Raw genomic sequence first — 144179 nt, forward strand, 5'->3', positions numbered from 1 at the left:
TGATATAACTGATAGTATTAAATCTGACAAAGACGCCAACAAAATAATTGTGTGTAGTTGATAGTACATATATTAAATGTGTAGTTGATAGTACATATATTAAAACTTCATGTCGTTCTAGTATGAGTCACATTCTCGAAGAAGTACAAATTAAGTTAAACCAATAAAAGGATAAACAAAATGACTAACTAACATGACTAATGCCGAAACCTTGACTGGAAATTATTGTCCACTAGTAGTGGTATCGACAGTGTAGATCTATGTAAAACGTTTTGTGTTTGAATATGTTCTTTTGTTCTTTTTTTCTTGGATATTAAGAATCCAATAACATACATATTTCGAAGACTAAACAAGTGTGGGCACAGATCAGTGTGGATTGTATGTTTGGATGGTTGACAGTGTTTTCTGACAAAAAGAGTTCTATGGTTCTAAGACCAAAATATCAATCAGTGCACATCCAAATTCTAATGGAATCAGTGTTAATAAAACGTCATTAAATCTATATTTTTGTTTCAGGACAAACTAATCTATTTTGGCTAAAGCTGGGACTTTTATACCACCAATATATTATCACCCAGGTCATAGATGTCCATGGATACAAAATTAAACTAATATTAACATTCAAAAACTCAAAATCTTGTAATAAATTGTCTTCAAAAGTGACATGTTGAATACTATTTTGTTTTAAAACATTACGTGAATTGTTGATTTTTTAAAAACAAATCATGTAAACTCTTCAATATCCAAATAGACAATTTTGTAACATTGGCTATCGGATAAAAGAGAATAAAGGGTGGTGGCAAAATTATATTGTCTGGGGTCTCTTGCAGAAGCAACAAATGAAAAACATCAAAATGGTTGAGAACTTTATACTTTTAATCAATACAGCTACCAAAGTGCAGTTCGTGTTATACTTGATAAAACCAAGCCGACCAACTCTACAACAAAGAAGTCGTGCATCAGTCACAATATTTGACAAAATTTAGAATCAACTAGTTTCAATCTAAAACACGCATTATCTGTCACCTTTGGGGTATCAATTTATACAATCATTATATTCAACACACTTCCTTACTCTTTGAGGCTGTTTGTAATGCTTTATTGACGGTCCCGATTCCGTCGTAATAGCATGACCATATAAGAAAGAGATCATGCATATCTAGTTTATGAAAATTCACAGAAAAAATCCCCAAAAAACGTAGCATGAAAAAGGTCACAGGAAAACTTGCCTCAGTAGATAAAGTTAAAATGATAAAGAATCAAAAGAGAATAGTAATTCTATTTTAAGTTTTTATGTTAGCTTTATATTGAAATCATGCAATGGTATTTAAAAAGAGACATCTTTATTTTTTAATTCAACATTTTCCTTTCTTTTTATACAATGCCGTATTTTTACCACTTAGACAAACCAATAGATAAAAGATAATTCATAAGTTGAACAAACATTTAACTTCAAAAGTGTGGGGAGGGGGGTCAGATACTATTATTTTTATCTGAGTCAGAAATATTTGTTTTAGTTTCTCGACACTACACATATTTTTTTTTTATTTTCCACTCTATGGTGTGGAAAAATCTGAATTCAGAATATTTTTCTTTGTCATCTGCTTGACAACAATATTTTGTTTCATCAAATCAGAGGGGATCAGAAAACCCCCTTTTTTTTATATAGTTAAATGGTCGTTTCTAACTCACAACCATTGAAATTAGACAAAATATTGACCACCAGTGTCCATCCGTATAGTCAACTTATCTCAGTTCGCAGCCGTCTGTCAGCTATTCTACTGAAACATGCATAATCTGTTTTAATGACATGGCCTTTTTTAAGGCAGTGGCTATTTTGCCGGCTCTGATTAAAATGTCTTAATGCAAGCCGACAATTTAAAATAGCCTATTTCTATAGAATTTCAAGTGCTATTTTACCGGAAACAGCAATATAGTGAAAATGTTGCTTAGCTCATGTAGGTTAATATATCTATACAAATCCTTGCGACAGCTAAGCATATTATATGCTTAGCTGTCGCAAGGATTTGTATAGTTAGATATGTACAAATCCTTGGCTGTCGTAAATACCGTAATGTTTTTTTCCAAAATAATTATATCGATTTTTTTTATCTACCTGCTCATTGGTAAAATTAAATAGTCTACTTATAAAAATCCCTTTTACATAGTCTTAAGTTACTTAACTCTACAAACCCTCCGTAAAATTAGCCTCATGTCAAATAATTCTTGTACGTGGTTGTCTATGTTACGACGTTACTCTTCGGTAATGAGTCAAATCAAATGCTAACCTCTTTGGTAAAGAAGATAAATAAATGATATGTAGAAAAAGAAGAATGCAAAATGTCAAACCCAAATATTGCATATTTTTACGACCCAGATGTCGGCAATTTTCATTATGGTACGATTAATGCACACCCTAAGTATAGGCTTTATTGCAAAAATGGGTTTGGTGAAAATTATGGCCATCTTCCCATTGTTATTTATGATATAAATTAATATAGAAGTACAGTGCCAAAAATTCTGTTCTAAGAAGTCAAAAGATTGTCCAAATTATCTATGCAACAGGGATGATATGAAAAATAGGATGCGGTTCTAGAAATCATTGTCCATTCGTTATAATTTCATGTTTTCACTGTTCCTGTAAGCTCTAGGTCTGTAAGCCTAGGCTATTAAATACCTGCCCCTCCTGTGTCTGCCCTGATTCTTATTTCATTTTGTTTTCAATGGTATAATATAAGACAGAAGAAACATTAATACAGTTAAATGACCAAGGCTATCAATAATTTTCACTCTAAAATATATTATTTTGATTTGATTTTTATATTTTGCGTTTCGGTACAGTCATGTCCAGTAATTCCGTCCATCTGGTAATTCCTCCTGACCGATAACTCTGCCTTTCACTTCTGTATAAAAAAAAATCATCTGCTATACTATTTAAACATTGATTAAAACCATTTGCTTACATCAGGTCTAAACAAAAGGGAGCTAATTCAATTTAAAAACTATGCAAAGCAAAAATAACCAAATTGTAAAAATAAATCTTATAGGAACCTGTTTCTTAAAGAAATATGTATGTGAAAGCTTTCTGTTTTTTTTTTTTTTTCATTCAATCATTATTGTACAGACTTTAAACCCATTGACAAGAATGATGATGTCTTGACTGCATTTAAGAATACTGAATGATGACAATTTTTTTTGTGGGAATACTATTAACCAAGCTTTTGACATTTTAACCAATTTTTATAATCATGTTTTTTAAATTACTTTATTTTCTGATCTTAATAGTGATAAAAAAAATTTGGTTTATTCTTATTTTCAATCAATTTCTTTTTCAGATTGGTTTGATTTCTTTTTTATTTTGTTCATCTGCGCGCAGTTCCTTTCTGAGTGGTCTATTAATTCAATTCAATTCAATTCGAATCTTTATTGTCATAAAACTACAAATTTATAGTTGTGACAAAACATAACAAAATGAAAATAAAAAATAACAACAAGATCATTAATATACACAATAAAAGTAAATATTTTAAGAGTCCCCGGTCCTCAGTTCAATAGACTGTTTTAAAAAGGATTCTAGCTTATTTACCTGAATGTGTGAAATTGGGTTGAGTATATATGTTATTTTATCTATGTCATTTAAATTTATAAAAGTGGATATTCTCATTTATCAAAAAATCAAATTAAACTTTTCTATTACATGTATTATGGTTTCTATTACAATACAAAAAGAAATGAATTTCATCTTCAATTTGTTTACAGTTTTTGCATAATATTTTTTCTCTTGGTATTTTAAGGTATCTTCCCTTTTCTATTAATAGATTATGGTCATTTCCTTACGTTCAAGTTCATTAATATATGATAAACCGGTCCTTGATACAAATTTACTCTGTATGAGAGGACTTACCGGACAACTGCAATTCTGTGAAAAACACAGGTGACACATTTGTTTGATTGATTTTCAAATCATTTCAGATAGATCTTTGCAGAATTAAGATTATATATGTAACATTGAGTTTTCAGTGATTATTGATTATTGATATAGGTACCAGTATTATCATGATTATTTTTACAGATAAAAGGATAATAAGAGAGGAGTCAAAAAGTGTTTTATTTATTCATTTTATCAGAAATTGATTTATTTTCTGTTCCCCAAACATAAAGATTCATTGATCAATTTTTTTTTATTACATTTGAATATCATTGCAGGTCCAGGCCATCCAATGAAGCCACATCGTATCGCCCTGACACACTGTCTGGTGTTACATTATGGACTACATGAAAAAATGAAGGTTTGTCAAAGAATAAATAATAAAATTCATACTCACCTAGTGTATTAAGTTGGAATGTGTATAGTTATTCAAAATCACACGAATCACAATTTAAATTCAGATATTGAATTCATAATCATCATTTTCATTACTTTTAACTTATTTCAAATGTGATTTTTATGTTTTTTAACACATGAAAAAATATCTCAAATATCTTACATGGAAACCCATTGAATGGCAATCAAATGTAAAAGCAAAGAATGGTTAGATTGCATTTGTAGTCAGAATAGTGTGTCAGGTTATGGTGACATAACTTTGTGCAGTTTAAAACCTGGCTTTGCATGCCATTTATGTAAAAAGCAGGGTTCCTTTTCATTTTCTTGTCCTGAATGTGCATTTTTTCCACAGGACATAAAACTGCCATTTACCCATCCATTTTCTGTTAAAACAGTTCTATATTATGTTTTCTGTTGTCAATATATAATGAATGATAACTGCAAATTTCAATAAATACTTTTTTTCTTATGTGTACATACCAAATAGGACTTCAGCTGATGACATTTAGATTTCATTCTTTTTTCCACAGCTGTACAGACCATATAAGGCTTCAGCTCATGATATGTGTAGGTTTCATTCTGATGAATACATAGATTTTCTACAAAGAGTTACACCACAGAATGTACAACAGTTTACAAAGCAACTTAGTATGTTTAATGTTGGAGATGATTGGTAAGTTTTTGTTTTTACTCGTATACATTGTATATAAACATGTCCAAGCAATAGGTAAATAGTTGGTCAGATTGGGTTCAATAGCCCAGTTAGACAATCCATCTAGGAGAGACAACTCTGATACCAATCCATATTTTTTTTTGGCTGGCATCCAATCTAGGGAAATGGAACATTAACTACAAATCCACTGGCTCTCCAGATTAGGGGTTGAGCACAAGACTAACCATTTCGTCTCATAATTTTTTTTCTAGTTACGGAATATAAACATGATAAACATATATATGAAAGAAAAAGTAAAAACAACAAATCAACAACACAGGATCACCAAAATTGGCTAAAAATCAATCTTGTTAACCCCCCCCCCCCCCCTGTAATAATATCTATATTTCTTTCTGTCCTTTTAATGATTTCATGATTAATTTCTGTTCTATATATCATTATTTTTTTTTCCAGTCCCGTCTTTGATGGTATGTTTGATTTCTGTTCTATGTACACTGGAGCATCATTAGAAGGAGCAATCAAATTGAATAATAATGTAAGTTCTTGTTAAAAACAATAGGGTAAAAGAACAATATATATACCTTTGATTTTATAATAAAAGAGACAATTTGGTGTCATGTTGTATCCTGACTGTAATGAAAAATAAGGTGATTATTGCAAATGAGACAACCAGAGATGGACAAGGATGTTTACAATTCTCTAGCTACCAGGTACATGTTTACCGGTAATTACAAATGTATATACTACTGGTATACTTTGCCTGCTTTGCTATACAAACTTGATAAGTTCATTTTTTTAGCTCACCTGGCCCGAAGGGCCAAGTGAGCTTTTCTCATCACTTGGCGTCCGGCGTCCGTCGTCCGTCGTCCGTCGTCGTCGTCGTCGTCGTCCGTCGTTAACTTTTACAAAAATCTTCTCCTCTGAAACTACTGGACCAAATTAAACCAAACTTGGCCATAATCATTATTGGGGTATCTAGTTTAAAAATTGTGTCCGGTGACCGCCCAACCAACCAAGATGGCCGCCATGGCTAAAAATAGAACATAGGGGTAAAATGCAGTTTTTGGCTTATAACTCAAAAACCAAAGCATTTAGAGCAAATCTGACATGGGGTGAAATTGTTTATCAGGTCAAGATCTATCTGCCCTAAAATTTTCAGATGAATCGGACAACCCGTTGATAGGTTGCTGCCCCTGAATTGGTAATTTTGAGAAAATTTTGCTGTTTTTGGTTATTATCTTGAATATTATTATAGATAGAGATAAACTTTGAACAGCAAAAATGTTCAACAAAGTAAGATCTACAAATAAGTCAACATGACCAAAATGGTCTGTTGACCCCTTTAGAAGTTATTGCCCTTTATAGTCAATTTTTAACCATTTTTCGTAAATCTTAATTATCTTTTACAAAAATCTTCTCCTCTGAAACTACTGGACCAAATTAAACCAAACTTGGCCACAATCATCATTGGGGTATCTAGTTTAAAAATTGTGTCCGGTGATCCGGCCAACCAACCAAGATGGTCGCCATGGCTAAAAATAGAACATAGGGGTAAAATGCAGTTTTTGGCTTATCACTCAAAAACCGAAGCATTTAGAGCAAATCTGACATGTAGTAAAATTGTTTTTTAGGTCAAGATCTATCTGCCCTGAAATTTTGAGATGAATCGGACAACTCGTTGATAGGTTGCTGCCCCTGAATTGTTAATTTTAAGGAAATTTTGCTGTTTTTGGTTATTATCTTGAATATTATTATAGATAGAGATAAATTGTAAACATCAAAAATGTTCAGCTAAGTAAGATCTACAAATAAGTCAACATGACCAAAATGGTCTGTTGACCTCTTTAGGAGTTATTGCCCTTTATAGTCAATTTTTAACCATTTTTCGTAAATCTTAGTTATCTTTTACAAAAATCTTCTCCTCTGAAACTACTGTACCAAATTAAACCAAACTTGGCCACAATCATCATTGGGGTATCTAGTTTAAAAATTGTGTCCGGTGACCCGGCCAACCAATCAAGATGGCCGCCATGGCTAAAAATAGAACATAGGGGTAAAATGCAGTTTTTGGCTTATCACTCAAAAACCAAAGCATTTAGAGCAAATCTGACATGTGGTAAAATTGCTTATCAGGTCAAGATCTATCTGCAACAACAAAAGAAAGAGAGTTTTTAACGACCTCAGCTGGCTATACAACCCTTGCACAATCAACTGAATTTTGCAGAAATCATTAATAGGATAGATTGCCCTTATATGATAATTTTTTATTACCTTTTTGGGTTTTTTTGGCAAAGTGGAGGGGGGGGGGGTTGCACAACAACAAAACTACTTCACAACTCTCATTACTTTGCATTTCTTGTTAGATAAATTTTACAAAAATTCTCCCCTGAAACAACTGTTGAATTTAAACAAACTTGGTTTAAATCACCACTAGGATATCCAGGGACCACTGTGTATGATGACCCTGCCTGCCCACATGGCTGAAATAAAACATAGGTTTCAAATGCACTTTTTAGTATTATATCTCTGAAACTAAACGACAGTACAACAGTTGCATTTATCATGCAACAATTGTAAATAAAAATATCAGGTGAGCGACACAGGGTCCTTGGACCCTCTAGTTTTAATTTTAAAGTGGTTAAGAAGGACAGGGTATACAGCAAGCTAACTACAAAAAAAAAGATTTTTTTTTTTATAAATGTCAAATGAACATGTTTTAAAGTCATATGAAACGAGGGACTGGTGAATAACAATGTTAATCCAATTCTTGAACCAATGCATGTATATATCATAAATTTAGTCTTGTCCATGTTTTGAAACACGTTTACCGATTGTCACCTTTGTAAACATTCAACAGAGCAGCATGAATATGGAGGTAAGCATGTGTATAACATGTGCAATAAGATATATACAGTTTATTTGGATGACTAAAGTTCAGGCTGGACTGAACGAAGTTTTCGTTTGTTGACTCTCTTTGCCAATTTGGTTTTCCCCTTGGCACTTGCGATCTCCCGATGTTTACGAGAAAGGTTACACTGAGGTTTCCAGAAAAAATGTCGGGGAATTCTTGGCTAAAAGCTAAAAATTAAAAAAAGTAAATTTCTTCTTAATTTGGACAAATTAAAGAATTTTTTTCAGGAAAAAGTTTATGCATATAACTTTTATAATAAAAACTAGCCCTTTTAATACATGTAGTTCTAAAAAAAAATAATATTTTTTTTAATTTGAAAATTCATATGACTTTAAATAATAATTTGAGCAACCTTATTTTTTGTTTATTTTCCAGCATTGTGATATAGCTGTGAACTGGTCAGGCGGACTTCATCATGCTAAAAAATATGAGGTTAGAAATAATGTTTCAGTTGTTACAATAGGGATAACTAAATATATAGTCATCAAGCATGTACTTATATAATTGACATTGATAATTAAATTTTCTCACATATTAATTAGGTAATACATTGCTACTTCCTGGATCTTTTTGGAAAATGATTTCAACATAATGTTGCTTTTAGATGTTTGTTTGATAAATTGGGTTTTTATGATTAGTAAATTTACCACATTCTACTGCTAGATTCCTGAATTTACAAACACTTCTACAATCAAACATAAATGAATGAAAGGCGATGATGGTTTGTTGTCAATGAAACAGCTGCCCAACAACATAATAAATCAATTAGACATCTGAAATAGTGAATTGAATTTGGAGGGAAACCGAAAGACTCAGCAGTCAATGCCATTTTCCTCACCTTCAAAGAAATACTAAATAAAAATACTAAATAATTTTATATACAATTTTTAAGTTTTTTCAACTGAAAAGGTATTTAATCTGATCATTCACAAAGCATGCCAACTTACACTGTGATATATAAAGAAAAATGCATAGAGACTATGAACTATGTGATGTCGGTATTGTTGCACTTTGTAATTAATTACATTTCTATTTTTAGGCTTCAGGATTCTGTTACGTGAATGATATTGTGATTGGAATATTAGAATTACTTAAGTAAGTATTATACTTATTTGTTATTGTTATAAGTACAGATTTCATAAAACACACCAGGCATATATCATTTAATATTTTATTGTAAACCTCTATTATATTGTGTTTGAAGGTCCATGTGACTGGTGATTTATATAATTTAAAAAAAAGAGAGAGCATAAAATTGCCTGTCCAGCTGACAGAGCTTGATCTAGAATTTTATAATAAAATGGATGATAGGTGTTATCTTAATGAAACACTAAAGTTTTGTTTTTAAAGAAATCTTATCATCTGTCCTTATATATAAACTGAATTTCATTTCAAATTTGATTTAGAGTTCCCTTCATATCAACAGTGCAATGAAACACATCCCTATACAGCTATACAAAAAAGTAAATCATTAGATCTGATATCACTCTGTCATCTACTTTTTAATGGAGACTAAAAGCAGTATATTTGGAAAATTGACGCTTTCAGCGGCATGTTTCCGATACTAGTGAACTGAACTTCCATTACATTTCTCTGCCTACCACGCTTGGTTCGTATTTACTTTCCATTACATTTCTCCGTCTACCGCGCTTGGTTTCGTATTTACTATTTCATATACAAACTGGAATTTACTTGTATTATCATTTTTGTTTAGTAATCAACCGGGAACCAGTTTACATACCTCCGGTCCTTCTTATTACCAAAAAAGATCGAAGTGTACCAACCAATGTTGTTAAGATACTCATAAATCTATTTTTATAACTTTATTGATTTCAGGGATCTCCATGGCCTGTTTAACGATGGCGCCCCGCAAATTCATCAAATGACTCGCCCCATCGTTAAATTATCTTGCGCCATCGTTAAATTGTCTTCCGCCATCGTTCAAAACTTCATCATTTTTTGAAGCCCGACGCCATTTTTTTTTATCAAGTATAATTAAATGCATGTAATTGCATAACCCTTAGGCTTTTTATGTTATAATCCAACACAGTTCTAACGCCTGTGAGGGATATCCGGATTAAGATCGCTAATCACTTGTACCTTAGCTTGTACAGGTAGATCAACAAACCAGACAGGAGAATTCTATCTGAGGATAGACGATCCATTTGTCGAATTATTCAACTAAGTTTCAGCAAATGATTATGATAATTTAGATTAGATAAATAAATTAATAATCCAGTTACAAAGAAAACAGTTTAACAAGTCGAACACGTGCTTTATTTTGACTTACGCAATCAGCATCCCCCTTTTTTAAGAAGAACAAAATAAGACGCAAAACAGTAAATATTATTTCATCTCAAATAACTCGAGTACTGCTGTAACAATAATTTAGAATTACTTTAAAGTTTAAAAGTAAAAACTTATAAATATTTCCTGTAAAGAAATATCGTATTGTAATTCCGAATTCATTTCGTATATTACAATCAAATTGATACATCCGCGTTTCCGGTTTCTATTCAGACTCGAAAGATGCATACATGTTGCACAGCATCAATTTGTCAGATAAAGTCATTAAAAACCTTTTCATTTGCTTTACAAATCTCTTTAACCTTTTACATAACCCGTACGAATCGTTTTGTTGTTGCTGCAAATCAGCCATACCGGTAATGGGTTCTGAATTTGACAGTGTCCATGAAAAATAAGCTCCACATCATATAATTTTTAACCCCCATTACAATTACCAAAAATACAAGAAATCTACATGGGGACCTTCATGACAGCTTTTGGTCATTCTCGACTAAGGGGGACCATGAAGACTTGGCATTTGAATGGTTAAAAACGGCAATAAATGAACATATTGATACTTCTAATTCTATAATAAAAATTCAAATAAATATAATTTAAATAAGCAATGAATTAGCATGTTCACCATTCCTTGTATGGAGGGATAAAATACTTCCGATCACGCTACACTGTACAGCGTAGACACGGTTTGTTATGGTGAAAGTTCCTCCATGGTTCAATTTTCATCCATGAAGATCCCTGGATTATGTGAAGTAAAACTAAAACATTGTTAAAACATTAAAGATATATAATTAATCGGGGAAAACTTGATAGTCTTTTCTTTTTACAAACAACTGCCTTTTTTTATAAGAAAATATAATGTGTCCGTGTTGGTCCACTTTCTACTGGTTATAAGACAGATCGAAGTACCGGAAATCCGACTCAATGTTTGTTTACAAAGTTACAACAGTAGAGTCTGTAACAGACTGTATCTGTATGACATGTGAATAAATTGTCGATATCAATACTGGCTTAAATACAACAGTTTTATTGGTGGGGCGGGAGAACAGATTTGAAGCTCTCTATGTTTGATGGGTGCACAACAGTGTCGTCTAGCTGTTTCGGTGCGATCACTGTCTTACAGAATTCTAGTCAAATCGGCACTTGGTTAAATCGGCACCTGGTTAATTCGGGACCCGGTATAGTCAAATCGGCATCTAGTCAAATTGGCACCTGGTTAAATCGGCACTTGATATAGTCAATTCGGCACCCATGTTAGATTTGTTTAATATATATTTTTTAACAGTATTTTAAGCAAAAACCGTAGAAACAAGGAATGGGTTGTCCAGACATTTTACAGTATTTACCCAAGAAGAGTTCGATAAGGAAGGGGTTGGCCAGAAATATTAACCTAATTTTATCATGTTTATTCACATTTTTAAGGGTTGAATTATTTATATATATTATTGATGCCTAATTGACTTTAAATAGGTGCCGATTTGACTAGATGTCGATTTACCAGGTGCCGATTTGACTTTTTCTATTGATGCCGATTTGACTTGTACCCTATTATATATACACATATATGTATATGTGTATATATGTCTCTGCTATTATTAAGGCCCTAAAGTGAGTTTGAATATTGTACGTTGTTTTACTTGGTGGAATGTCAATACACTCACAGTAAGAGTTATTCTTTACTTGCTTTTCCACAATAATTGTTGCATGGTATTCTTTGAATTTCTCGGCAGATATGGTTCTCTTCGGACATGCTTTTAAGGTGAATTTGTCTGGTTCAATAGCGTGAATCAGTCCCTCAACTTCTTTTGTACATTTGTATTCCTATTTGTCTAATCTTCAATGTGAAATAAAACAAGTATAACAATATTGTGTAAATCTACAGAAATAGAATTTGCTTTGATTTAGAAAAATGTAATTGCAAGAAAGAAAAAAAATACACATTGCTTAGAATACTTTAGATCATTCAGGTAGTCTTTATTTAGCACGTACAAAAGAACAGCCAGTAGTCATTGGATATTGTAGATCATATAAATATTCTTTACCTATTTATTAGTACAAAAGAACAGCTAGTAATCATTGGATATTGTATATCATTCCAGTATTCTTGACCTATTTATCTGTACAAAAAAACCAGACAGTAGTCATTGGATACTGTAGATCATTCAGGTAGTCTTGACCTATTTATTTATACGAATATCAATTATATGCTTACAAGACATGTTGCAATGTTCAACTTATTAAGGTATGTGAAAATCAAGACTTGCATAAAAAATATCCCAATATTAGAGGCAGTGGCGTCATTTTTCCTCATTAAAGATTTCTTTGAGCATCTAAATGGACAATGGGTAAATTCATTGTTAATCATAGGGGAAAATAACTTTAAGTCATAGGTTTATTATCAATTGTTTCTGATGGTAGTAGCTTATCTAACGTTTTGTTAAATGCTTTTGAAAAATTGTCCAAACTTCATTTAATCTAAAATGATGAATTTGTATTGACAATGAAAAGCAAGCAAATGCATTTACGGACATAATCCATTATTAACTGTATAAAAAAGAAGATGTGGTATGATTATTTCCAGGTATCATCCTAGAGTGTTATATATTGACATTGATATACATCATGGCGATGGTGTACAAGAAGCTTTCTACCTTACAGATCGAGTTATGACTGTTTCCTTCCATAAATATGGAAATTATTTCTTCCCAGGAACAGGTTTGTGATAGATACACTTTTCATTAAGGCTTATATAAGAACAATACAAAATATGACAGATTGCAAATGGATATAGTTTTCTGATGGGATAACAACATAGAGATGTTAATATATATTCTGGAAACTATGTGATAGATTATTAACCTACACAAGAATGTCAGAGGTCACAAAGAAAAAAAAATATGAGTATCCTTCAATGGAAGGTTTTTTTTAACTTAAATTCACCAAATATTTATTCACCAAATACTAAATTAATGGCAGAAAGTATAATTATAGAATATTGCATTCACAAGAAAATTATTTTCACTGCAAATTACAAAATTATTCAAATACACAGGAAAATATCAGGTTGAGTTAATCAATATTTGTAGAGGTCAAAATACTTTAAAAAAATCACTAACATGCAAACCGGGATTTTAAAAGCTATTTACTTCATTACAAAAAAAATTAATATAAACATAAAAAAATCTATTTGTTAATATGGAGAAATGCATTTTTAAAACTAAAATACAAAAAATATACAGAAATATGTACTGGTACTGAAAATATGCATGATGAATTGTCAACAAATACTAGGTACTTGACAATACCTAAAGGTAGGGATGAGCCATAAATTATACAAGTGTAATTCAGGTTCCATGCAGATTAAATAATTGTGACAACTCTTGCTGAGGGTTTATATTTTGTTTGACTCAGCTCCCTCAAGTAATGTAAATCCTGTATTTGGAATGTGCCATCATATAGACATTTAAATATAGAAACATTACTTGTTTATATTTTAAATAACTTGTTTACAAAAAATAATTGCATCTTTTCTTTACTTAGGTGATATGTATGAATTTGGTTCAGAGAGTGGCAGATATTACTCAATAAATGTACCATTGAAGGAAGGCATTGATGATCAGAGTAGGTTTTAATATATTGTATAAAAACTTTAAAATACAGATCACCTGCATGATTCATTAACAGCATACAGTATATATGTTAATTCCATGCAGGAGCACATACTTTTGACAAGTTTCATTTTAATTTGTCCTCAATTTCAGAGCTGACTGACCTTTAAAGTAAAAATTATACATTAGCAAATATAAAAATCTTGTGTGTGAACTCCTATAGCATTATGCTTTAATGTTAAAGAGTTAAAGAATTCATTTGATTTAACCCTTTCGCCGATGAGTCCTGGTTTACCGGGATTCATGCTTCAGACAGCTGACGATGAGTCCCGTTTTACCGGGATCGGAATACCTCTTTTATGCTTCCCGCTCAAAACAGTGCAAACATGAATTATCTTTCTTTGATGAAAACCCGGATGAAAGTGTAAACCTGGCGCTTCCGTTTGTTGAAAACCGTGTCAAAATCAGACGAAATTTACGGAATTTACGAGAATTTGAAATGAGGGAACATTTTTTTTGAAAGAATATGGAAGAATTGAGGCCAAACTAGTATACTTTTTTGACGTAAAATGTCGTTTTATGTTCAAAACACTTGGAATGGACATCGTTCAGTGTGAGGAATTTGTACAGCCTCATAAAATTTTTCAAAATTTTGCCGTTTTGGGTTTAAAAATTACGATTTGGGGGTATTAGAGCAGAATTTTGAGAATTTCACCCAGATAATGCCGAAAATTTGAAAATTTGAATATTTTATGAAGAAAAAATTATCAAAACATGAACAAAACTGTGAACATGGTGTTAGTAAATAAAATAAATACACAAATAACTACAAACAAGTTTTTATTGACATTTATTATGAAGATCTCCCACTTGAGTAATAGTAGCCAGGGAAGCCATCGTCTCAGAATAGCTTCTGTCTGGGCAGCAATCGGTGAAAGGGTTAAGAATGTTAAAAGATTTTCATACTTTAGTTATGTTCCATTCAAAGAATGTCAGCTTGACATGCAGATTGTTTTACATTTTTATGCCCCACCTACGATAGTAGAGGGCCATTATGTTTTCTGGTCTGTGCGTCCGTCCGTCTGTCCGTCTGTCCCACTTCAGGTTAAAGTTTTTGGTCAAGGTAGTTTTTGATGAAGTTGAAGTACAATCGACTTCAAACTTAGTATACATGTTCCCTATGATATGATCTTTTTAATTTTAATGCCAATTTAGAGGGTTTACCCCAATTTCACGGTCCACTGAACATAGAAAATGATAGTGCGAGTGGGGCATTCGTGTACTGGGGACACATTCTTGTTTTTATCTAAATAATGTAAGCTTGTCATGCCAAATTTGAATATTTTATGATACATTGGATTTATTAATATTCTTGAATTCCAATTTTGTGGATGTAAATGTTCAACGAATTACAATTTTCTAACTGAATGTATGCAGACTTTGCAAAAAAAACACCTGATTTAAATATCCACGAAAATAAATATAAAATGTTTTGCATGTCATATAAAATTGTAATCTACTATTTTACAGCTTACATATCAATGTTCTCACAAGTGATCAAATCAGTTATGGATTTCTATCAACCTTCATGTATAGTGCTACAGGTAGGAACCAGTTTGTCTAATAAGTTGTAAACAAAAACATTAAGTAAAGTCCTGTAGATATAAGGAGATTTTGTGCCATTAAGACATAAGGACAACTGCCCAAGTTTATTTAAAAATACTTATACTAACTAGGCAAAAGAACTTTTTGCTGATATTAGAACAAACAAATCCTTACTAATTTTCCTATGATTGGACAACAATAGGTAATTTGATAATCTTAGATGGGCAAAGACACATTACAAGGGAATCATGTAGATTTAGCTATCACATTTACTTTATGATTCCCATAACAAATATCGGGCAGACAAAAATTGAAATTTGCTGGTCATATGTGACTGTTTTCGACGCAATTACTCACTTCCTGTTGATAAATCTTTAGTTTTTTTAAAAGAAACTGTCATTTTTTCAAAACAATGTGCCAATAGAATTTAGTTTCTACAAATTACTTACTCAACTGTGGAGCATTTAAATTGACAGTTATTGTCCAAAATATTTCATGTGGTGATTAAAACAGGGTTACAATATCAGTATGAAAAACACATAACAGTATGTTGTGATGAGATAGTGATAAATAATATACTAAGATGATAGATGAAACCAATATATATTTATTATTGTAGTGTGGAGCAGACTCATTGGGCAGTGATAGATTGGGTTGTTTTAATTTAAGTATCAAAGGTCACGGGTAAGTTTTAGTTTTAGTTTTTTGCAATAAAATATAGTCAAATAATCTTATTATCATTTCAGTTAAATATTTTTTTTTTTATATATATTCAATAACATACTTGAAGAGTGTATGTAAGCACGCTTATTTTGAAAAAGACTATACAAATATTTTAGTTTTTTGTTTTAAATTGATTAAAGCTAAGCAATTGACAGCAAATGTTAATACATTATAGTGAATGTGTAAAGATAGTGAAGAATTATGGATTACCAACACTTGTACTAGGAGGAGGAGGATATACAAAAAGGAATGTAGCTCGTTGTTGGACGTATGAGACAGCGGTGTTATTGGATGAAGATATTAGCAATGATATACCTTATAATGGTAAGGGCTGGTCCATTTAACAATGCATGGTAGCAAGGGAAGGCTCTGCCAAAATGGATTTATCACACATTGAGCCAAAATTCAGATTTTCATTGTTCATGACACCCATCCATAGCTGACATCAAAAATTGCCTTCCCTTGGTCCCCTTGCGTGTTTTAATGGAACAGTCTTAGGTTATTAACATATACATATTTGAGAAGATCTTTCATGTGCTTTAATAGGGTGTAATTGATTCAGTTGATCGACGATGATGGCAGCCTATGTTACAAAATATGTAGCAAGTTGTTATTTCAGACCATACTACAGATGCATTTTTTTTATTTTGCTTTATGTTCATTTTTTTAGCTTACCTGGCCCGAAGGGCCAAGTGAGCTTTTCCCATCACTTTGCGTCCGTCGTCGTCCGTCGTCTGTCGTCCGTCGTCGTCGTCATCCGTCGTCGTTAACTTTTACAAAAATCTTCTCCTCTGAAACTACTGGGCCAAATTAAACCAAACTTGGCCACAATCATCATTGGGGTATCTAGTTTAAAAAATGTGTGGCGTGACCCGGCCAACCAACCAAGATGGCCGCCATGGCTAAAAATAGAACATAGGGGTAAAATGCAGTTTTTGGCTTATAACTCAAAAACCAAAGCATTTAGAGCAAATCTGACATGGGGTAAAATTGTTTATCAGGTCAAGATCTATGTGCTCCGAAATTTTCAGATGAATCGGACAACCTGTTGTTGGGTTGCTGCCCCTGAACTGATAATTTTAAGGAAATTTTGCTGTTTTTGGTTATTATCTTGAATATTATTATAGATAGAGATAAACTGTAAACAGCAATAATGTTCAGCAAAGTAAGATTTACAAATAAGTCAACGTGACCGAAATGGTCAGTTGACCCCTTTAGGAGTTATTGCCCTTTTTAGTCCATTTTTAACCATTTTTCGTAAATCTTAGTTATCTTTTACAAAAATCTTCTCCTCTGAAACTACTGGGCCAAATTAATCCAAACTTGGCCACAATCATCATTGGGGTATCTAGTTTAAAAAATGTTTGGCTTGACCCGGCCAACCATCCAAGATGGCCGCCATGGCTAAAAATAGAACATAGGGGTAAAATGCAGTTTTTGGCTTATAACTCAAAAACCAAAGCATTTAGAGCAAATCTCACATGAGTAAAATTGTTTATCAGGTCACGATCTATCTGCCCTGAAATTTTCAGATGAATCAGACAACCCGTTGTTCGGTTACTGCCCCTGAATTGATAATTTTAAGGAAATTTTGCTATTTTTGGTTATTATCTTGAATATTATTATAGATAGAGATAAACTGTAAACAGCAATAATGTTCAGCAAAGTAAGATTTACAAATAAGTCAACGTGACCGAAATGGTCAGTTGACCCCTTTAGGAGTAATGGTCCTTTTTAGTCCATTTTTAACCATTTTTCGTAAATCTTAGTTATCTTTTACAAAAATCTTCTCCTCTGAAACTACTGGGACAAATTAATCCAAACTTGGCCACAATCATTTTTGGGGTATCTAGTTTAAAAATGTGTGGCGTGACCCGGCCAACCAACCAAGATGGCCGCCATGGCTAAAAATAGAACATAGGGGTAAAATGCAGTTTTTGGCTTATAACTCAAAAACCAAAGCATTTAGAGCAAATCTGACAGGAAGTAAAATTGTTTATCAGGTCAAGATCTATCTGCCCTGAAATTTTCAGATGAATCGGACATTCCGTTGTTGGGTTACTGCCCCTGAATTGGTAATTTTTAGGAAATTTTGCTGTTTTTGGTTATTATCTTGAATATTATTATAGATAGAGATAAACTGTAAACAGCAATAATGTTCAGCAAAGTAAGATCTACAAATAAGTCAACTTGACCAAAATTGTCATTTGACCATTTTAGGAGTTATTGCCCTTTATAATCAATTTTTAACCATTTTTCGTAAATCTTAGTAATCTTTTAGAAAAATCTTCTCCTCTGAAACTACTGGGCCAAATTTAACCAAACTTAGCCATAATTGGGGTATCTAGTTAAAAAAATGTGTCCGGTAACTCGGCCAACAAACCAAGATGGCTGCCATGGCTAAAAATAGAACATGGGGGTAAAATGCAGTTTTTGGCTTATAACTCAAAAACCAAAGCATTTAGAGCAAATCTGACAGGCAGTAAAATTGTTGATCTGGTCACGATCTATCTGCCCTGGAATTTTCAGATGAATCGGATAATCGGTTGTAAGTTGCTGCCCCTGAATTGGTAATTTTGAGGAAATTTTGCTGTTTTTTTGTTATCTTGAATATTATTATAGATAGAGATAAACTGTAAACAGCAATAATGTACAGCAAAGTAAGAACTAAAAATAAGTCACTATTACCAAAATAGTCAATTGACCCCCTAAGGACTAATTGCCCTTCATAGTCAATTTTTAACAATTTTCTTAATATTTGAAGATTTTCAATAACATTTTCCACAGAAAGTACTGTTATAGATAGAGATAATTGTAAGCAGCAAGAATGTTTAGTAAAGTAAGATCTACAAACACATCACCATCACTAAAACACAATTTTGTCATGAATCCATCTGTGTCCATTGTTTAATATTCACATAGACCAAGGTGAGCGACACAGGCTCTTTAGAGCCTCTAGTTTTTTTTTTTTATAAAATTAGGGTTTACTGTTTAACCTTTGACTGTCTGTCCGACTGTCCATCCCATAAATATTTGTCCTCGCTTCCTATCAGGAACTACATCATAGGATTTCTAAAATTTGGTTCTAGAGTTTATATAAGTCAGCTATACCGTATGATGTGTTTTCAGATTCATCCCTCAACAACTTCCTGTTTACCGAACACTTACATCTGGGCGGGGGTATCATCAGTGAGCAGTAGCTTGAAGTTCCACTTTCTTATTGATATAAATGACACATCACCCCTTGTTAATAAAGATATAATCATTATTCAATTATTGATTTTCATTCTTTTCAGAATATTTAGAATATTTTTCTCCAGACTTTACTTTACATCCAGATGTATCAACAAAACAAGAAAACTTAAACACCAAACAGGTATGTAATATACATTGTAGCCAATATATCCATCTCATAGATATTCACATATAAAGGAGACAGTATATAATATAATAAGGCCTCTTTTTAGCACATTAAATTTTGAAATCTTAAAGAGTTATAAATCTATTAAATAACACCCTTCAGATATTCACAAAACATAAGCCAGGTTTCAAATAGAATTAATTTCATAACAGTGTGGTCGACAGTAAAACATTTGTAAATTGTAACTTGTTTGTCAACAGCTATCATTTTATGCTCACCTAGTCTTTCAGAGGACTTCCAGTGGGGAATGAAATATTCACTTGTTACACATTTCGATACATAAAATGAAACTTTCTTTTTACAAAGTTTTAAAGGAATTTGTTTTAAATATTTGTTATTTCATCACTTACAAATGTGTCATTTATAAGAATAATAATGTTCAGAGCTGTGTTAATAGTAATAAAAAAATAGGTTAATCTATTGTAAAAAAACCCTATTAAGTTGATGGGGTTAATTCACAAAATATCTCATTGATTAACAGAACAAATACTTCTACATTGTGATTATTTCAGAATGGCCATCTATTTATTCAATGCATATACATGTGGGTTTTGTTTGTGAAGAGTTCCGGATAATTAAAAAATCATTTAATTTGTTTAATACCATTAAACGATCCATTCATTCAGATATATGTCACTTTGTCTTATCTTCAAGTCCAACACAATTTCTCAAGTTTCTTACAAAACGTATATTCTTGTGATGTATTCTTTTGTTAAAGAATGAATGTAGCACCTTTTTTTTGTTTTTTTTTTTTGTGTCTCATTGACTTATAAGACAAACTGACTACCCCTTTATTCATATTTAAAAACATACGAGATGGCATCAATACAAATTCATGACACAAAATAACAAAATGATTTCAAGTTTCCTATATACAATTTTTTTTACATTTTACCAATACATTAATGTTAATTCAAATTTCCCAAGGTTTAATCCAAATAGCTTTTGACTTTCCAAAAACTTGCAAGTATGTGTATTTGCACAACTTTTGAAAGTGGATTATGCATTTGTTCTAAAATAAAACTTAAGACCAGATAGAAGTTTAAAGATGACTTAATTCGACAACCGCAGTTGTTAAATCGCTTTGACGTTCGCAAAAAGATGATCAATCAACACATAAATATAGGAAGATGTGGTATGAGTGCCAATGAGACATCTCTCCATCCAAGTTACAACACAGAGCTTTGACTCACACCGAACAGCAAGCTATTAAGGGCCACAAAAACTACTAGTGTAAAACCATTTAAACGGGAAAACCAAAGGCCCAATTAATATAAAAACGAGAAACAAGAAACACATATGAACTACATAACAGACGACAACATGCATTGTAACTTTTAAAGCCAATTAAGTCAATTTTTTTCTGAAAGAACGTGCGATATCTTATAAGAAAAATTGATTGTCAAAACATTACAAAAAATCTAGTAAAAAAGTTTTAAGTATTCAACCTTTATAGCTTGCTGTTCCGTGTGAGCCAAGGCTCTGTGTTGAAGGCCATTTTTATTTATATTCAAATCACAAAGGTATTTCTAATTATTTTATTTAGGCGTTGAGAACCTTTCGTGACCTCACAGTTTAAATGTCTATAATAAGTACGCTGTGAGCAGTGGGCATTACAGACGAACATTCACCTAATTTGTCCCAGTCAATGAATAGCTATAGCTACACTGTTATGAATTTCATTCTATAACATTTTTGAGCTTTGTCTTTGAATAAGTTTTACTAGGAATAATGTTGACTGTTACAGCTTATAAGAAATATATTAAACCAAGATGATTAATGAAGTTTAAGTTATCTTTATAAAAGTTTACATATGCCATTATGATTTGATTGGAGTTATTGGTATACAAGTGTCACAGATGACCACTCCATATGTCATAGCAGCATTCTTCATTTATGACTATCTCTGAATATAACTCATCGCTAGAATTCTACAAAATGTAGCAATTCTAGTTACCATACATAAAAAAAAATTATTCATAGTTTATTGGAAGGCCTTCCACAATGATTCAAATATGTCACACCTTAAATAACATAGTACAACATACTCACTTATTAGCCCTACATAAAAAAATGTATTTAAAGAGATATAAGCTTGAGTTTCATAATTAAACTAGTGTGGCATGGAAGTATATGTATACTAAATCAGTTTTGATTTCGAGTTTGTAATACATTCACAAATATGATTTATATTTTATCTATTCTGTAATTAAGTGTAGAATTTAGGTCAGTAATACATTCTTAAGGGAGCCTCTAGTTTTATAATTTAATTGTTGAGATACTGTTTTGCAAATGACAATTAAGCATATAACTTGATTGTAGATTAATGTTTTTAATGATTGTTTTCAGTATTTAGACAACATAAGGGGAACTGTTCATGAGATTCTGAAGAACTTAGTTAGCTCCCCTAGTGTACAAATGCAGGATGTGCCGTCAGATCTGTTAAGTCTGGAGAACACAGAGGAACTTGATCCAGATATTAGAAATCATCAGGATGAAAATGATAAAAGGTTGGTCAAATCATAGGAATCTATGGTAGAGACTGTTCATCTTGTAATTATATTTAATTGCGGCTTCATTGATTGAGTAGTTGGTCTACATTGATTACTAAATATGTACATCATCCCCTTAGCTCATTCATTTATATTTGCATCACTGTGTTCAATGATATGTGTATTTTGTTTGTCTTTGCATAATAATATAAGAAGATGTGGTACGAGTGCCTATGAGACAACTCTCCATCTAAGTCACAATTAGTAAAAAGTCAATCATTGCAGATCAAAGTACGGCCTTCAACACAGAGCCTGGGCTAACAACAAACAGCCAGCTATAAAGGGCTCCAAAAATTACTAGTGTAAAACCTTTCAAACAGCAAAACCAAAGAACTAATCTATATGAAAAACAAAAACGAGAAACACTTATGAACCACATCAACAAATGACAACCATTGAACAACAGGTTCCTGACTTAGGACAGGTACAAAAAAATGCAGCAAAAATACACTTTGAATAGGGTTTCAATGCTTTAATATCTTAACTTAATACACATTGTCGTTGATAATTTTTATATCAAAGATAATAGAGATCACTTGTTTAACATTTATAATATTGTTTTTCTGATAATTTTAGAGTTGAAGCTAACAATGAGTTTTATGATGGAGAAAAGGACAATGATAAAGACACAGATGGTTTTGTAGATGTATGACTGAAGAACTGTATTAATAATTGAAATTAGGATAATGACTAAAGAACTGTATAATTATTTGATATAATGACAGCTGGTTCTGTCATTTGTGTAACATTTGTACATGTAGATGTTGACCAGCTACTTTGACCATCTGTTAGTAATGGTTCTTACTTTTCAAATGAAATCAGTAGATTCTCAGTGTTTGAAAGTTCCTGAAAAAATATGTACATATTTAACTGAGAATCATCTGTTCAGGGTGGTAACCTGTAATCAGGTCTTCTATTACTGGCAAACCACCTTATTGTCACAAGTCCAAAATACCTGACCTGAATGCATATAGAGTGGAGAAGGATAATGAAGGCATGGACAAATATTGTGACCATATTAGCAAAGTTTGGAGTATTCTTGACTCATTTAATTTGGTTGGTTTCAATTTTTAGCAGATTGGGGAAAACCTGGATTTATTTTATGGATATTTAATTTCATGGATTTGCCAAAGCCTGCATATAAGCAGATAGCAAATATGTTATTAATTGAGCATTAAAGCTCCTGGTTCACCTGTACTGACGAATTCCAAGAAAATGTTTATCTTAGGAAAAAATTGAATCCACAGTTGTGGCAATATACATGTATTTCAATGCCCCTTAAACACATTTTTCTTTTGGCAGATGAGAGGTTGATTATGTTTTTAGAAGCAATGTAAACATTTTAACTTGAATTTCAACATATCATGGAAAGTGGTCATTAATACTTGTTGTTTTTATTGTTGTTTTAAGGAAATGTTTTATTTTAATGATCAAAGTAGAAAGGTTAATAAGGCCATTATTTTGGCCCAAATATTGGTGCAAATTAAAAAGTTGCCATACATGTTCAAATACATTTAGGTACAACCTTTTTAAAATAAAAAACCTTTTTTCATGGCAACAAATCATGACAAAAAATAGTATACTTTGTAAAATTTCTTGATTTTTCTTGCTTTTCATCCACTTTTTAGGTATATATTAGATTGAAAAAGTATGTGTGCACACAAGAAACAACTGTATATTTGTTGAGAATATGTCATTAGTTATAGGATAGTTTGTTTTATATATTTTTTCATCATATGAAAATTTTGAAGCTCTGAATCAAATGGTCAATGGAAATAAAATTGTGCTCTGGTTATTCAATTCACTAATTATAGTATTGTAAAATTAATGTTTTGTTTCATTGTTGTGTTGTAGTATAAGAGATTATTTTTTTTCTGGTAATTTATGATTTTAAAAGAATTACTTTATATTATGGAATGGAAAGTCAGACATATTTAGGGAAAATAAATCACACTTTAGGCCACACCAATTTGATTCCTTGTTCGACGGACCCGCCCGCACCTATTTTTTTCAAAACAGAATTTTTTTATTTTTTTTTATTCCCGCTTCCCGCATCCGGAAATGTAATCATGTCTATTTCCCGCACCGTTTTTTTTTTGTAAATATTATAAAAAGATATCAACATTGGTTTCTTTCCCCCTTACTTATGTTCCCTATTAAAAAATGCTCGTTGTCAGAATAAAGTACAAAGAACTTCTGAAGGATTTGCCTTCAACTGCAATTATATTATGCTGGCAAAACAAAACTATCTATAGCCACTGCATGTTTATGCACCTGTCCTGATTGATTCAGGGGCCTGTCGTTCAGCAGTTACCGTTTGTTGATGTTCATTGGTATAATTTTTCCCGTTTGGATATATAAATTAGATCGTTGGTTTGCCTGTTCGAATTGTGTACGCTAATAATTTTGGGATCCTTTATAGCTTGCTGTTTGGTCTGTATCAAAGCCCTGTGTAAAAGGCCGTACTTTGACCTGTGTTTGTTATTGTCAGGTTGAGAACAACCCTCCCTCAGACAAGGGGTCATTTTACTGATGTAGAAAAGAAAATAGAAATACCAAGGATTTGTATAGTTCTTCTATACAAAACCTTTGAAAACTTAGAATTTTGTACTCAAAAAGAGGAGAGTTACATCATATTTTAAACTTTTTCTAAAAGAGGGGTCCACTTATTTTGAATAATATTAAACTGTTAAAGTAAATGTGTTAATTTAACATGGTTATTTAGTCCAGGAATATTACAAATTTCTTGGACATGCTTTGACCATTTAATACTAGATAGATATATAGTTCTTTGAGAAAATATGAGCCCTTTTGTACAAACAAATATAGTATAACTTATATTGATCCCTCATAAAACATGTAAAAGGGATATTTATAACATTAAGGGGTTGCCCGCCCCCAAACTGATTATGACTTGGATGGAGAATTGTCTCATTGTCAGTCACACATACATAGACCAGATTTAATTATTTCTTGGTGTATAGGGAAAAAATACTTCAGAAATTAAAGAAATGTCAAAGTACAAGTTCAAGTTATAAATCAAGTTTAATTATTGTCAAAACCTACTATTTTATGTTTACAAAAAAAAAATATAGTCGCTCGCCTTAACTTTTCAAGCTTCGCCTCAAAAATTTGCAAATTAAATATTTTTTTATTAAAATTTTCAAATCGCTCGCTCGCCCCAAATTTTTGAGTCCAAAAATCCGTAGAACAAGAAATTAAATTGGTGTGGCCTTATTCAAGAAATGATTTGGAGAAAAATAATTTAAACAATAATCAGATATAGTTAAATCACACACATACTGTATTATAACATTAGATCTGAGACAAATCTGTTGAACAGGTTCATTTTCATTCATCTTTGAAGGATGGTTTTATTTCAGGTCATCCATAATACAAAATTTTTTTTTTTTCCACAATTGTAGAGAATAATTATTTTTTTTCAAAAATAAAATCCTGTAATCTTTATCAATATTAGACAGCATAGTTCAACAACAAAACAAAATAAATCAAATTTCTTGATAAAACTCTCAGTTACATACATTTGAAGGCTATTAAACCCTGCATGGTACAATCACAAACTGAAGATTTTTAAAAAAGACATTTTCAATACCCATAACTAACAATAGATTTTTACTCTTGCGAAAACGTTAATAATTTTCGATGGCGTCTAATTGTTGAACTTATATTTATACCTGTAAAATGTCATATTGACAAAGGATTTTTCTTTGGAAAAATATACATTTGTACATTCAAAAAAAGATTCACCTATTAAAGATTTTAGATTGTAAATTTGTAATCATGTTCTATATATTTTTTCGTGTCAGATTTTTATCATCCATGCATTTGTACCTACAATCATATTTAAGCAATTTAACATTGTGTCACAGTTGTTCATCATTCGTTTAAGAAACTATGGTAGCTATGTTGTAAATAAAGTGTGAGATTACTTTAAAGTTTTAAATTATGCACAAAGCCATTAAACACAGAGGAGATTTCCCCAAGATCAGTCATGGAACCTAAAAATAAAACACCTATAATCACAAATATGAGGGGTTTCATATCCTTTTTTTAAGAGTGAAAATGTATAAAGTGAAATTAGAAATTACCTCTTATAATTGGTAACCCTATTTTCAGAGCGCCTCTCTATGGTACCATATATGTTTAAATTGAACAAACCTGAACAAATTTCTGTGTTTTACTTTAAAATTGTTCAAACTAGGTCTACAACAAGAATGTGTCCTCAGTACACGAATGCCCCACTCGCACTATCATTTTCTATGTTCAGTGGACCGTGAAATTGGGGTAAAATCTCTAATTTGGCATTAAAATTAGAAAGATCATATCATAGGGAACATGTGTACCAAGTTTGAAGTCGATTGGACTTCAACTTCATCAAAAACTACCTTGACCAAAAACTTTAACCTGAAGCGGTACAGACGGACGAACGAACGGACGGACGAACGAACGGACGAACGAACGAACGGACGCACAGACCAGAAAACATAATGCCCCTCTACTATCGTAGGTGGGGCATAAAAATGAAAATAACACATTATAAATTTACTTTTCTGGATTTACCTTCACTTGAATCACTCACAACCCAGAAAGACAATGATGTATAAATACCTTAATGTGTTAGGTGCTATATCATGTATATGACCAAAAGGGACATAAAAAGAATAGCCCCAATTATATAAGGTCGACTGTGCCAGAGGGAGTCACTTTCTTAATCATTTTATATTTTACAAAAGTATGTTATAATCATGTCAGTTCCAAAGTACTGTGTTGATATTACCATATGAACAAATAGCCCGCCAGCAGTGGCATATACTCAGTTCTAGAAAAACAAACAGCCCACCAGCAGTGGCATATACTCAGTTCTAGAAAATAAGAATTACCCTTTTTAAGTATGGTGCAAGTGAAAGTTTGGTCTGAGGCAAGAGGAGGTCTGATAGAGATTGGTCATGTCTGTCTTCATAGTTCTATATGATGTATCTTTAGTAACATATATTAAGTTGAAAGCTATTATCCCATTGTTGACTTCATATGAGATTAGAAAAATCAGAAAAACCCATCGTCCTATGGCTCTAACATATTAGAAAGCCTTGAGATATTAGAAAATAGAAATCACATAGGTGATTGTTGTCTTGCCTGCAAAGAAAGTTGCAATTTGCATCTAGCAATTACAATCTGGCGGTTTATTTCAGAAGATATAAGACTTAGGAGTTTGATGTCTTGCATACAGATGCCTCATGTTACAGTTTCTGTTTGTCATATGGCCCTTGCCCTTGATCTTTATAGGGAGCTACCATTTGATTTTTAGGGGGGGGGGGGGGGGCTAGGATGAAATTTGAAAAAAATAGGCAGGACAGGAGTTTTGAGTAAAAAAAAAGGCAGGATGTGACACTTGCAAAAATAAAAAGTCAGGACGACAATTTAGGTAAAAAAAGTCAGGATAAACTAAAAAAAAAAGCAGGACCGATTACAGTGAAAAATAAAAAGGCAGGACAGAGATTACAGTAAAAAAAAATGCAGGACAAAATTTTTCATCCTAGCCCCCCCCCCCCCATAAAAATCAAATGGTAGCTCCCTTAGTTACATAGTTCAGTGATTAGTAAAAAAAAAAGAATATTTATTTGTCATATGAATTTGCCACTAGTATGTATGAGAAATACATGACCTTGACACCATTACTTGGATTAGTGATCAATGTTCATGTTACGTGATTAGGTCAATTACTTAGATACTATACTCTGAAGGTCAACTATGTATGGTGTAAGGATGATTGTAAGGTGTCAGACAAGGAGGTTTCTTTTAACTAATTTCCTTGTCATGATTCCTTGGTGAAATATTAAGTTTTTTTTTCTTTCTCAGATACTACATTGTACTATAAACTATAGGTCAATTATTATTATGTGAAGGCAACAAATGTTTTAGGATTGCATAATGGTATGAAGTCGTCGTCTGCATTGTTGTTCGAAGACACATTTGGTTTCCGGACAATAACTTTAATCTATAAAAAAGAAGGTTGTGATTGATTTTGCTGATGATTGTCCGAACTGTTTAGGAATTAGGGGCCCAAAACAAGCATTTTTGTCGAGCCTGCAACTTTTGTTGCAGAAAGAGCGACATAGGGATAGTGATCCGGCGGCGGCGGCGGTGGCGGGGTTAGCTCACTTCTTAAAAGCTATATATTTTAGAAGGTGGAAGACCTGGATGCTTCATATTTTGTATATAGATGCCTCATGTTACAAAGTTTCCGTCAGTCACATGTCCATTGTCCTTGACCTCATTTTCATGGTTCAGTGACCACTTGAAAAAAAAGTTCAGATTTTTTGTAATGTTAAATTCTCTCTTACTGTAAGTAATAGGATAACTATATTTAGTATGTGCATACCTTGCAAGGTCCTCATGCTCGTCAGACAGTTTTCACTTGACCTCGACCTCATTTCATGGATCAGTTAACAAGGTTAAGTTTTGGTGGTCAAGTCCATATCTCAGATACTGTAAGCAATAGGTCTAGTATATTCGGTGTATGGAAGGACTGTAAGGTGTACATGTCCAACTGGCAGGTGTCATCTGACCTTGACCTCATTTTCATGGTTCAGTGGTTATAGTTAAGTTTTTGTGTTTTGGTCTGTTTTTCTCATACTTTATGCAATAGGTTTACTATATTTGTTGTATGGAATGATTGTAAGGTGTACATGTCTAGCGGGCAGATGTCATCTGACCTTGACCTCATTTTCATGGTTCAGTGGTTATAGTTAAGTTTTTGTGTTTTGGTCTGTTTTTCTCATACTTTATGCAATAGGTTTACTATATTTGTTGTATGGAATGATTGTAAGGTGTACATGTCTAGCAGGCAGATGTCATCTGACCTTGACCTCATTTTCATGGTTCAGTGGTCAAAGTTAAGTTTTTGAGTTTTGGTCTTTTTATCTAATACTATATGTCATAGGTCAACTATATTTGGTGTATGGAAATATTTTATGATCTATATTTCAGTTGTGCAGGTTTTATTGTCGAGCCTGCAACTTTTGTTGCAGAAAGCTCGACATAGGGATAGTAATCCAGCGGCGGCGTTAGCTAACTTCTTAAAAGGTTTATATTTTCGAAGGTGAAAGACCTGGATGCTTCATACTTTGTATATAGATGCCTCATGTAACAAAGTTTCCGTCAGTCACATGTCCATTGTCCTTGACCTCATTTTCATGATTCAGTGACCACTTGAAAAAAAAGTTCAAAATTTTTGTAATGTTGAATTCTCTCTTACTATAAGTAATAGGATAACTATATTTGGTAGGTGCGTACCTTGCAAGTTTTCACTTGACCTCAACCTCATTTCATGGATCAGTTAACAAGGTTAAGTTTTGGTTGTCAAGTCCATATCTCAGATACTATAAGCAATAGGGCTAGTATATTTGGTGTATGGAAGGACTCGAAGGTGTACATGTCCAACTGGCAGGTGTCATCTGACCTTGACCTCATTTTCATGGTTCAGTGGTTATAGTTAAGTTTTAGTGTTTTGGTCTGTTTTTCTCATATTATATGCCAAAGGTCAACTATATTTGGTGTATTGAAATATATTATGATCTATATGTCAGTCCCGCAGGTTTTATTTGACCATGACCTCAATTGCACGATTCATTGGACAGTGGTAAGTTTTTGTGTTTTGGTCTATTTTTCTTAAACTATAAGTAATCAGGTGAACTATATAAGTTGTATGGAAGGATTGTTAGCTGTACATGTCTGCCTGGCATGGTTCATCTGACCTTGACCTCATTTTCATGGTTCATTGGTCTTTGTTTAACTATCTTGTTTAATGTTAAGTTTATGTGACAGTTGTAATAACGCTTTATACTTAGGACTATCAACATAATATCAATGATTAGTAAAGAAGGCGAGACATTTCAGTGTGTGCACTCTTGTTCTACTTTCAGGGTTTTAACTTGTGTATGAGTATTTCAGTTGCTTTGAAATTGTACCACAATATTTAATACCACAAATGGAAGGTTTGGATTCATTTTGGGGGTTATGGTTCCAACAAGAATTAAGGACTAAAAAGGGGCCAAAAACAAGCATTTTTGTAGTTTCTGGACAATACATGGTGTGTTAGTGTATGGATCTCTCTGACATTGTACCACAAGGTTCAATATCACAAAAGGAAGGCTGGGATTGAGTTTGGGGGTAATTGCTCAATTCATGCAGGAATTAGGGGCCAAAAACAAGCATTTTTAAGTTTTCAGACAATAACTTGTGTTTAAGTGAATGGATCTCTCTGAAATTGTACTTCAAGGTTTCATACTACAAAGGAAAAGCTGGGATTGAGTGTGGGGGTAATTGCTCTAAGGGGGGATTCAAAAAGTTGGGGGGGGGGGGTCCTATTTTTTTTTATGGGAGACAAAATTTTTCAAATTTTTAATTTTTAAAGTTTCAAGAAGAAATCTTTAACTGCACAGGATTGCACAATAGATTTGTAAGATCTTGACATTTATTTTGTGTAAGAAACCTATACTATGTCATTTTATTGTGAATGGAATGATTGTTAGGTGTACACGTCTGTCTGCTAGGTATCATCTGTGCTTGACCTAATTAGGGCCCCGCCAAAGGCGAGTCACCCTATAGTGATCAGTCTGTCCGTCCGTCCGTCCGTAACACTTTGTAATAACTTTGTGTCCGCTCCATATCTAGAAAACCATTATGATTTCATACTTTATACTTTACATGTTTATTAACCACCACCAGAGGGCGTGTCATGATGTATGTACAACTTCCTAGGTCAAAGGTCAAGGTAAAAAAACTTTGGTTTCAGTTGACAACCCTGTGTCCTGTGGTGAAGATCGTGTCCGCTCTATATCTTGAGAACCGTTATGCTTTCAAAGTTTATACTTGACATGTATATGAACCAACACCAGAGGGTGTGTCATAATTTATGAACGACTGCCTAGGGCAAAGTTCAAGGTCAAAAACTTTGGTTTCAGTTGACAACCCCATGTCCTATGGTAAAGATCGTGTCCGCTCTACATCTTGAGAACCGTTATCATTTCAAAGTTTATACTTGACATGTATATAAACCAACACCAAAGGGTGTGTCATAATTTATGTGCAACTTTCTAGGTCAAAGGTCAAGGTAAAAAACTTTGGTTTCAGTTGACAACCCCGTGTCCTATGGTAAAGATCGTGTCCGCTCTATATCTTGAGAACCGTTATCATTTCAAAGTTTATACTTGACATGTTTATAAACCAACACCAAAGGGTGTGTCATAATTTATTTACAACTTCCTAGGTCAAAGGTCAAGGTCAAAAACTTTGATTTCAGTTGACAAACCCATGTCCTATGGTAAAGACACAATTTTTTAATGCACATTATTCACAGCGTGGCCCACAGAGATGGCTCCCATCTCAATGATATCTAGTTTCCAATGTTCTCTTAGTTTGGTCCTAAGCTCAGATACTATATTTTTGGTTTATGGAATGGTTGTAAGGTATACATATTTGTTTGGCAGGGTTCATTTGAACTTGACCTCATTCTAATGATACAGTGGTCATATGTTCAGTTTCCCAGGATATGTGTTGTTCTGATGCTATAATTCATAAATTATTGTACATGTCTGGAAGGAAGGAATCATTTGACCTTGTTCTGTTTCTATAAGCAACAGGTTAACTATTGTTGTATCTATTTATTTATTGGAAGGTGAACTGGTTAGATTGTAGGGTTCATATGACCATTACCCAATTACATGAATCATTAATCATCTAAAAGACTTCAATATAATATCCGTTGTGATTAGTACATCAGGTGAGAAATTGCCGCACATGCCATATTGTTTTAAAACACTCAGGTGAAAGATATTTAAATTACTTTAATTCAAAAAAGTTAATTAATGCAGTGAAAAACACCACTGATCTGCAAACCATTTGTTTACTTTTTTTAAGGTCAGCTAATTACAGTGTAGTCCTTTATCAAAACAAAATCTTTATTATGCCTCAGCATTTGACAATAGTTAATTCAATTTAGTCAGGGGCGGATACAGCCATTTTAAAAAGGGGGGTTCCAACTATATGAGCCCATTCGAATGCATTAATCGGCCCAAAAAAAGGGTGGGGTTCCCAGTTCCGTTCCAACCCCCGTGGATCCGTCAATGTTAGTGTAGCCCATATACACTAAATCAGTTAAGATTGCTATTTTTCTCTCTAATGCTTTGATGACTTTAAACAAGTCAAACAAGTACTGTCAATTTCAATTGAAAGACTTTGTGAAACATTTGAGGAGTGTTGTTTTCTTAAGCAGCATTTTTTCGATCCACTTCCTGTTTTAGCGAGCTTTCTAAATTTTTCCATGTTTTTTTGGTTTTTTGTCGAGCCTGCAACTCTAGTTGCAGAAAGCTCGACATGGGGATAGTGATCCGGTGGCAGCGGCGGTGTTAGCTAACTTCTTAAAAGCTTTATATTTTAGAAGGTGGAAGACCTGGATGCTTCATACTTTGTATATAGATGCCTCATGTTACGAAGTTTCTGTCAGTCACATGTCCAATGTCCTTGACCTCATTTTCATGGTTCAGTGACCACTTGAAAAAAAAGTTCAAATTGTTTGTAATGTTGAATTCTCTCTTATTATAAGTAATAGGATAACTATATTTCATATGTGCATACCTTGCAAGGTCCTCATGTCTGTCAGACAGTTTTCACTTGACCTTGACCTCATTTCATGGATCAGTGAACAAGGTTAAGTTTTGGTGGTCAAGTCCATATCTCAGATACTATAAGCAATAGGGCTATTCGGTGTATGGAAGGACTGTAAGGTGTACATGTCCAACTGGCAGGTGTCATCTGACCTTGACCTCATTTTCATGGTTCAGTGGTTATAGTTAAATTTTTGTGTTTTGGTCTGTTTTTCTCATACTATATGCAATAGGTCTACTATATTTGTTGTATGGAATGATTGTAAGGTGTACATGTCTAGCGGGCAGATGTCATGTGACCTTGACCTCATTTTCATGGTTCAGTGGTCAATGTTAAGTTTTTGAGTTTTGGTCATTTTATCTAATACTCTATGCTATAGGTCAACTATATTTGGTGTATGGAAATATTTTATGATCTTTATGTCAGTCGCGCAGGTTTCATTTGACCGTGACCTCATTTTCACGGTTCATTGCACAGTGTTGAGTTTTTGTGTTTTGGTCTATTTTCTTAAACTATAAGTAATAGGTCAACTTTATATGTTGTATAGAAGCATTGTTAGCTGTACATGTCTGCCTGGCATGGTTCATCTGACCTTGACCTCATTTTCAAGGTTCATTGGTCTTTGTTTAGTTATCTTGGTTAATGTTAAGTTTATGTGACAGTTGTTATAAAGCTTAACTTTATACTTAGGACTATCAACATAATATCAATGATTAGTATAGAAGGCGAGACATTTCAGCGTGTGCACTCTTGTTTTCCTATCATGTCATCCTGTTTGTAGCTGGACTGACCAGGTTTTTCATTGTGTGTTTGAAAAAAGGAGAAAAGGATAAACATGTTGGTCGGTATTTCCAATAGATTTTCACAGTGATCAGTGGCGTAGCCAGGGTTAAAATGATGTGGATGCGAAACTGTTCGCCAAGCGGAGCGAGGCGAAAATATTTTTAGGACCTTTTATGCACTTTTTTTTCAGACGTTTTTCCTGTATACATGTGTACTCCCCCTACAATCCGACAATGGCTAGATTTTTGTTTAATTTCAAAATACCCATCAACATATAAGTTTCTAATAGAATTTTTTGTTGTTTTCTCGTAACTACCATCATTAGATACAGTAATATGTGATGTTAAAGTTTCACATCCAATTGAAATACGAAATCTCAAAATGGACCCATTACAAAGGCCTTTTTGTATATGGAATTTCGAAATATAGGCTCTGAAGTGATACCCCTCTTCGCCGGAATTTGAGCCTCCACATGGGATTTTATTATTACTTGTCTTAACGCGTTGCAGGGGACAGAAATGTGTTGCCAGATTTTTGTGAAATTTATATCATCAGCAATGTCTTTGAACCTTGCGAAAAGAAGTCCTGATCAAATAATTTAACCAACTATGTCCCCTTTCAGTTTGAAATATAAATCATAATTGATATACCATTGCATTTGGCCTGAAGCTTTTATATCTCTTTAACTCTTGCCGTTGCCGACGACGCGCTAAGACGTAAACTTTTTACGAAAAAGTTGACAGCACTTTTCTGCAATTTATCCATCTTGTTTACATAAACTATAAATGATCTTAAAGGAAAGACCACTTATACTGCTTTGGAAATGATTGCACGATGTTCACATATCCTCACCCTTACATTCAGACACAACATATGCAATTATATATATATATTTTTATTTTTAAATATATTTTTTTGTCAAAATGATGTGGATGCTTAAGCATCTGAGCATACATGCAAGCTACGCCACTGGTGATCAACAACATACTAGAATGTTTTAAGCAAAAATTAAAATAAATGAATTGATTTAATGACAAAAACAGATCTGCTACATACATAAAGGATTCAATTTCAAACATTTTTTGTAATAATGTTTTAAACTTATTTCCCCTATGAAACTGTTTCAATGCTGCAGTTTTCATATTTCATGCTGACAACATTCTAGTGCGTTGATCACTGTCAATTACAGATTGGAAAATGACTAATATTTCCATTAAGAATTGGTAACTGCAAGCATTCTTTGATTAATTCAAAGCAAATCCAATTTGCAACTAAAAAAACTGAAAAAAACCCAATAATTTATCTCATAGTATCAAATATAAACTTTGAGACAATTTTGAGTTTTATTTAGAACCCAGGAGAAAAAAGTTTACAATTTAAAGTGGATGATATACTATGTCTGTTTGTTGGTTCATTTATCATTCCCTTACTTGTTACTTACTACTCAGTCATTGTATTGAGGAATGACTTGACATTTGTTCCCACACTTTAAAATGTTGCAGTTTCTGTTTAAGTATATTTTTTTATTGTCATGCAGTCATTTTATGTTAAACATTACTTAAAAATTTGTCGATTTGTTGTATAGAGAAATGATTCAATACCTCCGTTGTTTTTTAATGTTAAATTGTACCATGTATGCCAAATTCATTTTGGGATCTGCAGAACTATATTCCATGTGAAACTTAATTAATCTGACCTTGACCTCATTTTCTTGGTTCATTGATCAACATCTCATATACTATAAGTAATAAGTATTTTGTGTACATTTTGATTGAAAGTTGTTCATGTCTGACTAAAAAACCATGTATCTTATATATGGTCAGAGCAGTATCATCCAACTTTTTGTCGCAGAGGAATAAAAAACAAAAATGACTACTATAGAAAGAAGTTTTATCAAACTATCTCCTTTACAATAATTTACACCAGTTACAACTGATTAAATATATAAAATGGCATTTGAAAAAATATATAAACTTCTTAAAAATGGTACACAAAATAGAATGGACGGATTATGTGACAAAACAAAACAATAACACCAGCACAAATTGTAGAAATAAAACTTTAAAATACACAACTATCAAGACTATACATATTTGTGTATGGTACTAACTTTGTAGTCCTCTAATAATGAACAAGTTTGCTTTTACTATATTGTTATACTAAGTACAAGACTCCTGGGTTAGATTTGTTTTTAATTTCGAAAGCCTGATGAATCCTGAATTTATTACAAAAGAAAGTAATTCCTGATTAAATTAGATATGACATGGTTGGATTTATAAATATGAATTAAGAAACACCATTCTTGCAAAATAATCACATTCTAATATCAATGAAATGTTTGCCTTTTTTAAGGGTCATTTTAGAATGATATTTTTTTTAATGATAATTGATGACAATATCTGAAGAAGCATTAAGTTATATGAACAGAGTCTATGGTCAAAAGATACAAAACAATTATTTGTCTTTTACAATTAATTAAATTTTATTTGAATTGCTCTAAATTAAAGATTTACAGTATTTAAATGAGCAAAATTTCATTAATAAATTTGCAATAAAAGGCAATTGCTTTCAAAAGAATTACATGTTTGTAATTTTCAAATATGGAAAAAAATATAAAGGAAAGAAGGAACATTCAAGCACTAAAACATATATATCCTGAGCATTGCAAAATATGGGGGAAATATAGACAGAACACTAACATAAAATACTACAGACAGATTTGGCCGCTAATTGTAATGAGCATACTTGATACAGTAATAAATAAATATCTTTTTTTATAAAATCTAATACTAATTTGTAAAGAAAATGACTTTTGCATTCAGTGTTTCTGACAAGCAATGTTTCATGACAATTAATAAAAGAAATGTGTTACTTATGATATGTTTATCCATATACTAATGCATTGAAACTTTTTCTCTCAATATTTTATAAAAATCTGCTTTCAAACATATAAAAACATATATTTGATCTTATTTATTCTGACTTAATTTCTATGAAATTTAAAAAAAAAAATCCAATTTGCCTTATACATGTATCTTCTTAAGCTTAGCAAAGATTTCCAGTATTAAAGAATTTATTTCTAATCTTTAAATTTTGATGAGATATTTTGTTGTTTGGGAAAAAATTGAAAATATTTTGTTTGTGAAGAATACACCAAATTTCAAATGATAATCTTGACATAAATGTGCTTAATACAGCAAAAAGTTATTGAAAATCAGAATAAAATTATTTCAACATGAATATTTTGAATTATGATTTAACTTTCAAAACTATAGGGAAAAAAGATTTGTAATATATAATTTAGAACCTAACTATCCAACTTTTTAATATTCATTCAAGTTATATATTTTTTTTATTTTCACAAAACCCTATTGATAATCAAAACTCTTTTATTTTCAAAATTTCTGTATATTGGTTGTCATATATAACATAAAATTAAACATTTGAAATAAACATTCACACTGTTAAGTATTCTACGTCCCACATTGATATCACAGATATTTTGTAACAATTACAACACATGTTAACATCATGCTTTATTTGACAATGCTGGTGTTCTATAATATCTACTGTCACCACCAGGGGTCATTGCCATTTGTTGATTCCTTGATAAAGTCAAATGGATCTTCTTCTGGGTTAACTCTGCTCTTAAGGCTCTTAATTCTGTCTCAGCTTGGTTGCGTAGCTAAAAATAATAAAAATTCCCCAATGAATAAATCCTTCTGTTATTTTGTTATGACCACTGTGTTGAACATCTTTCTCTGTGACTCATGATTTGATTACTTCCCCTTGGTATCTTCATTTGATCAAAAGATATTATGATCAGTTTCTTAGGCATGTTTATCTGTTCAGTGATTGTCGATAACAACTATCTTTTTATTTGTATTTTTTTGTCCATGTTAAAATTAAAACTAAAGTCGTAATGGAAAAAAATAGACATGAAGCATGGTTGTCCAGTTTGGTTTTCTTTTTTCTTTATACAAATTTTGAATGTTAATGGAAAATATGACACTCCAGCCACTCACAAATCATTAGAATAAAAAACTCTTTCAAAGCTTTGTTTTGAGAAATTAAAATTATAGTGTTTTCTATGGTGGTGTATGCATTTTTCTGACAAATGAAAGATATTTTTATTATATTTACTGTTGATTTATTTATTATCATGATTACCAATTTTAGTTGACTGAGGAAACTTACATATTCTTGGACATTTTTTTTCATGGTTTTTGCAAAGTCTGCAATCAAACCTATAGAAAATCACTATTATGTTGTAAAATGTGTTTTTTTTATGGATTGATAATACATGCTTTACAATATAGATTAATTACTAATTAGGCCATTAGTTTTCTCGTTCTCGTTTGAATCGTTTTACATTTTCATTTCGGGGCCAATGGGGTATGGGCTTTGCTCATTGTTAAAGGACATACAGTGACCTGTAGTTATTAATTTCTGTGTTATTTGGTCTGTTGGGAAGAGTTGTTTCATTGGAAATCATAGCACATCTTCTTTCTTATATTTAGACATAAATGGTAATGTTAATCAACTATAAGCTTCTTGTAGCCTTGTTGTCAATTAAAGTGGCCACCTTAGATATTAGATTTGCATCAAATATTTTTAATATCAATTAATTTTTTTATGATACTGAAAAAACTACTGAACTATTTTTTTGGTGAGAACTTATTGTTTTCCACTGCCAGCAAAGCACATATAGGAACTTTACAACCCAAGAAAAATACATAATAACAAGAGGCTTCTAGGTGCTTGTATCTATCACCTACCTGTATGCATAACATGATTTAATATTATCCCAGATTTCATAAGGAGCATATTGTTCGCTATTTGAGTGGTAAAAAAATAAATTGTGAAAAGAGACCTCAATATAATTAGAAATTCATTGTAATGACAACAGGTTGATTGATCGGCATAATTTTAGTAGAGTCCAAAATTACAGAAGTACCACAGAAACAAAAGCCAAGTTATACTCTTTATGGATTTTTTGAAGAAGAAACATATTTTTAGGAGAAATTTGTCCATAATGGTCATGGAAACCATTAAGTCTACCAGTATTAGTATATCAGAAATAATTTACAATAATCTATCATAAAATGGTGATAATTCATCCTTCCTCTACTTTGTTATTATCCTGTTAGCTTCCCAATCCACACTTGTTAGTTAGTTACTGCCATTCCAATGGTATGAACACCTGACTGATCTTTTTTACATTCTTATATTTGTATTTAGTTATATTATGAGATAATCTATTCTACAAAAGTTTATATTGTTGTTTTAACCAGCTACGTAGAAAACTATTACCTCTATAGGTATGTCTTACCTAAACCGTGTTTCCTGATAACATATAAAACCAAAAAGCTAGCTAGGGGAGTCTTATTTTATTATTCTCTTATGTTAAATATTACATAATAGTGCAGAAAATACCTATAAACTTAACCCAAATTTATCAGTACAACAGAAATTTTAATTCAGTGTTATAAATTTTGGTGGGTTCTTAGACACGTCAACTTTTTTTCTCAAGAGCAACATAAAATGCCAAGATTTTTCATATTATCAACAAATTTAAAATATCAAATAGGTTTTTGCACATTATATATGCATATGCCAAATTTGCTCTTACATAAAATACATAAATAAGGAAAAATAAAACTAAATCAAGAAAATTAATTGTGTCTTCTTAGCAGAAAGTAACATGCATTAAATTCACACATAATTTGCTTTAATTAGAACATGCATCACACTGAAAGTTCCTTAATAACATTATCAAAATATTTTTTCTGTGGAAAAAATTGTGCAATGAAATAAACTGTGTACATGCATAAAATTTTGATTGTAGACGTGTAACATTAAAGAATGGGGCTGTAGATTCACCTCTAGACCATTGTGGTCTTGGTTGTGGAGAATTCCTTCAACTTTCTTGCCAAGCATTTTGACCAGGGAGTAGAAAGTGATTTGAAGTTTCCTGTGGATGAAAAGTATTTGGTACTGTATTTTCGTTCAAAATTTACATAATGTAAATTAAAAGGCTCTAGCATTTCCTACAAACATATTCAAAAAAGATAACTGGACCCGTTTTAAAATGAGGGACTTGAAAGATTAAAGCCTATGATTTTCAGAAAGTTCTTCAAAATTCAAAACGCTTAATGAATACGCCAGAAGGTCACAATCTCAAAGGGTTAGTTTATATAATTGTGCAAGGAACTGATCATTTCATGCATGCATGAATTTTCAACAGTAATATCATGCTCAAAAAATTCATAAGGGTTCCACGGAACCCAGTGTCTCGCCTACTTTTGCTGTTAATCGCAGACTCAACAAAAATGAGGAAAAACATCAATAAAAATTTTCCTCTCGATTATTATACTGTCTTTTGATTGAAAGAAGCTTCCAAGTTTGGTAAAAAATCCAGGATAGTTTATGAATCTAATAAATGTTTTATAAACATTAACTGCAGACTGTATGTAATGTTAACTGGAAGAAGAAGTCCATTTATAAGTAAAATACGGAAAAAGTGAATTTTTTTTTACAAAATTTACTTCTGAATAATATCTTATGATCAGAAACAAGCTTTTGTCTAAGTTTGGTAGAAATCCAGGATAGTTTAAGAACATTATAAAAATTTTAAAAACTTAAACCACAGAGTGAATGTTTTGTTTCTGGCAAAAAAACTAAGTCCATTTATAAGTAAAATACGGAAAAGTGGAAATTTATTTTTACAAAATTTTCTTCTTGATACTATCTTATGGTCATAAACAAGCTTCTGTCCAAGTTTGGTTCAAATCAAGGATAGTTTATGAAAGTTATTAAAATTTTAAAAACTTTAACCACAGAGTGAATGTAATGTTTCCTCGCAGAAAAACTAAGTCCATTTATAAGTAAAATACGGAAAAAATGGAATTTTATTTTTACAAAATTTACTTCTGCATACTTTCTTATGATCATAAACAAGCTTCTGTCCAAGTTTGGTAGAAATTCAGTATAGTTTAAGAAAGTTATTAAAATTTCAAAAACTTTAACCACAGAGTGAATATTTGTGGACGCCGCCGACGACGACGCCGACGACGACGGAATGTAGGATCGCTTAGTCTCGCTTTTTCGACTAAAGTCGAAGGCTCGACAAAAATGAAAGAAGCCCAATGGATGCATAAGCTGAGTTGCCCTCTTAAAGGATTTGTAATAGATGAAACAGATTTTGGTGTCAAATACAGTAAGATTTTAGCTAGTTGACAGTTTACGTTAAAAGGAAGGCAACAAAAATGTGCCCAAAATTTAATGCTGACATAATTTTGAACCTTGACCTTCACTCAAATGCACCTTATCCACCAAACATAGGTCAAGATCTGATTTGTTTCTCAAAGATAATGTCCCAAAACAAAACTTTCCAAAAGTTTCGATCTATTCATATGAACTGTGACCTTGACCTTTGACCTACTGACTAAAAATTAAAAAAAATAATGTTTTTCTTTCTAAGTATCATTCAACAACTAAGTTTGATGAAGGTTCAAAGGGCAGATATAATGTGGTACAAGACAAAAATCATTCCTGTTTACACTTTAAGTGGCTTGGGGGTAAGGTTTTTATTTACCAAAGAAGACCTCCCAGCAACTCTCAGGATTATAATAAAGCAATGATATCACTATATAATTGTCTTTATGATGAAAAAAATCTAATTTCATGTAGAAGAAGGAATCATTATGTTTATGATTGACTTGATGTTTTCCTTAAAATATTTCGAACACTTTTATCCACAGTTAGTATAAATGAGACTACAGTTTTATGGAGATAATACACTTTGGATTAGCAGTTTCAATCTTACAAAAACAAGGATCTGAAGTATCACCATTTCATAATTTGTAAAACAATTATAATTCAAAATTTCATGTAAAACAATGGAAAATGTTACTCCAAGGAGAAAAAGAAAACCAAACCCATAAACCATATTATTTGTACAATATAGTACAGAATGGTGTAAAGAATTAGTGTTTACATCTACTTGTTTTGTTTGTTGGTGTGATCAGTCAGGCGACATACCTTCATTTCTGCTGTTAATTTCATTTTAGCATTTTCTAATCTGCGCCGTAAGTCATCTATCTCATGTGTTAGTCGAGTAGCTTGTATTTTATAATTATTCTGAAAAATATAATAAAAAAAACTATTACAATTACGTTTTTATTTTATTTAAAAAATTAATAACAATAAATTAAAGATATATCATATCACATTTCTTTGATAAAACAATAAATATTAAATGCATAATTATAAATGCTTGTTGTCTTGTCACACAGATATCAACAAATAAATATAAACACTTGGAAAAAATGTCACAGCACTACATAAAGAAGACATTCATTAATTTTCTATATATTCCTAGAGAGGACAAATCCAAACTTATACATATTTTATTGCAATTGGTTTTATTTTATAAAACAGCTATTAAAAACAAAAAATTATGTCCATAGAGCAATATGTCCTCTTGCAGATTGCCATATCCAGATAACTTTGAAATCTGATACCCCTATTTGGCATATATTCTTCGAAAATTTGCTTAAAAAAAAATGTTTCAAGTCAATGTGATTTCATCATTTGTACATATTTTTTCTGAAGTTTTTTTCTTAATGTCAGAAAACATCTGACCAGTCAACCGAAAAATATGTATAAGGTTGGACCAATTCTATTCATTGACTGCAATAATACGTATGAAACAATTGCTCTAAAAAGAAGACATGACAATTAAACATGCTTACATTTTTAACCTTTTATCTATGATTCTCTTGAGAGGCAAGAAATGTCAAAATCTGACGTACAACGATAATGCACAAAATGGTTTAAGACATGAGCAAACTTATTTCTTGTCAAACCATGTATAATTAATGGCCAACAATTGCTGTTAAATCAATATCAGAACTTTTTTTACATTTAGGAAATAAGACTTAATCAATGATTATGAATAAATGTGGTAATATTCTACTTATAACCTTGAATACAAAAATATTGAACTGGTGACAGTGCATATTTTAATTTATTGTATTAAATCTTAAATGAGTAGGGAAAGCTAGATAAAAAAAAACAAAACTGATTCAATAAAGTAAAGATTAATGAATAAAAAATAAACCATTCCACTTTACATAATATTATAAGATTTCTAAAATTTCTCTAAATTAAAAAGGAGAAACCCAAAATGGAATTTGAGCTCTAAACCATGCACCAAATATAAATAACCAAAATGATAAATGTTGAGCAATACAAATCTTACCAAAATTATGCACGAGGGGTAACACAAGGGCAATCATTTCCCAAATATATCTGCTTTGACTATTTTTCTCACTTCCCCTTTTTCCCAGATCCCACCTTTTTTACTACTATTATCTGATGTCCCCACTTTTTTTAACCCCCACATTCAAAAAGGTGTCACCACCCCCTCTCGTACAATCTAGTAATAATAAGCCTTGTCAAAATGGACACTTTTAAATGAAGTTGAACCACTATCTTTAGTAGCTGGTCGTTTCTTAGACTTTGGAGACAGTATAGGAGATGGTATCTTTGCAGATTTAGAATGGAAATGAGCTCTTTTCTTTTTATTTGGGTTCATCCATGAACCAATAGGACTAAAAGAGAATGCCGGTTTTGGACCATGAACTAAATGGAGTTTTGGCCCATGAGTTGGGTCTGATTGAATACTTTTGGTACTATCTGAAACCTGATCTGACAGCAAACTAGACAGATCATCTTTACCAATGGTTGATAAATCTGATTGTGATGAGTTTTGATCACTAGGTATACCATTAGCAGTTTTAAGAGTTTCTATAACACTTGACTCTTTCTGAACAGATTCCCTTGATTTAGTTACATTATAATGGCCATAATCAGACTGTATATTTTCTCTCGGATTAGACCGTTTAATTTGTTTTTCTATTTTAGCTTGAGCATTGGCCATATCATAGCGACCATAATCTGAACTGATACCACCTCTACTAGGTGGAATACTTATTTTGTCCTCATTACTGGACAGATCAGCCCGTCGGAATTGTTTTTGTACAAGTAAACCATCATAGCTTAAAAAACCAAACGGTACACTTGAGTTCTGTCCTGGATCTCCTAAACCAACCTGTTTTGAAGGTTTTAAATTTTCCATTCTTGTATTTTTGTCCTTCGAACTTCCTTCTAGAGCATTCATTAATTTTCTATGAATAACGTCCAATTCATGTCGTAATTTATTACACTGTTCTTCTAATGGGGGTGTTCTCTTCTTTTCCTCGAAATAACGCTTTTTCCATAAATCTCTTGCTGTAAATACAAAAATGTTTATTTTTTAATTTACAATATTTTTTGTTAAAAAATAAGTTCATATACTTTAAATTTGTTTATATATATTGCATTCTTTTTAAAATGTTTTCCTTTTTCTTGAGAATTTCATTTGTTCTATTTTCTTATGTGAAAATTTGCACTAGTATCATTGATCAGTACCAGCGATAAATTTAATTATCAATTATGTTTTCTGATGATTGACAATTTCCATCTAATATAAAATTGATAATTGTGATTTCTGCAAATACTGCACACAAATAATGTCATCAAAATTTAAACAGAATCTCAAGTGTCCTTGAGAAAGCAAAGCAAATACCTAAAGACAAGATATTTTAAAGGGACAAATATACAACATTTGATTAAAAATTATTTTTTCTAGAAGAATATGACTTCATGTAAGGCCTAGATCTCACATGGTAAAAAGTGCTGGCTGGATTAATTCTGACCATTTGCACATGTTATGGATATTTTTGGAATATTTGTAGATCTTGAATGGTACACTTCATTTTTATGGTTTCTTAAATGTATACAATCTTATCAAATGTATTGTCATAGGTATTATAAATATACTGTATTGCGGTGTTATATTTCACACATAAATAGTATTTTTTTTTAACTTTCAAGAACTAAAATTTAAAGGTGTTTCCACTTCATCAGGCATATCAAATGTGTTTTTAAATCTGTATTAAATATAATACTAATACTGTTTTACAAAACATAAGGATATTATTTAAAACAATCTTTTGGGTTGCTGTATTTTTGATTGATTGATTGTTGGTTGCTTAACGTCCAGTGGCAAATATTTCATGCATATTCAGGACAAAAACAAGTTCACAATAAATACAATAGGTAGATCTTGTCATAATAGAGGCCATTTGGGATGATGGTCGGGGAAATTTGGACTGCCACTGGAAAATGAGGGTATATTGGATAGCGACAGAAATTTTGCCTTGCAACAGGCCACCTAAGGGCCCTCAAAGTATTTTTGAAGTGTATTACATATATCCTTTTTATTCATAAAACAAACAATGATTTTCTTATTGAATAATACGCAGTGATGGATAGCAACGCAAATAACTTTCATTACCAAAAAGAAAATAAATAATTCATCAAGTATTAATTAGCAATTAAACTTGAGATTTCAATCAATACATTTTATTTACTTACACTAATTGGACTATTGACTAATGTCTAAATTTGACCAAACATGACGATCTTCAAAAACCAAAGACTTTGAAAAAATTTGTTTTTCTTTCTAGTTCTTTTTCATGTATACATTAAGAAATTGCAGTCTCAATTTAATTTACATTTCAAACATGATTGATTTCTATCAAGATGCTTTAAAAAAAAAAAAAAAAATGTTTTTAGTTATTTTAAATTCTGACGAAAAATTTTGATTATGTAATGATAAAATAATGACAAACACATCGGTTAAAGAAAAAGTTCGAATACTTGAACCTTATACTAGATGTCAATTTTGATAATACCAGTACGTACCACACTTATAACTAGTTATATAGATTTTCTAATATAAATGTAATTTCAATTCAAACAAGTTGATACTCGGAACAATCATATAAGCAAGGATATCAGGTTAAGATCTGACAAATGAATTTCAGAACTAACTTTTCTATATAGATTGAAGAAGATAATTTTCATAAAACTTCAATGCGATTTCAATGAGTTTAAATACTTTAAAAATATACCTGACTTAAATATATCCAAATTATATATATTTTTGATTAAAGCAGTTGACAGCAGATCATTTCCAAACATTTAAGTATGGTATATTTGAGACAATTAATGTAAACCTAACAATTCCTTTTGTTAACGGAAAAAAGCACAAAGCTTCAATGATATAAATCTTACTTATAAATGCAATTTATGTCTTAGTAGATAAGTAGACTGTTCTCATTAATTTTAAAAGACAAGAGTCTAATATACTCTGAGGGGGTTTCTAAATCATACGTCCTTTCTACCTTCAAAAAGAAACTGTTTAAAACACTTGAAAAAACCCATATGGAGGTTGTTGGGTCTTTTTACACAAGTTATACCTTCGGAAATACTTATGCACAAATCAAATGATATTAAGCATTGTTTAAAAGCGTGTCTAAGCTAGACAGCTTAATGCACAATTTATTCAATACAGAGATATCAAAAGGTTTCAAAAATCCAATAAAATGGATCATATTTGTTTGTCTGTCTGCCATAGAATTTCAATAATTGTAGAAAGTTAGATCAATAAATATATTTAAATAAATAAAGTTAATTTTATATCATGCTCATGACAAAAATCAGGTTAATTAACAATCACTCTGATGTTAAATGGTATTTCTATAAATCAATGTTGATAAAACGTTTTTATTTATGTTGGTTATAAGTCTGTTAAAAAGTACAGAACAGACAATGTATTATAGTGTTATTGTTATCCCTAAAGTACATGTTTTGTAAAAACTAGTAAAAAATAAATTAGAAAGAAAATTAATGTTTAATTTAAGATTTTGTCAGTTCAGGATATATACTGAAGAATTTCAAGCTTGCCGATTACTTGAATGTTTATTTTAGCTTAAGAATCAATATTGACAATTCATGATCGTCCATAGATCACTCAGCAAATGTCAATACTAATGTGAAATAACATTTCGTCTTTTTTTCACAGGGGTAAAAAGAACTCTTCATTAAATGTCATCCCTGTTTCTGATGGCCCTCTGCCAAATTAAATAAAAGAAAATTTTTAAATTCAATTGAATATGCACGGAGACATATATACATAAGAAGACCAATATATCAGAAAGGAAAGGATTGAAATCTAATGCATTATTGATTCATATCATACAGGATATTATTATCTTTAATCCCTTAAAACGGATCCCTCAATATAATGATGGTCATTAACAAATAATCCTAGATACCTGTATGTCATACATCAATGATAATGGACTAAATCAAAACATTTCAGTCTGAATTTTACCCATTTAATGACATCTAAATCACCTCCATGTTAAAAATTAGTACAGATAAATTTTACTTCAAATCCCCGTCAAGAGATTTATACGACATGCCAAATAATAAAAAGATGAGTGCAAACTTTTTACACGAAAAGGCTGGTTTTTAATTCATGTTCATACAAGAGCTCTTCAACTAGAGACGTAAAATTTATAACTTGTGTCACTGTGATTCTGCTCTTTTATATATCCCTTGAGAAGTCACTTAAATTAGATCTTAAAAGGTTAAAGCATGCTTTTATGAATTTTCAAAGGATTTGTTAACTTGAAAATGGATTTATGGTTCAAAATTAGAATCATATACATTTACCAATTAAATCTGTTTGAATACTTTTATCTAAATAACAGAATAAATACATTAATATTGACAGACTAAGTATTTTTCTATTGTGTTGTGACATAGATACATGCATCCCATCACAGATGATTTTGAGTCTAATGAATCTTGCATAAAACATAAGTGGTGTAATGAAGTTTCTGTTAATGAAAAATTTATTTTTTAAATCTCCATCATTTTCCATACTTCACATTAATGGTTGATGGAAACTTTAAATAAACCGCAGTTAATTACACTGGAGACATATATTTGTCACTGATTACACTTCATTAAATATATATATAAGTATATATTTTTAATGATGCATTTTCACTTAACTGTTAAGTAATACACCACAAGAGGTATTCACATTAAAAATTAATTCATCAACTATCTATGTGTAATTAACAGTATTGTATATACTAATCCTAATGGCTCATTAACCAAATTTTGGAAGTCCACAATATTTATAATAGATTGAATAGCATGATAAAGATTAAAAGATTAAGGAACAAGAATGAAGAGACTCAGCTTTGGTCCATTACTAACAGTAAAGTCACATTTACAAATACTCAAAAGGGTAAAAATTATAAAGACCTTCGTACCTGTGGCCCTTGATCTCTGAGAAAGCTCATGTAAGATCAGCTCAGTGGCCATATTGAAAATGCTTATACAAACATATGAAGACAAGCAGTGCTTTTTACCCAGGTAGTTTGCAGTACACTATGATACTTGCAAGTTTTTTTTTTTTATTATGAATTGTCTCCCTTGATAAATTTGTTGAATTTAAATAGAACCCAAGGATTTAACTTCCTTTGATAAGTTCTTTCAGGTTGATTTGGTAACTGTTTTGACCAGTTTGGTTTTGCCAAACAATTACATATATGTTTGTTGTTGTCTTGAACTGATCAGCTGTAAAAGAATAAGAGGATATTCCTCTAAACTGAAACATCCTTACCAATAGTGTTCAAAGACAGCAACCATATTGGTTCAGCATTGATTATGATATTTAGTATAAGGTTTCAAAGTAGGTACTGTACTCACCATGGTTGCGTCTATTTTGTGTTTTATTCTGCATTAATTTAGCTTTTTTCACTAATTCCTCTCGCTGTCTCTCTACAGCTCTTCTGGCTTCCCTGGCAGCTTCCAACTCTTGTAATAATCTTTTTTCTGACAAATAAAAAGAAAATTATATCTGAATGTATAACGATAATATTTCAAATAGAAAAATGTCCTTTACCATTCTGCCCTTGCAATAGTGCTGTGTGTCACTAACAAGTCCCAAAGTCCATACAGGATATACTGTCATTCCAAACCACACTGTGCATTCATTATAAACTTTTTTCTAAAGCAGAAACATGGCTCCAAATTCAATAATAAGTAAAAATTTTCCTAAATAACTACAATCTTGATGTAACAGAATAAATATTTTAGATCAAGCCTATTGTGACAAAATGTTGTTTGAATGAAAAATTCTTTTGAAAAAGGACAAAACTTCTATTTTAAACAATAAAAACTCTTTCATATCATTTGTATTCCTGCACTTCCTAACAGCAGAATAATTCACAATCCCTTAACATTGTTGGTGTTTTCATTGCATCTGATTGTTCATTTTTCCAATATTTCGAAGTAATGTCAAATGTGTCTTGTTTTGCCATCACTTAAAGCAGGATCACATATATGTGAAAGAGTTGATTGTAGCCATGAATATAATGAATCCACAGCTTTATTATAAACACTACTACAATACTTACTTCATGAAAAAGGGTCTTTTTAAGGACAAATGTACAATAAAATAAACAATAAAATAAAATATAAGTATTTAGTCATAAAACAAACTGCAAAAGTTTTCCAATTCTTTAAGTTACAAATCTAAAGTGTTGTAGTTTTTCCTGAACCATTTGCACCGTGTGAGCAAAAAGAAACAATATCATTTGAGACAAAAATGCTGTTTAATTTCTTTTTTTATCAAATCTAAATTAACAATGGATAAGACATTATAGAAAATTCCCTTTCTATACAAACTATCATATAGTATCAGTAATAAGACAGGAACAAAATATATTATTAATGTAAGATGATGATTTATGTTTTCAAAATTATTTAAAAAAGGTTAAAGAAATTCTTTTCCCAGTATACTATTTTAGGAGGAAACTCAAATGATCAAAAAATCATTTGAAAGCTAATATTCTACATGGTAATGCAATATGATATAAATGCCATTTTTTGACTGCCTGACATTTCCCGCCTTGAATTCAACAGAAAGTTGAACAATGTCAGTTTAAATGTTTTTAGAATATTTCAAAAATGTTTAATTTTTGAATATTTTACTAATACCTGTACATGTATTGCATTAGTGAAGGAATAATAGTACTGTTAAAGAGTTGCCACTGTCAATAATAACATATTTGAAGGTTGCAAATATCAGTTTTTACACCAAATAGGCCTTTAATCTGCATTTGCAACAGTTAAATCATTGTGGCAACTCTTCAAACACAGTACTATTATTCCTTAATATATTCAACAGAATAATATCAGAAGAATGATGCAACCATTTCCAGAAAACTATCTATAACAATTGTGCCAACCAAATCACCAGTGAGGTCTCACCCTCCTCTGGATCTTTCTTCCCACTACTTTTTTTTTTCTTAAAGCTAGGTTTTTTCTTAATAACAGTTTTTTCCTTTTCTTTAACCGGTTCTGGTTCGGGTTCAGGTTCCTTAGGTGGTTCTGGTACTAGAAAATACATGTACTGTTGGATGGTTTCATGTAAAACTTTACCTTTGCTGAAAAATCTTGGGTACCATGGAAATAATTGTTTAACAACTTATCATGTTAATCCTCTTAAATCTGTGTTTATCTTATTTTTCTAAATAATTCAGGCCCTCTCTAAAATCTATCTCTTTTAATCCTGATCGTTTTGTCAAAAAAATAATTAAACCATGTCACATGTCCTATACCAAGTGAGGAACCTTGTTGATGGTTGTTTTTGATTACATATTTTTAGATATTTTGATGTTTATAGCAGATCTTTTGTAAACTGTGTAACAATTTTTCTAGACTCTGAGCAATTTCAAGTTTCATTTATGTATGTAAAGAAACTTGTCAAGTGTTGAAGACAGTATCCAATAAGACTGCTCAATGAGCAAGCTGCTCTTGAAGTAAACATATGACAAGAAAGGCTGCATCTCTTTTACAAAGAACTGGCAGTCTATTAACTATACTTACTTTCAGCTTGTTTCTGTTCCTTTGTAAGATTTTGTGATCCAGAATCCAGATCCTGATCAGTTGAAGCTACATTCATTGGAGGAGGGGACGGGAATCTATTCAGATCCTGAAAAAATACAAAGTACAAATAATATATCTATCTAACATGACATACTTATAATTACCACAGTAAATCGTAAATTTTCATTTAGTTTTCTTTAAAATTTACTCTAGGAAAATGGTTCAAGAACTGAAAACTAATAAAGTTAATGATCCTGTACATATAAAGACAATAAAATAAATATTTACACAATGATTTTTATTCTTTAACTATATATATTTCACCAAACTTATTATGATATAAACAGGGATCATCTTCTTTTGTTATGTGCAAAACAAAATCTTTTCTTTTTATACATACAAACGTACTATTCAACAAACAAATCTGAATGCAAATGTACTTATTTCCTTCAGTACATGTCTGTTTACATTGTGTTATAGTACATACATATTGACATTGAGGTAAGTCAAAATTTGTTAACATAGTTATAGATGTGAATCAGATGTAAATAACACAAAAGGGGATGTTACTCTAACATCTACAAACTATTAATACATGCATTTAAATCATTATTACAATTGTTTACTGTATTTGTTTGTTATTTCTAAAACACGAATTGTACATACATGTACTGCTAATGAGATTTGATTGGTTAGATAGAATAGAAAAATATAGTATTCTTTTGTGAGGTTATTTCTGTAAGAACTTTCTATTTGGATAGACATTTACGTTCAAGTTATCTCTATGTGATATACTGTGGATTCATTTATTTTCGTGGGTACCAATTTTCGTGGATTAAGAAAAACTTGCATGTTCGTGGAAATTTAATTTCTTGGTTTTGCCAAAGTCTTTATGCAAGGCTTTATAAAAGTTGGTATTCTTTGAACATTTAATTTTGTGGTTTTATTGTACCTACGAAATCCACGAAAATTGGTATCCAACGAATAATAATGAATCCACAGTAACTGGATTTCAGAAATTCAGACAACTTTTGAATGCTTAAAAATAGGTGCTCTCCCTTAATACTTTCATCTTTCAATATTAAAATAAATAATCTGATGTGAAATTTTCTTCAACCTTGACATTCAAATTCACAAAATAAAAAGCTTTAGCCAGACAGTTTCAGTAGAAGAAATTATTTGGCAAGATAAAACATTAACCAGGGAATTTATAAACCACTGGCCTGCTAAAAATTAATACATAGTCTGTTGCTGAACAAACAGTATAACTTAGAAAAGTTTATTTCATCTTGTATACAGTATAATGTTTCAATGATTGTACAAGACTTATGAAGTATATGACATATATTTTAGTAAAAACATGCTGTGAATATCATAATTATGTAATTTTTGTTTTAGTAAACTTGTGTGTCAGTAATTTCACACCTTTATTTGTCAGTTCATGGGTATCACTATGAGTTTGTCAGTATTGTCAGTTTAGTAACACATTGGTGTGTATCATTAAAGAGTTGTCAGTATTCACACGTCTTACAGACAACTTCCTCTGATTGGACTTTCGGCGATGTATCACTGGTCTTCCTCCTTGATTTTGCACAGGGAAGCTACTCTTATGTATATTTTTTCCTTTTTGGTTTTTAGTATCAGCAATTCTTGAATAAGTCCTGTCCTGAGTTTTTTGTTGTTTTCTTAAGAGATACTGTTTCTGATCAGATTCAGAGCTGGGTGAGGATGGTATAACACTGTCTTCGGTCTCCTGTCTAGGATATGATCTAGTACTGGATCTAGTCTGTTGAACACTTCTACCAGTGCCTGGGGGCTGATACTGCCTATTTGTATCGTCTGAATGTCTATACTCCACACCATCTTTAACAAATGTTTTAGATACTTTTCCTGTTGTGTAACTGTTCGTTTCGTCATGGCCATCATTGTTTCTTTCGTTATTCTGCTTCGGTTCATATCTCTGGTTGTTATATTCTCCTTCATTCTGTCTATGTGATACTGGATTTTCACTACCTTCATGTATTTTCCTTTGGTTCCCCTGTCTGTATGTTGCATCATTATTTTGAGGAAAATTTCTTGCAGTTGCATTGGTATTCCTTGGAGAATTTGAACTGTCTTCCTTGCTATACAACTCACTATCAGATACTGGCTCATTCAGGTTTGGGTCAGGTCTTAGAGCAACTTGTACAAATTTATCTGATGGAACTGCTACACTACCCTTTGGCTGTCTTTGGTCATATTCATTCAATGTCTTATCACTATTACTGTATGTCCATGCCTGGTCATCAGTTTGTCCATAATCCCTTGTCTGATCATTATTTGGACCATAATCCCTTGTCTGATCATTAGTATGTCCATAAGCCCTTGACTGATCATTAGTATGTCCATAATCCCTTGTCTGATCATTATTTCGACCATAATCCCTTGTCTGATCATTATTTCGAGCATAATCCCTTGTCTGATCATTAGTATGTCCATAAGCCCTTGACTGATCATTAGGTTGTCTTGACTTATCATCGGTCCTTTCATATGCCCTTGTCTGATCGTTGGTCTGATATGCCCTTGTGTCGTTATCAGTTTGTCGGTATGTCCCTGCCTGATCATGTGTTTGTCCTTGTGCCCTTGTTTGATCATCCCTTTGTTCGTACGTCCTTTTGTCTCGATCACTTTGTCGATATGACCTTGCCTGATCATCCCTTTGTCCTTGAGGACCATCTAACTTCTGATCATCCTGATTAACAATACCATGGTCATTATCTCCATGCACCCCACGTTTTGTCCAATCAGGATCCATTGGAGTCAAATGTGTGCTTCTAGCACCCTACAGTCATACAAAATTATTGTTTTATTTCCTAGCACTAACTATATAGATTCCCTTGTTTGAATGTAATCTAAGAAGGTTTTTAAATCTTAACCAAGTAGTTTTGTACGATGCACTTTGTTGTATTTTATTCTTTATATCAATTCATTTAAGACAAATAAGAATTATCATTCTTTCACTTTTACATCTTTACTTGTGAAAACAATAACTTTAATAACTTGAATAATAAAATAATGATGTATTGAGCAATAATAAAGAAATCTTAACAAGGTAGATAATAAAAATAAAATATGTGTTTATGCATTTGTTATAGATTCAGCATGGCAGGCAGTGATGAAACATATCAAAATTCCAAAAGCATTAATTGTATCTAATTAAAAAGTAATGACCTGTGTGTATCTTGAATATGTATTTTTAGTTATAATCCAACACCTATGGTACAATGAAAATATATTTAAGACCAAAATTGTTGAACAGTGAAGGTATAGCATCACTGTATACTATTCTTCTTTCTTAATGGTACAATTAAGCACTGGGTTAGAATGTAATTGCAAGAATTTTCTTATCAAAGTTCTACTATGATGCAAGATAATTGATTAGCAATTAGTTTTAACATTTAATATTAGATGGCTTTGTATAAGGTAGAAAACATTACTACAACGAAACAATTAAATTTTAAATGAATATATTGTTAGTATTAACGGGCTTTGATATTTTTTTGCTATTTTCCACTTTTTAATTACTGAATAACTAATCAATCATTCAATATATCTCATCTTCTTTCAAAAAAAACAATATTAAAATTTGTTATCAGTTAAATTAAATGTTTGGCATCAATGACACTAAAATTTAAGTCTTTATTGGAAAGGACTGATTAATTATTAAACCGTTGACAAATCACCAATATTATCTAATCAATGAAGGGAAATATTAAAGGAGGAAAATGCAGCCAACGTGTTATAATTGCCCGCCATTATGTCGTACTACAGGTATTTACAAGGTATTTACAGGATGCACTTCCCACTAGCGATACAGATCAAAGTAAAACCAATATCAAACTTCTTGGCGTATGTTTAATTGACCAATTTTCTCTTATGATCAATATCTTATTACTTTTGATATATTCATTCCATGTATGAAAGGTTTGAATGTATCCCAGTTACAATGTCAATGGTTGTATGTAAAATATCTAACAGATCCAAAAGCTTCCTGACACTAAAAATCAATTAAATTATGAAAGGCTTCGAATGTTTAATCTTGTCTTTTTTTCCCGTACTGTTCTAATTCAATGAGCATACAATCAAGTATTTTTCAGATCATTATGTGCAATATAAACAAATATTACAAGTTGCTAATGGACACATTCGTTTAAAGTTTGATGGAATTTAATGTTTATCTACTACTTTCACTGATATAATAGCTATTAAACATGCAGATATTCGTTGAAAATAAAAATTAAGCACTGTCTGTAATATAAAACTTTGATGGAATTAAGCAGGAAATCGTGGTTTTTTGTTATCAGCTAATTGCCTAAAGCATGTAAATTAAAATAGTCATACAAAATTAATGAACACTCAAAACTTCCTAGCATAGAAAATTATACAAAATCAACAAAAATCGTATTCTATGATGTAAATTTATAATTAAAACTGCTATGAAGCATGCAATAAGGTTGCTAAAGAAGCAAATTTATGTAAGATATCTATTTTTGTATTAAAATCAGCACACACTGCATGGGAAGAATTATCTCCCATGGGAAGAGTTATCTCCCTTTACCTTTCTCATTCTTCCTTGTAATTGTCTCTAAAAGTATAGCAATGACAATTTCTTTTTTGTAAAGTTTTTAAAATTAAGTTTTTTTTTCCATTCAGGAATATGACAGTTGTTATCCTTTCATTTGATGTGATTGAGCTTTTGATTTTGCCATTTAATTAGGGACTTTCTTGAATTTTCCTTGGAATTCAGTATTTTTGTGATTTTACTTTTTTTTGGTGCCATATTGTGACTTTTCTGATCAGATCAATCATTTATCTGATATCTATGTTTAAACTTTGTTCAATGTCTGATGACGTTTACAGTGTCATGATAAAAGTACTAAGTCTATGAGGTCAAGGAAAATTTGTCTATCTCAACAAAACATTCAGTAAACGAAAGAAAGAGCCTCCACAATTGTTTTGTAGTATTATATAGCAGTCGAATGTAGGAAATGCTAATAGTCAAAAATTTAAAGGATATCTCCAATTGCATTGACTTGATCTTGAATGATGTCTCATTCTGATAGCATTTATGATGAATACCAACATTTTTACCATACATACAAATCTCTTTGAATTGTTGGAGTAAAGTAAAATATCAGTGTACAAGATTTAAATTCAAAGACATATTTCAAAGCAGGTTAAAAGTACATTATTCAATACACATAGAATTCAATATAAACAAATTCTGTACTGTTTTGAAATCAACACAACATAATAATAGAAAATGAAAGTACAAGAGAACCAAAGAAAAACATTGTAAGTGAAGTTTACATATCTTTTCTATCTATTGATAAAACCCCTTAAATTCAAACCCATTCAAGATTAAAAACATCCAACAAGGCACCAATACTAAATTTGAATAGTTTAAATGCACTTGTTTACATGTAAACATTGAAACAGTTTTGAATAAGATGTAAATGTTGTTTTTGTGTATGTCAGATGATCTATAAATATGCATGTCTTCATATAATAATATTATCTACACCTTTAATTCAGAATACCCTACATCTCATCTCCGTTATTCAATGTATTTAGTCAAAAGAAATTACATGTCATTAACATATCCTTTTTAAAAGTCTGAAAAGTCTACAGGAGAGAGATTGAAATCCAATTATAGCTGATAATTGTGGTTGTATATTTTAATATCCAGCCATTCCAGGTTTGAGAAATGTCACTATTTGTCTATTTTGTATGTAACTAATGTCTGTTTCAAGATTTTGATACATGACAAAGTAGGTAAAAATCACAACAACCTTTACAATGCTAAATAGAGGATTTTGTCTTATATTTAACATAAAGAAGCTAAAAATATTGTTTTGCCTAAATTTAACGGATTATCACTAAATCATGACAAGGATACATGTATACAACCTCAGCAGTAAGATTGTACACATTGAAAGAGTTATTGTTCTGGAAAATTTTCATTGGTCCTCTGGCAGTTCTTTTATACTTAATGCCTTGGCATCATTTACTTGTGTATTAAATTCTGATTTTTATTATTTTTTTCTACACAAAATGGAGAACTTTCAGTTTTGTATTTTCACTATAGTTATTGATTAATTATATATATATATGTCTTTTTTAGCAGGTTGTCCTTTAAATAGTGACAATTCAGGAGCTGACTTACTCTACTTTAATTCCCGCTTGGTTAGATATATATCAGATTTTTAAATACTTACTTCGTCTGAACCTGATAATTTTTCCCTAGCCATCTTTTCTCTTTCTTCTTCTCTGCGTCTTCTCTCATCTTCCTCTCTTTGACGTTCTTCTTCTTCCCTCCTCCTTCTGTCTTCCTCTTCCCTGCGTCTACGCTCATCTTCGTCTCTATTCTTCCTTTCCCATTCTTCTCTCTCTTGATCTTCCCTAAGTCTGCGTTGACGATCGCTGTCATCTAGATCACCATTCATGCGATCACCGTTGAGCCGATTCTCTAATTCCTTCTGTCGACTTTCGTTGTACTCATTCTTCCTCCTATATAGATACATCCTATTATGAAGATTATTAGTCTTTGTATTATTTTGTGCTTTAGCTAACATTACAGTGATAAACTGCCCTATGCCTGTCAGAGTGTTAGTACAGTCTCTTAAATAAAACTGTTTCCTCCAATAGTTAAATGTAAATTAATTATTTAGAACATTAGTCTAGAACTGATAAGAAAGGAGTATTTTTTTTTAAATTGAGGTTTCAATTACCATAAAAGTGCATGTTCACATCTTATACATGTTCTGTAAACAGTAGGGCTGAGGATTGAGGCCAAATAATGACAGTAGCTTACATGACCAATGGCCAGGGAAGCTAAAATGTGAATACTATCAGTTCTATCAAATGTCATCATAATTCTAGATACTGTATCAAAATATCAGAAACAGTTAAATTCAAGAGACAGAATTATCATTTTACTGTTGCTAACTATAATACAGTATATTGATGATAGGAACTTTCAGAATTCAAAATTTTTATTGAATTCAATGCAGGGAAACAATAATAAAAAAAATAGAGTCAAGATATTGCAAGAATGTATTCTTAAATACCAATTTTCAAATTACTGGATCAATTTGAAGACCAAACTTGTCCTTTAGTATAATAAAATGAGGTACAGACCATCAATTTGTATACCCAAATGAACTGTATGTGAAAGAATGAAAATATTTTTTTAAAAGGACTATCTCAAGATACTGTATAAGATCTGAAATCTGTAATGTTTATATTCAAGCTTGTCACTACTATGTTATTCAATGTTATTTTACCACTATTTGTGTGCATTTTATTGAAATCATGTTATTACAACTTAATTTACTTCTTCAACAACACTCTTTAGAAATTAATTATAGTGACATACACTAAGATCTATGTATTGGCTTCAATTCATTCAACATGATTAAACAATTCAAATAATGGAACATATAAGGTGTTCAACAGGAAATATATACTGTGTAAATATAGATTCTTCTGTGTTCACTGGGATATTATTGACAATCTTTTAGCTAATATAATCTAAATAAACAAATCCATGTAGTAATATCTGCATATTTAGAAGTTGCATACATTGTTGTGCTAAGTATACCCTGACTCTTAATTAAAAGTTTCAGAAAAAGTACATATCTAATGGGGCCAAGAATGCAAAAACAATTTGATTTAATCTTATATTATTTCATTTCTTGTGAAGCAGAAGAATCTGTATTTTCTAACTATGTTTATATGTGGGATGACTATTTTCTGTTAATATGAATGTGTATTGTGATATTTACTTTAATATGGCTAGCAGTGAAAAGCAAATCTTTTTGTAGTGCATTGTGTTTATGAAAAAACACCATGATATGTTACACAATTTGTTAATTCACTCACTGCATCATCTAACACTGTAATTCCAATTAGTAAGTACGCTAAACATCAAACACTTTTATAAATATTTCAACATTCAATTAGTGCACATCAGTGATAAAGTTACTTATTGACTGAATTAATGCACCATTAGTAATGTTGGTGCGATAATTAACTATATGTGATCAATGAACTGGAATGCTAGTTTATACAATAACACACACTAATAATTATCTGGACACAAGTGTTCAGCAATTTTAAAAATTTCTTGCATCTAATTTTTTGTCCCTTTTTAAAAACTATTTAATATAGTGTATCCACTAAACAAACTACTGGATGACTTAACTCACGTAATAAAGAAACTAAACAACTTTCTTAAGCCATAAAGACACTGACTGACTTTACTTGTAAGATCTATAAATTGAATGACTTTACTTGTGAGATTAATAAAAATGAATGACGTTATTGATGAGCTGAAGAAACTAAATGACTTTACTCATGAGAACAAGAAACTGAATGACTTTACTCTTGAGATTAAGAAACTAAATGAAATTACCTATGAGATCAATTAACTGAATGAATTTACTGATACAATTAATGAATTGAATGACTTTACCCATGAGATCTATAAACTGAATGACTTTACTTATAAGATCAATTAACTGAATGACTTTACTCATGAGATCAAGGAACAGAATGACTTCACCTATGAGATCTATAAACTGAATGATTTTACTCCTGAGATCTATAAACTGAATGACTACTTATGAGATCTATCAAAAGAATGACTTTACTCATGAGATCTAAGAACTGGATGACTTTACTCATGAGATCTATAAACTTAATGACTTTACTTATGAGACCAAGAAACTTAATGACTTTACTTATGAGATCTATAAACTACATGACTTTACTTATGAGATCAAGAAACTACATGACTTTACTTATGAGATCAAGAAACTGAATGACTTTACTTATGAGATCAAGAAACTGAATGACTTTACTTACAAGATCAAGAAACTGAATGACTTTACTCATGAGATCTATAAACTTAATGACTTTACTTATGAGATCAAGAAACTTAATGACTTTACTTATGAGATCTATAAACTACATGACTTTACTTATGAAATCTATGAACTTAATGACTACTTATGAGATCAAGAAACTGAATGACTTTACTTATGAGATCAAGAAACTGAATGACTTTACTCATGAGATCTAAGAACTGAATGACTTTACTCATGACATCTAAGAACTGAATGACTTTACTTGTGAGATCTAAGAACTGAATGACTTTACTTATGAGATCAAGAAACTGAATGACTTTACTTATGAGATCAAGAAAATGAATGACTTCACTCATGAGATCTAAGAACTGAATGACTTTACTTATGACATCTAAGAACTGAATGACTTTACTAGTGAGATCTAAGAACTGAATGACTTTACTTATGAGATCAATCAACTGAATAACATTACATATGTTTTTTGTCCCTTTTTAAAAACTATTTAATATAGTGTATCCACTAAACAAACTACTGGATGACTTAACTCACGTAATAAAGAAACTAAACAACTTTCTTAAGCCATAAAGACACTGACTGACTTTACTTGTAAGATCTATAAATTGAATGACTTTACTTGTGAGATTAATAAAAATGAATGACGTTATTGATGAGCTGAAGAAACTAAATGACTTTACTCATGAGAACAAGAAACTGAATGACTTTACTCTTGAGATTAAGAAACTAAATGAAATTACCTATGAGATCAATTAACTGAATGAATTTACTGATACAATTAATGAATTGAATGACTTTACCCATGAGATCTATAAACTGAATGACTTTACTTATAAGATCAATTAACTGAATGACTTTACTCATGAGATCAAGGAACAGAATGACTTCACCTATGAGATCTATAAACTGAATGATTTTACTCCTGAGATCTATAAACTGAATGACTACTTATGAGATCTATCAAAAGAATGACTTTACTCATGAGATCTAAGAACTGGATGACTTTACTCATGAGATCTATAAACTTAATGACTTTACTTATGAGACCAAGAAACTTAATGACTTTACTTATGAGATCTATAAACTACATGACTTTACTTATGAGATCAAGAAACTACATGACTTTACTTATGAGATCAAGAAACTGAATGACTTTACTTATGAGATCAAGAAACTGAATGACTTTACTTACAAGATCAAGAAACTGAATGACTTTACTCATGAGATCTATAAACTTAATGACTTTACTTATGAGATCAAGAAACTTAATGACTTTACTTATGAGATCTATAAACTACATGACTTTACTTATGAAATCTATGAACTTAATGACTACTTATGAGATCAAGAAACTGAATGACTTTACTTATGAGATCAAGAAACTGAATGACTTTACTCATGAGATCTAAGAACTGAATGACTTTACTCATGACATCTAAGAACTGAATGACTTTACTTGTGAGATCTAAGAACTGAATGACTTTACTTATGAGATCAAGAAACTGAATGACTTTACTTATGAGATCAAGAAAATGAATGACTTCACTCATGAGATCTAAGAACTGAATGACTTTACTTATGACATCTAAGAACTGAATGACTTTACTAGTGAGATCTAAGAACTGAATGACTTTACTTATGAGATCAATCAACTGAATAACATTACATATGAGATGAAGAAAAAAGACTGTATCATAAAGATATTCAGTCAATTACTGATAACAGGAAAAGTAAGCAGTTGAGCTCAAAGTTTCAAAAATATGAAAGGCCAAACTTGGAAATAACTAATATTTATATAAAGAACCATTTTTATATAAAAAAAGTAATTTAAAGAAGAACATTTGTGTCCAGAGATGTCATTTTGTTTCTATTTCTCACCTTTCAGCATCATCATAGTTTTCTCTGTATTCTTCTGGAGTTAGACCTGCTATCCCAGAATCATTGGTTTGGTTGGTGTAAGTTGCTGAACGTGGATCATACTTGCTGGCTACTGGTTGATGTGAACTGGCCACTGGTTTGTCTGTAACCCCTGAATGTGTAGGGCTTTCATTTAAACGTGAAGTATCTGGGTAGTCATTTTGAGGGGGTGGGTAATCATTTTGCTGAGATGGGTATTCGTTTTGTTTATGAGAATAATCGTTTTGAGGGGGAGGGGAACGTGGAGGGGGTGATCTTCTAGAAGTTTGGGGGCTACGGCGAGGGGATCTCCTTGTATCTCCACCCCAAGAATTAGATACAGTTACTAATTTTTCACCATCTGTATCCCCATTCTGATCAAAATGGGTAACACTTTCAACAGTTTTTTGTGAACCACCTCGATCACTTTTTATTTTAGGTAGAGGTGATGTATAGCGATATGGTGATGTGGCATTGCGAGGCTTTTGTCTATATCTGTTTGACTGGCGTTCATCCTCACCTATTAAAAAAGCAATTAATAGCAATTTACTACTAGCAGCCTACAAACTCTTAGCTATAACAGCTTACACAATCTATAATGGCTAAATTTATAATAATTCCAATGCAGAATTTGTGGCTTAACAAAATAAAGCAACAATTTTGATATAGCAAAGTAATCCAATATGGTATAAAATCAATTTTAAAATTCTGCATTGAATAAAAATGTCATCAAGTATAAAACACAAACATTTAACAAATGCAATGTAAAACAAACAAAACTTCAATTTTAACATCATTTGCTTCACTTAGTAAAATGAAATTTATTGATATTTGCATAAAATAAGATGAAATTAACTTTCAACTCCAATATAAATGTCAAGTTAAATATTTAGTCATTAAAAATTTCATCACGTTTTTTCCCCCTCATTTTTCAAAACTACGTCAATGCTTTAACATAAGTAATAAGATTTAAGAGAAAAAAACAGTCTGACTTCATTCAGTTCATTTTTTTATAAAAATAAATAAATGCATTAATTTGGTTAATAAGTTAAAACCTCCAATTCTAAAGAGAAGTAAGTTTTACAGAAGTTCACATCATAAAGTAGACTTAAAAGTTTATGTTAAATTTAGTTAAGTACAAAAGAGAAGAAAATAGATATGAACCAAATCCTTAATATGTCTATATCTAACTTTGCAATATGATAAAAACAAATTAAAAAAATTGAATGCAACATATAAAAGAACCTATTAAAAGAAAACAATTTTTCTGCCATATAGCCTATAACTCTTTGGCCTATTATCAACATAAAATATGTCTAGCAATCCAATATGGACTGTTAAAAACTAAATGTAGAACTGATGTTAACCTAGTGCCAAAGCTATTGTGCAAACTATACCATCTACCAATACCACATATATATATACTTTGTGTAGTTTTAATCTGCTGAATTTCATACCAATGAAGTTTTCCAAATTTATAAAGTGTGTTCTATTTCAAATTGGTTGATTTGCTATTAAGAATTTTTGGATTATTGGTAGAATTTATTTTCAAAATATCAGCAGAATATAAACTAGTCTTAAAAATTTCAGAAGAGAGTGAATTTTCTACCCAGGCTAAACACACATTTCATCAGTTATTAAATTCAAACTCTTCTGTTATAAATTCTATAAAATAGTTTGCTACCATAAATCAATATCTAATTGCAAGCCCCAACATACAACTTGTAACCTATACTCCACAAATATAATGCAAAGTGATTCATGTATACCCGACCAGTAGTTAATTGTTTTTGCTGCTTCACACAAATATTTCAGTATTTTATTTTTTTCTGGGTACCAAAACATAAAAACAAACACATTTTGTCACTTACGCGTAGCAAAAGATCTTAACACTGTAAAAGGAATTCAATTTAGACTTAGATGATTTAATTTTTTCATGAAGTTTTAATTAAATGAGTGAAACACCAAAAACAATATGGCTGGCAGTGTCTTTCTGTGCAAAACCTTGAACCATTACAAATACCAGTGTGTAGGGAATTGGGAAAACCCAAGATATTAAAGCTTCACAGAGAATGAGGAATTTCACTACTGCCGGAAAACAGCCATACAGGGAAAGGAACTATAACTAAGAATTCATGGAAATAAAATGAAGAATGATATGATGGTGAGGTTCTATGAAAATAAATGAATATCTTAAAAAGAAAATATTTCAAGTTTGTTTTCTGTACATACTTCTTGTGCAAAATGGTTTAGTTTTAGAAAATCTACTTAAGGTTTTGTACTACAAATCGTTAGTACAATGTATCCAAAAACATAGATACAATGACTTCATATAAATACATACAACTGAGAAATTTAATATCAGTTAATAAACATGGGTCACATAAGATTGCAATGATAAAGGGTCCAATTTCAGTTTGATTGGTTTATTTTTAACTAATAGTTTAGAAAACTGCAAATCATTACGATGAATTTGAATTTATAATTACCAGTTGCACTAACATGACCAAAATTTTTAAATCATTACTTATTTTCCAATCGTTTTATACAAGTATCAATAATTATGCAAAAAAATTACATGATTTCAATGCCTTTTATAGATGACTATAAGGGATGGGCTTTGCTCATTGTTGAAGCCATACAGTGACCTATAGCTGTTAATTTCTGTCTCTTATGGAGAGTTCTCTCATTGGCAATCATACCACATCTTTTTTTTTTTTTATATGTAATGGCAACTGTTCCCAATCTAACAATGAACTGTCAGTGATGAATTTTCCCAAATGACTGTGAGCTTATTTAATTTTACTGTCAGTTTAATCAATTTCATAGTTATGTATTTACATAAATAAAAATTTCTTGACATTCAAATAGTTACAGCTCTGGTTTTAATTTCCTAAAGCAGCAGGTAATATTGTATATCTATCTAATCTCTAATGCAAATTTTAGAACAACAGAAGAAAAAAATTAATCAATAAAAATCTTGAAACTGCATTGTATTTCAATTATAATTTGGTTAAAACAATTTTTGGCAATTGAATAGTGAAAATATGTGTAAATATTGTAAAAAAATTGACAGTTGTTTGCTTGATGTTCAGTGGCAAATATTTCATACTAAATCAGGATGGAAATACTTTTTAAAATATAAGAAATAAATTAAAACAATTAAACATAGAAGGGGAAAAACGCAGCTGCACGGTATATACCCCTCATTCTGTTTTGATCATTCATTTAGTTTTAGAACTTAAGGTAAACAAAATATGCCATCTTGTTATTAAATGTGAACGGAAGAACAAACAGCCACATGGACTAGAGTAAACAATAATTTGTCAGTTACAAAAAGACATCTGTAAAGAACTAAAAATCAGTAATTTCATACTGGGCCAAAAAATCTTGTATGAGACCGCTACAGTTTTTAATGAAGATGTAAATATGATTTAACACACAGTATCCATGTTACTCAATAATAGGGGAATAACATGCATGTATATAAACATTGTTAAAGCTAATGTTATTCAAAGAAGTTAATCTACCATTTCTAGTAATTTGAAAGAACTTTTGAAAACCAAGCTCTGAATTATCAGACATGCACTCTGATTTTCAACATGCAATTTGTATGTCTACAAAAGATTGAGGAAAGGGTGCAAATAAGTATAGAATTAGATCCTCATATAAATGTAGTCATTTTTCTTTTTTAAAGATCTCCCAAAAAATCCCATGAGACATCTGAAAGATACCCCAAAATTTTCGAGTAGAAAACCCTCGATCTCCCATCACCTTCATTTGTGTTTTGACCATCACCTACTGAATAATGCTTATATACACGGCATACCACATTTATATTGTGTAAGGTAAGAAAAATATCCAAATAAATAAAATACACATGTGTACACTCAGAATGTGCTAATGCCGGTACCCGTATGAAGGTACTTACTAAAAGACTTAAGCCTCTCCAGTCATATGACCTCATCACCATAGCAGCCAATGAAAAAGTCACATAAAGGATTGCATCATTATATGCAGTTTCTGATAGCTTAAACAACATTGTACAATAACACTTGTATATAATGTATTTAAAAATAAAATGGCTGTTTTGAAAATTCACTGTTCACTAAGTAAGTTTTAACTAGAAAAAGTTCACATTTTTCCCTCATCTGTATAGCTACGGTAAAGTGAATATTTTGTAAAGAAACCCCCAAAACATAATAAAATACTTATGCAGTGCTGCTTAACTGATGATAAAAATTAAGTCTGTTAAATTCATTTTGTAATTTCAAGGACTGAGATGCAGTAATTTAAGGTTTGGAAAACTTGAAAGAGATAGTGAGTTATGTTTTTCAACTATCCCCAAATTTGAACTGCCAGACTGAATAATGTTATCTCATTGACCATCACATTTACCTTTAAAGAGTTATAAATTTTAAACTTTATAAAATTTATAACATCATTTCTATGAATTCTGACATTTAATTCCACGAAAATCAGAAGTTTAAATAAGGCGAGTTATAAAAATTTCCATTTATGTCAAGGTAAAATGTATCTTATATCATACAAGGAATACTGAATATTTAAATATACCAAAAGATCAGATAGAGCTATAATCCTATGGATCTCTATTGTTTGCTTGACATATTAGAGATGATCATCTTGTTTTAACATACAATGGAATCAAATGAAATTATGGTATGATAGGAGAATATCTAAATCCCAATACCAAATCCCATCGCTGCCACCAAACCAGGAAGGAAAACTATAGAGTGCTCAGGTGCTCTTCACACAGTGACAATAAATGGTTATAACACGGAATATATTTACACATTAATATTAATATTACACATTATTTGAATATAATTCATTAATAAAATTAAATTACCAATTAAAACTAAACTAAAATAATATATTAATCTTACAAACTAAATCCAAATTATATATATTTATATCAAATTAAACAAAAAACTTTACTTATTAAAATGATCTCAGTATAACTGAAGTGATAAAACAAAGGCTTACTCTCTGTAAATTGTGGGGATCTTGTTGTAGGTCTAGTACTACCAGTGGTTTCATTTTCATCATCTCGATTCTCTACTTCTAATAAATATAACTCTGGTGCATATGACTGTAAAATATGTAGAAAGGAAATGGTTAAAGGATACAGATTGAATTTTTTACATTCTTAAAGAAATTTTTATTTTCATTACTGTTAATTCAGAATATATTGTGTGTACTTTTTATTGCACTTTGTCATTTTGGACTTAAATGCGATTTTAATTTTTGCGATTTAAAACCAAGATATTTTTTGTAAAAATTTGATGACTCTTCCTTATTTCAATGCATTCTGACCAAGAAAGGCCAAAATATGAACAAAAGACGTCCAATCCTTTCTTTTAGATGAGTTTGACCAGTCCCATATACAGACCATTAGATATTGACCGGTTATACATATATATACAGAATGACAGATCCATCTTAGGCTACGGGGTATTTCAATATGGACTCATGAAAGTACCCATTATTCTCACACAAGACTAAGTTAAGACCGTCTGAATTTTAAGTTTCATTTATTAGTGATTTATTGCAAAACTTTGTCACACTCTACAAGACGAGCAATATTTGGAAGAGTGAGTTTTAACTATAATCCTTATATTACTTGCACATATAGACATTCAATTATGAAATAAGTCAAAAATTTGTATTTATTTGCTTCAAATGTTTGCATTGAGCAGGTACAAAACTATAGATTATTTGACATCACAGGTGGACGAGGAATCAAGATTGAACTTTTTGTATACCTAAGCAATATAAATATCTAACAATGTTTGGTCTTGACTTACAGGATTATCATACTAACTTCATTAAATCAATAAGTAAATAATTATCAAAGTATACTTTTATTGTCAATAATGTCCAGGATTTGCATATCATAAGTAAACCTACTGTAACGTGGGGATCTACCTGGTATGTTCAAATATAGAAGAGTCTTTTTTTATTCATGTTTTTTACTGGTGACTGACACAAATTAGAAATAATTGATTATTGTTGGGATTTAATGCTACTTTCACCACATTTGCCTATATCCTGGTTACTAGGCCAGCTTTTATTGGTAGAGGAACCAGATATACCCAAATCATTTCACTGACCTTCCACAGAAACATATCTCATTGACTGAGGTAAATCTTATATCTAATATTAATAAGATGTGGTATGAGTGCCAATGAGACAACTCTCCATCTAAGTCACACATATATGTGAGTGAGACAGCAACCCATCAAATAATATAAAGTAAAAAAGACAACCTATATTTTAGACTAAATCCCCATGTTGTTATCAATGTTTTCAAAATTTCTATGATAAAACTCAAGCCAAAGAATATGTAAATTTCAAATAATATATTTGTCTGGCATAAGTGTGATGAAATTTACTCTCAATCAGGTATTGTTTTACCATCAAAATAGTTCATTGTTATCTGCGGAGTTTAAATATTCATAAATTCCTGTCATAAATCAGAAGATATAAATATGGATAAGATTCAAACAGGAATATCCGTGGGTCAATGTCATGATTACATTACCACCTTCTATTATTATAACACGGAAAATAAGGCAGAATTGATAAACTTACAAGCAACATAAATATTACTTGTTAAAAGATGGTTCATTAATCTTACTTTTTTTTTTACTGTAAATGAGAATCTCAAAAGATTACATTAAAACAGTGGAGATATCCTTTGTTCGTTTTCAAGGTTGGAGAGTTGTGACAAGTCATTTGGGATTACAAATCAATATAACACTAGTACCACTTAAAGCAATGTTGTATTCACAATATAAGATCAGACTAAAGTACAAATCGCAATACAATTTTTACAATATTCATGTTTTTCAAATTCTTTTTTTATTGATCGTGCATGCATTAAACCTAAGATACCAACAAACAAACATAATAATCTGGATTAAAAACATTCTCTCGAGTTTAATGGGAGCATATTTCATCCTAGAACTGGTAGTCACCTATAAAATGCATCATCACAGCTCCGTCTTAGGATACTTAAACTATGTCTTCTGGTAACCAGAAAATGTGCAAATATAAATGAACTTAAATGATGAAAAACTTTCACCTTTCAACAAATTACCAGATTTTCATTCTACCTTTTATTACCTATTTCTAACTACAAAAGAATGAACTGTCATTTCAAAGATCCTCAGGTGTCAAAATCAACAATTTTTTTATTTCAATTTTAAATGTTGAATTAAATCCACTTCACGACAGAATGTACACTGATACATTACAATACCCTGGTGACACAATCATCGACAATACCACATGCAAAGCTTATTTAGTACAATTCTCTGAACGCTCAGTCATCTTTTCAATGTAAGAATGTTCTAAGTAATGTGAATGTATATTTCATGATATAATTAGGTGTAATATAAATTGAAGTGTCATTGATTATTTTAAAATTTCTCGATTGCTTAGTACCAATTTGAACTGCTATTGTCTTTGATAAATAATGCCAGGCAACTGAGATGATCTTAATCCTGTAATAAGTGTTTGCAATTTTAAATCAGTCAGAATGATAGTATGGCTGCAAATATTTTCAAGTTTACTGCAAAATTTTGTCAAGACTTATAGGTTTGAAGGAGCCTGTATTGTTCTCCTGAATAAATATTACCCTAGATAAACATGCCTTAGTAGAATGGAATTAATTCCTGATCCTATGACAATTATTTGCATTCAGGTCTATAGTACTGCTGCAAATAATTTAAAGTAAACTGCAACATTTTGTCAATAATCATAAGATTAAAGGAGCCTGCATTGTTCTCTTGAATAAATATTATCCATTGATAAACATGTCTTTAATATGCTAAATGGAATTACTTCCTGAAAATTCCTGAGCAACAGCTAAAATACTATTTATTTCTAGTCCTTTCTTTTACATTTGGCTAAAAAAATATTTTTATAAAGATTTCCAGTAATGACAGCTATTTATGAAAGCAGCAAAGATGAGATATAGTAAATTCAGAATTCATTGTGTGCAATTATTATTGCAATTTTGTTATTTTAGACTTAAATGCAATTTAAATTTTTGTTATATTTTACGTGATAATAAAAACATTGCAATAATTTCTGAATTTAAAGTATCGGAAGACCTATGGGTAATCTCATCATAGTCTGATCAAAGAGGTTTGTGATAAGGATTATTTATCCTTTTATTTTATGTGATACTTACATTTGGAGGTAAAAAATGTTTGACTTTTAACTGGAACTCTTGCTTTGGTTTTAACTGAAAAATAGAAAACAAAAACATTAAACATGGAAATCGCATAAATAAAGTTTCATTATATTAAACTTTCCTACAAGTGCAAATTTGATAGAAGGACAACTTGAACTTTTGAAATATAGTAATATATTATATAATATGACTCATTTCAAAAGCCCTTTGAAATATTGGTACTATAAGTCTGTCATATAAATTCACAGAAATGTAAGCATGAAAGTGGTTACATAAAATTAAAAAGAGACACAGGGTATTGTAGGTTATGTAACATTAATGAGGCACCAACTCTATGACACAAATAAGTGAAAGACATTAAAAGGGCAGCATGCATATCAATTTCTACTTTCCATATTTTTTACATTTTAGAAATTAATGATTTCAATAATATCATTTAAAATAAAAACAAATAAGACATTAAGGTAATTGCATTTTGTGAACAATGCTGGAAAGCAATAACCAAATCTCATCTGCAATCACTTTTGTGGTTGCATGCGATACCAAAACCATCTACTATCTAACTGTCACGTAAACATTTAAAGAAATCTATACCAACAAATGTAAGGACATAAGTGCATAAATGACAATAACTATCTCCCAGCTCTGTATCCACTTATAGATAGTTCTTATGAATAATTTAACAAACAAAGTTAAATATTTGTAGACCTAGATGTTAAAACTTTAAACACATTTCAACACCACAAAGTTTATCTAAAAAGTTATCTGTTAAAATGTAGGCCTAATAATTTATTTTATGGTTAATGAAAAATATAACATTTGATTCCTTAAGTAAGATATTTCAAGTATTCTTTTCAACTGGATATTGTATTTAACGGTTTAATCAATAATTTATCTGCCTAATTGCAGCAATAACATATATTTTATCAAATGATTATAAACTTCAATGAAAATTAAAGTTTTGTGTCAAAAATACTGTTTAAAGATAAAATTTAAAATTACAATACGATTTTCTGATTTGTAACATTTTGCACTAATAATTACCAATGATCTGATGACACATAAACTTACAGGTCCAATTTCACAATTCTAAGGTCCTCAATTACAGGGTATTTGTATCTTTTAAATGAAATAAATAATTTTATGCAACATTATGTTCAATGCATGTATCTTTTATTACATATAATATTATTGAAGCTTCATAAATTCTCAGAATATTTATATGATTATCGTTGGTAATTTCAACGAGATTGATTTTCTTGCTTGAGCCGGATTGACAACTATCGACCAGAGTTCAGATGACAGGGATTCAAGTTATTATAGGTTGCCATATGACCTTCAACAATGAGCAAAACCAATACAGTATAATCTTATTTGTTCTGTCAAAGTAATTGTTATCAATTAAAGAAGCTTTTCCAATAAATATATCAACCAGATAGTCAAAATAAAGCATATTGTTTGTATTTCTACTTTGAAATGCATGTAAAACTTTTTAAAATGAAATTGAACATTTGCTTATTTCTAATATAGGGTGACATTAAATCAATATTTAGATCATTATTGGAAATTTGAAACTTTCATCAAATGCTTTATTTACATTTCTAGAAAGTTCCAAATGAAATCCAAATAAAAAAATCTATGTCTTGTTTTAGATACCTAATCCGACTGACGTTGAGACATTGATATCAATATTTACTGTCTTCCGTAACTATCGTGTATATGGTATCTACCGATAAAACATTTAAAACTTTCTCTTGTCGTTATACCAAAAATAAATACAAATCTACAAGTATAGTTCTTAAACAAATATTTACACCTGGTTGATTCAAAATTTGTTTGAATAATAAAATGTCTTTCTTATTCTGATCAATCAATCATGAACTATTTCAAAAGAGTTATTAAACTGTGTGAAAATTCTATTGTTTAAAGCTAATCTTCCCAATAAATGATCTTTTTAAAGTATGCACTATAGGTATTCGTTTGAAAAAATATAAAGCTAAATTCCTAACTGGATATTAATAACTCATGAAAAGCACATGAAGTTACTTGTATCTTAAAAGAAACATACATGTATGTTCATTAATACATGCAAATATAAGCCAAATTTAGTACCTAACACTTTCATTCATTGTAATTGGTCTGGTTCTTTTCGCAATGTTATAGATTTTGTAGTAAAGAAACTAAGATAAATATAGGATATTTAGATTAAAGATCTGGTATATAGACTGACATACTTAACATGTTGACTTTTAATCCGTGTTATTCATATGTTAATGAGTATGGATTGATAGCTTGATGCTTCTTATTCAGCAGCAAATATTCAATGCAGAACAAAACATGATAAACTGATCTCAATATGAAGCTTGTTTATACATACTAGACATGTGTTAGTTCACAAGGTTACAGTATACAGGAATAAATGTCACAGTAAATATTAAAAAGTATTGGTTGCTAGAGATTGAACACACAACCTCCCACAATTGAGATGAGCTCTCTACCATTATACCAATGATAGTCAAAATTTAAAGGAATATGGTAGTCATCCAATATTTTAAATATAAACAAGAATGTGTCCTCAGTACACGAATGCCCCACTCGCACTATCATTTTCTATGTTCAGTGGACCGTGAAATGGGGTAAAATCTCTAATTTGGCATTAAAATTAGAAAGATCATATCATAGGGAACATGTGTACCAAGTTTGAAGTCGATTGGACTTCAACTTCATCAAAAACTACCTTGACCAAAAACTTTAACCTGAAGCGGGACAGACGGACGAACGAACGAACAGACGAACGAACGAACGGACGAACGAACAAACGGACGCACAGACCAGAAAACATAATGCCCCTCTACTATCGTAGGTGGGGCATAAAAAGAAGATGTAGTATTGCCAATGAGACAACTCTTCACAAGAGACCAAATGACACAGAAGTTAATCCCTTTAGGTCAGTGTACAGCCTTCAATAATGAAGACTATATTTTGTATATGAAACCTGGTTATGCTCAGGAATCTCTTTTTTCACTCTTCTGCCAAAACCACATAGTGCCTGTGGAGGACACAAATATTATAGGTCACCACTAGCATCATGTACTAACTTGTAAGTAAGCTAGTGTATGCCTAAACTTGAATAGTTTTGAAGAGTTTTGCACAAGTAGAAATAAACTAACTTTGGATACATGTAAGCATTCATTTTTGTCTTAAATGATAAGTTGTCCTAATGAAATCTTTATAAAGCCAGACTGTAGCTTCAATAAGAACTCAACTGCAAATGAAATCTAATCAAAATTTGTTCGATAGTAGAATAAAATTGGAATCTTTCAACTTCAGTTCTATATTGTAGTTCAAACTCTGAAAAAGTCCATGGTGATTTTCCATTTACCTATTACAGTATTGATAAAGTGTTCAATTCTGTATGGCAACAGGACGTTTATGTGTTCCACTTATCTCAAAAGTTATTTCATGTTAAAAGTTCACTGGTAATTAACCAAACAGTTGCAGTATGGCATTTTCTGTTCATTCAATACCAGAATATTGATAAACAAGAATGTGTCCATAGAACACGGATGTCCCACTGGCACTATCATGTTCAGCTGACCATGAAATTTGGGAGAAAACTCTAATTTTGGCATAGGGAATGTATGTACTAGGTTTCAAGTTAATTGGACTTCCAACTTCAACAAAAAATACCTTAACCAAAAACTTAAACCTGAAGCTGAACTGACAGACGTACAGACAAAAGGATGCACAAACCAATTTTTTTTTTTTTTTTTCATTTCTCTTAATTTGTCCAAAGATTCATTTAAACATTTTTTTGCTGATGAACCAACTATCCACCAGAGTTAAAATGATGGATATAAGCAATTATAGGTCTCCGAAACAGCCTTCAACAATGAGGAAAAACCAATACACAATAGTTAGCTATAAAGGCCCCTGACATGAAAAATTTGAAACATGCTAATGGATCTGAAATACGTAAACTTGATAAGTATTTCATTATGTTCTTTGAGCTTCAGATTAACCTTGTTGAAATTACAAATTCAAACATCTTATAAATCCTTTGGTAAACAAAAAACACATTTGGTACAAGTCCAAATTGAAATACAATTCAAATTAAGTCATGTGTTACAATGAATAGGTACAATTCTGGATGAAAGTTCTTTACAATACAAATGAATTTGAAAACAAAAACATGTGTTACAATGTATAGGAACTATTTAGGATTTAAGTTCTTTTTATGGCAAATGAGTTGGAAAATGAAAACTTTACTTTTACATTAGACAAATGAGAGGGAAAGCAAAACATGTTCCATTTTAAAACACTTTATACAATCTAATTATTTGATTTGTTGATAAAATGGATTAACTTGATCAAACACATTTACTGGTAATTTCTAAAATGTGTATTGCTTCCAAAGTGGATCTAACTTAGTAAATGGTAAATTTTTAAACAAAGTACTCTAAATCAAGAGTTAGTAAATAGTCTTCAGAATATAAATCACATTATGATAAATGAAATTGTTGTTAAAACTTAAATCACACTAAACTTTCAAAAAGAAAACATTTATAACAATATAAATCTGAAGTTTACATGGGTATCATTACCAATACCAAGTTCTACAACTACATAAAAAATTGACAAAAGATGGACAGGCACATGAACTTGGGGTTGGATTAAACTCTGTTCATTTTAGATTTCAACCCTCCCTGTTTTGAAAAGTTTATATTAACCCATTATAGGTTAATTGTTTGCTGTATATCAAACTGGTATTTTTTACTGTGCAATTGAACTGAAATAACTGCTATGAAAGGATTTTTACAAGAAACAAACTTGGAAATTTAAACTAAACACTTGAAAGTAGTTTTTTTCAAGGCAGTCTTTCACTGAAATTCTATCCATATATTAAAGATTTAAAAGGTTGAATAAGCAGGTCAAGTGAAGTTTTCTGTGTACAATAGAACTAACAAAATTTATCTGCACTCAAAACAGTTCTTTAAATTTAAAACAAATCAAATACATGTATCCAAGAATAATTTCGTAATGTGACGTCAAAGTTGCATGAAAGGACTTTGGTTTTATATCTACAAATCACAGCAAGTTCACTACCCTATGAAAGCGTTAATCAATGCCAGTCTTATTTGAAGGAGTTTCACCTTGACCATAACTTAATGTCTTGTAATTAAAACATATATATACATGTAATAAATTCAAATATCACCATTTACTACTATGTAAAGAAAAACTAAGATTTTTATCAAAAACAAATTCTATTCACTGGTAACATGGTCCCTTTCAAATACTTGAACAGTAACGAGACTACTTAATAGTACCTTCTTCGGTAAGTTTTAAAGTAAATGCACTTTCCAAGGATTGATTGATTGTCAATTTTACTGAAGTGATTTTTATTGTTAGAAGGTCTTGGCAAGCTTTTTAAATTTCATCTCGAGTATTACAATACAAATTTGATTTAATCTTAAAACCCTTGTGAAACGTGCCAGTAAATACATTTTCTAGCCAAAACATTAAAATACTTTAAAACTGCAATTAATTCTATTTAAACTTGATTAAAGTTGAAAATGTTTCATAAATGAGAAATAAATTAAATTTATACCTATTAAGTTCTTAAATTTGAAAAGAGTTTGAAAACATTTAAGAGATTTTCCCCATAAAACAAAATTCAATCACTTATTCAGTTTCAGGTTTATGTCTTAAAGAAATGCAAAGAAACGTCAAATGGAAATTAGGTATTTTATAGTTAGTTGAAATCTTTTGATGAACATAAATATCATATGGGCTTCAAAACAAAAGTAAATGGTTCTCCTCTTTAAATTTGACCATATAAACAAAATACTTATTATAAATTGGCCATATAAGTACAATTCTTATCATAAATAATTTCAGTCTACCAACTTTAAAACCATTACCAAAGATATCTCTCTATATAATCATGTTATGGTTTTTCTTGTCCATTACACATTAAGAATGAATAAATCACCTTTTAATCCCATTCTATAGTCTCGCCTCACCTGTTCAGATTCCTAATGTTTTATAATAGATAAATTGCTTTTTTTTTATTGAGAACTATTGATATTTAAGTTAATAAAAAGATTTTTTTGTAAGCATAAGTTTCTTTCTTTTGAGCAACAAATTGACAGATACTTTGTTAGATAGACTGGCATTTTTGACTGAACTAAAAAAAAATGAGACAAATACATACCTGCCAACCTCTGAAACCTTCATAGAGGGAGATCTCCCTCTCAGTTATGACAGCTAGGGGGAGATTTTATGCGAACAACCGTTTCAAGTTAAATATATAACCTGTTTATTTATTCTTCTTCAAAAAGAGTTTATAGATAGAATTATTTTTTAAACTTTGGTTACATTTTATCTAAAGTACAGTGCATTCATCATCTTTTTTCACATTTGCATCACATTAGGACAGCTTTTCAGTCATTCTGATTTTGTTTCTAGTGTTTTTTTTTTTATCTTTATTATTATTTTCTAGTGTTTACTCATAATGCACTTCAGCTTAAAATCAAAGTTTGTTCAATACATATCTTATAATTTCAATTCAAACATTGAATAGATCTTTTAAGTGATTTTCAAAATATAATTATTTTTGTCTTAAGGCATACAAAATCATTTAATTGCCACCTTTTTTTGATTCTTTGTTCAATTTGTATTAAGTTTATATTGTTTTATCACTTCACATTATTTTAAGAAGGATAACTTAAAACAGGATTAATCAGGGGAAGTAACCCGAAATTTCTTTGAGGCTTGAAGCAAAAGTCGTTAATAATGGATAATTAGTACTATGTTTGACAACCAAGCTGTCAAGTGTAAATTTCACATGGTCTGTGATTTACAGGTAACAACAACCCTCATCAGTGACACAAAAACGTAATTAATATGGACTTGTCATTGAAGGCTAAAATATCCAAAAGCGGGAGATTCTATATTCTCGCACGAGAGGGTACCGGCAGGCAGAAGATTTCCCGAATTTCGCCATTTGAGCGGGAGTCTCACTCTCAAAACGGGAGGGTTGGAAGGTATGCAAATAATCAACTAAATCTCATTTTGTGAAACACTAGATTCCTAGACTTTCATTTAATGTAACCAGTGGTTTCCATATCATATGGAATTATTATCATCTTAATTCTAGTGTGTATCCGATGACCAATTTACTTTACCAATACAAACACTTGATTCTACCCAACAACACAAACAACTAAAAGACAGTCTTCTTTTAAAAGCAGGTGTATTAAACCAAATGTCAAGTATCATATCAACCAAATTCTATTTTTTTTTCTTAAAGGATCTGCCATGTGATATCAAATTTCCAAATGAGAAAAGAAACCATTTAGATGTGATGAAAATAAACCCCCAGCCATTGAGTAGGCCAACTTACCCTTGTTATACTTCTGCCTACACTTTTAAGAAATATAAAATCTCTAGGTAGTAATTCTGCACCAAGCTGGCTTTCTAATTCATCACGTAAATTGCACACTCTTGTCTCCGGGTGTACCCTGCAAATATAAGTACATGTATAATGTTGTATGTATTGAAAACAAAACCATACTGTATCATCAACATACAACGTGAAAATTCTCTTTGTTATCAAAATAAGACCATTCATTCAATTCTGTGTTTCTTATTTTTTACTTTATCGTTGACGATAATTTGCTTTGAATGAGTCTTCTAGAGGCTGATTTGCTGACTTCTATAGCTTAACATCTCATGGCATTATGATAACCATTTTGGATATGAAATAAGGGAATGTGGTATGATTGCCAATGAGACAACTAGCCACCACAGACAAAATAACACAGATGTCAGCACTATAGGTCAAAGTACATCTTTCAACAATGAGCAAAATTTATACAACATAGCAAGCTATATAAAGCCATGGCGTAACAAAATTATAAAAATTGGTTTACTTCTTGGTTATTGATGAGACATTAAAATTGACTATCTAGTCTACTTGCAATCTTTTTTATTCCTCATTTTCAAGATCTTGCAATGGAATCATATAATAATACAATAAACAGCTATGCCATGTGCACTTTATGTTCATTAAGAAGCCTCCATACAATATAACAAGTTTTACTATAATCACACAAAGTTGTAGGTACATAAGAGAAAAAGTTTGGCATGAACTTAACTGAGGCCCAACTTAACATCACACTTTACTTTAACATCAAATGTTCAAATAAAAGAGTAGTTTCCTCCCCCCCCCCCCCTCCCTTTTCCCCTTTTCCAAGACCCTGGATCCTCATCCGAATCTATCAACGAATTCTGCTCTAACAAGTGGTTTGTCTAAACTTGCATAATGTGTGAGTTTTTGTTCTATTTTGAAGGAAGAAACATTGAAAAATAAAGAACGGCAATAAAAATGCAGTTCCTTTGTTTTCGTTGATCAAGTGTACATAGGGATTCAAGGTCATAAATTAGTACACAATACATTTCTTTACAAGTCTGAAACCTACCAACAGTGAATGTCTGATCACTAGCTTTGAGCAGACAGATTTTTAATGAACCTGTAAAGAATAATGATTGTCAGATTTTAATCAAACTTGGTAACAAGCTGTGAATACCTGATGATTCCTGCAGAGATTGTTTCAGTGACGTTCTGGTTTAATAAGTTGTTATATCTTTCTCTCCACAGATCTGGTGGAACTATATATACATGTAAATCAGATAGCTGAAAATACAGAAAAAGAGAGATTGATTTTATAAAAATTTGAATTAAAATTAAAATGTTAACTAATGTTTTTTTTTTGTTCCTGCTGTTACGATCTGTAATGTCATATTTACCGTGCAATGCAAATGAAATCATATTGATAATGGCATAAAACAAGTTGCTAGTTCATGCATATTGCAAATCTGCAAATTAAAACTGTTTTTTTAGGGTTTATAATTTTATTACCAGTATGTTCTAATGAATTATAAAGGTCAACTCATTAAACACTGTGAATTCAATCAAATTTGGTTTACAAGACACAGACATGCATTTTTGTTTTCCTAAAGGGCATATCACTTTGAAATACTTATTAAAAACTTTGATGTGTGATTCAGAATAATTATCTGATTTTTTTACTAAAAAACATAAACAGTAAGTCCCATTCAATGATGCGAATGCTTTTATCCAGCACACAAATGGAAGTCACTAGATCAGGCGGGCAAAAGAATAAACATTGAATGAATATGAAATACAGTTCAAAATACTCGTATGAATTCAACATTTTTGTTCTGGTTCAAATTGATTCCAGCCAGCAATATTTTCAGTTTATTTCTATGAAATTGCAATGAACGTGCTCATTTATTGGTTTTATAACTTCAAAATTTTAAGTCAATGGCTGTAATTTTAAAACATATCCCTACTTGTCTGGCTTCTGCAGTTATAAATCCATTTACTAACTGTAAATTCTAAATTGAATATGTATAAGGAAAATATGCAAATAAAAATTGTTTCATTTTAAATTTTTAATATCAGTTTTAAAATGCAACTTATTGATATGTGATTTGAAGTTTTAAAAGTTTGAAATGGAAATCTATAAAAATAAAATAAACAACTTGTTACAAGTATATTTCAAACAATAAAGTTAAAACTGAGATAGCCTTATAAATATTTCAGCAAATATTTTTTACAAATGTACCTTTAGATTGAAAAGGATTAGAATATGAGTAAAATATGATTTTTAAAGTGCACTTTATCCCATAAACTGATACTTCTTTTTCAAAAATTAAGAAAAGAAAAAAATGTAAGTATAGATAAGAAATTTTTAAAGCCCCTTAAAAAGTTCAATTCAAATTGTACCAGGTTTGTTACTTGTACTAAGTTTCAAAACGAAATCCATAATCAGTTTATAAGATTAGTGACATAATTGAGATTTATTTGTGAATATAGTACTAAATGAATGAAGTGACTCTATTCTAAGTCTAGGAACTCCTGTAACATTGTATAAGTTGTTGACTGTTATTTCATGTAAGAAACAAACCCACATGGAGATTTTAAAAAACTTTTCTCCATGGTCTCTTGAATTTAGTGCTCAAAAATACTAAAATAAACAAAATCAGAAATAAATATCATGAACTTTGAAGTTTATGTAATTTTTGAATTCATAATTTAGGTTTAATTGTATAAGAATTTCCACATAATTAAGCAAGTCAAATGTCAAGTTTGCAAGATGAACATACCTGGGGCATAGAGTCGTATTACAGTAAAAAAAAAAAAGAAAAAGAAATTGAAAGATAAAATGGCATACATCTTGACAACTAGCAACAACACCTAATAATTTGTGTGACTAACAAACTTCACTTTACATAAAAGAATAGTAGCTAAATAAGTTGATAATAAAAGATTTATTTTTCTGTACTACAATGTTAGGTTTGTGACATGTTTCAAGCCGTAACTTATTATCATAATTACAAAAGATAACAATTTAAAATTGACATAACTTATTCTGATACTTATGAAATGTTTAAAAACCAATTTGTTACCAAACGAAAGGAAATCACACAGATCAATGGATGTCTGTGGGTTTTTAAATGCTCGGACAAACTTCAACACCAGGATGTGTTTCTGTATTTATAACTTACACGGAACTATAATCCATCCTTGAGGAGAGTGCTATCAGGGATGCATAACCCCATTGTACTTAATGTTAATTTATATATATCAATATGACAAGCTGCCCGCAGATCATGATTGATGAAATTTCGATAACTTATAAATCGTAATTTAATAGTATAAAAATTATGTTTGAATTAATTCCGTATTCCACCCCCGTTACTTTTCACAGCGTTGGCATGTACAGAATTCTATTTATACCCTTCTTCAAATTAATCGGAATATGCCATTATTTTAGGCAAAGAAAAAATACATATTTTATTCTTTTTACCGCATGTTTTTTTATAAGACATTTGAACAATAGTTCTACAAGATTTTCATCAAAACAAGAAAAAACATGTATTCAAATCTCGTTACCATTTCCATTATAGTAGGTGTTACTATTTAGGAGGCAAAGTAATGAGATCTCAGCTGTTTTGGTGATCTTTAATATATTTGACTAAATCAATATACCACCAAAGTTTATAAATCAACAATTGTCATTAAATGCTAATGTTTTGTATTTATGAAGATTTAATGTCAATTCACTTATTGTCACTTTGTTACCAAGTTACCACTTAACTTCCATATTTTCCCTCATCTATATTTTACAAGGGAATATATATTTATTAAGCACTTTTGATATCAATTTTCTATATTCTATCACATCTGTATGAAGGCATGGTATCATTATCAAAAATAATTTAACATTGGATAGCACTAGTTACAAGCATGGACAAATGACAACCCCAAAAATTGTGCTTTCTACATAATTGGGCAATAAGCAAAAACTAAGTACTTTACATTACCTCTGCACTTTTGACCCTTTGAACTTTTGGTCTATAAGAAGCTCTGCTAGCTCTGCTAGCCACATCCATAATGAAATCCCAAAACAATTATTAACAGCAGAATCTAAATAAGTTTTTAGTCTCCAGATAAATTCCTACACACAAAAACTATATGATTTTTAACAGTTATCCGCCAATAAGATTACAATGCCACACACTATAGAAGGTCATCAATGATGATTTATCATCCAATGACGATTTAAAGGAATTATTTCAGGATTGATGTAAAGTTTCTAAATCCTACAATTACTTTCCATATCATTTTGACACCTCCTCCAGGATACCAGTAGACCAGGTATGTAATGTTTGTTATAGTAATATGTTAATGCAGGTCAATAGTTACTCAAATCCTCACCAATATCCCATTTGTATATTGGGCTCTTTACATATTTGTATTGCAGTAAGTTTTATCAGCGGTTTATCACTACGTTTTAAACTGTACAATACTTATTGATAATACAATCGATAATATTTCCTCTTCTATTTTGGCAATGTGTTTCTAGTATTAGGTAGCACACCTTACAAATGAACAAATACGTATATTCGTCAAATGTCTATCCGTTGAATGTTAGACTGTTTACCAAAGACAATTATTACACTTAGAAACGCCTCAGAATTTAAACCAATATTTAATCCCTGTATGAAGTAAACACAAATAGCCAATAAAAACAGTGACTGTCAGGTATACGGTGACAGGACTTTTAATTCTACTGAATTTAAAACTTATCAAATGAGGTAATAATTGAGTATATTTAATCCTGATCAATGGATTCTATAGCACTATAGCACGTTGACGAGCTTTATGGTAGATCTATTAATGAATTGATATTACCTTTAACAATTAAAGAATTAATACAGAAATCAGCACTTCCCTGAATTAAAGGTATTCACTTGAAATGTGTCAAATTCTATTGAATTTAATTTAATTAGAAAGTGAAAAATGTATATACAATAAAAAAAAATAGCAGCACAACTATTGATTATATTAAAAACTAAAAAAAATTAAAGGATAACTTTAAAAATTTTCCAACTTATTCAGTTTAATTTTGAAATGATGACACTATGAAACATGTAATTCAATTTTTATGATTTTTATTAAAAATATAACACATATCTTCATGTGCAATAAACAGTTTAATAAGGTTTTTTTTAAGATGTCATAAAATGTTTCTTCAGATAAAAGAATAAACTCAATCGAACTTCTGAAGTTCATGAATTATTCAGTGGTAATAAAATTGTTTAATGAAAGATATCTTTTGTGATGCTTCTCTCTACATCATTTAACTTTAATATTTACACATATATATCTACATTTTATTATTTGTAATAAATTTTTTGTTTAATATCTTATTCAATGCACGAGTTCTGTTCTGTTTTAAGAGCATCTCTGGAAAATCTGAATTTTCCCATTGTGACTTGCAAATATAAAACCCTATATTAAGAAAGAGAGATATCTTGCTGGTCAACTTGATTTAACATGAACTTGTGACATATAAATCTTTACTTGTGAGGGTCACAATTTTTTTTTTCTTTGTATAGTTAATAATCAATGTTAGCTGCGCCTAATAAACCGTGAAAAGTGACATTATTGTGGGCAACCAACTTCTAAAATGTTGCCTAGATTGTAAAGATTGTAACCTAAACCAAAACTTTAACCTGATACAAGACTGACAGACACACAGACAGGAAAACATAATGCCCCTCGTCATCAAAAAAGTTGCAATAAATCAATGATTTTCTCTGTCAACTACAAAATTTTACATCTACTAGAGTAACTTCAGGGTAATCTATATAACTATATTAGAACATATGCACGCTACTAGTGAAAGGCTGTTTCTAATGAGAAATTAAGTATCGGTAATGCATACTTAATGTGCTGAACTCGATACTGCCTCTAAATAAACACAGAATTTAATTAAGAAAACTAAAGAATTTTTTTTTATTTTTTAATTTCTGCAATTGTTCAAAGACTACACTCAGAATAAATACTGTATAGAAACTTCAACTAATATAATAAATTCTAATTTTGTCTCAAAGATGGAAAAACCTTGTAGTTTACGAGTATTCAGACCAAAGACCTGTAAATGGAGCATTTGTACCACATGTACTAGACCAGGTATTTGTTAGTCAATTCCCTAAAATATATTTACAGGTACACATCATGATAAAATAATGTATTTACACTATACAAACATACACACGTTCAAAGTTCCAAGATCACAATGAAACCTATGTCCCCATTGTGGAAAATAGTAACCTCCACACTCCAACTTTTGTAAGTCCTTCAAAAACTGTCTGTCCATGAAGCCCAAATTATTTCAAATCCACACTATTATAAAAATATCAGATATCTAAAACAATACTTGATTGACAATCGTCTGATTAAAATTCTGATTATCTTGGATCAAATTAATGAAAATGTTATCAAATTATATGTATTTAATTAAATTTGTTCAATAGTCTAATTGTTTAACCTAGACCCTCCAGTAGAGTTGAATATAATTAGAGAAGGTATTGATGGAGAATGATATTGGTAGCTACATGGAACAAAAAGTCCCGCCATACTACAGCATGAGTGGTAATATTTGTTTTCCTCAAGGTTAACATCAGCAGTGCATAATGTTTGAGTAACCCAGTCTGTACAAGGACAGATATTCAAATAAGTGCTTGAGGTCTCTTTACTAGAGGCTCCAAGGTGTCTCTAAACAATAATATGAGTCAGAATTGCTTTTCTGGATTTACCTTCACCAAGAAGATTCAAATCCAAACATTTGACAATAAAAGACCTAAAGGCAACTAAATAGTATAGCCAAATTTGAAACTTAAATCCAGAAGTTATAACTACCAACATTTGAGTCTTAATGAGATTCATTTATTTTCGTGGGTGCCAACTTTCGTGGAATAAGGAATACTTGCATGTTTGTGGATATTTAATTTAGTGGTTTTGTCAAAGTCTGAAATTAAAATTGAAAATAGAAATGGGGAATGTGTCAAGAAGACAAAAACTCAACCATAGATTAGACAACAGCCGATGTCTACCAATGGGTCTTCAATAGCGATAAACTCTTGCACCCAGAGGCATCTTTCAGCTGGCCCCTAAACAAATATGTATACTAGTTCAGTGATAATGGGCGTCATACTAAGCTCTGAATTACAAGTCTAATTAAGATATGCCATTCCTTGAACATTTGATGGTTCACTTGTACCCACAAAATCCACCAAAATTGTTATCCAAAGAATAATGATGATTCCACAGTACTTTTTATTATTGTTCTGGACAAGAAAAACTGAAATAAACTGCTTTACTTAGTATGATTAGGATCACAAGGACAAAAAATTCTTTTAGTCTTTCTTTTTTTCTTTCATTTTAACCTCTTTACTATCTTGGTGGTTATTGTATATTAATACTTAAGGTCATAAAACAAGATTTTCTGTTTAATATTGTATTTATTTCAAACACTTGTCTTAATTTAAATAATAAATATTAAAAAAAAAACGGACCAGGATACTTATAAAAACAACATAAATCTAATATATATATTGCATTTGTATATAATTATCTATCATTAAAAAGTAAAAAACTTTAATCATAACCAGAAATAATGCTTTTATTTGGTCATAAATAATCATAATTTATGTTATTAAAAAGTTTAAAATATATTAAATATACACTGGACTCAAAGTTTGTAGTCATGACTACATATCAACAAATTCAGCCTAAGTGTATCTTAGAATATTGTGTTCTTTAAATTTATATCGGTCGTAAAACAAATATAGACACTCTCATCAATACCATTTAAGCGATCACTTAATGTGTTTGAGCAGAAGGTGGTCTCTAAAAAGAAAGACAACTGTTAAGGAGCTTAACTATCAAGAAATCTTTGCACAAATGAAATAATCTCATGTTAAAATACGCGTCCATAACTTTTAGTATACAACTTCTTATTTTTAAAATTTAGATCAAGTGCTAAGTAAACATCTTACTTGTGACAACTATTTCTGACTCTCAAAATTCAGGCTAAACTTTAAATCAACATAAATCATTTATAAAGACAAATAGTCAGATATCTGAACCACTTAGTACTTATTCACATGGTCAAAACTCTTACTGGTGCTATCTTTTTTAAAATCTATAATGTGAACTGCTTTTGAAGGAGTTTTTTAAAACAATATCTATAATGTGAACTGCTTTTGAAGGAGTTTTTTAAAACAATATCTAAGTCAACATCTCTAGATGTTGAAAGTAGACTTTTAAGCAGCTGAAATAAAGAGAATATTTGTGAGAAGCCCATTACTAGGTGAATATGCATTGCAACCTTTAATACTCTAGCAACAAGAATGTGTTCATAACTTCATAGTACATGGATGCCCCACTCTCAGGGGTTAAGAAATCCACTAGCCCAATGCCCAGGACTACAACATTTAGACCTGGGGCAACCAAAACTTGCAACCCAAAATGCCCGACGGACTAGTAACAAAAAATTCTTGGCGTTTATAAAATTGAAAGGGGAAAATCCCCTCATCACTTTTCTATCTTATCCAATCAGATTCAACTACGTCATCCGGGATTCCCAGAATTTGAAAGGATTTTTTACAAGTTTTAAAATAGAACAAATAACTCTGGGTGGATATTGTACTTTCAGTATCGATGTGTCAGTACAGGGGGTGGTATTGTACATTGCTTATGCAACCTGATTTTACCTCCTTCTGATTAATTTATTGCAATATAAATGTGAATCCCTTTTGACAGCAGAAACCTGACTTTTGTCAAATATAAACTTGAAACATGTGCTGATAATTCTTTTACAAAAACGTGATGATGCTATTGTATCTGATAAAACCCCCTCCAATCCTTTTACATACCCATGTATAGCAGTGGTCAAGACTTATATTATCCCTGGATTTGGTCAACTCATTATATCAGAATTTTCAGTGAATATTCAATTATCGATTAATTGAATATATATGCTAATGGAATATTTTTTGCTGACATAAGTTTTGAATATCCAATTTGCAAAAATCTACTGTACAATGCCGTGAATGGATAAAAATTGTTAAGTTTATAGAATTCACTGTTATTGCAGCAAACTCTGAATTTGTAAGGCATACTAGGGCTAGCAGGTCAGTTTTGTTGGGCTAGTAGTTCTTCCAACAGGGCTAGTAAAATCTTGCAACCAATTAGCCCTGGGCTAGTGAGCTATAACAAAATTTCTTAACCCCTGACTCTCCTTATCATTTTCTATGTTCAGTGGATCATGAAATTGGTGAAATTTGGCATTAAAATTAGAAAGATCATATCATAGGGAACATGTGACTCAAGTTTCAAGTTGAGGGGACTTCAACTTCATTTAAAACTACCTTGAACAAAACCTTTAACCTGAAGCAGGACAGACAAACGAACAGACTGATGGACGAACAAACGAATGTACAGACCAAAAATCATAATTCTCTAGGTGGGACATAAAAATTCTTAGTAATACTGTTACACACTGTACTCAGCATGCTAAGATGACAAATATTTGTCTTTAAAGGGGACAGCATGAACACCAAAACCTATAGCAGGGTTTACACAAGTCTAATAAAAAGGGTTATATATTAAAATATTTATAGAACTTACATGTTTAAAATACTAAATAGTTTATATTGCAGGAGCCTGTGTTAACCAAGAGATAAAGAAACCTCTAGACATTAACCTTATGAAAATGATAGAAAAAAAAATTTCTAAGATTATATCTTAATGCTCATGCATGTTATATAACAGTCACTTCCAATTAATAGATATAAATCTACAATAATTAACCAATGTAGAGTACTGTGGAGTCATTATTATATCAATTAACCAATTGTTTAAGACGTTTTGGCCATTGGCCTTCTTCAGTTCTTTATTTTTCCTCTCAACTACATGGCTGACATTACATTTGTATTTCCTTTTCAATCATTGAAAAGATGTTATAGATAAATGTCCTTGGAAACGTCATGACGTCACAATACTTTAACGTTACAATAACATGACGTCATAATACTTTTGTGGAATTAACGTTAAAAAGGAATGACTTTTAAATTGATCAAAGCTTATATAATTTAACTTTCATTTATACTTTTTGATCAATTTAAAACTCATTCCTTTTTTTTTTTTTTTATAAAAAACGTTAATTCCAAATACATTAAGGAATGACTTTTAAATTGATCAAAGCTTATATAATTTAACTTTCATTCAATCAAAAGCAGTGGCGGATCCAGAACTTTTCCTAAGGGGGGCCGGGGCCCCCAGGGATCCGCCTATGAAAAGTATTAAGACGTCATGTTATTGTAACGTTAAAGTATTGTGACATCATGACGTTTCCAAGGACATTTATCTATAACATCTTTTCAATGATTGAAAGTCTTTAAAGAAATACATTATTTATATGTTTGAAACCTTCCTCTTTATCCATGTTTAATTATAAATGGTAGAATGTTTACCTATTTACCTCCTGAAAGTGATTTCTAGCTAACACCCCCCCCCCCCCCCCCCCCTTTTCATCTAATCCTACTTAATCTCTTCTTTTACATGTACAATATTTTTTATTGCTGAAAAACACTTCAATTGGAAATTTGATTACTTTTCAAAAGTCATAATAAAATGCCAAATCAGGATTTTATTAGATTAAATAACTAGTTAAATTAATGTTCCTTATGGACTTCTAATAGAGGTTGCTTTTTTTAAAACTAGAGGTATTGATATTAAAATAAAAACAAATAATACCGGCTGCTTCACATAAAGCAAAGGCAAAGATTTGACATAAAAAAATAATTTGGACGAAAATCAATATAGCAGGTGCTCAAAGGAATAATGAGAAAGTTCCCAGAATTTAAATTTTAATTCAGGGTTTCAGAATTTTGAAATACCAAGAGTCCAGTTTTATTCACAACATTCATTTTGGTGCAACATTGTGATGAGACCTAGCCTTGTGGTTATAAAAATTTCAAGCATAAATTATCACTCAGATTCTGAAATCAACTAATCAATTTATGGTATTTAGTGTTTTGTTATTGAAGTACAAATTTACTGAGTATAGTTTTATGATCGAGGGCCCTAGCCTTTCCCCTAGGGATTATTGATGAAAAAAAAACTATATTTCAGATTATAGAGTTATCTCCCTTTTCAGAGTTCATTTCATATTATGTATATCTCACCGTCCCATTACCATGAATAAAAGTAGATATTAACTGTACTTTTTAATAATAATTTGCATGAGAAACAATATATCAAAGTAGGACTTCCACTGACTAATCACCTTTTGCATGATCATTAGGTACTTTGATCTTTTTTCAGTAACTATATAAAGATATTTTTTAACTGGTTATTGTATTATTTGTTTGAAGCCATAATGAAGCTCTATATTTTGTCTTCTGTTATGCAAATAAAAGAGATTTTGTTGGAGTCAGTCTGTAATTCAGTGGTTGTCATTTGTACATGTAGCTGTATATCTTTTTTTTATTGATCGTTTTGTACATAATCAGTTTGTTAGATTTTTCATTTGAATTGTTTTACATTTGTCATGTTGGGCCTTTCTGTTATGGGTTTTGCCTATTGTTGAAGGCATATAAATATATACATGTATAAACCCTATTTGTTAGCTCAAATCAACTAAATGAAAAGTGAAGAGGGACATACAACTTGTCACTTTAAAATTGGGTACCAACTTGTTTGAATCCCTATTCAAATAATTTTTTTCAAACTATAAATTTGATTGATGAAATTTCAACTATCCTTAATTGATTACAACATAATGAATTAGTTCCTATCAATATTTCATTAGTTTTACCGTATTCCCTCATATCGTCAGTTAATCTACCTCAAGTGCTGATCAATATTCCTGTTTTAATTGCAACTATCATACATTCGAAAAAAATAAATCTCTGTTCACGATGTCAGAGCTAATGGTACATGCAATTCATGCACAATAGATAGGCATCTCACCGATCAATACTTATTTATTATCTATGTTGTAATGAAAGACTACTCGGAAATTTAAAAATAAAAAAAACAAAGACTGATACATTCAAGTCTATCATGCAAGAAGTGAACTTCCGGAGTAGTAACCAGCCAACAAACAAAGTCTACGGAAAGCAAAAAAAAATATAGTAAAGTCATCCAAACTCAATTTTTAATTCTTTGAATTTTTCAGCCGGATGACAAGTCAGTAGAAATGATTAGGCAAAATTCTACTTTTAATTAGAAATTTTATAAAAGTTTGAAGAGCAAAATATGATACACAAAAGTCAATTGAAATTTTTTTTTAATTACCACCAGTCAAAAAGAACCTCTTGAATATAATTTTGACATAAAAGGTGAAGGTTAATTCAAGTGATATTTTGGAACTCGTTTGTGGATGTAATGAACCTTAAAGATTTAAATGAAAAAAAACTTTTTTGTAATGAAACAATAAAAAAAAAAATCACATTTTGGTTAGTCAATGGGCAAAATAAACAAACAAAAATCATTTGTACTATTTTGAGAACCTTGTGATCAATATAATTTTAAAATATGTATTGGTTAACTGTACCATTTCTTTTTCGACTTAAGTAAGTGTTGAATATGTAAACAGTTTTGAGATGGACATGTTTTATAACAAATTTGAATGGGTTTTTAACAAGTTTGACTAGAGAAGAAAACCTTACACATACTTTACACAAGAAGTAACTGGGTTTATATCTTAAAAAACACTAAGTTATTCACAACAACAAAAATATAACATTTTGTGTATAATGAGGGGTGCTACATCAAAAGAATTAGTAACACAGCTCTTTAAATGTATATCTTCAATTAATAACACAACTTCAAAAGATACAGCAATTGAATACTAGTAAAAAAGTTACATGTACAATGTATTTTGTTTTATTCTCCAAACTTCAACCAGTATGCATAATTAAGTCTTTATTCAATTTCATAGCTTCAAAAGATACAGCAATTGAATAGAGGTAAAAAAAGTTACATGCATGTTGTTTTATTTTCCAAACTTCAATGAGAATGCATATTTTAAAGACTTTATTCAACAACAAAACTTCTCAAGATAAGGCAATTGAATAGAGGTAAAAAAAAAGTTACATATATGCTGTTTTATTTTCCAAACTCCAATGAGTATGCATAATAGCAGTAACATCAACAATACTACACAAGTACTGTTCACAATGCATTTTTGATGAACAGGCTCAATAGACATTGAATCAAAAAACTAATATTTAAGTTAGGAACAGACGACCATCTTGTTTGACTGCTTATTATATGTGACTGTTGCCTAAGAGTGAACAAATCAAACAGGTCCAATTACAGGTCTGAAAAATTGAAAATCATGTTGTCTTATGGACATATAATTTAATTATTTTTTTCCATAATAATTATCAATGTCATTTGAAAAATATATGAGCTCTATAGTCCTACTGAGTACTCTAAGTTAGGTATCAAAGATCAGATATATTTAGTTTGAAGCTGATGAAAAGACTGAGAAAAAGTGTTGGATAATAATATGACTAAACAGAGTTAAATATGATTATATTTTCACTTTATGATCAAAATGAGAGTTGAATCGAATGATACACAACATAAAATCAACAATTAAAATATCATAAGCCTGACTATGTGAACAAAAATCTATGCAGTGATATTGGACAAATATTTTTCTTATCAGACTAAACTGAACCATTTCAACATTTGTTTTGATTTAAAGAGCATAGGACCATAGAATAAATGTTAACCAGGTGCTCCGCAGGGCGCAGCTTTATACGACCCCAGTGGTCGAACCCTGCACAGGTGGGGCAAATTTGGTCACAATATTCAAGCTTGATACTGTCTGAATTTGGATTGTGATCAAATTTTTGACATAATATAGGTTTTTGTCACAAAATTAATGTGTTCAAAGATCTAACAAATCCATTACACAATACTGAAAATGAAAAATTGTGAAAAAAAAAAAGGAATCCCTTAAAAAGAATTGGTACACAAAAAATCACCCCCCCCCCCTTCCAACTTTTTGAAACTTGGAGCAATAACCCTTAAACTCAATCCCATGCTTTCCTTTGTAGTATTGAACCTTTTAGTACAATTTCAGAGAGATCCATAACCTTAAACACAAGTTATTGTCATGATTGTTTTGAAACTAGAAACATGCTTCTTTATGGCCCTTTTGTGGCCCCTAATTCCTACATATTTTGGGCAATTAACCCAAAACTTAATCACAGCCTTCCCTTTGTTATATGGTACATTGTGGTACAATTTCTGAGAGATCCATACAATTACACACAAGTTATTGTCTGGAAACTAGAAAAATGCTTGTTTTGGCACCTTTTTTCTAAACTTTGACCCCATAACCCCTAAAATGAATCCAAACCTTCTATTTGTGGTTTTAAACATTGAGGTTTAATATCAGAGCAATTGAAATACTTGTACCATAGATGAAATACCCATCTATGCTTGTACACAAGTTATAATCCTGAAACTAGAAAAATGCTTGTTTTGGGACCCTTTTGGGTCTCTAATTCATAAACGGTTGGGACCATCATCCCCAAAATTGATCCCAACCTTCCTTTTGTGGTATTTTTCACCTTCAGTAAAAATTTCATAAAGATCTATTGACTTTAACTAAAGTTATTATCAGGAAACCAATGTGTCTTCGAACGATGCAGACGGAAAATTTTTGGGGTCGTATAAAAATTATGAAGTTATTTAATACGTTTGCAAAAACTGAACTTCCAGAGAACATTTTGAGAAAAAAGTGATTTTCTACCTTGTGAAGCAGCATCTCAAAGCCAAAGGTTTTCTTAATGTTTGCATATAATTACAGGAAATTGAATCTTCCTCCTTGCCAAGATAAGTTAATCATATCAAATTGTCTCAGTTTCATAATGAGCCATCTTACATCATAACATGTATATGAACATGTCCAAGTTTATGAAATGGGCTAAGAAATTTAGGAAAATACTCCCATTACCCCCAACCTGAAATTACTTGCACATTCTGACCTAAATGTTGACACCAGGGTGGACCCTACTTGTTTGAAAAAGTTGCAAAAATCAAAGCAGAAGGTTAAGTTCAGCAATCTCTCAAAACATTTTAATTGCTCAAGTTTATAAAATGGGCAGAGGATTTAAAAATAATGCTATCATTATCTCCAACCTGAAATTACTTGCACATTTTGACGAAAATGTCGACTCCAGGATGGACACTATTTGTTGCAAAAATCAAAGCAGGAGGCTAAAACCAAGCATTCTTCTAAAATTTTAATTGCTACTGAACATGTAAAATAAACATAAACATGTCAATCTATTAGACAAGTAATCCTAGACCTTTGAAGTTTCTCTTATTAAAAAAAATAACTGAAGTCACAGTAATTATCAATTCTCCTTATCTTTTTCATTCAAAGACAAACAAAAGATAAGATCTTTAAATGAGATCCGAAAACAACAAAATACCAACAAGTAAGTAAATTTGTAATGATATACATTGTACCAACATAAGAGGTCTCTATAAAGCCTAAATATTAATTATGTGAATCAGCAGAAAACAAAATCTATCTAACTATGGCTGTTAATTAAGTGTTTTGCAATATCATAATATTTCTTATTCTACATACATGTATATGTGTTTTTTGGTATATAACCTTTTTTATACGATACCAGCAAGTCAATTATCACAAGGTTGCATGTTCATTTTTATATACACTGTATATACAAAGTACTGTAAATTAGGATTCATTATTTGTTGGATATAAATTTTCCAGGATTTTGTTGGTACAATTGTACAAATAAAACAAAAATATAAAATGTCCGATGAATGACAATATTTAATATACGCCTGTTCACAGATTTCAACAAAACCACAAAATTCAGTACCCATGAACATGAAGTCTTCCTTCATACACAAAAATTGGTAACACAAAAATAAATGAAACCACAGTAAGTAATTAAATGCCAAAAATTTGATTTACCAATGACAATTGTGGCCAAGGTTGGTCAAACTTGACCGAGAAAGTTCAGTGGACAAGATTATTGTTAAATTAATGGACGACAATGAATGCCAAGTGATAAGAAAAGCACACTTGCTCCCAAAGTGCAAATATTGGCTAGAGGTATAGGGGGAGGGTTGAGATCTCACAAACATGTTTAACCCCGCTGCATTTTTGCGCCTGTCCCAAGTCAGGAGCCTTTGGCCTTTGTTAGTGTTGTATTATTTTAACTTTCAGTTTCTTGTGTACAATTTGGAGTTTAGTATGGTGTTCATTATCACTGAACTAGTATATATTTGTTTAAGGGCCAGCTGAAGGACGCCTCCGGGTGTGAGAATTTCTTGTTGCATTGAAGACCTGTTGGTGACCTTCTGATGTTGTCTGCTCTATGGTTGCGTTGTTGTCTCTTTGACACATTCCCCATTTCCATTCTCAATTTTATTGTAATTCTGACACCAAAATGGAACAACTTTGTTTCGAAAAATTTGCAATTCAACAGAATCAAAGCTGGAGGCACCTTTTAGCAATCTTCGAAAATTTTAATTGCTACTAAACATGTAAAAAAAAAACATAACCATGTCAATCTTCTCAACAAATAACCCTTTGAAGTTTCTCTTATTACAAATAATTTCAGGTTAGAGTAATTATTTATAAAATTGAAAATTATGATTAGATTTTTAAAATAAGTTCTTTCACGCCTTTTAAGCATGCATGTAAATAATAATTTTTAAAACAATTTAAAAACTCCATGTTCAAATCTTAAATGTGATCTAAGCCTAAAATTTTGTTGAAGGATTCTTAAGTTTCTTATTCTTGTATATATATCCTTTATACTACTACTATTACAGAATCACTGAGCGTGTTCAATGTTGTTTGCTATTCAATGCACACTTGTAACCAGGTCAAAAACAATAGAATCAACCAAATAGATATATCTCAATAAACATTAAACTTTAAGGCACACAATTCAATGGTTATGCTTTATTATGCCAATTTCATACATGTATGTCTGTAAAATTAATACAGCGTATGCATACTAAAATATGCACAATTTTATACTTTAATAAACAACACAATGAATGAAAATATAAAATGTTTCAATGACGAAAATTACTGCTTGATCATGTTGATGGCTCAACAAACATTGCCTTACAATAATTTAATAATACTAATATAAGAAAGTATAGTCTGAAAAAATGCAGATTTCAAAGGGACAACTTTTGCACATGTACCTAATTTTTTATTGAGCAAATAATTGAAATTGATACGAAATAATTTAAAGATCTTATATCTAGTCAAATCAAAATTGGCTTATGACCCAAATAGTATTAGAGGCAATGATTTCCAAATAGCTATTTTACTATTAAAAGCTTACATTAAAATATAGAACATATACATGATATATCATTTAAAGTCATTGTTTTCATATTTCTTAAAAGAAAATGAAACTTTACAATCTATTTGATTGCTTTTCCCCATTAATACTAGACGTATTTAGACTGTACGGTTAACAAAATAATTGTGATTTTAGACAAGGTTCAAGTATTATTTGAAAAAAAATATAATATTTAAAAGTCATTATACTATTCATTGTAATAGTGAGTCCGAAATGTGTTTTTGCAGAAGACACATTGTGGACTTTTTGCGATTTAGAGCTTAAGGTTCCTACCTCGGCCGAACTTGGCCTCATTTTGCCACCTTCGTTATAGGAGTTAAAAATCTCCTGTCTGCTCATGTCATAATGTCCACTGTCACATCCTCAAATCCTCTTTATTCTTATAGAAAAAATGCTAGCGACCTCCAAGCCGTGATTGTTTCCATGCATGTCACGTGTTTTCCGGTTTTTAAAAGAACTGCTACCCTGTATTCTTGAACCATTAACGACCTTTATTTTGAGAGAAAGAGACCAGTATAAACTGAATTTGGGGAGCGTTTCAAAACACCAATATTAATTACATCGGGAATGAAATCCCTGCGCCAAAATTCTTTAATCTTTAAATTATATCAGGGGCGGATCCAGCCATTTAAAAAAAAGGGGGGGGTTCCAATTACACGTCCCCATTCAAATGCATTGATCGTCCAAAAAAAAGGGGGGTCCAACCCCCGGAACCCCCCCTCTGGATCCGCGCCTGTATATGATTGAATGTTGCAAGCGGGGGATCTGTTTGTACGCACTTTTGTCTATGTTTTGAAGTTTCAGAGTGAATGAAGGATCGATTTAGCGACTAAATTAACAGGCTCAACACTGAAAAATGGGGGGGGGGGGGGGCTAGTAAAATATGTTTTCTCTCGATACTTCTGTCCAAATTTGGTTAAAAATCCTGGATGGTTTATGAATCTAATAAATGTTTTATGTCATGTTGAAGAAAAAGTCCATTTATAAGTATATTTTTTTTTCTTCAACATGACATATATATATATATATATATATATATATATAAGTGTCTAAGAATGTAACTTTAACACACTAATGAGTGTTATAAAATTAGTTGTTATATTTTATATATTATTCACGCAATATTTCGCTAAACAAATTAGCTTCATCGGGCGTGTGCATCTATCTAGGTGAAATCGGATGCATGACAAAAAAAATATCTTTGTAGCTTGACGTTTTTGTGTAAAAGTTTAAAATATTGATTGATGGGGTATATACAAGATATTTTTGCCGTTTATTGTACATAATAATTTTTAAATCTAAACAAATAGTTGTTTTAGTTAAATAGAATGAAATTCATGATTTATTCCTTTGGTTTTGGGTAGAACTGTTTTTCATCCCTCTCATTAAGTCCATCAGGTTCAAGAGTACGTAGCTGATGCATCCAGAACCTTTCTCTCTGTTTTCTCCTCTCGGAGTCCCAATTTTGATTTACCTCAATTATTTGAAAGGTGATATTATCAAAAGTATGTCCTGTTCTTAAGAGGTGTCTCGTAATTGGACAGTTTCTTCCTTTTGTATAGAACGACCGGTGATTGTTAAGTCTGATGTTGAATGTAGTTTCTGTTTCACCAACATACTGCAGCTTGCAAGTTCCACAAGTAAGAATATAAATACTATTTTCCGTTTTGCAATTAGATGTAACATAGATGTTGTATCGCTGCTTTGTTACTGTACTGCTAAAAGAGTGGTCAGTGTTGGCGGCTTTACAGCACTTACAATTGCTTCTACCGCATTGTTTGTAACACCCAAATTTAGAAGTTTCTTGTTTCTTTACTTTTGATGTCACAAGTATGTCTTTGAGATTTTTGGGTCTGCGATAGGCAATAACAGGAGGTGATGGGAAAATTTCTTTTAAGGAAGAGTCATTTTCGATAAGACGCCAGTGCTTTCGGATAGTAGATGAAATATTTGTCAAATCGGGATGGAAGGTTACAACAAACGGAATTCTATCTGCACGGGTCGTCTTATCTTTGTATTCCATGAGGCTAGCTCGATCTTTTTCTTGGGCTTTATCAAAAGCGTCTGTGATGTTTTTGACATTTTTGTATTCTTAGACACTTATATAATTTAATTTAGTAACTGCATCAGTTTATTTACAAACTGATCCACACCTAGATAGATTGAATGTTGATTGTTGCTATTTTTAGACACTATATATATATATATATATATATATATATATATATATATATATATATATATATATATATATATATATATAATAAAAACTATAACACAAATTCCCATACGTTTCGGCCATTACGGCCTTCTTCATTGGAATAAATTACATAAACGCGATAACAACATAAAAGACATCTTAGTGCACAAAAAGCATAATTTACTATTTTATAAACAAACTAATGGATGTGGACCATGTGGTAAAAATTGTGCATTATGCTCACATATAAATGAAACCAAGGTATTTTGTGACAACACCGGCAAAGAATGTACCATTCAGGGACAAATAAATTGTAAAACCGTAGGCGTGATATATGCGATTAATTGTACAAAATGTGAAAAAGTTATATATGTAGGACAAACGGGTGATACACTATATCAACGAATGCTATTGAACTTTTCAAAAATACGCACAAAAAAAACAGAAGATCCAGTAGCCAACCATTTCATTCAGAACAATCATTCAATGACAAATTTGAAAGTTACCGCCATAGAGAGAGTATTTGGGACAGAAATTTACAGAAAAACTATATATATATAAAGAAGCCTTTTGGATGAAAAAATTAAAAACTTTAGAACCTGAAGGACTCAACACAATGTATGAACGATAATAAATATATTTTTAAAAAAGCGAAAAACGCGGCAAATGAACGTCATAGAAGTTATTATAACGTAATGTATCCAAGCGATGTAATTGTTGTTTCAATGTTGTAATTTATTCCAATGAAGAAGGCCGTAATGGCCGAAACGTATGGGAATTTGTGTTATAGTTTTTATTATACAATCATTCAGAGACTTTACATATATATATATATATATATATATGTTACAGGGAATTTGTAAAATCAGACATTTTGTAAAATCACTGGACTAATCAGTGATTGTGCAGTTTCAGTGGTTTTGTAAAATCCCTGAAATTGTTATGGATTTTACAAAATCAATGAAAATAGAGCTGGGGATTTTGTAAAATCCCTGATTACAATAAAGTATAACATACTATTAGAAATGTGTTTTTCTTAATATAAAAATAGACCAAACGAATGACCACTGATGATTTGGAAATATATTTGTTTGATAAACACTATGAGCTAGATATAGTGTATAATGATAATGACTAAAAGGCATATAAACGGATATTTAGACCACTCTCATTGGCGGATCCTTTTTTTGGGCCGATCAATGCATTTGAATGGGGACATATAGTTGGACCCCCAACCCCTTTAAATGGCTATATCCGCCCCTGACTCTGAATTTGCTTATTTTTGCATGACAAGATTGGGTAACATCCCTACCACTATAAGCTATTGATATATGAATTTTCTTAACTATGCTGTACATGTCTTCAAGACATATATAATATTTTTAAAACGTCTTCATCTGATGAATACCGTTTTTTACATTTTTTTCAAATCTCCACATTGAAGAACTTCATACCTTCATTTATCAACAAAATATTTACTTCATTTGGATTAAAGGAGTTGAAAAAGTTTAGAAACTTATTCAAAGTTATACCACTTTGTGATAGAATACATTTGTCTGATAAATGACCAAAGTAGGTAAAACTTAATTTGTTTATTTTTGCTTGGTAAGAACCTATTCATAAACATGCTAGTACAAAACAAAGTATAATTATTAATTATTATTTTGTGATTATAAATGTTATTTTGTAGGCAGCAAATTAATAATACAAAACTTATTTGCTTTTTATATATCAATTTTCATGCAGCAATAAGATGCTCTTAATATTTGCCACTGGATCGCATACCCTACCCATTCAATTTCTTATACCTTACATATTTTCTACAGTAATTATACAGAAAAACTATAATAAACAGTAACTTTCTTTCAAACAAGGTAGTGATAAGAGTTTATTTTGTACGTCTTCTTTCTGTGGCTCATTAACAAAATATTCCAAAATGTTTATCATATTTTCCCTGGTTCCATATGTTGCACTTTAATTTTACCTCAATTATTTGAAGTAACGTTCGGGTGTATGTTTGCTCTTGATTTCAAGACATTTGTACCTGAGCCATTGTTCTACAGTATGTCAGTTGTTTTGTGAATGAAAACCGCTCACTCAATATTAAAATAAAAACTAGATTAACCTCAAAGTTATTGAGTGTTACTGTTGTAGTCTTTTTTTTCACAGAAATTCATAATAAAAATGATTGAATGTATTTTACAAATTCCGTGAATTTAATCAGTTAATCTGGATCTTAATTATTTTGAACAGGAATTTTGTAAAACACTAGTCAAAATCAGGGATTTTATAGAATCACTAATCAGTTCAGTGATTTACAAATTCCCTGAAATTTCAGTGATTTTACAAAATCCCTGATTTCACAAATTCCCTGTAACATATGATAAATGACTGGGGGCCCTCATGGGGTGTCCAAGTAATCATATAACCACAAATTGTTTACCGATATAATCATAATCATATAGGCTAATCAATTCTATTTTTTAAACAAGATAATAAAAAAATTAAAAAATAGTCCAAGAATTGAGATTATAAAAAAAAAATCAAATAATCATGAAATATTTTGTCACAGTGGTAATCACCATAAAACTGGACGACGACGACGGAATGTAGGGTCGCTATGTCTCGCTTTTGCGACAAAAGTCACAGGTTCGACAAAAATAGATTTGAACCGATCTTATACCATTCTGAAATGAGGAGTATTAATTTGCATCAACTTTTAAATTTCGAGATGACATTTGTAAAAATCGAATATCTGATAAAACCAGCAGATATTCGATTTATACAGATAAAAGTAAATTAAAGCATTGTCGAATTATTACTTCTTTTTCAATTTAGTTATTTTTATTCCTTCAAATGTTTGAACAATTTGACATTTGTCCATACTTACTGTTCATTTTGTGAGACATAGATGAATCAGACATATTCAAATGCTCATTTTTATAAAGATGGCTTTTAATTGTTGGCGTTTTCATAAATTTTCTCTCCCGAAATAATTCATCTGTTGTGACCGTTATGTGCATATTTTAATATATATTTATCTATGTGGACAATTTTACGTGCATAATGACATAAGATGCACGGTACTCAGGACAATTAGAGTACAGTGACGTATCATAATATGTGCATATAAAAATTAATGGGATTTTCTGGTTCTTGGGGTTGGTAGGTATAAAAATTTGACGGTCTGACGGGATTGCGACTACATAATGTGTGATCTTATACATCATGACAAGTTTAGTGCCCAGTCTGTGGACTGATAGTGTTAATGGAATAATGCACAGTGGTAGACCGTACCCAAATGGAATTGAAGGCATATATAAATCAACAAAATAGGTTTACAATATACATAAAAAAACGAACATAAAAGAACGGTCAATTTTATGTGTAAATTTTCGATAAAGTAATCTGCATTGGCTTGAGGTATAGGGGGAGGGTTGAGATCTCACAAAATATGTTTGACCCCGTCGCTTTTTTATGCGCCTGTCCCTAGTCGGGAGCTTCTGGTATTTGTTAATCGTGTATGTGTTTTATTTTTAATTTATGTTCATTTATATATGTTTGGGAGTTTAGTGTGACATCCATTTACACTGAACTAGAACACATTTTTGTTTATATAGGGGCCAGCTGAAGCCCGCCTCCAGATGCGGTATTTTCTCCCAGCTTTGAAGACCAATTGGCGACCTTCGTCTGCTTTCAAAAAATTAGTCAGGTTGTTGTCTCTTTCATTTACACATTGATTACCCATTTCCATTCTCAATTTTACTCGTATTATGGTACCTGTTATCAAAGACATATATGATATAGCATATATTACATACAGAGCAGCTAGCCTTTTGACCATTTCAAATCTTTGATATTGATTCAGCAGTGTGTGTGTCTCAGACTGAGCACAAGTACTCAGGATTAGGGCGGATAAGTGCCTGGTATGCTTGACTCTTGATGAGATAGTTTGATGTTTTAAAATATCGTTTTAGGAAGCCAAGAATTTTGTTACATTTTAGATGTTATATATCATATATTTCATTTATATGTCTGTCCCATTTTAGACTAGCTGGAAGTGTAATACCAAGGTATTTATAAGCAGATGATACAGATTCTAATGTGTGGTTGTAAAGGGTGCAATTATGTTTTATTTATATCCTTTCTGTGTGATGAACAGCCATCGAGATTCGACTATAGCCATGTTCCGACTTTGCTACTTCATCAATGCAAGATCAGCCTGAAGTTTGTTGTAGTCACTTTGGGATCTGATTTCCCTCTTTATTACTGTCGTCTGCAATTAACGATGTTTGCTGTACGATTTAGGTAGGGTTTTAAGACTGGACCTTAAGGCAGTACATTGAATCACCCCTGATGTGATTAGCCTAGGACAGTGTTGATATGACTTTCCATCCTTGACAACTGTTTGTGAGCGGTTTGAAAGGAATGCAGAGAACAAATGGAAGTTTTAACATTTGTACAGATATGAATGAGTTAAGCAAGAATTTGTATCCTACCCTTATTACAAAATTGTATCGAATCAGTACTGTAACTTAACATTGGTTAACGTTTACTCTTTTTTTAAGAATCGTTATTTTTTATCTCTATTTCTCAGTATGACTTTATCAGCTTCTACATTGTATATTTATGAACGAACTTCATATACCCTTTTCTGTCCATTCCAGAACTGTCTTGACCACAATTTGACAATATAGATCAAAGAAGGATAACTCAAAAGAGCTTAGTAAACCATTTGGGTCGGAAAATCCGCCACCCAAAAAATCATGAGTTGGGAGAGAAATACAAATCATGTGAATGACTCCGATCCAATCCTTCTATGCCCAAATGAGTTCATTGTCCCCTATTTTATATCTATACAAATCGTTCTATTTTACCTATGATGACCTCTTAAGGAGTTATTGCCCTTTATAGTAAATTTTAAACAATTTTCATATTTTTTGTAAATTTTTACAAAATATTTTCCAATGTAACTACTGGGCCATGTTCATTATAAATAGAGATAATTGTAAGCAGCAAGAATGTTCAGTAAAGTAAGATCTACAAACACATCACCAACACCAAAACGCAATTTTGTCATGAATCCAGTTGTATCCCATGTTTAATATGCACATAGACCAAGTTGAGCGACACAGGTTCTTTAGAGCCTCTAGTTTAGCATCCAGTTTAGTTTTGTTTTGTTCAAAATAACATAAGCAACATCGCTAATGAATTATTTGAACTAAGAAGTCTTGCAAGTGAATACTTCGTTGAATCCGTACTATTATGGTGACCTCCAATTTAACCCATTAGCTATAGAGATTTGGTAGGCACGTATAAAAGAGAGGAGAAACTGATAAGTCGAAAATAAACTGACAAAGCTATGGTTAAAAGGAAAACAAAAACAGACAAACAATAGCACCGGAACACAACATAGAAAATTGCAGACTAAGCAAAACGAACAACACCAAAAACCTGATCTCAGGTGCTCCTGAAGTGATAGCAGATCGTGCTCCATATGTGGCACCCGTCGAGTTGATCATGTTACTACACCCCCGTAACAAGTCTTATTCTGTTGAAAAGGGTACGGCATTGTAGTTACGACATTAGGAACATATCCGCTATCATCTGTGAAGATATCAACCAACTCGTGATGGCGTCCGTAAAATTTACGTATGTATTATTTCAACTTTACCATTTAGAACTCTTGGTTTGATAGCTTTCTTATGAGCAGCAACCCTCTATCAAAGAAATCATGATAGGAAATACAAGCTCGGAAATATGTTGGCGTTGCTGGATTGTTGCCACATAGAAATGAAAAATTCACAACTGGGAAGCTTAAATCATCTATTTCGTCGTCAAGTTTTGTTTTCAACCGACCCTCATTGTCTTTTTCTAGATGCAAGTTAAGATATGAGGTAAACTTAACTGTATCTGTTGTATCCTTTATTTCAAGTTCGGTAGTATAGATGCGTTTAAGATACTTGTAGTCATTACATTTTTAATTATTTAGTGAAAGAACATCATGTATATAGCGAAAAATGAAGTTAAAGGATACTGTGTACTTTCTTCCTAAGAAGTTTCTATATATATATATATATATATATATATATATATATATGTTTCAATGTTGTAATTTATTCCAATGAAGAAGGCCGTAATGGCCGAAACGTATGGGAATTTGTGTTATAGTTTTTATTATATATATATATATATATATATATATATATATATATATATATATATGTCGGCAGGAAGAGTGCCACAACTCCCATGGGAATTCCGATTATTTGTTGAAAAACACGTCCTCCAAAAATAACAAATATGTTGTCAATTAAGAATTCTAGGATTTGATAATGTCAGTTTCTGAGAATTTTTTTGTTTGAATCAGAATGATTTTTTACAAAGAAGTAGTTATCCCTTACTAAGGTAGTAATACAGGTCCTCAATGCTCTTCAACTTTGTTTGATAACTATTAGGAGGGCGGTTTCGCATTTTGGCCCCTGTGCGTTTTTTTCAAATATGAAAGTTATTGTGCAATAAAATTCATTTTTAACGACTGAGTATTAATTTAGCCTTCAAAGATGGTTTAGAAGAACATTAAGATTTTTTTATTTTCATGTTTTATGTGATATTTTTCTAATTTACTCTCCGTTTATTTTCAAAGCTAGACTGGCCATAGGGTCCAGAATATAATGTAATGTTTACAAACACTTTTTCTACCCGAAGTTTTAAATTTTGACACACTTTTACAAAAAATATGAGACAAAAGACATATGATTTCTAATAGATATATTGTAAACAGCTTTCGGTTGAAATTCTACTTCTGGCCAAATTTTTGGGGAAATATGTGACATTTTAATATAATTTCCTGCTACTTACAGCCGATTTTATTGAGTATGAATATCTTTGGTTACCTTGCTTTTTAGCTGAACCGTGTAGTCATTATTAGTTCAGGTATGCTACCCTCCTTTCGAAGTAGCCTAGTCCAATAGACGTATAGATTGGTTATCTTCTGGACTAGTCTAATCTTAAAGGAGGGTAGTTTATCTGACCTAACAATATATTCACAGTTTAGTTAACAAGCAAGCTAACCAAATATATGAAATCGCATGTAAGACGTGCAAGTAACTGTCTAAACTTGGCCATTCTTTTCAGGATACGAAGCAACATCATTTTTTTCAATTTGTCTTTTAGTTTGGAATGGGGAATACTTGTGTAAAGTGTTTAAAAGTCAAATGTTTGAGCACTATTGAAATATTTAAGAGACGTATATTGTATGTACTCTAAAAAAAATCGTTGTTTTTTTTTAGTATCTACAACTGATTCAGGCCACCTCTAGAATAGGTAGTTTCATAATAACTTTGAAGCCGGACTTTGATTTCTGATCAAATTGATGTTAATAATTTATAAAGAGGTTTCATGGAGCACTGATTGAAAGACCAATCAATATACCGTTGTGTGTAAGAACAGTTATGCAGTTAGGTACCCAATACAGTGTTGAATGATCCAGTTCTTCATCTTTGGTTGAAATTCCAAAAAAAACATAGGACAGACCCATGATTCTCCAGGATTTCCTCTTTGGTAAGATTCGTGGGGATATATGTTGAGTTTTCAAGTGAATTGTCAACACCTAATTCCTTTATCAAGCAGGTTACGTAATGTAATTAACAGAAAAAAACGATGTTGTTTGGGGCTTTATCTGCGGGGACGACGACATATTTGTCTTGGAGGAAGGACACGTGTTTTGCAACATTTGGGACCATAAAAATTGATATGGCATGGGTACATTATATTGATAGAACCATTCAGTTTCATAATTCTGATTTGTATTTAACCCAGTGCCTGGCATATTCCTCAACTGAATCCAGCAGTATTTTGAAATTGTGTTCCCAATTGATGGATTTAGGCTCACGATATTTCGGACCTTTGGATAACACATTTCGCAGGAAAGTGATATAGACAATGTTGAGGTCTTCGGTAGTGTACTTTCTAGTGTAAATAGCTCCAAAAATCCTTACCCAAAACTGTTAGTTGTGTTCTAAGGAACAATTTCGACATATACCTTTTTGAAATTTTGAAAGAGATATTGTAACTTTAACATACAAACCTGTAGAAAAATCAGGAGTATTTTTAGTCAGGACACACTGTCAAACATCCAAACATACTATCCACACTGATCTGTGTCCACACTTGTATATTATATTGACCAAGAGCAATATCGATGCATTTTATACATCAATTTGATAGGATCGAAAACATTCCAAAAAGATTTGAATCTGAAATAATTTGATTCTACGATAGAACCAATTTTTTAATATGATTTTGAGGCTTGGGGATTTTGAGAATTTGAAAATTATTGAACAGATGCATTTGAAATTTTGCAAAAGATTTTAAGGAGTTCGAAATACTAGCAATACACCCAATTTTATGGTGTATTGAGAATTTGGGAAGATTACCTTAGCAAGTTCGAGTTATTAAATGAAGAATGATTTCGTACTGGTGTAAAGTTTTAATTTAACAATAGCAGTCAACTCAGTAGTGCTTTATAAAGGCTGATAGTATCTTGTAGAATCATGGTCATCATGTCATCAAAATGGATTTAATTGGTAGAATCAATATTTTAACAACACTGGTCTAGGATATATTTTCATGAATCAGATTGGCTTTCGTGATAAAATTCCTAAAATTATCTTGATAGAATATTGAGTGATCAGTTAAGTACCTCGTTGTTTGGTTATATAGAAAAGTCATCTCTGGGACAATTTTAAGTGACATTTAAAAAGGACTTTGGATTAGAAAAATATCTGATCTGACTATCTGAACAGAATAGATCTACTGTAAATTTTAAAAGGACATCGAACTTACGTATTCCAATCGAGGGGTCGGTCGTTGGCAAGATCTAGGCATAGACCAGAGAGAATCTGTACTCTATCTCATGAATTTATTGGTGGTGAATTTCAAGTTTTATTTGTAAGTCAATATATGGTTCTGTTGTTAATTAAAGAGACCATTACTTGCCTAGATACTGTACAATTAATCCGCAATACATTAAAACGGAAGGATTGTTTTCCATATGTAATGTGAAAGTCAAAAACGACTTTCAATTTTGATTAAGAAAATTGCTTGTTTATATTCTAAAATATTTACAAATTGATGTTAATGAGCTTAAATACTGTAATTCGAAAAGACTGTCCTAGTGTGAACGGAAAGATTGCATATACTCATTGCTTCGGTCAATATTATACAAATATAGCCTTTGTATGAGGTCGATACAAGGATATATTGACCTGAAAGAAGTATATTGACCGAGGACGAAGTCCGAGGTCGATATACTTCTTTGGGTCGATATATCCTGTATTGACCTCATACAAAGGCTATATTTGTTATATTATTAATTTTCGACCATGTTTGTATCAAAATCGTCATTGAGGTTTGTTTGAACTTTTTAGATATTACATTGTCTCCTTGACAATAACAACATATTTCTTGGACATCTTATGTATTTGAAGATTTTTTTTCGTCAAATAATCGATCACAGATATCGTTTGTTTCAAAACGTTAAACAATATCCTGAAATTCATTACATGACGTCACAAAGTATATCGGTTTTTTAGATATTCTAAAAATAACCGTGCAATATGCTTTTTGCTATCCGCCGTTTTCTCTCTACCTTTGAAAATATAGTTTAACATGTGACTATCCTTGAACGAATCAAATTTGTTAAAATATACGAATTAATAATATTCCATTTTATAAAAGATGATAAAAGTGCGAACCATGGAAGGCTTGAACGGCGGACGATTATTAGAAAAGTCAAATTCAAAAAATATGGGCTCATGATATGGAAATTGAAATCAAGGAACATCAGATTTTTTATCTTTACATATTTTGTTAATACATGTTACTCGTGTTTTTTTAATGTTGGAAAAACGTCACTAAACCAGGTGACACTTGCTGACACAAGGAACGTCCATTTTTTTTTTTATATATTTACATGTTTTGTCAATATACTAATTAGTATTGTCATCTGATAAAGTCATGCCGATTATAAGATACACAGTTTTCTCTGCTTTCAAATCTTTCTGTTTGAACCCGTCGACCTGGAACTTATCAATTATTGGAAATATTAATTATTTGGAAAACAAAAGGTCCAGGCTATCCAGGAATGGGGTATTTTTTTATCAACAGCATTGTCCTATATTAGTTATTTTAGAAAGTCTTGCTGATTGCTGAATAAAGCTACAATAGGGAACAATTTGACAATGATTGACTTTAGTAGTGTCAGCCCTTTGATTATGACCCGTGTATATAGCAAAATCCTAAATACACCGTTTGGTGGTGCGCCTGTCAAATGCGGAACGTACAGATAAGGTAATAGCTAACAGGTGAATATACTATTGGTATCGGTATCGGATTAGACCCGGAACTTGTTAATTATTGGCAATATTAATTATGTGGAAAACAAAAGGGTCTGGAGTGGTGTAATTTTTAATCTACACCATTGTCCTATATTAGTTATATATAGAGTTGAATTCTTTGATTTGTCGTTTTTACCCGATGACGGCTGACAAATTGGACCTCGTAATTTTAGTATTATAGATGTTATCCTTTTTAAATCTCAAAATTGATATTCTTATAAAATTTATCTCTTTTTTTATCTTTTAATTTTTTTTTATATTCAATATTAAATCAATTTTAAATCAAGAGTATGTATTCTTTATAACCTTTTACAGGTCATTTACAGTTAAATGATATATAGATATAGGAAGCTGTGGTATGAGTGCCAATGAGACAACTCTCCATCTAAGTCACACTTTATAAAAGTAAACCATTATAGGTCAATGTACGGTCTTCAACACGGAGCCTAGGTTCACACCACTGTAAAGGGCCCCAAAAATTACTAGTGTAAAACCATTCAAACGGGATATGCTTAAATATAAGAAACGGACTTTGTTAAAACAACAATGCCCGCTATGTTTGTATATGGATGTCAGTCATTAAAGCCGATGGACAAACCAGGATGACACCCATTTAATTGACGGTATACCAATATCATCTTCTTTTTCAGTTACCAAATATGGTTATATCAATGAAATTGACTTAATAATTGTAACGTTATCTATGTTAAAAATTAGTGTCAAATATCTTTCACGGATATATAGTAGACGGATAAATATTAATTAAAAGATTGTTCCCGGATCCTATTAATTATTCAATTGCATTAATATGGTAATGCCAAATTGTGTACATTGAACTTGAATCTAAGTAATAGTATATGTTTACACTAATATATGTTACAAAACACATATGGGTCCAGCTCGTATACCGTACGAATATACGCATATATATGGTTCGGACCGTACATGTACCATCATCAAATACTCATATGGTCTATAAGATCTCCATTAGAAATTTTAATAAAACTACGAATGATCAAGCATTGGTTTAAGTTAGTTACTAGAAAGTCTTAAGACAAATGTCCTTTTTTGTTTAACTTTTAGCCCGACTGCCAAATATGATACACATATTCAATGATTAAAACAAGTTAATCAAATCAATTTTTGACAAGTGCAAAACTTGTATGGCACAACATTTGTTTTGTCACTGTAACAAATATGGCTGAATGTAACCATTAAATAGAACCATGGAAATATAATACTTCCATGATCAGTTCAAACAAAATTGGTTTGCAAGTCTACGGGAATCACTAAAAACATTAAATCATTGTTGAGTTACGGATATTTTAAAGTTTGAGGAATATTTTAGTATTTTGAATGACAGACAGATATCTTAATTTTAAAATTTCGAACTCTGCATATGAAATTTCCAATCGAAACTTGAAGATGTCAAAACTTAGAAAGAGAAAAAAGAAAGTATTTAATGTAGATGCCATTGGTGATGAATACCATTACATTTTTAATTGTTCAACTCTTTGATAACTGTAAAAAGAAAAACAATATCAGATTTCATTAAAAGAATACTTCTTATCATGTAGAATTTTCATGACTTCATGAATTCAAAAACATTTCCAAAACTAAATGAGTTATGTAAACTTATAAGGGAGGTCAATAACAAATTAAACTTTTCTTGGTTAACAATGGTAAATGCCTCAATTTATTTTCGTACATTACTTTATTTGTGTTATTGTTTTAAAATATGTATAATTAATTATAATATACCTTTGTAATTTGGTTTGTAAGAATACAGACAGTGATCTTATAATCTGTTAAACTGTTATAAACCATACATAATGAAAAGTATTACTGTCATTACAAAAAAATGTAAGTTGTTTATTATTATGTCATTCATTTTACGACTTGACTTGTGTTTGTAACATAGGGGATTATATGGGTGTATATATTCAAGTGAGTTCAAACTAGCTGACAAAATATACAGAGACTCACAACGACACGTTAACGTCTTCGTGAGTTCACTGAGAGATTTCATTGTAAATTTATTTTGACATTTATCTTCGTCAAACAAAATGGTATGTCTAAAGTAATTTTTTTTTTTATATATATTCTATATAATTATAAATTTAAGAATTAATTTTTGGTATGTTTTGAATTGTTTAAATCAAATAAATTTAGAATTTACTCAGTTTTGAACAAGATCATGGGAAACAAAGATGTTCTTAATAGATATTTTTTTCGGATTATTCTTTCATTGAAAAGTTAAACTCAGATCAGGCTTTTTAATCATCTTGTGTAAATCAAAATTGGCGTTAACATTTCACATTTGTATAAATGATCATTGCCAAATAAAATTTATTTTTTATTTTTTGAAAAATGATAGTGAAAATATGCGTATTACTTTCCTTTTTTTGATCATTATTGAACATATTATATGTTACTTTTTTATAGAGGGAATGCATTTCAGTCCACGTCGGACAGGCCGGAGTTCAGACCGGAAATGCCTGCTGGGAACTGTACTGTTTGGAGCACGGTATCCAGCCTGATGGTCAGATGCCCTCAGACAAGACCATTGGAGGCGGTGACGACTCCTTCAACACCTTCTTCAGTGAGACCGGATCTGGTAAACACGTACCCAGGGCTGTCTTTGCTGATCTGGAACCTACTGTAGTCGGTAAGTGAATAACAATTCTAATTCTATACGTTTAAGGATTCCATTTTTTATGTACGATAATTTCATTACTCGTAGATTGTGAACAACAGAATATATTGTTATGATATTGTAATTATTATGTTTATTTATGTTGGCCTATTTGTGTTGTATGGCCTGATAGTTGTTTACCAAATAATCTTATAATTGTGCAGTTTAGGAATCACTGGAACAATCACAGAATGATTGGAACTTTCTAGAATGATCCTTATAAAAGATGCGTAATTTAAACTTCTACGTTATTCCAGAAACTTCCGTTGTAACTTTCCAGGATTTTCCACAATGTTCCATTATAGAGTGTTCCAGAATTTTCCATGACAACACTATATATACAGACACTAAAGTTAAACACTCATAATTAAACTTGGACATAGACATTGATAGACATTAGTATTCACAGCATTTGGATTGACACTTTTATTCTACAAACAACATCATACTGGATTGTGACATATTAGTAGTGAACGTAATATTCAAATTGGATTCCGAAAGATTTCCGGATACAGATAAAGATAACAGATTGGACTCATATTTTGACAGTTAAGTTAACAGTAATATTTGTGTAATACCTTTTGTAAACTTTGGTATATTAAATGTTGTTAAATTTAACTATTGATTTGTGTCTTTTGTTGGCTACAATTTAAAGGCGATTTCTGGCCGTAACAGAAATTGGGGGCTCGTCCGGGATACTGAATTGTCTTATTCAAAATTTGTTTAGTATTTGTATTATAACTAGCCAACAAAATTCTACAAAATGGCATTTGATGCTGGTAAATTTTTGAAAACGCCAGACCTGGAGAGTTTTGATAATTTAAAGAAAGAGGAATTAGTGTTGCTTGCTAAACATCTGAAATTAAATTTTAAAGTATCTATGAGAAAACAAATTATAAAAAATTTGGTTATAGACAAATTAGTTGACGCAGAAATTTTAGGTGAAGAGGCTCTTGAACTTAAGGTCGAAAATGTAGATGCCTTTAAATTAAAACAGCTTGAATTAGAACATGAACTTAAATTAAAAGAACTGGAAATGAAGGAGATGGAGAAAATAAAAGTAAAAGAACTTGAAATGAAGGAAAGATTGGAAATGGATAAAAAGGAAAAAGAAGATGAATTTAAATTAAAAGAACTTGAAATGAAGTTAAAAGAACTTGAAATGAAGGAAAGGCTAGAGATGGAGAAAATGAAAATTGAAATGGTCAAGGAAGAAAGCAACACTAAAGTCCAGTCCAAATCAGATTATTTTGATGCAGCAAAAAATATACGTTTGGTTCCGAAATTTTGTGAAAAAACAGTTGATAAATATTTTCCACAGTTTGAGAAAATTGCAAATAATTTGAAATGGCCGAAACCATATTGGACTACGATGCTGCAAAGTGTTTTTGAGGGTAAGGCCGCTGAAATTTATTCCGCACTTCCATCAGAAAAAAGTTCTGATTATGATATGGTAAAACAGGAGGTTTTGAAAGCTTATGAACTAGTACCAGAAGCATATAGACAGAAATTTAGATCTTATAAAAAGTTTGATTCACAAACATATGTGGAATTTGCTCGGGAAAAAGAAGATCTATTTGATAAATGGCTTACTTCAAAGAAAACAGATAACAATTTTGATAACCTAAGACAATTGATTTTATTAGAAGAGTTCAAACAATGTGTTCATTTAGACTTAAAAACACATTTAGACGACAAAACTGTTGGGACAATACATGATGCAGCTGTAATTTCAGATAATTATACCCTTTCACATAAAAGAAGTTTCAAGGGTCAAAATGGTAATACTCCAAGTGGAAATTACAAAAACCAAAGCACTGAGCGTACTGATAGTAAGCCTGTTCCACAGAATAAGAGTCAGTCCAGTTATAATATGTCTAGTCCAAAATTTGATACTTTTGAGAAGAAGTCACTGACTTGTGCTTATTGCAAGAAGATTGGTCACCTGATGGCTGATTGTTTTAGACTCCAGAAGAAGAATGAACGAGATAATAAGCCGAAGACCAGTGCTTGTACGACACCTTATATTACCAGTACATTGGAATGCCCTGCGCGTCAGGCTTTTAAGTCCAGTTTTTGTGATTACATGGAGGAATACAAACCCTTTATGTCTGATGGGTTTGTTTCTATTGTTGATGATACCACTCTTCAGCCTATTAAGATTTTACGGGACACTGGAGCTTCTCAGACTTTATTGTTAGAAGGTGTGTTGCCTTTGTCCGAGAATACTTCTGTTGGTGCCTCCGTTTTGTTACAAGGTGTAGAGTTAGGTTGTATAGATGTTCCTCTCCATCGTATTTATCTGAAGTCAGATTTGATAACTGGACTAGTTGTTGTAGGTGTTCGTCCTAATCTCCCTGTTGAGGGTGTTACCTTATTGCTAGGAAATGATCTAGCTAGGAACAAAGTGGTTGCTGAACCAATTGTTACCAGTGAACCGGTGGTGGATGTTAAATTACCTGAAGATGCTGAATTGTATCCAGCTTGTGTTGTAACTAGGGCGATGGCTAGAAAACAACAAGATGAGGATTTGCAAGAAAACCAGTTTGATTATATGGACCTTTCTGACACTTTCCTAGCCGACATTGAAGGTCCTGGTAGCTCCGAAAAGGCCATAATAAGACCACCTAATGTTAACAAGAATGTAATTATGCCATGGCCAGACGTAAACAGCCATTCATTAAACAGAAAGAACCTTTTGGAAGAACAAAATAAAGACCCTGAGGTTCTTCAGCTCTGCAAGAGGGCCCAACCACAGGAGGAAGCAGACAAAGTGGCTGAATGCTATTTCCATCAAGACGGCATTTTAATGAGGAAGTGGAGGCCTCCTGATGCTACCCTAGAGGAGGAATGGAGAGTGGTATACCAAGTGGTGGTGCCTAAAGTTTATAGGCAAGAAATTATTGGTCTTGCCCATGACACACCCTTGGCTGGACACTTAGGTATAAGGAAGACTTGCCTTAAGATCTTGCAGCATTTTTACTGGCCTAAACTTAGAAATGATGTTGCAGAATACTGCAAATCATGTCATATATGCCAGGTTGTTGGTAAACCTAACCAGAAAATACCACCAGCACCACTTCTGCCTATTCCAGCCTTTGACGAACCCTTCAGCAGAGTTCTAATTGACTGCGTTGGACCTTTACCAAAGACCAAAACTGGAAATGCGTATTTATTGACAATCATGTGTACATCCACACGCTTTCCTGAGGCTATTCCGCTAAGAAATATCAAGACACCTACTATTGTCAAAGCTCTTATCAAATTTTTCACGTTAGTAGGACTTCCTAAGTCTATACAGTCCGACCAGGGATCAAATTTCATGTCAGGTCTATTTCAGCAAGTCGTGTACCAGTTAGGGATTGCTCAGTATAGATCAAGTGCGTACCATCCAGAATCTCAAGGTGCCTTAGAACGTTTTCATCAAACATTGAAGAACATGATTAGAACTTTTTGTCTTCAATTTGACAGAGACTGGGATGATGGAGTTCACTTTCTACTTTTTGCAGTCCGAGAGGCTGTTCAAGAATCCCTTGGATTTAGTCCCTTTGAGTTGGTATTTGGTCATACTGTAAGGGGACCGTTAAAATTGATTAAGGAAAAGTGGCTTACTGAACATACTGACTTGAATCTTTTAGACTATGTATCTAGATTTAAAGAAAAATTGTATACTGCTTGTCAAATTGCTCAGAAAAACTTAAAAAATGTACAGAGCAAGATGAAAATTTGGTATGATAAAGATTCCAGGGATAGAGTTTTTGAGCCTGGTGATAGGGTACTTGTATTTTTGCCAGTCCCTGGACATCCTTTACAGGCTAAATATTGTGGTCCTTATACAATAGAGAGTAAAATTAATGATTTGAATTATATTGTAAAAACTCCAGGTCGGCGCAAACAAAATAGAGTGTGTCATATTAATATGTTAAAACCATATTTTGAGCGTACTAATGTACTATGTGATAGTAAACCAGTTGCCACTTTAGGCATGGTTAAATTTGAGAACAATCATGACAAACCAGATGTAATTGAACCAACTTTTAGTTGTAAAAATATGGAAGAGACAGTTAGATTGAAAAATTCAGAAATTTTGTCAAATTTAGATTCAAAACTTGCACATCTGTCTTTTGATCGTAGAGAAGAAATAAAAACTTTGGTATTTTCTTTTAAAAATCTTTTTCCAGATGTGCCAAACAAAACCACTGCTGTTTGTCGTGATGTTGATGTCGGAGATGCTTCTCCAATTAAGCAACATCCTTACAGGCTCAATCCACTCAAACTTGAAGTTATGAGAAAAGAAATTAAATATATGCTTGACAATGATATTATTGAGCCGAGTAACAGTGAATGGAGCTCTCCTTGTCTCCTTGTGCCAAAACCAGATAAAACTTTTCGTTTCGTGACTGATTTCAGAAAAGTAAATTCAGTCTCAAAATCGGATTCCTATCCGATTCCAAGGATAGACGATTGTATTGACAATATTGGTCAAGCAAAATTTGTGAGCAAATTTGATTTATTGAAAGGTTATTGGCAAGTTCCATTGACACAGAGAGCTCGTGAAATATCAGCTTTTGTTACACCAGATGGCTTATTTCAATATACTGTAATGCCATTTGGCATGAAAAGTGCTCCAGCTACATTTCAAAGAATGATCAATAATGTTATAAAAGATTTAGACTGTTGTTATGCTTATATTGATGATCTTATTGTATGTAGTGATAGCTGGGAACAACATTTAACACATTTGTATGATACTTTGATAGATTGTCACATTCAAATTTGACTGTTAATCTTGGTAAAAGTGAATTTTGTCAGGCCACTGTTGATTATTTAGGGCATACAGTTGGCCAAGGTCAAGTAAAACCTATTATGGCTAAAGTGGAAGCTATTTCCAAATTTCCACCTCCTACAAATAGAAAACAACTTATGAGATATTTAGGCATGATAGGATTTTACAGGAAATTCTGTTCAAATTTTGCTACTGTTGTTCAACCATTGACTCATCTTTTACGAAAAGATTCTAAATTTATCTGGAGTGAAAATTGTCAAAAAGCTTTTGAAAATAGCAAATCACTTTTAATTAATAGTCCAGTTCTGATTACTCCAGACTTTGAAAAACAATTTAAACTTGCCGTTGATGCAAGCGATGTAGGAATAGGAGCTGTTTTATATCAAGAGACAGATGATAATGTTGAAAAACCTATATCATATTTTTCTAAGAAATTAGATAAACATCAGAAAAATTATTCAACTATTGAAAAAGAGTGTTTTGCAATGTTGTCAGCACTTCAACATTTTGATGTATATTTGAATCCCACTGTATATCCTATTCTTGTTTATACTGATCATAATCCTCTCACCTTCATGCATAAAATGAGAAACAAGAATCAGAGGTTGACTAGGTGGAGTTTATTGTTACAGGAATATGATGTAATTGTAAAACATATTAAGGGTAAAGATAATGTAATAGCTGATGCTTTATCTAGAGCTTATTAAATCACTTTGTATATATTATGTATTTTTGTTCATATTATTCATGATAAGTTTTTGTTACACTAAAACTTCTTTTAAGGGGGGAGGTGTTATGATATTGTAATTATTATGTTTATTTATGTTGGCCTATTTGTGTTGTATGGCCTGATAGTTGTTTACCAAATAATCTTATAATTGTGCAGTTTAGGAATCACTGGAACAATCACAGAATGATTGGAACTTTCTAGAATGATCCTTATAAAAGATGCGTAATTTAAACTTCTACGTTATTCCAGAAACTTCCGTTGTAACTTTCCAGGATTTTCCACAATGTTCCATTATAGAGTGTTCCAGAATTTTCCATGACAACACTATATATACAGACACTAAAGTTAAACACTCATAATTAAACTTGGACATAGACATTGATAGACATTAGTATTCACAGCATTTGGATTGACACTTTTATTCTACAAACAACATCATACTGGATTGTGACATATTAGTAGTGAACGTAATATTCAAATTGGATTCCGAAAGATTTCCGGATACAGATAAAGATAACAGATTGGACTCATATTTTGACAGTTAAGTTAACAGTAATATTTGTGTAATACCTTTTGTAAACTTTTGTATATTAAATGTTGTTAAATTTAACTATTGATTTGTGTCTTTTGTTGGCTACAATTTAAAGGCGATTTCTGGCCGTAACAATATATAAATGTAAATAGTATGTAATGAAAGAAAAACTGATTGTTTGCTTATGTAGTTACAGCAATGTAGCGGGAACGTTCTTTCTTTTTTGAATATATTGATAGTACAGCATTCGATAAAAGAACTACGTAAAAGACACTGTTTTATCTGAATAAACTTTTTGGTTTACATTGTCAACGTATATTTGTTCCGCCTAATAAAGTTCCACTGGAAACTTTTGTTAAATAAAAATGTCATTATGTCTGTTACTGTTGGAACAAATATTCTATGCCATTTATTCCGTTAGAAACATATACTGTAATATTTATTTTAGTGGAAATGATATTTCCGAATATTTTCCATATGGAGAAACATCTGACAACATCCATTGCCCTAAGCTTCTAAACAGTATTGATATAAGGGGAAGCAACCATTCAATTTTCACGGAATATGATGGTTGGATTAAAATCATTCACTTAGTTGAAAACGACAATATGTTGAAAACAATCACTGACTAGAACCTCCTCACAAGGTCACCGTTTAAGGGAGCAACCAATTAACTCCAAAGGGAGGGGAGTATGGTTTTTTGTCTGAGTCAGATTATTTTTTTTTTATTTTTCGACGCTATCAATCAAATTTGTTTTTTTTTCTTCAGTATTGCACACTACAAGGTATGTGGGAAATATGCCATCTGCTTTCCCAAATAATTGTTATCACCATATTGGGGATCAGAATATTTCTTTTTTGACCCATCTCCCACGAAGTTAAATGGTTATTCCCTAAATGCCTAGAAAACTATTGAAGCATCCAAAATTAAAGAAATAACATAACATTGTTTTTGAAGAAAAATAATCCACCTAAAGTTAACCGTTGGTAGCTTAAGATGTTGAAATGTGCACTGTACGGTATGACAAAAAATGCGATTTGTAAGTATTTAAATCACGGTTTCAATCCCATGTTGAAATTTTAATAATTTGGCCATGCAAGACTTTTTTTTTAAATCTGCAAAATTTGCATTTTGCTGATATTACAGGCTTGTCATTTACATATGTAGTTTACAATATATGACTTTCTCTTTTAGATGAGATCAGAACTGGTACTTATCGTCAACTCTTCCACCCAGAACAACTTATTACAGCCAAGGAGGATGCTGCAAACAATTACGCCAGAGGTCATTACACAGTCGGAAAGCAAATTGTCGATCAAGTTTTGGACAGAATCCGTAAATTGGCTGATCAATGTACTGGTCTCCAGGGGTTCCTAATCTTCCACAGTTTCGGAGGTGGAACCGGATCAGGATTTACATCACTACTCATGGAACGTCTCAGTGTTGATTACGGAAAGAAATCAAAACTTGAATTCGCCGTCTACCCAGCACCTCAAGTTTCCACTGCCGTCGTAGAACCATACAACGCCGTCTTGACCACTCACACAACTCTTGAACACTCCGATTGTGCTTTCTTGGTAGACAACGAAGCCATCTACGATATCTGCAGACGTAACTTGGACATTGAGAGACCAACATACACAAACCTTAACCGTCTTATCGGCCAGATCGTCAGTTCAATTACTGCTTCCCTTAGATTCGACGGTGCTTTAAACGTAGACTTGGCCGAGTTCCAGACCAACTTGGTACCATACCCACGTATCCATTTCCCTTTGGCTACATACGCACCAGTTATTTCTGCTGAAAAAGCTCATCATGAACAATTATCTGTAGCCGAAATTACAAACGCAGTGTTTGAACCAGCAAATCAGATGGTCAAATGCGATCCAAGACACGGCAAATACATGGCTTGCTGTATGTTGTACAGAGGTGATGTTGTCCCTAAAGATGTCAATGCCGCTATTGCTACCATCAAGACAAAGCGAACCATCCAGTTCGTCGACTGGTGTCCAACTGGTTTCAAAGTTGGCATCAATTACCAACCATCAACTGTTGTACCAGGAGGTGACTTGGCTAAGGTACAGAGAGCAGTATGTATGTTGAGTAACACCACTGCCATTGCTGAGGCATGGGCTCGTCTTGACCACAAGTTCGACTTGATGTACGCCAAGCGTGCTTTCGTCCATTGGTACGTCGGAGAAGGTATGGAAGAAGGAGAATTCTCAGAGGCCCGGGAAGATATGGCTGCTCTAGAGAAGGACTACGAAGAAGTCGGTGTAGATTCAGTTGATGAAGAGGGAGAAGAAGAAGCGGAAGAATATTAAGTGCATTATTCAGAAACAAGCAATAAACAATATATATATACTAATGTATACAATGTATACGAAATATAGCAATTAAATATGTCACATCAATTAGGTAGTAGTTTTATTTGTCATTTTAAAGGACGAACAACTTGATTTAATAAAAAAAAAAAAAATGCAATCCACATAGAATATTCCCGTTTATCATAATGTTTTCGGCTTTTCTATTACACATCTTATGCCTTATGCATATACGACAAAGGGAGATAAATGTTAGATCATTTTGCTAAACACAAGTCAAAGCGGAGGTCTTCTATGTAAGTGATATATTGTCAGGATATCCAGTATATGTTTCGTTATGCTTCATGTTTTCAATGTTTTATGTAAAATGAACGTTTGTTTAGTATATTCAGTTTTTGTTGTTGATCTGATATAGATATAAGAAGACGTCGCAATGAGACAACTCTATTTGTAAAAGTAAACCACCATAGGTCAAGAGTATCACTTATCTTTTGTGACAATAAAGATATCATTATGTTATGTACATCTTTGCTATCGAGGGCATCGAGTACTTTATCACCAACTGTTTTTCTAAGTGTTGATGTTTTTCTTACGCCTACTCCTCGCGGTTCTCGAGTTGTTTTGTGTGGCTGGTCAATTTAGATTCACGGCATATCAAATTAAGTTTATATAACGGAAGTTCCCGACCTTGTGTTATATAAAGGTATATTGGAATTTTTTTCAGAGACAAGTGCCTGTGTTCTTATCTTTTAAAATGACAGTGTGCATGCAACCTATATTTGTTTTATAACATGTATATAGTATTGCAATGTCATTGTACGTGTCGGTTCAAAATGTCTTATTGCTTTTATCTATTTAATATACCAAATGTAAATACAATTTGTACTTATTTCAACAAATATGCTGTTGTTTTTTATTTGGTCGGGTTGTTGTCTCTTCGACACATTCCCCATTTCCATTCTCAATTTTATTGATCTTGTTTATGTAAAATAGCTAAAGCTTCTCTTCGTACGTATTGCGTACAGCCGACAAGCATACATTACTAACTTTTCCCCACTAACTTTAAGTAAAAAGATAAGCGCTAGAAATGATTAAAAAATTTATGTGTTTATTTATAATTACCGTGCGAGGTTGGTGATTATTAAATAAGAAGATGTGGTAAGCCAACTTTCCACAAGAGACCAAATGACACAGAAATTAACAACAATTAACAATACATTAGACGTCAATTTTGGAATATTCATTTTATTTGTTTAATTAATTGAAAATATTTTGCAAATTGCATGCGTACAAATATCTAACCACAGTTGTAAATGTATTTTGTAAAAATATTTTTGATGACCCTTTGATATATATATATATATATATATCCCAAAACATCAGGTTATCATTTTGAAATTTTTAAAACTACCATGTATTTCAAACATTGTTTTTCCAACTAGCCGAACAAATAAACTATGAAGTTCACTTATTATTGTAAAGAAAAGTCTTATTATTTCCCAGTAACTATTCTCCTACTGTTTACAATAAAATAAATGAGCAAGGTCTTTATAAAATGTAAGTAATATATGTATCGTCGCGTTACCCAAATTGCTCAGAGTACCCAAATTATAGTAGGGAAAGTCTTCAAAGATTTACAAGAGACTCAATATGATTTGACATTATGCACGCGGTTCAACATTGCTACATATGTTTGAATACGCACAAAACATTCACAGTATACTTCAAAAAGTAAAATCTACGGAAACATCGCCATGACACGTCCACAAATAGTCAACCTTGAAAAATGAGCAATTTAAAAATGCTACAGGCATTCATTTCTTAAAAAATGAAAAGTTAGCATGGACCATTGTCAAATTGTTAAAAAAATATAAGAGAAATAAAACAAAACAACAGTTATTCGGTTTGTATGAATGTGAATTGTATTGGTGCAATTATGGTACTCATCATAACAAAACATAGATAGTTTGGAAGTTGGTTTAACCCATTTTTTTTCCAATAAGGATTCAAAATTAGATTGGTGGATACATAGATCTACAAAATAACACTGAATGGAAACTTTTTCCTGAAAAATGCATAAACGTCAGTGACAAAATTGTCAAAATAGATGCAATGTGGGTACCCCCATGTTATAAATGTATGTCTAGATGAAGAATATCATTTAAACAACCTTTAAAAAAAACAATCACCGGAAATGCAAATGAACGATTGTATAAATGAAATATGGTAATAACCTGCGTCCGAAGAAATAGCCCCCCCCCCCTCACCCTTTTGTGGGAAAAATGGTTGATTATATAGGGAATCACTAAAGCGTGACTGAAGCTGGCCGTTAAATAGCTAGGGCCTCCCATGAAAGATAATATAAATTTTATGAAGTTCTACTTTATATACTGTACTTTTTTTAATTTTTCAAAGTTTTCCATTAAAACCATTTCAAATCGATTCATTAAAACTATTTTTAGATCTGAGATATGGAATTCAAAATATTGGCCATCTGTAGAGGAAAAATATAAATTGCTTTTACTTTTAAAAATATGAGAACCTGCAAATAGCACTCATCGAAATTTAAACAATATCTATTTTGGTAAAGAAAGATGGAATTTTGATCAGTCGAATTCGAATGAAATCCCACGTATATTAAAATGCATATCAACTCGATCTTCAAAATACACGTCTTGCACGTAGCATTTACAAAATATAAATACCATTTTATCGACATTTAGAAGTCTCTAAAGACCATCAGATTTAATGTGAAACCACTACTAAAATAATAAATGAACTATTTTATGTGTAGTTTCTGTCCTTATATACAGGAATTATGTAAAGTGACTTCTGAAAATTATTATCTTCTGAGCAATAATTGCAAATAGAAACATTTTATGACTTGGTTCCGATGCTATTATTTATGATATTGGCTATATACTTCTTCGGTGGTTAATAATTCTAAATGTAGACGACAGAGTTGAAGATAGTTACCATAAAAGGGTTTATCTTGTAATTAGTTTACAAAGTCGAACCAACTAGGCTATCATAGAATCAATGACACTGTCAGTCAGCATGTAATCTATAATAATGAAACTATAACACAGATGCTATATATACATATAATTATCCATTAAAGAATCGGATTCCATTTCATCAAATATCACCAGTCTTATGGAATATTCTCTTTCAAAACCTTGATCAAGGTATATTTTTTATAAACATTCTCTTTCTTCATCTATAATCATCCTGGGCTCCCATGAAATATCTGTATTATTGCAGCTAGGCACATGATAATGCAAATAATACAACAGTCATTTACTGCAGATTTTGATGTACTAGACCTTTTCCTAAAAGAAAAAAAGAAAATGAATTATGCAATTTTAAAATCTTTATATTAATACAAAGACGACCTTACGAAGCAAATCAATCTATGACTCGTTTACCATAAAGAGTAATTACCATACAAGATTGAAATAAAACACCTCCTCTGCAGATAAATATGTATATATATATATACCTCCAGATGTTTTTTTTTGTCTTTTTATTTAAATCAACTACTGACGAATGCACAAGGGACTTTTACCCTTAATACCAGGTGAGCTAAAACATCACAGATGTTTTAATGTTCTTCACATCTTCTGATTTTTCCTTTGCCCTTGATATACAAGCAAAACAGACATCTTTCTGTTTTAATATGGACAAAATGAAATGAAATTATTTCTGAGACAAACTGACTGGGTAAAAAACATTCAAGCTATTGTCAAGCCACCAAGGTCGTATAATATGATACAGATGAGATAAACTGATTGAAAAACTTGTCACAAAAGATTTGTCAAGTGAAGCAGCTTCTCGGTGTAATTTAATTTGTTGTCACTTTTGTTTACTTGTTATTCAGCCTATATTCACGTTGTTTAAGTCAATACACGCATACTTTAATAACAGCAAAGACATATAGATTGTTAAACACTCCAGTGTCAGTACCAGGAGACCTGTAAAATGCTGAAGTTTATTTGATTCTTTTTTTAACAAATTTAATATGTCGCCTGACAACGAAGCTATAAGCGCGCAAAGAGATCACTTCGGTCTTCTTTTGTCGTCGTCGTCCGCGTCCCCCGTTTTGTTTTATCCTCATTTCATTGAAAAGTGCTAGACAGAATTCAACAAACCATGCGCATATTCTATATACATGTATATATATATATATCTATTATTACATTTTTTTTAATTCTGGGTGACGTTTTAATTCAAAAGACATTTCTGCACATTGGAACAACAGACGATAAACGTTTTCTTTGACAACTCGCACATTTTGTTACGAATAAAATTGAGAATGGAAATGGGGAATGTGTCAAAGCGAAAACAACCCGACCATAGACCAGACAACAGCCGAAGGCCACCAATGGGTTTTCAATGTAGCGAGAAACTGTCGCACCATGACGCGTCCTTCAGCTTGCCCCTAAACAAATATGCATACTAGAGTGATAATGGACGTCATACTAAACTCCAAATTATACACAAGAAACTAAAATCAAAAATCATACCAGACTAACAAAGTCCAGAGGCTCCTAACTTGGGTCAGGCGCAAAATTGCGGCGGGGTTAGAATGCATGTTATATGATTTGTACTTGAAAGTATATGGAACTATAAGTGCGAGACAAATGATAAAAAACAACAACCAACATCGAAAACAATCAAAAAATAAACTAAGAAACAGGCATTGACGTATCATCAAGTTTTCAAAAATAGAATCATTGATAGTCCGGGTTAATGGGATCCATAAAACTTCTAGAGGATAGAGCAATCCGAAATGGTTAGCAAACAAAGTTAAGGGACGTATACGAAGTCATCACAATATCGTTGTCATTTCTCGTTTAAGATTTTTGCGATAATATGTACAATTAAAATGTCAATTGTTCTTGAACAATTGAGAGGTCTTTCCTTTTGTAATGTAAAATACATGTTCCAATAGACGTCGAATGTACTGAAAAGCTTTAAAATACACTGAAAATCCTTTAAATTAGGTCAAAAATACATAATTCGCTATATAGGACATGACCTTGACCTTTGACCTTGTGACCTTTGTCAAGGTTATTAGTCCCCAATGTCATTGTAAAAGACCCCATGGGTCTAGGACTTTTTGTTCAAGAGTTTAGGCTAATTTTACCTTTTCAGAAACCGTTAACGGGGGTTATGCCCCTTAAGAATATGTCAAATACTTTCGGTCAAAATGTAAAAAAGATGTGCATCAGTCACCTAAACATTTTTCACTGTTTATTATTTCTGTAAGTACAATCGTTTTTGAGATATCGACTAAAAAGTGGTAAGGTCAAAGTTCAAGGTCAACCTTAAAAAGCTTTAAAACACACTGAAAATGTTTAAAACACACTGAAAATCCTTTAAATTAGGTCAGAAACACATAATTCGCTATATAGGACATGACCTTGACCTTTGACCTTTTGACCTTTGTCAAGGTCATTAGTCCCCAATGTCATTGCTGAAGACCCCATGGGTCTAGGACCTTTGGTTATATAGTAAAAGCTGATTTTGTCTTTTCAGAAACCTAAATCAGGGGTTATGCCCCTTACAGAAAGGTCAAACCTCTTTGGTCAAAATGTAACAAAGTTGCGCCTAAATAACCCAAACATTTTCCACTATTCAAAACTTCTGTAAGTATAATGGTTTCTGAGATTATCCCATAACAAGGTGTTAGGTCAAAGGTCAAGGTCAACATACACATTTGACCTTGAGGTATTTTTCAAAGTCACATGAATTGATGATGAATGGTGAAGATCCTAGGTGTCTACGACTTACGGTTTCTGAGTTTTGGTGGCCAACCGACACCGGTTAATTTTCATAGGGGCATAACCCTACCAATGAGTCGTTGAATCTTTTCGATCCAAATGTAACGAAGAACCGGGGTCTGGTCCTGAACAAATTCCACCCTTTGTTTTTTTTCTACCTATTACGGTTACGGTGTTGGAACGATAACAAGGTTTTTGGGTTTCGGAGGGATTACTCCGAACCGACAAAATATTTCGACTAACAGGGTGAGTTCTGGATAGGTATTCATGACACCGATACAAAGTGTGAATATGAAAGCGACACGTCTTACGGTTAACGCGGCTAAATTTGTCAAAGTTTGGCGGAAAAAGAATAATAATAATAATAATAATAATAATAATTAAACTGTCAATTGTTCTTGAACAATTGAGAGGTCTTTCCTTTTGTAATGTAAAATATATGTTCAAATAGACGTAGAATGTATTGAAAAGCTTTAAAACACACTGAAAATCCTTTAAATAAAGTCAAAAACACATAATTCGCTATATGGGACATGACCTTGACCTTTGACCTTTTGACCTTTGTCAAGGTCATTAGTCCCCAATGTCATTGCTGAAGACCCCATGGGTCTAGGACCTTTGGTTATATAGTAAAAGCTGATTTTGTCTTTTCAGAAACCTAAAACAGGGGTTATGCCCCTTATAAAAAGGTCAAATCTCTTTTGTCAAAATGTAACAAAGTTGCGCCTTAATGACCCAAACATTTTCCACTATTCAAAACTTCTGTAAGTATAATGGTTTCTGAGATTATCCCATAACAAGGTGTTAGGTCAAAGGTCAAGGTCAACATACAAATTTGACCTTGAGGTATTTTTCAAAGATACATGAATTGATGATGATTGGTGAAGATCCTAGGTGTCTACGACTTACGGTTTCTGAGTTTTGGTGGCCAACCGACACCGGTTAATTTTCATAGGGGCATAACCCTACCAATGAGTCGTTGAATCTTTTCGATCCAAATGTAACGAAGAACCGGGGTCTGGTCCTGAACAAATTTCACCCTTTGTTTTTTTTCTACCTATTACGGTTACGGTGTTGGAACGATAACAAGGTTTTTGGGTTTTGGAGGGATTACTCCGAACCGACAAAATATTTCGACTCACAGGGTGAGTTCCGGATAGGTATTCATGACACCGATACAAAGTGTGAACATGAAAGCGACACGTCTTACGGTTACGGAGGGAAATTTTGTCAAAGTTTGGCGGAACAAGAAGAATAATAATAATTAAACTGTCAATTGTTCTTGAACAATTGAGAGGTCTTTCCTTTTGCAATGTAAAATACATGTTCAAATAGACGTAGAATGTATTGAAAAGCTTTAAAACACACTGAAAATCCTTTAAATAAGGTTAAAAACACTAAATTCGCTATCTTGGACATGACCTTGACCTTTGACCTTTTGACCTTTGTCAAGGTCATCTGTCCCCAATGTCATTGCTGAAGACCCCGTGGGTCTAGGACCTTCGGTTATGTAGTAAAAGCAGATTTTGTCTTTTCAGAAACGTAAAAGAGGCTTTATGCCCCTTAAAAAAAGGTCAAATCTCTGCGGTCAAAATGTAACAAAGTTGCGCCGTAATGACTAAAACATTTTCCACTATTTAAAATTTCTGTAAGTATAATGGTTTCTGAGATTATCCCATAACAAGGTGTTAGGTCAAAGGTCAAGGTCAACATACAAATTTGACCTTGAGGTATTTTTCAAAGATACATGAATTGATGATGATTGGTGAAGATCCTAGGTGTCTACGACTTACAGTTTCTGAGTTTTGGTGGCCAACCGACACCGGTTATTTTTCATAGGGGCATAACCCTACCAATGAGTCGTTGAATCTTTTCGATCCAAATGTAACGAAGAACCGGGGTCTGGTCCTGAACAAATTTCACCCTTTGTTTTTTTTCTACCTATTACGGTTACGGTGTTGGAACGATAACAAGGTTTTTGGGTTTCGGAGGGATTACTCCGAACCGACAAAATATTTCGACTCACAGGGTGAGTTCCGGATAGGTATTCATGACACCGATACAAAGTGTGAATATGAAAGCGACGCGTCTTACGGTTACGGAGGGAAATTTTGTCAAAGTTTGGCGGAACAAAAAGAATAATAATAAACGGAAGAAATACAGTAAGGTCTTTCCCTTGAGTAAAAGGAAAGACCTTAATAATAATCAGAAGAAATACAGTAAGGTCTTTCCCTTTAGTGAAAGGAAAGACCTTAATTAAACTGTCAATTGTTCTTGAACAATTGAGAGGTCTTTCCTTTTGTAATGTAAAATACATGTTCAAATAGACGTAGAATGTATTGAAAAGCTTTAAAACACACTGAAAAACCTTTAAATAAGGTTAAAAACACCAAATTCGCTATATGGGACATGACCTTGACCTTTGACCTTTTGACCTTTGTCAAGGTCATTAGTCCCAAATGTCATTGCCGAAGACCCCATGGGTCTAGGACCTTTGGTTATATAGTAAAAGATGATTTTGTCTTTCCAGAAACCTAAAACAGGTGTTATGCCCCTTAAAAAAAGGTCAAATCTCTTCGTTCAAAATGTAACAAAGTTGTGCCGTAATGACCCAAACATTTTCCACTATTTAAAACTTCTGTAAGTATAATGGTTTCTGAGATTATCCCATAACAAGGTGTTAGGTCAAAGGTCAAGGTCAACATACAAATTTGACCTTGAGGTATTTTTCAAAGATACATAAATTGATGATGATTGGTGAAGATCCTAGGTGTCTACGACTTACGGTTTCTGAGTTTTGGTGGTCAACCGACACCGGTTAATTTTCATAGGGGCATAACCCTACCAATGAGTCGTTGAATCTTTTCGATCCAAATGTAACGAAGAACCAGGGTCTGGTCCTGAACAAATTTCACCCTTTGTTTTTTTTCTACCTATTACGGTTACGGTGTTGGAACGATAACAAGGTTTTTGGGTTTCGGAGGGATTACTCCGAACCGACAAAATATTTCGACTCACAGGGTGAGTTCCGGATAGGTATTCATGACACCGATACAAAGTGTGAACATGAAAGCGACACGTCTTACGGTTACGGAGGCTAACTTGGCGGAACAAAAAGAATAATAATAATAATAATAATAATAATAATAATAATAATAATCAGAAGAAATACAGTAAGGTCTTTCCCTTTAGTAAAAGGAAAGACCTTAATAATAATAATAATAAACAGAAGAAATACAGTAAGGTCTTTCCCTTTTGTAAAAGGAAAGACCTTAATTATTAAGTTGTAATGTTGTACAAAATAAATTTTTTGTACAAGTTATCAGTGTTTTATGAACTGCTTAACACAAATAGTTGATGCACGCATGGTGTCCTAAAAAAATAAGATAAATCTATATTTTTCGGGTCTTAAAGTATTTGCTTGCTTTTTTTCAGCAACATAAATCGTTGCCATACCACTTAATGCGTTTACATTCCTATCATAATAGAAGCTAACACAACTTGTGTCTTCACATCCAGAACAGTAAATACTTTGGCAATCACTGTTAATTCCCTAAGCATAGTACGATAACATGTTAGATGTCTTTGATGTTCGGATTAGCGGGATGCTTATTTTTCTTCTTTGTAATAATACAGAAGCTGCCACCAAAACTTGTAGATAACAATAACAATAGATATCTGATAATTGTTAATGGTTAAGAATGCAATAAATAATTGGATTAGTATTATCTAGTTCGGCTTCAAGTATAAAGTTGAAAGCTAATGAATCGTGATAGATATTAGTGTTCGACCTTAGAGTGTTATGTAAACATCGGGTAACGTAAAGATACACGCACAGCGCTCATTTGAGCTAGTTATAGATCACAATCTGTTCATGTATCATTACAGATTTAGAACTTTCCTATACAGTTACTAGACACATCTTAAAAGTCATCAACATTTGTTTATAAAAAGTACATCCATTTAAAAAATCTGGATCCAAAGAGGTCGAATTATTCACTTCCAAGTGAATAATTCATCATCGATGTTTCTTAGTATATTTTCACATAATCGAAGCATAGAAAAAGCGAATTATTATTTCACTATTTCCCTTTCATTAATGATTGAACACATATAATGCCGTTTTAAATGGTGTTACTGTACTCACACAGGGCAATGAAACTCAACGATCAAATTCATGTGAATCCCACGTGAAATATACGTGAGTTTCACCTCAAATATGCTTAAACGTGAAGCTCGCGTGCAATCAGTCTAATGTAAAACATACGTGAATTTTTCGAGAAAATAACATGAGTTTTTCCATGTAGATTTTCAAATCTAATTGAAGTCATGAAAAATACATTTTGTTTTGGTAAAGTTCACGTGAAGTTCGTGTGAAAAAAATCACGCAGAAAAATTTCCGTATAAACTTGCTTCTGGTGAATCTCGCGTGAATTCCATGTGTACAAAACGCCAAAGCTGATTTTTAAGGTTTCCTATTTGACAACGCGCAATAATACTAGTGATTTGACCAAAATGATGTATAAAGAGAACGGAGATATACTTAACAATTGTTTTCATTCAACACCATCTTACTATACTTAATAACATTGTAATACCCGAAGGCTTTTTACGCATTTACTGAAATACAGTATACCCGACGACTTGTTTTAAATACACAATTCTCGAAAAATAAGTCTACCCGCGAAAAAAATACAAGTGCGGTTATATTTGAATTCCAAAATGCTGTATAAAGAGAACGGATATTTATATTTAAGAATTGAATGCTTCTTTTTGTAAATTTATTGGGGTGTAAAAGCGTTGACCGAAGTTCAAGTTTTGTATTCTAAAAATGTGCGCACGGTCAACGCTTTTACAACCCTATAAAGTTACAAAAAGAAACATTTCATTTTCATTACACTGTTATTTGAATTATAACTTGTATTGCATTTATTAGAAAACTCTAGAATGTACAAATATATCAAAAAGATAAACGATGTCTTTAAAAAAAACGTAATATATGTGTTTTAATGCTGTCTATGGCGATAACAATGTAAATTCGATAGTTTACTGAAAAGATTGATGTATTCTTTATAAATATTGACATAATGTTTTCCATGAATAAATGAAAGATTTGGAATTCTCCAATGGCGTATAGATATTTTAACTCCATCAGACTTTTGGTAATAGAAATCACAGAAGACAGATATATTTTGTGTATATAAATCAGAGTATATTATATCTTTAGTTGACTGATGTTGATAGTAGTTATATATTTATTCAGTTATTTATGCCGATATCTAAGATATTGATATTATTTATGGATGGATTGTGCAGAACTTTTCTCCCGAAAAAAATCGTTTTGTATTTATTACTGATTTTATTATGAAGAGTATAACCATGCAATCAATTTATGTCTATCTTCGTCAAACGCTCATGATTGTCGTTGGACCAAGCCTGATATATTTGTTTTTCGTAAATTGTTTTGTTATAACTTGGGCTGTTATTTTTCTCGTTTGAATTGTATAGACATCACATTTTATCATGTTGCGGCCGTTAAAAGCCGACTATACAGTATGGGTTTTTCTCGTCATTCTGAGAGGTCGTACGGTGACTTATGATAGCTTACATCCACTTACTTGAAGTTTGAACTCTGTTGAATAATGGTCTCATTGGCAACCATACAAAATTTCTTTATTTTTCATTATATCATATATTTCATATATTTTACAGGTTAAGTACTTCGAACTTAGTTAAGTTTGAACATATTTACAGTGGATTGGGAAACAAGTCATTGTAACGTATATATACATCCCATTCAACTTTGCGGGTGCGAGCGATGCCTTGTAGCGGCATTAGCCTGCTTTTTTTCCGAAATCTACAAGGTTGTCTTTTACTTGCATCGTCCCCTACCGACGGACTATTATCGTTTCTTAAGACCATACTCGCAAATGGTGTCAAGGGAGAGCCGAAAATTCAGTGTCTGAAATTTTCTCCTTTTTGATAGTAGTCCGATGCGCTTACCACTACACCACGGCTCTACTTTGAACTTGTTTACGACAACTGAGATCATTACTTGATCAAAACTGTTTACTATTTTTGCTTACTGTATACTTGTGTTTTTATATACATTTTACCGGCAGGTAAAGATAAGATTGAAATTAAAAAAAAAATAGTTTATCCCTGCAAGATGTTTCCCTACATGCTTACCAAAAGGTCAGGACCTTAGCCCTGCGTCAGGAGCATTTAGGAGGCGATTAAGAGCCTAACCGTGACACTTTGTAAACCTATGTCTCTTTTAAAGATTGTGTGTTGTCCTCTAAATGTCATTTAGTTTTATCGTACTTCCTTTTATTAATACCAGCTATTTGGTTACAGGAAAGCTGGTATTATTATGAAAACTCAATTTAAATTATGAGACCAGACTCAAAAGAGTAAAGGCAGCCAACGTCATCCAGCCGAACGAATAATTCTTACTTACAAGACATTTCATTGACACTTATGTATAATTGCTGATAAAACGGATATATATATATATATTTAAAGATATGTTGCTCAACCCAAGACCGTTATTTTGATGTTGAATCGGTCATTATAGATTTAAGATTATGCTTTTATCACCGTATTTATAAATATTGGGTCAATATAATAATTTACCATTGAAGACATCACAACTGAGTAGTAAATGCCTGTCTATTAAGTTACGTTTTTAGCCAGATTTCTGATTTTTGACTGCGTCTTCTCGTTGCTACCTACACATTGTTATAACAGTATTCGATATATTAGATTCGTACGTCATTCGTTGCACCAAAATAATTCTCCTCAACAAACGTATAATCTTCTTACATTGGCAGTCTACATTTTAGGCATTTAATAGTGGTCGACCAATTCTAGTTACTTCTTATTTTTTGCCAACTGTCCTCCGAAATAAGCATGAAAAAATTGCCACTGGATTTTAAGCAAATAAATTTGGATTAAAAAACAAGATGTATTCGTCATTCCTCTGAAACTATAAGTTATTATAAAGTGATTGTGTCATAGAATCATAGTATTCTTCTATAATTAAAAAAAAAAGAAACTAGAAGCTATAATGATAATTAATTTATACGTTATGAACCTTAACAGAAATACCCTGTGGGTTTAGGAAATTAAAGACGTATGCAATTGTTTCCATCAGAAAAATTAATACACGAAGTGTCATCACCACCAAAACATTTTCATTACGCTAGACATAGGACATTTATTATTCTGAAGTATGGAAATGAAATTCTTTTACAGAAACCGGAAATATATCCATTTTGCGCCATTCTTGGGCACTACACGACCAATTATAAGCGGAATTGATTTTCTATTCTGTATTTTCTGCTAACATATTGAATTGCAATCATTCGTCCAAATTACAAAATAACAAATATCGTCTGATCGGGCAACTTATAATGGAAACAAATTCTCTCTATATATAAGATATAATAGCTTATATCAAAACAGTTTTTGCGCAAACGATATAAAAAAGAATTGCACTGATGTGTCACTGTTCTGGTCTGTAACTGTCGTAACTAACCAGAGGCGTTATCTATTTTCCAAAGAACATGGAAATATGTTCAAGGAATACGAAGTGCTACCGGATTTTGACAATAAATTAATGCCATTAGTTATGGTTTCATATTCAGGACTTTCATAAATCTGTATTTTCAAATTCCTGCGAGAAGTAAAATTAGGTACTTTGTGTCATGCAAGTTGAAAATGTTTCCCTAACTACACAATGTATTGCCATTAAACAAACTGTATCACATGTTTAAAAAAAAAAAAAATAGAAGGAGCTATAGAACATAAATAAGTGATATTTTAGTTTTCCCCAAATGGGTGTCTATGTTCACCATTGTAAATTATTATTTGTATCATTTGTCTGCCTCTTGTTACAGTGTAAACTGTCTACTAGAGTGTTAGCATGGTTAATAAAGTTCTTAGTTCAGTGAAAGTAACGAATACAGACAGCTAATAGTTTTGATTGACTTTTTATGCAAAATAAATTAGGAAAATTTCAAACCGATGTAATAGAAACATGAAGCTATGCATCAAAAAGGCTTGCCCGTAATGTCTTCTTTGTTCCGTGCTAAATACAATTCAAACAAGTTATTTTTAATTCCTAAATGTTAAAAACTGATAGGCTTTTGCTTTTTTCTTTTACGTCTCACCAAAAAAATGCCACATTTTTTGTCTTTGCTTCACATGTTAAATTAGTTTCGTGAGTGTTTGCAATGGTAATGTATTAAGATTATATCGTACGAGAGATTTTGTAATTTCCTGAGATTTAGACGTCCTTGATTTATAGTATTGTTAATCTTTGTCAGAGGATAAATGAAAAATGAGGTCAAACCTTATTTTATCTAATGAAATCATTAGATAACAGGACTAAATTTAGTATATACGCCAGACGCGCGTTTCGTCTACAAAAGACTCATCAGTGACGCTCGAATCCAAAAAAGTTAAAAAAAAAAAAAAAAAAAAAAAAAAAAAAAAAAAAAAAAAAAAAAAAAAAGCCAAATAAAGTACGAAGTTGAAGAGCATTGAGAACCAAAATTCCTAAAAGTTTTGCCAACGTAAGTTTTATATCGTTATTTCCAAGAAAGAGAGTTTGTTGCTTATATCAAGTCAGGAATATGACAGTTATTATCCATTCATTTGATGTGTTTGAGTTTTTGATTTTGCCATTCGGTTAGATACTTTCAGTTTTGAATTTTCTCGGCGTTCGATATTATTGTGATTTTGCTTTTTTATACAAAGATGCTACTGAATCACGGCTTCTTAAAATTGTAAAAAAAAACAATGTTTAATCATCAAGATTTTGTAGACAATCAATAACTGTATATGTGACTAATAACCTGTGATATGTACCATTTGTTTTAACCATTATCCCTTTATGACATCACCGAATGCGACTTTTCTTCGGTTTTTGTTTTGTCTCGTCTGGATGCACAGTCGAAGAAGCGTGTGCTGTTTCTGGCAGCGGTGTCGTCAACAATTTGTTTAACCGTTTGTGATTACGTCAGTTTAAAAGGGTATCAGCAGTGGTATATCAATTATATTTGGTATGCAGTTAAAAAGTGTTAGTGGCACATCTCATTTCCATGGAGACTTTTGGGCCCTTACCCCACAATCATGGTTCAATGACTGAAACTTTTCTTTAATTTATATGTTAAAGTTTCTGGTTATGTCAGTTTGAGGAAACGACTAATGCTACTTTGTACATTAGCATGTGACTTTTCCATGGACATTGACATCACAACTCGAACATAGACGAGTGTGTTGGATTTCTAACATCAATGGTACTTGACCTCCTACGTTGTGATGAAACAACAGTAGAAATACAATGTATTACATAAGTTGGCACTGTTAATGGTTACTGGGTAATCATATCAGAACGTATCCATTAAATAGAAACTCTTAAGAAGAATCTGGTTCTAGATCTGGTTAGGACTTACTTCTTTCCATAAATCATTATTGGACGATTAAATATTAATCAATCAAATTGTAAATAGGTTAAGCTTTCTAATTACGAACGTCAATGTGGAATCAATGTTAATCGATTTAACATAAATGGTAAATGTACTTCCTTACATTGTTACTTCATGGTATACCTAGACATACGAACCTCCTTTCTATAAACCTTTGTGTTTCTATTGTAAATAACTAGTGTAACACTGAGTTAATAAGACACTAAAGGAAAATACAAACTCACAATTTGAAAACAAACTGACAAACATAGAAAAGACCAAAAAACTGTACATAAAATAAAGCATATACCAAAATTTTAAGCATATGCCATTGCAAAAAGTAGATTTTTGCATTTCATTAAGAAAGTCGTTTTCTATTCTCTAAAAACTGTAATAAAATTCTATTTACTATTATGCAACATAGTAATCATAAATGATTTAGATATAGAATGCAATCTTTGACGTTTTGTGCAATACAGACACGCTATAAGGGCTATGTAAAGATGATTTAAATGTTTATCACATCTTTCATTATAAATCACATAAATATCTCCCTAGTGTTTATGATAATACCTTCATGTAAATACAGTGTCTTCAGATAAAAAAATGTTGTTTCAAAGAACATTGTTCCTTCAAAATGAGAAGGTTATTGCACTTTTCTTTTCGAGCATATTTAGCAGAGCGTACGGTTACCTACAGTTGTTAGTCTAACATCGACGTCATTTTGGTCTCTGGTGGATAGTTGTCTCATTGGCAATCATATCACATCTCCTTATTTTATATATGTGATACAGTGTAAATTAGACGGCATGGACTTCATTTAGATATCACTTATTTCCCCTAATACAAAATGACAAAATAACGAACGGCTTAATTTGTGCACCATGTTTGCATTTCTAAAATGCATATATTGTCAATTGTCCTGTCATACTTTAAAATCGAGAAGTATTAATCAATTGGTAACCAATAAAACAACAAATAGGGATAATTTTACAATTGTTAATTTCAAAGTTTCTGAAAATCATCCCTGAAGATAATTGAAAATATAAAAAGATTTTATTTTCTTAAGACAAATTTTCAAAATTTAAGCCACAGGCCTCCGTTTCACAAACAAATCTTACGACTGAAACTAATCGTAAGTATACTGATTTGTTCATGTTGTGTCTCATCATTATAAAAATCGGAATACATTTTGCAAAACTTTTAAATTATAAAAAAAAACGAATTTTGTAGAAATGTTTTACTTTGGAAATTGGTTTGATTCCGTAAATTATTTATCACTTAAAAAATCGGAACTGTTTTTTGCAAAACTTCAATAAAAGATAGAAAGCAACTTGTAAAATTGTCTTACCTTTGAAAGTCTTCTAAACCTTCTACTCCCGATTGTTTAGGTGTCATAGATCTGACTTTAGGACTTGTAGTTCTAGAATCCTTTCTAGGGCGCGTTGACGCTGCTGCAGTGGCAGATGACACAGACATCATTACAATACACTGTAACCTCTCACAACATATGTCTACACGCAATACCAATAAAATACCATAGTAGCACACAACAATGATATGTCTATTACTTCCAAAATGACTGTATAATTATCAGAATGTGTGATTTGGAATACCTTTTCTGTTGTGTGATGATGATGATAGGTACCGCCTGTCTTTGTTATAACAAATATTGATGTATTGAATGAATATGCCAACAACGCTTAAACATTTGATTATAATCTGATATCGTTGATAGCATGAATGTTTTGCCAGATTGAAATTGTTTTTATGCAATTATTGTGATGGTTTTAGGGTTCGCATCAACTATTGAATTCCAATCAATATAGTTTACAGGGATCATTTGTGTATCTAAAGTTGACATCAATCCATAGAGATCAAGCTTGACATTTACCATGCAAAGTGTTCTGCGACTCAGTTATATTGTCCTTTGGTATCGTCGGTTTCTATCTTTCACTTTAGCTGCAATCAAACTAGAGCGACAAACCTCCCGTTTCAAAAGTTTAAACCGACTTTTAATCAACAAAAATTTTCTATTTCATTGACCGTATTTTCCTTATTTTTTTCTTTCTTCAAGTGAATTATTCCCTCTCATTAAAATACTGATAACTTAAAAGTTAATATGGACATTTATTTGCATGTTTAAAGCCAGGAACCGTCATATCAATTGATTTTCGTAATTGTTTTTCGTCGTTTAATTAATGTTATAAACATAAATTACCCCGTAAGTTTCGCTGTTGTATTGTTCCCCCTTTTGCTATATTTAGGCTTTATATAATGGCTTTCGTCATGTTTATAGTATGCGGGTTTGTTCATTATCTAAAGCCGTATGGTTGCAGTTGTTTACATCTTCTTGGTTGATTTTCTCGTTCAAAAAGGTAGCAGATTAGTTACTTTTTCTCACAAGATTAAGTTGTATTCTCTACACACCTTTAAACTCCCCCTTAATTTTTATACGCTCGTCAAAATTTTGACAGGACGTATTATGATATATAAATGTCCGGTGTCCGTCCGTCCGTCGTACCGTGTATCCGTCCGTCTGTCTGTCCGGCGTAAACATGTCGCACCGTAACTTGAGAACGACTTATTCAAATTTCATGAAACTTAATATAGTTGTTTCTTATGGTGGTTAAATGATCTGTATACTTTTTGGTGAAAATAAGATTAAAACTTTTGAGTAACGGGACTTTATATTAAACTAAAACAGGTTGGGGTTCTTTTCACATGTCGCGCCCTATCTCAAAAACAATTTATGGTTATTGCTTCAAACTTTACACACTTCTTAGTTATATCAATCTTAAAATCTGTATACTTTTGGTATACGCTGTATGTCAGGAACTATTTATGATTGTTGCAAAAAAATCTGCACGCAAGACGACGGGCGTATCATGCGCTCATGGTGAAACTGTTTATTTTAAATGATTTCGCTCATTCATTTCACAATTTTTACTAATTTGTCCATGTATAGTTTAAATGTCGAAACTTGCCAATTGATTATTTTCACTCGGGTAGTAGGATAAGGATCTCGCATACAAATCAGGGATAAATGCATTGTATCGGATGGGTTTGTAATAGCATGAGCAACACGACGGGTGTCACATGTGGAGCAGGATCTGCGTACCCTTTCGGAGCACCTGAGATCACTCCCCGTTTTTGGTGGACCCGGATCTTGTTGCTTAGTCTTTATTTGCCAAGGCGTTGTCAGTTTATTTTCGATCTATTAGTTTGACTGTTCATCTGGTATCTTTTGCCCCTATTTTAATGTGGGCAACGCTTCGAATCCTCTTTAAGGACGTTTGATTTATAAATTGAATAACTTAACCTTACTGAATTTCAATTTCAACCAGATGTTCCGCAGGGCGCAGCTTTATACGACCGCTGAGGTTGAACCCTGAACGGTTGGGGCAAGTATGGACACAACATTCAAGCTGGATTCAGCTCTAAATTTGGATTGTGATTAAATAGTTGACACAGCATAGGTTTCTGACACAGAATGAATGTGGTCTAATGAACTTAAAATACTTTTTTTTCCTTTGAGCAATTCACTATGCTGTTGAATATTAATCCTCTCAAAAAAATGTTTGAAGAAATTTTCTTTTTATTTATGAAATCTGAAATGAGAAAAATTTCACCCCCCCCCCCATTTTTTTTCACATCCCCCTTTCCCTTTTTCCAAAAGTGATCTCAATTCAAATTTCTAATGGAGTTTGCAACAATAACTACTCATTTAAATACATCATAAAATGTAACAAAAGGTGCTTGTTATCACTGAATGGTAAAGATTGTTTTAATTTATCGGTTGGTAGTAAAAGTGAATATACATTGTATATTGTATAAAACAATGATTTAAGTTGATTCAACTACTATTCTGGACAAAGAAAGATAACTCCAATCAATTGAAAATTTCTTGCTATTGCACAATATTGTGCAATTAGATATGTCTTGCTATTGCGCAATACTGTGCAATTGAAAATATTTGCTATTGCACAATACTGTGCAATTGAAGATTTCTTGCTATTGCGCAATACTGTGCAATTGAAAATTTCTTGCTATTGCACAATACTGTGCAATTGAAGATTTCTTGCTATTGCTGAATACTGTGCAATTGAAAATTTCTTGCTATTGCACAATACTTAATATAATAATTTTGGATCCTGATTTGAACCAACTTGAAAACTGGGCCCATAATCAAAAATCTAAGTACATGTTTAGATTCAGCATATCAAAAAAGCTCAAGAATTCAATTTTTGTTAAAATCAAACTTAGTTTAATTTTGGACCCTTTGGACTTTAATGTAGACCAATTTGAAAACAGGACTAAAAATTAAGAATCTACATACACAGTAAGATTTGGCATATCAAAGAACCCCAATTATTCAATTTTTGATGAAATCAAACAAAGTTTAATTTGGACCCGATTTGGACCAACTTGAAAACTGGGCCAATAATCAAAAATCTAAGTACATTTCTAGATTCAACATATCAAAGAACCCCAAGGATTCAATTTTTGTCAAAATCAAACTAAGTTTAATTTTGGACCCTTTGGACCTTAATGTAGACCAATTTGAAAACGGGACCAAAAATTAAGAATCTACATACACAGTTAGATTCGGCATATCAAAGAACCCCAATTATTCAATTTTTGATGAAATCAAGCTAAGTTCAATTTTGGCCCCTTGGGCCCCTTATTCCTAAACTGTTGGGACCAAAACTCCCAAAATCAAACCCAACCTTCCTTTAGTGGTCATAAACCTTGTGTTTAAATTTCATAGATTTCTATTTACTTAAACTAAAGTTATGGTGCGAAAAACCAAGAATAATGCTTACTTGGGCCCCTTTTTGGCCCCTAATTCCTAAACTGTTCAGACCTCAACTCCCAAAATCAATACCAACCTTCCTTTTGTGGTCATAAACCTTGTGTTTAAATTTCATTGATTTCTATTTACTTAAACTAAAGTTATTGTGCAAAAACCAAGAATAATGCTTATTTGGGCCCTTTTTTGGCCCCTAATTCATAAACTGTTAAAACCAAAACTCCCAAAATCAATACTGACCTTCCTTTTGTAGTCATAAACCTTGTGTCAAAATTTCATAGATTTCTATTTACTTAAACTTAAGTTATTGTGCGAAAACCAAGAAAATGCTTAGTTGGGCCCTTTTTGGCCCCTAATTCCTAAAATGTTGGGATCAAAACTCCCAAAATCAATCCCAACCTTCCTTTTGTGGTCATAAGCCTTGTGTTAAAATTTCATAGATTTCTATTCACTTTTACTAAAGTTAGAGTGCGAAAACTAAAAGTATTCGGACGACGACGACGACGCAGACGACGACGTGATAGCAATATACGACGAATTAAAATTTTTGCGGTCGTATAAAAACTCAAGATGAAAGATGAAGAGGTAAAGATGATGAAAATCATTGACCTTTTCTCTCTTTATTGTCTCAATTGCTATTATTTCCAATCCCAATTACATTGTTCCACATATAAAAAAGTATTTACTTGCCTCGGTAAAAACATTTAAAAGTTTCAACGTTATTTTCATTTTTCAACTCACAAATTGGGGACAAAATTTTTCTAAACAATACGTTTACGTACTTTTACTACTTGTCCTGAAACGTTTACCAAAACACTTTTTTTACCTTTTCGCATTGAATGGATCATATATGCTGTTACCCTTTTTCTTGATTGCACGTACACAACTTATGTTTTATGTTCTCTGTTGAAAGAGTTAACCGTATTCCTCGCCAAATATATAACATCATGTTTAATATATTTTTGTGTACTTTCATAATGCTTTATACCACGCGACTAACCACATAATATTGTGTTTAAAACAAACAAATTTAATGATTGAAATTAAATGCATGGTGTCTTCTGTAGGCGACAACAATATAAATTTTGACATAATGTAAGTGTCAAAGAAACAACCAACCAATCAAAGAGCAGAAAACATCCCAAGAATGGATAGGTTGAATATTCCAATAAATAGTTATGGGAAACACAAATGCAAGTATTTGTGTATGTATGGACATGATAATATAAGTAGTTATTTAATTGAATATGACTGAAATATATATTGTGAGATATTGAACACCCAGAGAACATAAGATCACCCGCGGTTTTGGATAGTATATATATAAACCAGAGGCTCTCAAGAGCCTGTGTCGCTCACCTGTATCTGCTGTGGTTTTTGAAGTCATTTAATTTCAGGTTAAAATCATATTAAACAGTAAAAGATAACCCAACAATGATAAGGACAATGGCAAGGTTGGTTTAATTTGGCCCAGTATAGTTAAACTAAAAGCAGGTCATCCCAGTGCAATCTTACAAGAGTTACTTAAGACCCCTTATCGTTGTTTTAATTCGTGTTCAAGTTGTGACCATTTACATTTAATTTTTTTAACAATTTTCCCGTATACTTCTATAGTAAACCCCTATGTTCTTTTTTAAGCCATGGTGGCCATGTTGGTTGGATGAGTTATCAGATACAATATTCATTCAAGATACCCTAGTGAAAATTTACAAAAGAATGTTAAAAATTGACTATAAAGGGCAAGAACTCTTTAAAGGGTCATTTGACCATTTTGGCCTTGTTTGACTTATTTGTAGATCTGATTTTGCTGAACATTATTGCTGTTTACAGTTAATTCTATATATAACAATATTCAAGATAATGACCAAAAACTGCAAAATTTCCTTAAAATTACTAAATCAGGGATAGCAACCCATCAACGGATTGTCTGATTCATCTGAAATTTTTAAAGGCAGATAGTTTTTAACCTGATGATCATTTTTACCCCAATGCCAAACTAATGCTTATAAGCCACAAACTGCATTTAACCCGTATGTTCTATTTTTTACCAGTGTTGGTCATGTTGTTTGGCAGGCAGGGTCATCGGACACATTTGTATGTCCACCTATATACGATAGTAGAGGGGCATTATGTTTTCTGGTCTGTGCCTCCGCCCGTCTTTCGTTCGTTGTACCGTCCGTTCGTCCTGCTTCAGGTTAAAGTTTTTGGTCAAGGTAGTTTTTTATGAAGTTGAAGTCCAATCAACTTGAGACTTAGTACACATGTTCCCCATGATATGATCTTTCTAATATTAATGCCAAATTAAAGTTTTGACCCCAATTTCACGGTTTACTGAACATAGAAAATGATAGTGCGAAGTTCAGGTTAAAGTTTTGGTTAAAGTTTTTGATCAAGGTAGTTTTTGTTTTTGATGAAGTTGAAGTCACATCAATTTGAAACTTAGTACACATGCTCCCTATGATATGATCTTTCTAATTTTAATTCCATTTAAAATTTTGACCCCATTTCACGGTCCACTGAACATGGAAAATGATAGTGCGAGTGGGGCATCAATGTACTATGGACTAATTCTTGTTTCATCTAGCTACCCTAATGATGATTTTGGTCAAGTTAGGTTAAATTGTCTACATAGTTTCTTAAGAGAAGATTTTGGTCAAAGAATTAGATGACAAAAACTTACTAAAAATTGACTATAAAGGGCAATTAATCCACAGTAAGGGGTCAATTGACAGTTTTGCCCATGTTGACTTATTTGTAGATCTTACCTTGCTTAACTTATTGCTGCTTACAGTTTATCTCTATCTATAATAATATTCAAGATAATAACCCAAATTTCCTTAAACTTACGTATTCAGTTGCAGCAACCCAACAACGGTTTGTCTGATTCGTCTGAAAATTTCAGGGCAGATGGATCTAATCCTGATAAACATTTTTACTCCATCAAGTTTACACTAAATGCTTTAATTTCAGAGATATAAGCAAACAACTACATTTACCCTCTATGTTCTATTTTTAGCCATGGCGGCCATGTTGTTTGGCAGGCGGGGTCGTCGGACACATTATTTAAACTAAATACCCCAGTAATGATTGTGGCCAAGTTTGTTTAAATTTGGCCAAGTAGTTTCAGAGGAGCTTTTTTGTAACAGTTAATGGCCGACGAGGACGAGGATGGACGACGACGGACGACGGACGCCAAGTGATGAGAAAAGCTCACCTGAACTTTCAGGTCAGGTGAGCTTAAAAGATTATTTGGATTGATTACCAATGAGACAAATCTCCGCAAGAGACCAAATTACACAGACCTCAACCGCTATTGGTCACCGTACGGCATTCAACCATTAACAAAGCCCATACCACATAGTCAACTATAAAAGACCCCGAAATAACAAATGTAAAACAATTCAAATGAGAAAACTAACGGCCTAATCAATTTTCAATAAAATGAAAGAAAAATAAATATGTAACACAGCAACAAACGACAACCAATGAATTACAATGTGGCGGGGTTAAACATGTAAGTGGAATCTCAACCCTCCTACTAACCTGGGACAGTAGTGTTACGTACAACATAAGAACGAACTATAAAAATCAGTTGAAAAAGGTTAAACTCATCAAATGGATACAAATAGAAATACATCTAACAAAAATACAGAGTGGAAGTGGCCGGGTACTTGTATGTCCCAACAACAAAATGACACCAAGTACTAATCTGAGAGTACTTGCAGTTACTGACAGCTAGCTGAAAGCCACTAACAAATAAGTTTTAAAAAATATGTATCTTTGACTAAATTATCAATAGGTACACACCCAACATTGGCCAATGGATTTAGTGTAAAGACGTCATAAACAGTTAGAGAAAAACATGACCTTGTGCAATGCCAAGATACAGGTATCGACAGATCGTAGATCCATGCATATCAATACCAATAAAAACAATATACAATGAGTGTTGAATTGGTAATCTTTTAGCTGCGAAAACGTTTCGGTAGCTCTACTGCCTTTGGATTTGTTTTTGCCATGGTCCGAAAATATCAAAATCATCGCAGCTAGTAACCTTTTAGAATACGTTTATTTAAATGATCGATAAGTTAAGTAGGATTTTTCCTAAATTTCCGGGCACGGTAAACAACATTTCCGTAAAAACGAGGATGTGCTATCCCGTTTGAAATAAATTTTCTACGGGTACAACCAAACTTCAAAACCAAATCTTTATATCTATGGAAGAGTTTAGTGAATTAATGTGTGGTAACGAAATCCCTGGCTTAATAATTTACCAGTAATGCAAAAAAAAAAAAAACAACACGTAACAACAGACACTGACAAAGCGAACTAGTTATGAACTGAGACTACTATAACACATATATAGTAGTCTCAGTTATGAAATATAAACACCGTACGATGGTGCCAAAGGAACATCATCATCATCATCCAAAAAATGGAAAATTAACAATATGGACAGTAAAATCGTCCCTTTTGTCGTAAATTTAAGTGTTGAGTTTCCTGCGTGTAAAAGTGAAATATCTAAATCTAGGAAAGGACAGCTATTAGCGTTTACATTTCGGATTTATTTGAAGTAAGTTCCTTTGAGTAAATTTCGGTAGTATATTTAGAAAATTCTTGATTTTTTAACGAAAATTCTAATATGACGTGCTTGTTTCGCTTTGTGAATAAACCTATGGTCTAAATCCAATAAAATTTGTTTGTACATGCGTGTATATATATATATATATATATATATATATATATATATATATATATATATATATATATATATATATATATATATATATATATATATATATATATATATAAGTACGTCTGAGTCAGTGACAACTCTACAACAGATGTATCCATCGGATGGTGATACATGGCTGTGTACATAATGTATATACAACTCGTCTAAACATCAACCCAACAATGTTAGATCTGTAAATTTGCTTTCGCAAATTTTTGGTTCTTCCCTCGCCGGGATTCGAACCCATGCTACTGAGATATCGTGATACCAAATCGCCTGCACTGCAGCCGTCCCGCTAGACCACACGACCACCTGGGCTTTAAAAAAAAAGAGCTTTCGCTGGCCGTGTGTTACCTTTCCTCGTCAGTTTTAATCTAGCGGCGTACTACAGTACATGATATATAAGGCATGAAGATGTTATTGTTACAGATCAGCTAAATTATCTATAGTAAAGGATCCTACAAATTAATGTAATATACAGTCACAGAAAATAATTATATTTATAAGTACGTCTGAGTCAGTGACAACTCTATAACAGATGTATCCATCGGATCGCCATCAATGATGGTGATACATGGCTGTGTACATAATGTATATACAACTTGTCTAAACATCAACCCAACAATGTTAGATCTGTAAATTTGCTTTCGCAAATTTTTGGTTCTTCCCTCGCCGGGATTCGAACCCATGCTACTGAGATATCGTGACACCAAATCGCACTCTACTAAAAATAACTCCATGCTACTCTTATGGAAAAACTGGGCTGTAATATTTGTGACTGTTTAGAATTGAGGAGATCAGGTATGAACACTGACACTAAGTCAAGTAAATAATTTGAGAATAAATACATATACATGTATAATGTAATTTTATTATTCTTTTATTCACAATATATATGTGGTTTTAGATTGATTCTGACCAATGCTTATATTCCAAATATATATGTATATGCCTCTATTGTTGTTGTTACCAATTATGTAAATCAATTGTATCTGATTTTATGCCCTTTATGGGCCCTGTAATTTGGGAAATAAAAATATTCTATTCTATTCTATTCTATTCAATTCATTCTGTAAAATAATAGATTATTTGCCAATTTTCCAGGTTGTACTGAAAAATGCCTCTAAAAATTGGTTTTCAAAGGTTGTAAAAATTACCACCAGTAATGCAAGTCTATTAAAGATAACAATTTATATTGTTCGGCATTTTTTCACCCTTTCAAATAACTCAACATCAGGTAAATCCCTCATAAGTTAGTCTACTTTTCTCTTTATTTCATTGGTAACAGGAACGTAAGTTTCTGATTTATCACTATATAAAAGTCTATCCTGTTACTTTTTTGTCTATCCTGTTACCGATATCAGTAT

The 144179-nt window shown here is 31.7% G+C and overlaps 3 protein-coding genes across 12 annotated transcripts; 2 read left to right on the forward strand and 1 right to left on the reverse strand.

The window, feature by feature from the left end:
* The first annotated feature begins 2305 nt into the window (after positions 1-2305).
* On the forward strand, positions 2306-24073 carry LOC143073202 (histone deacetylase 3-like). Its single transcript, XM_076248566.1, has 14 exons — positions 2306-2398; positions 4207-4289; positions 4855-4997; positions 5451-5532; positions 8284-8340; positions 8948-9003; positions 12794-12927; positions 13753-13833; positions 15351-15424; positions 16045-16109; positions 16324-16472; positions 19445-19524; positions 21919-22079; positions 22698-24073. The coding sequence occupies exons 1-14, from the start codon at positions 2341-2343 to the stop codon at positions 22771-22773; spliced, it is 1299 nt and encodes a 432-aa protein (XP_076104681.1). The 5' UTR covers positions 2306-2340; the 3' UTR covers positions 22774-24073.
* Positions 24074-35463: 11390 nt separating this feature from the next.
* Positions 35464-94776, reverse strand: LOC143073246 (uncharacterized). Of its 10 annotated transcripts, XM_076248679.1 has the most exons (17): positions 80919-81595; positions 78095-78201; positions 76909-77026; positions 69498-69551; positions 66284-66389; positions 63148-63168; positions 61259-61796; positions 56714-57020; positions 55054-55080; positions 51988-53277; positions 50457-50562; positions 49839-49964; positions 48273-48398; positions 43708-43886; positions 41634-41732; positions 39474-39564; positions 37172-37275 (listed from the first exon to the last, which is right to left on the reverse strand). In XM_076248679.1, the coding sequence occupies exons 1-16, from the start codon at positions 80985-80987 to the stop codon at positions 39511-39513; spliced, it is 3327 nt and encodes a 1108-aa protein (XP_076104794.1). In that variant the 5' UTR covers positions 80988-81595; the 3' UTR covers positions 37172-37275; positions 39474-39510. The 10 variants fall into 10 exon arrangements, with proteins under 10 accessions (XP_076104772.1, XP_076104762.1, XP_076104780.1 ...); XM_076248657.1 differs by lacking the exons at positions 39474-39564; positions 80919-81595 and adding an exon at positions 94611-94776 and having other exon boundaries at positions 35464-37275; XM_076248647.1 differs by lacking the exon at positions 39474-39564 and having other exon boundaries at positions 35464-37275; positions 80919-81591.
* Positions 94777-108897: 14121 nt separating this feature from the next.
* On the forward strand, positions 108898-118095 carry LOC143073209 (tubulin alpha-1A chain-like). Its single transcript, XM_076248574.1, has 3 exons — positions 108898-109006; positions 109383-109605; positions 116876-118095. Exons 1-3 carry the CDS (start codon positions 109004-109006, stop codon positions 118003-118005), a joined length of 1356 nt encoding a protein of 451 aa, XP_076104689.1. The 5' UTR covers positions 108898-109003; the 3' UTR covers positions 118006-118095.
* Positions 118096-144179: the final 26084 nt, after the last annotated feature.

Source organism: Mytilus galloprovincialis, chromosome 1, assembly GCF_965363235.1.
Source record: "Mytilus galloprovincialis chromosome 1, xbMytGall1.hap1.1, whole genome shotgun sequence".
NCBI lineage: Eukaryota > Metazoa > Mollusca > Bivalvia > Mytilida > Mytilidae > Mytilus > Mytilus galloprovincialis.

What these genes read in the sequence shown, in the direction of transcription:
- LOC143073202 (XM_076248566.1), top strand. Translation starts at nt 2,341, where the DNA reads ATGTCAAACCCAAATATTGCATATTTTTACGACCCAGATGTCGGCAAT. An exon ending in GACTACATGAAAAAATGAAG is followed by an intron (nt 4,290 to 4,854) that starts GTTTGTCAAAGA and finishes TTTTTTCCACAG; the next exon opens with CTGTACAGACCATATAAGGC. An exon ending in TTTAATGTTGGAGATGATTG is followed by an intron (nt 4,998 to 5,450) that starts GTAAGTTTTTGT and finishes TTTTTTTTCCAG; the next exon opens with TCCCGTCTTTGATGGTATGT.
- LOC143073246 (XM_076248647.1), bottom strand. Translation starts at nt 80,987, where the DNA reads ATGGATGTGGCTAGCAGAGCTAGCAGAGCTTCTTATAGACCAAAAGTT. An exon ending in AATTATCAGGTTCAGACGAA is followed by an intron (nt 55,081 to 56,713) that starts GTAAGTATTTAA and finishes CTATACTTTTAG; the next exon opens with AGACAATTACAAGGAAGAAT. An exon ending in ACAAAATAGACGCAACCATG is followed by an intron (nt 43,887 to 48,272) that starts GTGAGTACAGTA and finishes TTGTATTTACAG; the next exon opens with CAAGAGATTTATGGAAAAAG.
- LOC143073209 (XM_076248574.1), top strand. An exon ending in TCTGGAACCTACTGTAGTCG is followed by an intron (nt 109,606 to 116,875) that starts GTAAGTGAATAA and finishes TTTCTCTTTTAG; the next exon opens with ATGAGATCAGAACTGGTACT.